The sequence below is a fragment of the Hirundo rustica genome, chromosome 10, assembly GCF_015227805.2.
Source record: "Hirundo rustica isolate bHirRus1 chromosome 10, bHirRus1.pri.v3, whole genome shotgun sequence".
Classification (NCBI taxonomy): domain Eukaryota; kingdom Metazoa; phylum Chordata; class Aves; order Passeriformes; family Hirundinidae; genus Hirundo; species Hirundo rustica.
The window spans coordinates 8,491,252-8,606,391 of record NC_053459.1 but is presented as its reverse complement, the minus strand read 5'-3'; the positions used below and the strand labels follow the sequence as shown (position 1 = coordinate 8,606,391).

The following is a 115,140-nucleotide window of genomic DNA, read 5'->3' as shown; positions in this document are numbered from 1 at the left end:
GGCATTGGGTCACCTAACTACACAAGGGTTTCAGCTGTGAAGTCACATTCTAGGTATTCTTCCAACTTAAAATCAGAATACCTCTGTCAGACCCTTTTCCACTCCTTTGTGACTATTTCTTCTGTTGCAAAGATTTGTTTGAAATTACTGATAAATCAGGAAATGTTTGAGATATCTGAGCAGAACAGAAATCCAGGTGAATTTTGTGTATAGATGCACTTTTAAATGTCCCATTCAAGGTCATCAATATTACTGTGCTAAGTGCAGTAGTTTTGAGAATCCAGATATACACGTCATGTAAGAAGATGGAACAAGCCTGGGACTGATGATGAGAGTGCTGATGGAACTAATGCACACTTAAAAAGAAAAACCTTGCCTTCAGTATGAACTTGATCTGAACTATTGTAGAGCAGTCACAGCCCTCAGATTGCTTTATACTCCAGTAAGTTAGACTTAAGTGCTTCATGAGAGAATTAAGAGAACCCAAGATATGAAAAGCATCATTCAAAATTTGTAAGAGCTATTAGGAGTGGAAATCAGCTACAGAAAGTTCTGTCATTTTATTACCTTTATGCACATACATGCATGTAGAACTACTTATTTACTCATTAATTAAATTTTTGTATCTCCCATCCATTGTAGCTCCTTTGCTGCAATCCCCTAATCCAAAATCAGGGTGGCTATATATCCCTTTTCAAACATTAACAGGACCTGGGAATTATGTTCCAATTCTTTGTATTTCAAATGTTCATAAATTATTAAAATAGGAGATTTAGCTGCCTGTGTTGAAGAGAAATCATGTTTTACCTAAGCTCAGACTGTTTTTGTAACAATACTGTTTATTTCGATACCTGATAAATTCAAATATATTGCCAGTGAACACATAATAGAAAGCTATTTTTTCTGTTGAAAATTTAATTGAAGGTTATCCCAAGTAATAATGAAAGCCCATAGCAGCACTGGCATTACATCAAACAGTGCTGGTGCATTACAAAGGCATCTCTTTACTGTTCATGATCAGAGAAAAGATTAAGCGATACAAAGGACCGGCTGGGCTTTTTTAATACATTCTGGCAACAAGGTTACAACTCTGGACAGTGGCCAAGAGTGCCGTTTTCATGTGCAATCAAGGGTATAGCTTAAAACAGAGGAGGAATCAAATCCTCCTTTGCAGCCAGGGCTGGAGAGGGGACAAGCCAGCAGGCGGCCAGCGTGGAGCCCGGGAACCACGGCTGGGGACAGTTGTCCACTATACTCCAACTAATTTTCATATATTTTTTAATGCAAGTGATTAGAAGCACAGCTGTCCCTCTGCACTGCCCAATGACAGCTGGCTTTGCCTTCTCCCAGAATAAGTGAAGCCAATCAGCCTCCAGAGCCCACTGAGCCCACTTTGCACTGATGCCAGTGCCTGGCTCAGCCCCGCTCGCACACCCCGCACTGACGGGGAGCAGCCTGACTCCGGTGGGACACCCCCGTGGCAAGGGCAATGCAGAGGCCTTTGCAGGACAGGCCAGGCTGGGGAGGCTGTGCCCGACCTCTCCTCCACCACAGAGCAGGGCAGAGCAGCCCTCCCATTGCCTAGAGGGGTCAGGAGTGGCAGCAAGCTGGACAGGAATTGTGAAGGAAGCAGAAAGCGTCGTGCCCAACATGGCCTTTGAGGAGCACCTTTAATCTCAGCACACAGCTAAAAGGATGCCCTTGCACAAATACCACTCTGCCTTAAACACAGAAGTGGTATTTATATCAGAAAGGGTCACAGGGGTCCTGCAATATGAATCTTCATTGGAAGCAACATCAGATGTTTTTGATGCAACTGTGTAAAAACTGTAATGGCACGTGATTAGCAATTTCACAGGGAAATAATCAATTTCATGCCCTTCTCTATATTTTCTAGCTCTTACCATCCTGCACTGTCAAAGCCTAGACAGCAAACAGCAATACAGTCAAGCAATATTAGAAGAAAATCCTTCCAATACTGAAAAGGATACATCATGTATGTTAGCAAAATTTGTAATAATGCCATACAAATATCAAGCAGGTCATCATTATTATTCAGCTGCCACCATGAAGGACGTAAGACAAGTACTGTAATCAACAGTTTTAGAACTGGTAATTTCCATGCAGGTAGCCAAACCAGTTACATTTTTCCCAAAGGTTCAGAGTGCCAGGCTATCATCAAACAAAATCAGGTGAAGAGATTCTTGTAGAAACAAGACATAGGGTTTAGTATTCCAGTTCTAAAACAATTAGTTGAACTTCAAAGTAATTTCATGTTATTACCTTCATACTTTTGGTTTTGTTCTTTTAAGTGGGGATAATTTTATTGTACCTTTTTTATATTACTAATGTAAATAATGTGTCCACTTAATTTTTCCGTGTCTTACAGAAAAGATCATACATGGAGTTTATACCAGCTTTTAAAACAAAAATTATTGTCTAAAAGAGGAATTTAGGAACTCTCCCTTCTATGAAGGTAAATTTCAGTGCTCAGAAAAGAAGATCCAAGTTGATGATAGAATCACTTACTAGTTTTACCTCCACTGACGGCATTCTCAGACTGAGATAAGAATCAGAGCATTTCACACCCATGAGTGGTTTTCTTCAGATGGGAGTGAGCTTCTCAAAATACTCCCGTAGGGCTGCTCACCCTGCAGTGAGGGTCAGGCTTTCAGCACTGGATTTTGGGAGACAAATTCAGCCACTTAAATATCTTATTCTCTTCTAGTTTTTACACCAGTGTTTGTAGAGACTGGTTGTCAGAAGTGGGGTTCCCGGTGCCGCGGGGGGAGCAGCCGTGACACAGCCCTTCCTGCCAGTGAGTGCCAGCAGGATTTGGGATCTGGCTATAAAGATTTGGGATCTGGCTATAAACTTTCAGCACTTTGCAGCAGTAGATACTTGGGAGCAGTAATTGTACTGTGCCGTAGAAGTTAACGAGGGCCTGCTCCCAATCTCAAGACAATCAATAAATGAACTCGGATTTGTTTGTTACAAAATGGTTACTCCTTTGTCAACCTGTTCCCTGTTTGCCACCCCACTGTCCTGACTTCTAGACCATGTTTAGACTACTGGGCCAGAGCTACTGTTAGCTGGTTAAAAGGACTGAGGACTATTTTCCCTCTTGTCTTTGCTTTCACACGCTTCAGGCAAATGGTTGCACCATCAACAGCTGTAAGCAGAACCCTCTCGAGCTGATTATTCCTTGGCAGTAACTTCTCTCCAGGTCACTGCAGGTTTTCAATGCCTCCCTGATGTGTTTCAGGCCCGCAGGGGTTGTGACACTGCTTTGAGGTCTATCATACCTAAGGGTTCTGTTTACTTCAGCAGAGCACATTTCTCAATAGTTCCTAAGGCATCTGCGCTGCTCTGGGACTGTCTGGGTGATGAGAACGTTTGCAGTGCTTTGCCCTGAAATGTCTGAGGACAACACACCCAAAAAGGCAAAAAGGTCTTGAGAACACATTCCTGTGGGGTTTGCAGAAGGATCCTGAGTCTGCAAGTCAAACAAACAAGAAACCCACATGGTCTTCGAGTCAGACTGGATCAAGCCTTTTTCCTCAAGGTGTAGGAATTTCAGCTGACCTGCTGGTGACTCCTCACTTTAGTCTCATGTAAAAGTAAAACAAGCTTCACACATGAGACCCAGGATAACACACTGTATAGTGGGAAAGTGAAATCTTCTCAAGTTTTCCTGCTGACTTTGAGACCTTTCCCCTGTCACCGTATGTCTTCAAAGAAAGAGAAATTGCTACAGGCCAATGCATTTCAGCCTTCCCTGCTGCTCCTCTGATTCAAAGCAGATCTGAATTGGCTGCATCAAATATAGTTAAGAGTGAAGAGAAAAGACACATTGCTTTGGGCTTATTTCTATAGTGCTTCTTGGGATGGATGCCTTAAAGTCTACAGACATTTTGTCACTGACCGGAATCCAACACTCAAGAACAGTGGAGATTATGGACACACCTACATTTTGGTTCAGCCTGGGGTTGCACATTTGAACTGAATCTCCCAAGCACAGCAGTAAGGATTAGTTAAAGGTATGATTCCTGATGAGTAAAAACTATAAAACTGGAGGAATAAATTCCTAGGTACAGCTTCACTTCTCACATAGGAAAAACACAACATAGGACTAGAAATAGACATTTCTTCCATAGCTGTGTGGATTTGGAGGGAGCTGTGGATACCAGTGCCCATCCTGCCTTTTCAACACCTGTATGAAGTTCAGCACACTTTGACTCCTGAAAAAAGTGACAACAGCTATTTCATTGTGACCCTCTGTGCTTCCTCTCTCCTGCTCACTGTTTCCAGCTGAAATTTCATCTTTATTGCTTCTCCTCAACCTCCCCCATGCTGTGCCCAGCCTATAGAGGCCCTACACCACATATACAGGACAGGCTGCAATTCAAAGGCCAAAAGTTGCTAAAGCGCTTATGCAAGTTAATTACTGTGCCTGTTTAATGCCATATAATGCAGATTAGTGCTGTCAGCTACTGTTGGGAGAGCAGCTGATGTAGCAGGGCTGGCCCTTCCACAGGGAAAGCACTCTCCTCAAGGGTGAGGAGATGCTGACCAATGCTGGGAACAGAAACCTCTCGTGCTGTTCCCCAGCTGCAGTCAGGATGGAGGAGTTGGACACAAAAGCTGGATATGAAAACCAGGGAAGTTGTAAGAGGGTATCACCCCCCTCATTTCAAGAGGAAATTGTCAGCTTTGACCCCATGCCCCATTTCTACACCTTGTAATGAAAAAATTTAAGTTCCAGAGGACAGATGCACAAGACATCCTTACATCAAGCCATGAGTCATGGTGAACCCAAGCCACTAGACCCTACTTACATATCGAACAAAAAATCCTAATACAGGTTTCGTTCAAAATCAACACCAAATGGTCACAGAAAACGGCCCAGTTTGAAAAGTCCTTTGTCCTTCTGGGCAGCAGAAGGTGGAAAGGCGGAGGGAGGCCTTCCTGGGAACTCCCACTTCTCTGGAGTCCAATCTAATAGGATTAATTTACAGCCATTACTCAGGTGAAATGCCCTTTGGCAGCAAGGTGTGTTTACACAGGGCCTGCTTATTCCCCGAAAGAGTGCAGATACACTGTGTTCAGGAGGTACATCCCAAAAATTAATGGCATGTTGTATTTCAGGATTTCAGCTTTTCCTGTTCTAAAGAGCCAAACAACATGGGTTGTCTTGATTTTTAAGAGGTAGCCAGGAGTACAGCTTTTCACATGACACCACGGGTAACCCAGCTAACATCCATTTTCTCAGCCCATGCATTATATGACAGTTAACCAAGTATTTTCTACCTCAGCAGGTTTTATGGTCGAATTACAGACTTTTCTCTTTCTGGTTCATGGCTGATAAAACTTTGACTGATGGAAGTAATAATGACAGAATACGTGATAAGGTGGCCTGCCATTGGCTGAGAGTCAAGATGTAGAACACTAAACTTCAACTTTTTAAAAGCCCTTTTTATTCCACGTGACTTACAGGTGCAGTAAAATTTAGTTATTATTTTTAGATGAGTACAATCAAATCTAAATCACGCCAATCCTTTGTTTACATTAGAAATCTAAGTCATTTGTATTCTGAAAAATTAGATTTTGCAAGCAAAAGAGAGATTAAAACATTAAATATTTTTCACTTTTTATTTTTTTTTTCTTTTTGTTGAAGATCAAAAAGCAGTTATATATTCCAATAGCTTCCAGAGCAGCAACGGTTGTGTTGCCTTTTCTGTGCTTTCCTTCCTTGTCCCGGCCACAGGAATTAAAATGTCAGGCTCCAATTCTGCCTACATGCGTAGACAGAATTTTTTTCAGGTGAGACGCAGAATGAGAAGGAAAACAGCAGCGAATAAAGGCATCCGCGCATCAGCAGCACCCCCCTCGGCACGGAGCACGAACCCGCCGAGGCCGGGCAGCCGCGGGCAGAGCTGCGCTCGCCGCACCCAGCCCGAGCGAGCCCCGCGCCACAGCTCCGCCGGCGGGACAGGGAGGACGAGCTCATCCCCTCCGCGGCCCCGCTCCGCCCGCCCGCCTGCCCTTCCGGCCCGGGGACGGACTCTGAAGCCACGCACTGCAGGGCACGACTCCGTCCCTCCGCGTTAGCGTGAGCGACCGCGTGCCTAAATCCTGACAGCCAGGGAGGTACGCAGGTCCGGGAGCGCCGCGCCCTGTCCCGGCCCTGGAGCCGAGCACCGCCCGCTCTCAGCCCCCGGCGCCGAGCGCCGGGCCCGCCTGCGCAGCCCTGCCCTCACGGGGCCGCGGCGCCACCGCGCCGCCTGGCGGCCACCGAGCTCCCTGCGCCTGCGCGCTCCCCGCGCGGCTCCGCCGACGCAGCTCCGTCCGTGCAGCTCCTCCCGCGCAGCTCCGTCCCTCCCCGCACAGCTCCGTCCCGCTCCGCACAGCTCCGTCCCTCTCCGCACAGCTCCGTCCGTGCGCCCCGCGCAGCTCCGTCCCGCCCCGCGCAGCTCCGTCCCTCCCCGCACAGCTCCGTCGCGCCCCGCACAGCTCCGTCCGTGCGCCCCGCACAGCTCCGTCCGTGCGCCCCGCACAGCTCCGCCCGTGTGCCCCGCACAGCTCCGTCCCTCTCCGCGCAGCTCCGTCCCTCCCCGCACAGCTCCGCCCGTGTGCCCCGCACAGCTCCGCCCGTGTGCCCCGCACAGCTCCGTCCCGCCCCGCACAGCTCCGTCCCTCTCCGCGCAGCTCCGCCCGTGTGCCCCGCACAGCTCCGTCCCTCTCCGCGCAGCTCCGTCCCTCCTCGCACAGCTCCGCCCGTGTGCCCCGCACAGCTCCGTCCCGCCCCGCACAGCTCCGTCCCTCTCCGCGCAGCTCCGCCCGTGTGCCCCGCACAGCTCCGTCCCGCCCCGCGCAGCTCCGCCCGCGCAGCTCCGTCCCGCCCCGCACAGCTCCGTCCCTCTCCGCACAGCTCCGTCCCTCTCCGCACAGCTCCGTCCCGCCCCGCACAGCTCCGTCCCGCCCCGCACAGCTCCGCCCGTGCGCCCCGCACAGCTCCGTCCCTCTCCGCACAGCTCCGTCCCTCTCCGCGCAGCTCCGTCCCGCCCCGCGCAACCCAGTGCTCCCTGCGTTTTTGAAACTTTAAAAGCCAGTGCTGTGTCACTTACCAGAAGCACCACTGAAATGAGAAACAGCATGAATTTTAGCAATGAATCAATCACCGGGCATCTGTTTTAACATGGACCTCAGTGCGTTTTCAAGCACGTACAAATCCATATTATTGCGTGTAAGACTTAGTCCTAAACCATTTCCCTTGTAAAACACCTCTCTAGAGGACAGTCTCTGTTCTGTAAATAGAGAGAATGCCAGATTTCCAGGTAACGCACTCATTCCCTGGGATTAAGTACTGCTTGCTGACTGCAGAAGGGAAATGTGAGCTCACTATTGATTCAAGCTAGCCACGAAAAGCTCACAGCCAATATGACAGGCTCTTGGTCTGTTCATTGAATTTCATCACAGCCATTCCAAAACCAATGGGGCTCCATTTGTGCCACTGGAAAATTTAACTGAAAATAAATTGGAGAAACAGGTGTCAGCTGGCCAACAGTTTTAGTTGTAACTACTGTCCAAGATGGAAAAGGATCCAGACTAGATGTCCACCAAATTGGGCAACAAGTATTTCTTGTTCCCAGAATGCTTCAAGGGAGTCCCTTCCTCTTTTCCCAAGCTTTTCCCAAGCTTGTGCTATTTGTGAAATTTAATGCTAGGGTATAACAAGCAACCATAAAGGATATGGTTCCTCACCTATGGGTTTTAGTTTATAAAATTGATATATTTCTCAGCATATGACAACATTAAGCAAATCTATTTTCTCTTCTTTTTTCTTCTCCTCATCCTTTCCTGCAGCTCTATTCTGTCTACTAAACTGGGAAAATATGTGGGAATTCTGGGATCTGCACTGTAGGCACTGCTCGAGCAGTTCAGCTGACATGAAATTGATCCCAACCTTAAGAAACCTCAGCTGAAACACCATCTACATCCCTCAGGGCTCCCAGCTGCCTTCAGAATCCACTGCCTGGCTGAGAAGGTAACATCACTCACCTATCACAGGCAATGGTGATAAGGATGACAGCACCCTGGGAAGCATGAATGTCCAGTTCCTCTCCATTCCTTGTTTTTCTGCATTTCTTGCTTTACAGGTATAACTCGCTTCTTTTCCTGTATTTCAGCAAAACCAGGATGTGATGTTGATCCATCGATGAACCATGACGCACCTCCAATTTACACATGTGCACACACAAAATGAGGCCACGTCAAAACAATCCATGGCCACTTTTAACCCATTTTTCCTCTTTATACTCTTCTGAGATGCAAGGTGGCATCATTCTATTAAAAAAGTATTAAGGTAGTAACAAAATACAATTAGCTTTTGCCAGTCTTTAGAATTGATACTTGTCACTACAGCTGTTGGTGCTGCATTAAGCTGCTGTACTTAACAAAAAATACAAACACCCAATCCCATTAAAGACCTCACTGTTCTCAGGAGGGTGGTTTGACTCTTCCCAACAGACAAATTTAACCCATTTTTTACTCCAAGCAGCTGTTTAGCTCCTCAGTTCCTAGAGTGAAGGGGTTTATTCTCTCTAGGCTACTATTACTAAGATTTGGACTCCTTCATGCAACTTTCACTTAAAATCCAAACCTTTCTTCAACCTGAAGTTGAATTAAACTCCAAAAGCTGTTGTTTCACCAGCTCCTCAGAAGATTGCCCACCCTCCCATGCTCCAGCATCCTTACTGTGCCCCCTTGGCACTGCTTGAGGGTTGCTGCACCCCAGCCCTTCCCTGCTGTGGGTCACCTCTTCCTCAGGCCCTTTGGAACCCCATCAGGAACCTGGCTTCAGGTTCTCCTCAGGAGACTGCAGCAAGCAATCCATCCAGATTTCTCATCATGATAGGAGCACAGCCTGACAGCCAGGCTAATGTGGCACCTCGAGTTCAGGCAGGATCCTCACCCAACAGCAGCAAATTCCAGTCAGCACAAGCCCACTTTGGTACAAATCTTTATTATCTCACACCTCCTTGCCACAGCTATCATTGAAACAACTGACATTCATATTTTACAGGTACCATAAAAAGTTACAAAGTGTAAACTATGCTGCGTAGTTCACAAAGTAAAAATCCTCGAGGACTGACTTTGTGTCAGCGGAATTTGGCACAGAGGCGTTCACACAGGAGGGAACAGGCAGGTACTTCATCCTGAGCGTGTCAGGGAGGCAGCATTTGCACCGTTCAGAGGCAGAGCTTGTCCAGCTGATGGATGGCTGGCTCCCCTGGGATTACCTGTGCCATTAAAAGGCACAGAGGGAAACACGAAGCAGGCTGCAGGCAGTGTGGCATCCCAGCAGGAACCGGAGCGCTGCCCAGCTCTCCCATCGCAGCTGGGGCAGGCTGTGTCACCATTCCTACCAGCTCCTGGCTCTTGCTTTGTCCAGCATGAGCTGCAGCTGGAGACCCTTGCTCCAGCAAACTCGTGCCTGCAGCAGCGCTGGGCTTGGTGCCCGTGGGAGCCAAAACGGGGCTGTGGCTGCCACGGCTCTGGCCTTTAGGCTCAGGATTGCAGGGCTGCTTTACAGATCCACACACGAACACTGAGGTAAATATTTTAGATGACACCACGTCTATCAGGTTTAGAGACAGAAGTTCTGTTTTAAAATAGTCCTAGGTACACTAGACAATTGGTTAATAAAAGGTAGTTTGGAAGGACTGACATAAGCAATATGCAGTGGTAACTGAGCAACAATAAGTGTCTGAGTTGTTTGGAGATATATTTTTTCTTTTTTACCATCTCCATTGTTACGAAGCAATGACAATATCAGTAGCCATAGTAACACAATCCCTACTTGTTCTACTTGAGCCAGTTATGGATGGTACAGAGAGCCCACAGATAATTTCCTCATGGAATTCAGTGGAAAGCCTGTTCATAGGGTATCCTTTGGACCAAATATTGTCCCAAAATCAGTATCCACATATTCCCTAGAAGTTTTGATTAATTTAATCCACCAAAAAAAGTCTTACTTTCCATCTTCAACCCAATGCTAATATTTTTAAATTTACAGCCTGATCTTATGTATCATTAAAGTAATGGAGAAAGAACAGACTGAGAATGAGAGGAGAGAACAGTCTGACATGGACTCCAAATTCTTCTTTCATGAATAATCCTGGCTACTCATCAGGGCAGGTAATAAAGAGTCAAATCCAAAGGAAATTTCACACACCTGGCTAAGAAAAAGCAACTGCTCAGGGCCCGTCACTTGGTATAATCCTCAGGACCCTGAGACCTCTTCCCAGGTAACAAACCTGCCATGTCTGACCTCCCTAGAAACATGCCCTTTCCAGAGCTGAAACAGTCCTGACCTTAAGCTGGTGTCAAACCTGCACAGCCACCGTGCTTCCTCTTCTCAAACCGTGCTCCTAAACCCCATTTTTGCTGAATGATAAGCCACCACTCAGTGTTTTCCATGCACAGAGACCAGAGATCTCAACCCAGGGAAGGGTGGGCAGAAAGTGAGGAAGCAAGATGCGTACACCACAGTGATCAGCAAAGGTGTGGGGAGGGAGGGCAAGCACACATGGCACCAAGAAAGCTCAGGCAGAGGTGAACTGTGGGCACATTGACAACAGAAAGGTTGTGTCATTGTAGAGAAAATGAGAGCACGACTCAGCGTTGTTTACATCCGGATGACAAATAGGCACTAGAAGGAAGAGCCCTCTGAAGGAAACCATCTTGTTGCTGGAGGGTTTTTTGGAGCACGTACATCTGCTCTCTCTGGCAAATACTTGTTTGGCTTTGGGGCGTTGGTTCAGTCGGAGTTCATGCCATTTCCACTCTTTTCTTTAAACACCTTCAAATTGCTAAGATAGTTTCTTCCCAGAGTTCTACCTTATTCTCAAAGCCCAGCTGTTTCTTCTGAGAGCCTCCAGCCCATTGAATACACAACGTTTCCAGTGCTTCTGTTCCTGGAGCACTTCAGTGCCCAACTGAGCCAACTGGAGATGCCCAGGCTGCCTGACAAGCCCGTGCATGACCTGTCAGAGCACCTAACTGATGTAACATTCAGGCACCAAAACTGCTTAAAGCAGAACAAACTCTCCACTAACACCAGAACTGCAAAGGCTGCAGGCAGACAGAAAGCATGTACAGATACAAGAATTCATCTTGTAAAAAATCAGTAATATATTACAATTCTTTCCATACACAATAATCTCCAAGACCTAGGCATTTTCACTGAAAAAGAGATTGGCTAAGATTTTTTCCTATTCTTTTCTGAAGTGGATATCCGCATTTAGGATAAAATTTTTCTCAAATTCAGGCACCTGGTTTATATACAATGCATCCTCTCAAGCTGCTGCACCCTAGAGCCATGCTCACGCTGCTTTGGCACTGCAGCTGTGTCACCCTGCAGCACCAGCTAAACACATTAACCCCACATCTGTCAGTGGAGAAAAAAAGGCAATATCAAGTACACTTTCCTTGGTGAAATTTCAGAACTGACTGAACAAATTGGCCTCCTTTTCCTTCTGTGCAAGTGCTTGACATAGGATCATTTTTTATTTGCACAGGATCAAGAGTTCACACGATTCCCTCACTTTTCCTGTCCTGTGCCTGCCATCTCTTCTGAGGCTGGAACTACCAAAGCTGCTTCATCTTCCAAACTTACGATCCAAAGCACAGATTGTCCAGAAAAGTCACATCATTCAGTGCTTCCCACCACCCAGCACACGCATGCACACAAAAATCTCAACACACTGTTCTCCAAACAGAAGGCTTGCTCTGCTCCATGACTTGGACAAACCATTTTTGCCAATATCCTGTTCAGGGCTGAAGGCTCCTATTTATTCTTGAATTCTCACATGAGTGGTTTACAGTAAGCATCTGCTGAAAACATACCCCTTCATTCCTGTGGAAGAGCAGCAGGCATTTCTGACATTCAGAGAACAACCTGATGTCGTGTTTGATAAATGCTGGTAAATCTCTCAACCTCTAATCAGATTTCTTGGGTTTATACTTCTGCTACTGATCTCATGCTGGGGCAATTTCCTATGCTCAAGCTGTGGGTAGGTACCATGGTGGTAAGAACAACCTCATGGAGTCTCTCACTCGCATTTCTGTCACACATGAACCTAAAAGGACAACTCAAAACAGCACTGGCTTCGAGGCTTACATACCAATGATCCCTCCCCCCACCGCCCCAGAATAAGATAAAAATCAATAAATCATCTAATAATCCCTTCTTAAAAGTATTCCTTACATAAGGATAATTACAGATTGCTAAATAGGAATTGCAAGAAAGACATCTTTCAGCAGACGCTGCTTCTTTGCATGAGATTCAGAATTACAAATTGTAATTTGCTACTCAAAGATGAGAGATTTGTGTGCAGGGATGCCATAAGTGCTTTTGTGTTCTTCAAATAATTTCTTTAGTTTCTGTAGATACAGTGCATGTAGCTGATCAATCTCTTCAGTGGTGGGGTTCAAGTTCTGTTTTACAGGGATGGGGCTTCCCACTGTAAATCAAACACAACAGCATTAGTGTCATTGACATCTCTTTTTAAGCAGAATTGCTGTCCCTTCAGTAAGAGCTCCACACAGCTCCCAGCCAGATGGCAGAATCACAGCACAATCTTCTTATCCTGGGACCTTTCACAAGCCTGAGTCTTGGGTCTCTCTGGTTTTCACTTTCTTTTTCTCAAGTTCAAATAAAATGAATGAAACCCCACCCCAACATTTCAGTTTGGCAACAAAAAACAAACAAACAAAAACAAACAAACAAACAAAAAATTAGGAGACTTATAAGCTCTAACATGAAGGAGCAGTTAACACTTCAAGATACAATCCTATGTGTTATGTGCTATCTCAAAGTTCAACACAGTATTTAAAAAAATGTACCTTCTCCCTGTCTTCTGTTCTGATCCGAACAGTAAAACTGCCCAGTGTGAAGGACTTGCTTAAGAGGACTGTGGTGCCCTTAACCACACAGTCACATGAACAGGACTGAAGGAAATATTTATCTTCCAATTTATTTAAAATGGGTATCACTGCACCAGAAGGGTTGTTGTTGGCCTCAGCCTAGGGAGGGGTAACATGTAAATCCCCTAAACCCTGTGGGGTGTCTCTGAACCATCCATTGCCCACAAATGTCACCGGAACCAAAATGTTCTCCAGGCACTGTGCAAAAACCTGCTACCTGCAGGTGACTCCATGGAATTCAGAGGCCACCTTTCTCGTCCACAAAAAGCTATGGCTAAAAAGTAGATTGTTAAGAGAAGCTTCCCATGATCTCAGTCTTTTCTGTGTTGTTCAATCGCCAGCTTTTGACAGCTGTTCTTGCATTGGAAGCACCAAGACCTCAACAGACCCGACTGGGATTACAGAGGAAATCTAGAAAAACAGAGAGCTAAAAGCACCCTCAGGACTTTTTCAAAGGCACCTGAAAGATTCTTTTAACAGACATTGCCACTTCAGATTGGATGGTGATGACTAAAGGGAAGCCTAGCCAGAACCATAAAGAGCTGAGCTTGCATTTTCCTGCTGCAGCTCCAGCTGCCAGCAGCTCTCAGGCCCCGTGTGGTGCTGAAACTCAGACTTCACATGGCTGGGGTAGGAACCCAGCCCTGGATTGAGCAATGCCTTAGAGGGGTGTGAAATCAATATACATACAATACAATACTTCCAGAGGCAGGACTGGAGATGGCAAACAGCCCCTAAGTCCTTCTGCAACAGCCTCTCCTCCCAGGAGTGAAGATTTCTTGTGGGATTGAAAACTACATTCATGTCTCTAATATTATGTGCAGCTTTAAGGAACTTGCTTAATTTGATATTTTCGAGTTTTTTCTATTTCTGAAAAGCAGTAATAAAAAAAAAAAGTAAAGGAAGAACAAAAGTACTTCACTCATCAAGCCCAAAACACTCAAACTTTGCAGATCTCGGCTTAGCTGAACAGCTCTTGGACCCATGGCTTCTGAACCAGGACTGAAGTCACCCATACCTGGCCATGTTGGCAGAACAGCTCATCACCTCAGGGGAGCTCACTGTGCCTCTGCAGCTCTCAGGAGCTGAGCCAATGCTTCCAAAGCCATGTTGAGCCATCCCAAGAACACCCCACACACTCCCAAGGACACAGGAACATTGTGATAGCTCTCAAACATGGGGAAAGAGACGCAGCACGCAAAGGACCTCCTGAGATCTTACAAGTTCTGTTGCAAGACTCTGGTCTTGCTGATTTGTAGCACTCCTGGGCTTTTGTCACGATGAATGAATAAGACATTTTAAGCTTTAGAACAGTTCTGGTGTCATCAGCCTCCCCCACCTCCAAAAAAAAAAAAGGCAGATTACTGAGCCCATCAAATACATCCCATTCCAAAGCTTTGGTAACATTTTAGCTTTAAAATAAGTGACATTTTTAACCTGCCTGTGTACAATGCAGGCTTTAAAAATTAAATATTTTCAAAATATTCAACTGCATGAGCTGATAAGACCCAGATGTGCTTGAAATTTAACTTAAAAAGAGCTATGTTTTTGTTATAATTTTCTTTTTTTTTTTTCATACTATAACCAAGTCAATCCCATATAAAGGAAGGGCTACCTTCAAAGACCCTTGTGGAACACCAGAAAATCGCAATTTTCTTTAGTTCACTCAGGTCAGAATCTGGCTAAAAATGATTTATCAAAAAATTTACAGACAGACAGCGATTGCCTTTGCATGAGACTCAGCATCACCTATTTTTTAAAGGTGTGGTTATCTATTGCACTAGTAAAACCATTAAAAATATGTTCAGTTCCACACTCCACTGAGAGTAGATGAGCAGTAATGAAATCTTTTGGGGAAAAACACTCTCCCAAACTGCCTGTAGATGTGGCATGCACATTCACAATTAAATAAGACAAGATCTTTCCAAGGGAGAAAATCAAGAGGGAAGGAAACACCTCCAGACCTTCAAAGCCATCTAAGTGGCAGCCTGCCCAAGGGCTGTGGCACCACAATGTGTCCTCTCCCCTTCCTCCTGCATCCCTCCCTCTGTCCTGATGAGCACCAGGTCAGGACCATGCAAACTCCTTCCAGTAGCCTTGCTCCAGAGCTCTGCTGGGGTGGCTGTGCATCAGCTGGAACATCAACTGCTACTTCTCTGCAGAGCTAAGAAATTAAAGTTCTGGGCTTCTCACAAAACAACTGCAGCATCCAGAACCCACAGCTGCAGAGCTGTGGCAGCCCTCTTGCAAAAACTGGACAACTCTTGGATTTCTTTATGGATTGCTGAGGAGAGAAACCTATGGATAACTGAGAATGAAGAGTAAGATTTGGCCTGGGACAGAAAGGGAAAAGGGAGGAAAGAACTGTCCCCTTTAGCTGGGAAGGACAGTAAACCTCTCGTCCTCGTTTTAGATGCACAACAATCCATTCTGTTAGAACAGATTTATAAATTTACAGATATTAACAGAACACTGCTGAATTTCTAAACATTTGCAAACGCATTAGAAAAGGTGCAGGGAACTTACCGACAGTATGAATAGGTTGCCTGTAAGGTATTAAGCCAAAACTGTATTGGAATACTCCTCTAGCATGAAAAAGCGGTAAAGCAAAGCCCATTATCTTTTGTAACTTCTCCTGTACATTCCTGAGCCATGAACCTTTGGGGTTTGCAACTTGCTTGAATAGTTCATTTTCACCAAAGGAAAACACCGGGACCAGATGAGCCCTGTAAAACAAAGAGGACATTGAGAATTCCACATCAGCCTGCACTTGCACTGCAGTTCACTCCAGCAGCATGGAAACAGTTTCACAATAACCAGCACAGAGGGTTTCAGCAGCTTTGGATTTCATCAGCGACAGGCATTCAACTCTTCTCATGTGCAGCAGCTTTTTGGATGCCTTGGCTGGTTGGTGTTTAAAAGAAAAAAGTAATTGGCACGCAGCTAGCAACTTGCTTTTGGCAGCATTTAGTTGGTTGGTACCTATTGCAGTTTGTGACTGTTCGGAATTATGAAAATGAGTAATTGCATGTATCGTAAGTATGTCTTTATCCACCACTATTTCAGCAAGTCCACCCTTCTTCCACTACATTTTTTCCCTTGGCAAGCAAAGCAAAGCCCCATTGCTAACCTTCTAATGCTCCCAGCTGGGTGGCATCAAAACCAGATCTTGGCTTCCCCTTGTCTTTTGACCGGAGTAATGTGTGCCCTTGATTTCAGCACAAAAACCATGATAAAAAGCAGACACCCTCACAGACACGAGTGCAATGCCAAATTCCTCCTCTGCTGTCCAATTCCCAGTGAAACCCTGCTTCCTCTGGACTTCTTCAAAAACAGTAACCTTAATCCATTATTACAAGAGGTCACATCTTACCCACAGAAATTACGTGAATCCATTTTGGCACTTGCACAGCCTAATGAATTCTCATTCAGTTCATGAATTGGCCTGGAAGGAAAGGCACTGACTAGCTCCTGGATAAACTACTTGAGTGGATAGAATCAGTGCAGTTGTCTCCAGCAGGTAAACCCACCACTGTATTTAAAACCTTGGCTGCAGTATGGTTTTTGATCAATGTTTAATTTCATTCACAATTCTACAGAGTTGAGAGGAAAAAAAGTGCAGGGTAATCCTAAGCACTCTCTGAAAGATTCACGGATGTTTTATTTTCTGACTTAAATCTTGCTTTCTGTATCTTAGCTCTATTCTGTCCCCACTACCTTTGAGAAAAACCTTACTGTAAAACAGCAGTTTTACTAGAACATTGTCAGAATGAATTTCTGCAGAGCTGTGAATGCCTGAGGAGGATGCACTGAGGACAGAGCTGGCTGGAAAGCACCGTGGACAGTCAAAATCCACATGTACAGTAAAAAACAGCTGCTTCAACAGCTTCTTTCGCCTGAGAACTCACACAGACTATCATTCCTGCACACTATTCTGACTAGTGTCTGCTGAAAGTTTCTTTCTCCAGTGGATTTTTCACCCTGCCACCTGTACAAGAAATATCATAAAGCCTGGTGCTTACTGTGGCTGTGTAAATACTCCACTTTTTACTACAATACTAAGACAAACAGGAACATCTTGTGGTGCAATAGCTGTGGTGCCCTGACACTGTGGGACTTGTTTTAATCTAGTGAAGACTTTTGCAAGATGCTATGTAGGAGGCTGAGACAGAGAAATAAGTAACTTATGATTGTGAAATTAAAGATAAGTTATCTGATTCATCATTTGTTTTGTGTCTTCAGGATTTCTTCACTTCATATCAGATATTTGTAGTACCTTGGACCAAAATGTCTTTTGCAGAAGTGCAGAGGACTTTTGCTGACATATCCAGGCCACATTTGACAAGCTCCTAGCTGAGGAACACAGCTTCTCTGTGCTGGCAGCACAGGAGCCAGGGCCAGAGAGCACAACCCTCTGCATTGCCCCCTCCCTCCTGTGTTGGCATTTGCTGCTGCACACCATGAGCACCTGGACTGTGTGCAGGCACCGGTGGCAGATGGGTCTTCTCACCTGCAATCCCACAAGCCTCCCTTGCCCTATCATTTCCACTGGAGTCGGCAGTTCTCTTCCCATTTTGTTAATTGTTATAAACAAGACATCAAAACCAGAAGCAATCAATGGATGCCGAGTCTTTGGGCAAGAGCTCTGTTAGACTCTCACTGTCCCACAGCCCTGCTGGACGGAGCAGAACTCAGAACTCCTGGGCTTCACACAGGAGCAGCTTTTTGTGCTGGTGTTTGTAGGAATGACTTGGAGCCTGCTGGTTACAGTGACCGTGTGAGCTGTGGCCCTTGGCCACTCAGGCAGAGATAGGTACTGCCACACACAGGAGGGCTCTAGACAGCCACAAGCCTTTAGAAAGACGAGGACCATCACTGGAATCTAAGTAAGTGAAGGGGTAAAGGGGCCATTCCTGTGTTTTGTAAGTGTCCCACTCTTGCTGTTATGTGTTGGAGATACTTTTGAAATCAAGGTTATGAGAGGCACAGGTGTATCTGATTTCTCAATCCAAATCAATTTAGATGAGAGATAACCACCACCAACCTTTGTGATATGACAGACCAGCATCTATCAACATCCTCAGGAAAAAAGGTACCTAAATATTCTTCTAATCTTTATGGTTAAAACAAATAAAAGCTAGTGAGTGTTGAGGATCCCACTGAATTAATGAACAGTTGAGCAAAAATGTAGTAAAGACTCATTTAGGCAGTCCTAATTCAAATACACAAGAATTTTTTCTGGGTACAAATATTACATTCTATTAGCAAACAAATTCTTTATGAGAATCCTAGTAATACATATAAGAAGCACCCTTGGAATTTTGGCACAGAACAGTTTCTAGAACAGTTTCTAGTTTTTTTGCATTTTGTGTAAAAGCAGAGAGCTCCTCTTCTCAGAGACCACCTTTTCTGTAGTTAATAGCCTAAAAAACTCTTACAGATTTCTCAAGACTTGTATTTTTTTCCCATTGCTTCACATGCCAATGTATAATTCTGGGAGCTCTTCAGGAAGTGTAGCTGGAACAAATCATTGGTTTCAATATTTCGAATATACAAACATCTAGACCAGTCCAGAACAAACACAATAGCTTATACTGTGTAAATCACTCAAAAGATATTGAGATCATCTCTGTTTAATTTCACACTGATGGCTGCTTGATAGTAAAATGTTATCTAGTTTTCTTGAGATTTTCACCAAAAATTCCCAGGAATTTATTTTTGCAAATGGTAATCTTCAAAAGAAAGTCTTTAGAATAATAGTGAAAACAAATCTTCCTAGACCACATTTTTCAGTGATTTAATGAAATGGCTTGGCTATCCAATTTGTTTGTTTGCTTAAAATGATAAGAAAATTCTACCTTAATGTATCTTCAATTTACAGAACAGAAAGCAGAATGTTTGCCCTACTCAGAAAACCAGCCAAGATTTACTAATATTGTTTCATAATTCTTACTCTTTGCTAGTGCAAGAAACAACTGAAATAAACCAAGATATGCTAATAACACCTACTGTTACAAATTATGAAAGTCAAAGGGAGTTTTCAACACTCCCAGATTGGATCTAGGTGGACAGACTGGCTCCTGTGCCAGATATCTGCATGTTCTTAGATACTTAGACTCCTTCAAATTCTCTGATTTTATATAATATGAATTATATTTAAGAATCAATCTGTATTCAAAGCATGCTTCATGGAAGACCTACCCATGTTTTAGGGCCATTTTAATAAAGCCCTTCCTCTTGAGGATGTTCAAGGTCAGGCTTCCAGGATGTGCATTCAGAGATTCCTCTGCTCCTCCAATCACAATGACAGATGCATGGCCACCCCCTTCATTGTTCAGCACATGTGAGACACTTTCCTTGGATGCAGAAACCATTCCTTCAGGAGGAAACATTTTAAGAGTGAGCACTGGATCTTCATGTACAAGTACAGTGGAATTTAAGAATATTTTTAAATATATAAATGATGTTTCAAAATTATAACAGCACAGAACAGCTTTCAAAGGTTTGGGTTCAACCTCCTCACCCTGCAACAGATTTGGTTTTGGGCATGTGCTTTGATTTCACACTGTTGCCTATTGCAAGAGTTTTGAGTTCTTCAGGGTGTGCTCTTCTGGCAACTTAACTCCCCCTCAGAGAGACACTGTGCCCAAGAGCAGAGGAGGTGAACAGCAGCAGATACTGTGAGAGGCAGCAGCTAAAGCTGTACAACAGGTGCAAACGAACACAGGTACAGAGGGGTTAGCAGAATGTATAGAGGACTTGTTAATTCAAACATGGAGCTACAGCCAAGCAGACCCCTGCATCCTTTTCAAAGCTATAAAGCAGCACCTCCATCTAAGGCAATAGCATGACAGCATTAGAAGCAGAAAAGACTCACTTCTACCATTCCTAATAACTGCATCAACTCATTCTCTAGTAACCAGGCTCAGGCACTCATCAATATTTAAGCTAAAAGAGCAAATTATACGAAGCTTTTCTGGCACTCCTGCTGATCCAGATACTTCTAATCAGATGCACACTGCTGTACAAGACTTTATCATCTCCTTAGGTCTTGCTCTGGACTTGATGCTTTGAAAAATCCCTTTTCCCACAGATATGCACCTAATCTTTCAAAGGTTACTTTTCCTTCTTGCCCTTAGTTTTATTTCAAATGCTTATAGTGGTCCCATTTACCCAGAAGCCATGTTTAATTACACTGTGTTGAATTCATAGAATCTAAGTGACAACTTAGAGATCAAGTCTAGTTTATGTTGTTGGTTTTACAGAGCTGGTATCAAAATGCCCTTTCGGACGTCTCGCTCCCTGCTTGGTCTTTTTTCTAACAGGGAGATTAAAATGTGGACTATAAAAATTTTGTAAGAGGGGGAAGATGGCTGTGATCTACTTTTGAGAGCTGACCACCAAGAGGAATATCTTGCAACTGGAGCAAGTCCAGACCTCAGCAAAAAGCTACATCCATTTGCCCCATATACCTTCACAGTCACTGTTACTCTGAAAATGCACCTGACCTGAGACTCATAAATAATTCTAGTGATGCTTATTCATATCAGCATGCATTCTTCCTGGAAAGGAAAGCAGAAGCTGCTGCCTTTCCCCAGGACAAATGTGTCTCCTGCTGAAGCTGAGCTGTCAGCCTGCACACAGGGCACAGCCCGGGAGTGCTGTAGCTGCACTGCCAGAGGCAGGCACTTTTAGAGACAGTAGAAAAAGGCTGGGAAATGAAACACTGTGCCAGGAGCAGGCTTTCAGGACATGGAAGATTTTGCAAGTGTTTTATGATTTGACTGGTGACCTGCATTACACCAAAGGTCCCCTCTCATTTATCAGCTGCATACCTGTGAAAACCGAGCTCCAATGCTGGCTATTTTTTAGTGTGCTTTTTACTGCAGTTATTTCTCATTCTGCAGGTAAATATTTGTTCCCATGGGTCAAGATGCCAAAACCATATAAACCTGACTTCCAGTCAATGATTAAAAGTCAGTGTTTAAAATTGCAATGTTCTACCACTAGCAATCCCTCACTTAGCAAGCCTCAAAAAACACCCTCAGAAATTACATTTGCATGGAAAGGCATTTCTGTTATGTTGAAGTATACATAAATAAGTAATTCTGATATTAATCTGGGTAACATCCTGGGCATGGTGCTGTGAATGGAGCAGTGGAACAGTTTATCTGAGAATACAGTGTCTATGTTGCAGTCATGAATAAAGTTAGATCTCTGTCTTCCAAACTTAGTCTTGTGTATCAGAACATGCTTAAATGCTGTAGTTGAGTGAACTTAAGTAAAATAACTCCTGTATTAAACCACTGGGAGGGGAGGACTAGTCCTCATTTCACTCTTCTCATTTTTCTGTTCCCCACTCTTGTCTGCTTGTTATTTTTATCTTTTATTACTGTAGTGCCAGTCATGAATATCACCCCTTTATGACAAATGCTTCTCAGAACAGAGAAAAAAGGTCCCTCTCTTTAGACTTTACATCTCAATTAAAATCACACAAATTCGCAACACGGGGCTTCAATCAGAAGCAGGTAATTAGGTTCTGAGTAATTTGTAACATGTAAGACTAAGCCCTTCAGGTAAGAGATTAGCCTGAATTTGTTTTACAAGTGCCTGATAATGACTAAATAAAATTACAAATTATTATGCCCTTCTCTTCTTGTATATAATGGGTACTCAGGACTGCTGATAGTTCAAAGGAAAATCAGCAATTTCTTTTCAGAACAAAAAAACCCCCAACTCAGTGATATAGTTTACAAAGCTATTAATAAAACCTTCCAAATTTTTTGCCAAAACAGTTCATCGTGAAATAGAGGATACATTTAGCACCAACATTGATCCTTCTGAAATAACTTACCGTATATAAGTAGAGGAATAGACTCTACATTTGTAACAGAAACTAAAATATGGAGCAACAGCTGAGACATTCTGCTTTTACCTACCAGCACTCATTATGTATTCTCTGAAGAAGGGACAGCCAAACCAGATGGGCATGATATGAAGATATGGAGTAAGGCCAGGAAATAGATTTTTGAAAGGAGGATCGGTGCAAAAGTTTCCGAAGGCTCCAGCTACCAGGACCCCATGAGGGTGAAAGCCAAGTAAGTAGTTGTGATTTGGGTTCAGTTCTGAAGTTTTTATAAGCTGAAAAATAGAGTCAGTGGTGGGCATTATAATATTGACCTCAAAAACAAGAGCTATGGAGATTGCAGGACATAGAACAATGACAATTAATTTCCTTCTGAGCACTTAAAACTACTGTCCTGCTTTACAGATAAACAAAGCTTAAAGAGATGTGTCATGATACCATGTCTACCATTTACTGTGCTGAAGTGCTATCTTGTCACCCAACAGTCCAACTAGAAAACCAGGCCCTGTCCCCTTTTGTCACTAAATCTCAGGTTTCCCATACTTTAAAAAGAAGTTAAGTTCACCCTGGAGTGAGTATTACAATTTTAGTGAAGATGAGTCTTAGATGTTTGCCCGTGCTTATGGCTATTCAAGCTGTTTGTGAGAAACCTTTTACTCACATGAATGGGAAAGTATTCCCTGAAGTACTTCCAGACAGTCCAGCTTCTGACCCACTGGGACCGTCTGCCCCCAGCACATGGTGTTCCCCAGTCCAGGTAGAGCCACAGCAGGTACAGAACAGCAAGGAACCAGAAGTTGCCCAGGATCAGGATCACAAAGAACCCACAGCAAAACTCTGCTACAGGAGACAAAAAGTGAAAACAGAGCAAGCATTAATCACATCTGTGTCCTTTTAAGACCCTGAATGCCCAGCTCTGTCATGTTTTTACAGATTTACTCAAAATGCACACAAATTGGACTCAGCTTATTCCCCATTGTGTTGTTACAGTGAGGGTAAAACATCACAAGGGTGTATCACCTCATTCTATTATTTGTCCCTCTACTGCACAACTGGATGTTTGGTAGAGAGCATCTGGGTTACCTAAGGCAAAGTAAAAGGAGACAGCAAGGGCTAACAAGGATGAAACGCTTCAGGGAGTGAGAAGAAAGGAAAGCTGGAGAAGGAAATAAAGGAAAGGGAGCCATAGCAACATCTCTTTTCTAATTATAGGGATGTTGGGCAATCATTCTCTATTCTCTTTCTCAGCTTCTCTACCTATAATATGGGGGTAGTAGTTCTACTCCCAGCCAAAAGTGCCGTCACTGGCCAAGGGGATGCACTAGACAAGAGCAAAACATGAAGAGGTTCCACTTCAGCCACTAAATGTGTCAGTCAAAGGGGAAGTTCAGTGCTGCTCTGGGAACACAACAGCACTAAATCCTTATACTTTCAAACCCAATTAAGTAAGAACTGTAACATCCTACTACAATAGTGATACATAAAAATTGTATCAGTATTCACAATTCAAAGAGCAAGAAAACGTTGTTTGGTTAAATATAACTTGTTGCTTGCGGCTCAACCTTGAAATAATTACTCAGGGGAAATCCGATGGAAACTTTATAGAACTTGCAGAATTTCAGTCTTGCAGTGTTGAGCAGCCCTGGTCTGAGATGTCTGAGGAGTAGGAGCTGCTGCTCTCTGCCCTGTGATACCCCTGCAGCAGCCTGCTTGCTCTGCCACCTCCTGAACAAACCTCAGCAGACTCATGGATCAGATGCTGAAGTCCAGGCTGCCAGTGAGCCAGGGCTTTAGCACCACAAATGTATGCACTGGCAAGCAAAACAGGACCTAGTTCTCACTGGAAGACTCAGTGGGCAGAGTTGCAGTTCTTCAGAGATATTTTACAATGCAGAAGCAGTACTTCATGTCTCACAACTGACAGGCTTTCATGAGGGCAATATCCTGTGAAGTCCTAGGAGCTACACCGGTGAAACATACTGAGCTAAATACAACACCAAATAGAGCAGATTTTAAAATAAACAACAGAAGTACTCGGCAGTACAATAATTTGGCTCACGCAATGTAAAATCTCACCAGAATGTAAAATTTTAGAATAAGCAGACAAACCAAGAATAGAACTCACTCATCCTAGTTCAGATCACCATCATTCAGGAGAGATATTACATGGGTGTTGAGAAATCAGCTGATTCCCTAGACTATGCAGGTTTGGAGCTGAGATCTCAACTTGGTCTACAGGCAGACTCGCATGTCCTACAACCTGAATATCTACATTTTCTGAACTTCAACCAACTTATTTCTGTGCCTAGTTTGACTGTGCCTTCAGAGTAGAATTGGATATCTTGTCTAGAAGGGGGATGAACATTCACATTTCCAGCAGGAATATGAGCAGAAAAATAAGGAATTGCATTTGCTCTGGGGAAAGGAGAAGGGAGTGACTATAAACTAAAGCAGGAGCAGGATAAAACCTGCCATTTCCAAGGATACACCATCCTTCAGTACAGAAGCTCACAGCTTCCTCCTCAAGCAAGCAACACTGGTCTTGCACAGAAAAGCACTGGAGTAAGAGCTCTTGAAAAACACCACAGCTAACTGAGGCCCACAGACCCCCAAAGTCAATGTGAAAAACTCACAAAAACTGAAACAAGTTCTAAGGAACATCATTAAGGCAGGACAAGTAACATGTGTGAAATATGACACTCAGTTTCACAGGGAATCCCACACCAGCATCACTCCAAAATAGGGCACAGAAATCTATTGAGGAAAAGTCATTAATTGTTCCTTGAAGAAGAGATCCTGAAACTATAGAAATTTCTAGGCATGCTAATCTGGACAGAATACCAAGGTTCTTGGTTTGAGTTCGAACAACTGTGAGAAGATTGTTCTAGCTGCTATAAATCAATTAATTTGTTATGCAAAAATTAGTAAGTATTTATATTTCCTACCCTTCATTTCAAAAGCACTTTTGACTTAACACAGAATCAATCACATGGCTTTTTAACACAGAATCCCATGGCTTTTTCCTATCAGTTCGCTAAAAAGCTGAAAAGTGCTTTGTAGCCGAGCATCCTTGCTGTGAGAGCTAATTACATCAGCAGTGAGAAGGCCCAGATAGCAATACTTAATCCTGTGCAGATAAACACACACCAGATCAACAAGCTCCTGCTTTGCTTTAGCTAGGACACCTTCCTGAATGCATGCAAGGTGTGGGGAGATAAACATGCTGTTAGCACTTCCTAAGGGGAGCTCAGCATCTTGTAGGACAAAGATGATTAATGCATTCCCAATGAGACATGTGAGGCAAATTCCTTTTACCATACCTCCTCATTATTTCAATGAATTAGCAGCCTGCAAGATGATGAGCTCCCCTCAGGATGACTCAAACCCATTGAGCCTATAAACACAAACCCGATGTTTTCTCCTTCAGACAAGACAGTGAGTAAATAAATAGCAACCATTTAAACTAAATACATAAACAAATTCCAGACAAAAGCCGAATAACTTGGGATTTGTCACTCTACTGCATCATTGTGTACTTGGATGTAGTTTCAGTGTACATTCTAAGTATAATTTTTTGGTTGAACTTGAATTAGAGCTTTGAAAAATATCTCTGTGATATATTGGATTTTGGAGGTGGGTGAGGGAGGAGGAGGAAATATAGATTAAAAGACAAATCACTGCCACAGAACTCTGAGCATTGGGTTTGTGAATCAAAGTTGTGTCACTTCTCCTCCATTTCCCATTTACAACACATGGATACTCATATTATGGAACAAATGGATGAAAACCACTCTTTGTAGTGCTAGCTACCAGCACTGGCAGCCATCCTGCCCAATGATGTTCGTACACCTGATTCTTCAGTCATTCATCAGGCTCTGAGTTTGCAACTGGGGGCACCAAATTTATAAAATAGTTAAGGACCAGAGATAGGAAGCAGGAAAACAGCATAGGTTAAATCTGGAAATTGGAAGCTTCAGATGCATTTGGAGTTTCTAAGGCATCAAAAATCTGTTATGCATTAAGGCATTAATATCTGTTGTGAAAGCCACCAAAAGCAAGATTGTCTCTAGGAGAGAAGGCTCCCGTTATGCTCAGAGCAGCCAAGGACAGCACGCCTGGGCAGTGCAGGTGTGTGCCTGGTGCCAGGGCTGCTGGTCTCACCCCAAGCAGCACCATAGGCTCTCTGCAGTGCTCCAGAAACCATGCAAAGGAGCTCACTGAAACCTCAGCTCTGTCCAGCAGCTCAGGACAGCTCTGAACTCTGAGCTGTGCGCCTGGTGCCAGGTGTGTGCCTGGTGCCAGGGCTGCTGGTCTCACCCCAAGCAGCACCACAGGCTCTCTGCAGTGCTCCAGAAACCATGCAAAGGAGCTCACTGAAACCTCAGCACTGCCCAGCAGCTCAGGACAGCTCTGAACTCTGAGCCAGTTCCTGCCATGTCCCACATACAGTTAGCAAAGCTTTCTCTAAACACATTATGCTGCTCTGATTAAATGAGCTGGTGATGTTCAGAGTTCAGCAATTTGAACCTCATCTCACCAAGGACATGGTAAAAAAACCATCTTTATCCCCCTGGCATCCTAGCAAATACACAGGTGGAGAAGTGATTCTTAGTATTGCCCTCCCCTGGGCTTTATGTGTGTGTACCAATACACACAGCAAGGTGAAAAACTAATTTCTTGTATCTGTGGACACAAGGGAAAAAAATAAATTACATTCTTCAACAACCATGTTGATGTATCTACAACAACAGTGATTTTCTCATCCTTAGTTTTCAGAGCAGCAATGTCTCTGAGCTGGGTTGGGAACAGAACTTTGGAGGGAACACAGAAGAATTGTACTGTGATGTTTTCATCTCTAATGAACATTTGCTCCTCTCTATTATCCCTCAAGTTACCATTGATCAGCTGGTTTTGGCATTAAATTGAATTATTTTCACCACTTATGGGATACTTTCATGCAGGAAAAAAAAAGATTAATCAGCCTTAATTTATGAAAATATTTTCTAAATTATTTATATAGATCATGAAGAAAATGGCAGAAATTCAAATTAAGTAACAATTACAGCAAATGGGCTCCAGTATTCCCAACAAAGTAAGACCTGAGACAATAGGCAACACCTGAGAATAGGCAGCCTGCCAAGGCAACAGTAAGCAAGTTCGTGCCTCTGCAGAATATTCTCTGCAGCTCTTACATAGAAAGCCTCTTAAAAAATAATGGAGACATAATGTTGGTACTGTCCTGTTTAAAGTCCACTACTCTGTGCAATTCTGTCAATGTACAGTTTTCCACCAGTAACACAGGAACCTGCTGACACTTTTTAGACATGCCAAATAAAGACTCCCCAGCAAAGGAAAAGGTGGGAGTTTATTTAAATTAACTGCACTGGAAAACTGTTGGCATCCCCAAGAATTTGGTAACCATGTCCAGAACAGAGGTGGTTGGACAGCCAGCATTTTTTTTTATATGGATCTGTCTCCTGTGAGGGCTTTTGTCAGGTTATTGGTTACAACTGGGAGCCACAAAGATGTCTGAGCACTCCTACGAAGGAAGCTGTATCTCAGCAGTGCTGTGCTAGCAAACACAAACCCTCAGATGCCAAGCTTTAAAGGGCTGTTTGTGCTGAAATTTGGTTCCAAGTTTCCAAGACCTTCCACTGGCAAATACCGATAAACTAGAGATACAGAGCATTAACACAACTGACTTGGAGGTAGAGAGGCCTGGATACCATAAATCCCCAAGTTACTAATTGCCAAATTTAGTCTACATATTCCCCATTTCTCTTCTTTCTCCTTAGGCATTCACTGTCACTAATGTCCACGTAGAGGTTGTCAAGCTAGGGTCTCTGGCCTGACACAGCAGAGAAACTTTTTTCTTATTATTTTTGAGAGATACAAACAAATATACACAGCCACGTGGTTAAATTCCCTCCCTAAAATGCAGGTAACAGAGGCAGCATTCCTAGAAATACTAGTCAGTAAGTACCCTGACTTATTTGTTCTCTGTGATCACACTTCAGTCCCTACCCAAAGGCCACCAACAAACTTCACAGATAGATGAGTACAGAGTGACAAAACCAAGTAGCAATACCAGCCAGCTTGCTAGGAAAGGCTCATGGAACTTAGCTGAGTTTTCTTAAAGAGGTTTTCTAAAAAACCAACAAAACCGTATTAGTTATCCAGCTATAGCTGATGACTTAAATCAGCACCAGATAACAAACCATCACGGCATGTTTGCAGAAAAAGTTAATATTTGCTTTAGCGCATTACACTGACACCTTCTTTCTCAACACAGAAATCACTTAGTATTCCAGCAGCAATCTCTCACTCTGTGGCAAACGTTTCATCATTTCTATTCTTTTGGAGAAGGCAGATCCACAACGGGGAACTGTCTCCAGCAAGTTCAAATAACAGACTGCTTCGTCCTACATGCACAGAAGTTTAATCACTAGAGAACAGGATGTAGTTTAATATATACCAATGTCTTCATCATATTATTTTGTGGCTTTGTGCATATATTAAAGTATACCTTATATTATATACTAATTTTGCATTATTAAGGGTTTTGCCAGTAAATACAGGGGTGCCTGTACAACAGTCACTTCCTAAATCTCCAGTGAGGAGATCAGGTACACTGCTGAGCCCCAAAAGTGAGCCTAAGAAGATTCTCCCTTACCATCGCCTTTTCTCAGAGAAAAACCCTGGTATCCCTGCTGGAGGGTTAAACTCTCATTTCCTTCTCTCATTGTCTGGCCCAAGACACCTCCACTGCCAAGTTGCTCAGTTTTGCATTTGATTTTGTACATGCTCAAACTCCACCATCCAGTTTCACAGGGGCACAGAAGTTAGCAGGAGCACACAGCTCATGAAATCACCTTCCAGCTTTACTTTCTTCAAAAACGCTGTCATTTGATTTATGTTCATTAGAGAGAAAGGGAAAGCAGCACTTCAACCAAATCTGACTGATTTTTCCTTGTTTTAACGGTTTTGTCTTTAAATTAACCCTTTAATCTACCTCCTGATACAAACTGAACCTCATTGATAAATGTGCAGTACTGAGGCACACAGCTCACACACACCAAGGATAAATGCCCAACTGCTGTGTGAGAAACAGAAAACTTACACCTGTTCCAAATAGGAGGATATCAGACATACTGGTAAACGCAGCAAAATTAATTCAAAGTTCTTTAGAAAAATATTTCCAAGCTTAAAAACATAGATTTCCTGCAAACACCAGGCACACCCATTGCACTCATTGACAGTGACAATTTCTTTAGTGCACAAGAGCCTATGATGTAAAAATGGGGGTTATGTGACCTCTTTGCTTTGTTGGTCCAACAGCACTTACAGGCTTGGAGATTTTATTTCTCCAGGTGACTATCTGCCTGGGGTTGGGTTGGACAATGGCACAGAGTGATCAAGAGCTGACAGACAGCACACAGCCTCACAGGCAGATGTGGTGTGGGTGTAGCACAAGCTCGGAACAGGGACAGACCTGCCCCAGGACTGCCAGCCCCCAGCCAAGCAAGCAAATCTCTAATAACTGTAATTACAGGTATAAAACTACCATCTATAAAAATTGTCTGGTTTGGCCTTTTATATAAAGCAGATACTACAACATTGCAAAACTTCATGTATTTGCTGTTTCAGCAGTATAACACGAATGGCTTGACATTATGCTTCAGCCTGAAGCTGGTTTGGATTTATGCTTAATACAGTGAGAAATACCAAGATTTTAGCATTTGCCTGTTTTCAGTTTTAACAGCTTTAGTTTTCTGGATTTAAGGCTGATAATACTTGTCTTTCAAAAGACAGAAGCCAAATTAAAACGCTTTCCTCTTTCGTGGAACTTATACCCAAACTTTTCTGGTCTGCTGCACTTGGAGAACATAAGGTAGAAAAAACCACATGGCATTTTCATACAACACAGGGTGGGAATCTGTTAATGGGCATTTCTCTCATTTAATCCAGAAACTCTTACATATACATCCCAGTATTTCAGAACTTATTTTTGCTTCTGGTGTCATGCCTCTGGATAATGAACAGGCAAATCACTGTTAAAAGGAATACTTGTCTTTTCCCTTTGAGGGTGAACTTTGGCAGCTTGCAGCACAGAACAAGGAAGAACAGGAACTTACAGCCAGAATTTTAAAGAGGTTCCTTTTGTATATAATGAAATTCTGTGCACATCTGTACAGATTTTTTGAGACATGTTTCCTCTGCCTACACTGCACAGCAGAAGCAATGGATCTGTAGTGCAGATCCAGTCCAAGCTGGTACACTGCATGAAGAAAAACTTTGCTTGTACCGGGATGCTTTTGCTATTTTTTAGTATTTCTAGACTGATTTGCTCTTTCTGCAGTGGGGATGAGATTTAGGGTTCGACAACTATTGCATGTCTGTATTTCAGGCCAGCTTGTGAGTCACACAAGTAAGAGAGCTTTTTCAGTCATCAATTTCACTGTCTCAGTAAATTATGGAGCATTACAACAAAGCAAGCCTGGAGAACAAGGGGTTTTTACATTTTTCAGCCAGGAAGATAAAACCAAGAGTCTTCTATGAAGTTACATTGTGAATTCTAAGTTGTAATAGGCTCAGATTCCCCTTACAGGTTACTCAGTGTGCAAAATAACTTTTACACGTCACTCCCCAGATTTGAAGCATATCATTGACCAATTCAGTTTTTGTCATTCGGGGCACTAATTTTCAGAGTTATTTTACTTCATCTGTTAGTTCTATAGCTCATTTCACTAATCTATGGCACGTTACAACATACCTAGATGGACAACTTTAGCAGCTAAGCCAGTACCCCGTTTGTTCACTGCTCTAAACAGAATGCCTCCATCTATATCATGAATCATTAGTCGTCAAGGCATTATCTGTTCAAGTTTTCACATGCAGATATGTAACACAAGACAGACAATCAAGATCGTGCTTGGCATAAACTAGTTCCAGTCACACACTAACCCCCAAAGAACACCTAAACCTCCAACCTATCCTGTAATGAACTCATGCAGTATTACACTTGTCCTGAGGCATCCCCTCCCTGGTTTGAAAGTGTCAATATTGAATCCAAAGCTTACAAACAAACAGTAACTGTTCAGGGGAAAAAAATATGAAACAAAACAAAATAAAGGGAAAAAACAAAAAAAACCAAAAAAAAACCAAAAACAAAAACAAACAAAAAAAAAAAAAAAAAACAAAAAACAAACAAACAAACAAACAAAAAACCCACCACACCCCCCCCCCCAAAAAAAAAAAACCAAAAAACAAACCCCACAAAAAAAACCCCTCAAGACTGAAAAATCCAGGGGACATAGGGGCAGTCCAGAATATCAGAAACCAGCCCATTTCTCACTGCTTTAAGTCATTTAGGATTCATCCACCTGAATTTTCCTGCAGCTAAGTGAAACTTGGCCAGATCACTGGCCGCTCTATCACTGAAAGCGTCTGCCTACGAAATGACAAGGTCACCTTGGTCAGCTCTAAAGATAAACATCCCCGTGGTGCATAAGCAGATAATTATTATTAGAATCCAATTGGTAATCAAGCATTCTTGCAAATCCATTTTTTCACAATCACATGGATTCATTATACTCAACATAACCAGCCATAAGACCATTTCAGAGTTGATTTTCCTTGGCATTCCCAGGCAGTGCCAGCTGCAGATGACAGCTCCCTACTTTGCACACTAGAGTACAGAGAGGGGATTTTCTTAATCCCGATCACTTCTAGTAAGCACAAGAAGATGTGGTTTTCTGCAGCAGTATTGCTATATTGGAGGAAAAAAAAAAATGTTTTCTTCCACTGCCCCTGAACTTCCACTGCTTTAAGAGACTGAAATGATGGCTCATGCCAAGACCTAATTCAATAACAGAAAATTAAAAGTATAGACTATTTACAATGTAACCACAAACATAGACTGTTTATCATTTAACTACATGTAATTTAGAGGTAACAGAAAATCTGCTGAATAATATTTGAAGGTGCTTCACACCCTCCATACTTTCCCCAAATCTTTCATGTGTAGGCTAACCTAAAAAAAAAATAAATAAATTGAAAGACATCAGACCATCTGAAGGATAATATATTTGCAAGACATAGAAGGAAGATATGTACACACTCCTTTTCTCCTTGTAAATTCCAGAGCATAGACGATCATGAAGTGTTCCAGCATTTCCAGTAAGACACACGTGGCTCTGTACCTCAGAACAGACTATTCAATAACCACTTCCCAATTTATACAATCCACAGCTTTAGTCTTAGAGAGTTAAGGCTTATCATACCTTATCAAGTGATTAATTTCATCAAATTCGACATACTTACCCATGTGAATACAATTTGCTGCTGTGAATAGGTGCTTAGTGATAAATGTCTCTTAAGATATCAGGAACTTTAATTATAGAGCAACAATCAGTGGGAAAAGATTATCAAGTAGAATTAGCAACACTTTCTTTAAGCCAGTAAGGATATTTTTCATATCTTTACAGAAGTGTCTGCATTTGAGTCAATTCACTGACAATGCCCATTAATTTTCATTACCTTGTTAAATAAGAATTTTATTGAACTACAGCATATAAAGTTATTTAATGAAATTACGACTGAAAACAGCATTAATCATATGCCAGACTTTATGCTCACGTTCAATAAAAAAGCCGCTGTCAGAAATCTACTAGGCGTCACAATGAAGAGCCACAGACACTAACTTTTTAGGATCATACTTAAAGAAGAACCCATAGAAAGAAATAGACCCCCCAAAAAGCGGAAAAGCCATCCAATGCTTTCAGGGAAGAAAGAAGTGAAATGCTCTTGCCCGCCCGGGGAGCTGCTCTCTCCAGGCCGCTTCTGCACCCACGTGGAGCCACGGGCTGGCACCGAGCGATGCCCACCGGTGACGCTGGTCACCGAAAAAGCCGCTTCTCGCCCTTTTCTCTCTGGGGCAGGGGCAGGGAGGAGGAAGGCTGTTACCCAGCAGGAGGAAGGAGAAGATCCACTGCAGCACGGCGACTGTCTGGATCCTCCTCTTTAGGGGAATATTGATGGGGGCAAACTCGACCTTCATGCTGACGGAGAGCAGCGCGGGAGGCACGGACCTGCCGGCTCCGGCTCCAGCCGCCGCACCTGCCCGCTGCGCGTCGCTCTGCCCCGGCCGTGCAGGACGCGCCCCTCCCGCCGCCGGCGCTGCCCACGGCCGCGGGTCCGACGGGCGGGGACGGGGAGGCGGTGCCGCTCGCCCCGGTCGCAGGGAAACCTAATCCCGGGGCAGGAGCGAGTGGAGCCCGGGCGCGGCGGCGGGGGGGGCGCGGCTGCTATACCCCCTCCTCCCACCGGCGGCCGGCGCGGCTCCCTCCGCCCGGAGCGCCGCGCCTGCTCAGGCTTCGCATGAGCGGCACCGGGCGGAGGCACCCGGCTCTCTCGGACCCAGGTGCGCTCGCACGCCCAGCACCGGCGCTGCCCTGGCGGGCCGGGCGAGCTTTTCCCCTCGGAGAGGCCCTCCGGAGACCCGGCACTCCGGGGTGTGCTTAAGGCTCTTAGCATTAAAGAGCTTACGGAGCTGACCCAGAACTTAAGAGTTCCTGCAATGTTTGGCGTCAAGCGTTTCGTTTTTAATTAAATTAGCACACGCACAACCTCCTCTCGCCCGCGGCGCTTCGCCCGGGCTGTTCGTGACAGGAATCGTCAAAACAAAACTTGGGAGTGAAAAAGAAGGCACCCCCCCGAAACTTGCACAGCGCTGCCCCAGCTGACCCTCTCCTCCATGGGGCCGGCGGTAACGCCGGGATTCACCATCGCCCGCGGGGACAGGGACAGCGCTGGGACTCGCGATGCCCGTGCGGGGACGGGGACAGCGGCACGGCCGGGACTCCCGGCCCCACACGGGCCGCCCGTCCCGCCCGGCGCCGGCGACAGCGCGGGCCTCCGGCGCGGGCTTATGTCACCGCCGTAGCTGCCCGCCGCGCTGCCGGGGCTCGGCGCGCCGCCCGCCCCCTCCGCAGGCGCAGGACGGGGTCGGAGTAACCCCGCGGCCGCCCGGGCGCGGTGTCACGGCCCGGGGAGCGCGGGGGGCGGCGGGCGCGGGCCGGGGTCTGAGGGCGGCCCGCGGGCAGCGCGGGGGGCAGCGCGGCGGGGCCTGGCGGGAGCGCGGCGCATGCGCAGCGCGGGCCCGGGCCGCCATGCCGACCGTCAGCGTGAAGCGGGAGCTGCTGTTCCGGGCGCTGGGCAGGAGTTACAGTGAGTGCCCGCCGTCCTCGCCGTGCTGCGGAACGCGCCCGCCCGGCACCGCGCCCGCCGCGCTGCCATGGCCGCGGCCCCTCCGCCGCTGCCCGCCCCGGCCCGGCCGAAGCCCTGAGCGCGCACGGTGCCGCCGGCCGCGCCCTCTGCGTCCCGGGGCTGCACTGGGACTCTCGGGGAAGCTCAGGCTTCAGAGCGCCGGTGGCTCTCCTGCCGCCTGCTCCTCGCCAGCGCTCGGCACGCCAGGCACAGCCCGGTGTTATCCCTGGCCTCTTCAGCCCATGGCCCCTTCGGCCCATTGCCCCGACACGCACTGCTTGAGCCCAGATCTCTCAGGAAATTGCAACCACGCGTCTCCACATGGCCGTTTCTGGTTGGAGTTTCGCTGTCTGCTTTAGGATCTGGTTAAACAAAGAAGGAAAGAGGGAGGAGCAGGCAAAGCGAGCAGTGAATAGCATGGGTTTATTCAGTCCTTCCTGGCTGAGGAAGCAGATTTCAGAACAGCTCGGCTGAAGGAGTATTCAGGGCCTGAAGTGGGTTAGAGCAGACGGGAGCTGAGGCTCTTCAGCCAGCCCGGTGCAGATCTGAGCTGTCAGATCAGGGCTGTGTAACTCACATGTTACAACGCAGTTGATGCAACCTCTGTGCAACAACCTGACTGATCAGAATAGCAGCACCTGACAGAGGCTACCCAGTTATTCCCTTCTGATTTCATTATCTGTTCAGGCCACAGTTGCTCTGACAGACTTGGCTGAGGAGCTGAGCTCCATAGATCAGAATACCATGCCAGTAAACCAAATATGTACTAAAGAAGCTGCTATTCAGATGCAAATATAAGGAAAATTATTTAAATTACTTTTACTCTTTTTTTCCCCAAAAAATAACATTTGTTACCTTGTTTGAAAATATTCCAAACTCACACACAAAATTAAGTCTGAGGTCTGCTAACCAAAATTCACCTTCTTCCTTCACAGCGGATGAAGAATTTGATGAACTTTGCTTTGAGTTTGGTTTGGAGCTTGATGAAATTGTAAGTAATGTTTTTATTTGTTGCTTTTTGAGTAGATGTAGGACATTGACAGCATTGCCTTTGTTTCCAGCATATCACCTGGTACAGTGTTGTAATGGACTCTATTAATACAGGTGTTTTGAATCTGGAAAAAGACCCTCAGACTTAGAAAAGTTACTGCTTTGGAAGCAAGAGACTCCAGGATGGCATATTGCAGTACCTTCTGGAGGTCAGCACTCTGTGCTTGATCTTCAGTCTCAGGCACCATTTTATTTAGAAGCATAAATATGGCCAGAGCCATACAGAGCCTGTATTGATAGTATTCACAGTACCTGTATGGCTTTGTTTGATATGCAGTCATTTGTGCAATATCCACAAAAATGCATTTGTCCTGGACATTGTTACCTGAGTTGTAGTTAACTTATATTTAACATTTTGATTTAGTTTCTGTATTTTTGCAGATTTGCTAGCCCTGATAAGTCTACCCATGGAAATCTTGTTCAAGTAGACCTGTTCCTGTTTTGGTTTTGCCATTTAATTTTAATTTATCGGCCTTTTAATGGCATTTATCAAAAGACATCTGAACATAATGTGTTATGCTTTATTTCACAATAAATTTGATTATGACAAGTAATTTGCCAATCTATTGCCAAAAATAAGGTCCCAGATAAGGTCTGCTGGGATCTGACAGCCTGGAGGTTCTTGCTTCTATAATGTTTTTTCTTCAAACTAAAATTTCAATACTGAATTTTTCTTTTGGTACACTGCTTTACAGTTTCTGAATTTGAGGTTTTATGTGATTTCTTGTATTTGGTGTGTCCATTTGCTGCATAAATGCAAATTACAGTGTTAAACTTCTAATTAATACAATTTCTCCTATCATATCACTATCATACTGCTGTCAATGTTAGGATATATCAAGTTAAAACTGCATTTTTGCCTAATTTCAGACATCTGAGAAGGACATTATAAGTAAAGAAAAAGGGGAAGAAAAGGCAAAGGGTGCATCTGATGTCGTTCTCTATAAAATCGATGTTCCTGCCAACCGCTATGATCTGCTTTGCCTGGAAGGGTTGGTCCGAGGACTGCAGGTCTTTAAGGAAAGGTAAGGCAGAGTTGTGAGATTTCTGTGTTGTTTGTTTGTTGAAATGTGGGTCCATTTCTGGTCCTTCTTACTTGCTTGGATTTTGAGTATGATTATGTGTGTGGATCAGATTCATCAGGTGTTCCTCTGGAGAGGATCTATTGTGTAAGTTAAAAAGACTCAATTAGAATGTTACGGGGGTTTGTATCTATTCTAAAAAGTTTTAATTGCTGTTCCACTTAAGACTTAGCCTCTGTAAAGAACTCCTGCAGAGAAACTTTGCTTGGTCCTGTGATCCCCGTGTTAGGTAATTACATGCCAAGAAACGTTACCAGGAAAGTTTTCTACCTATAATTGCTGCTACGTTTGTAAAGTTTCCTGCATTTCAGCTACAGAATTACTTGTGTTTTTGTTTCAGGATAAATCTCCCTAGGTTTGAGAAGATAATACCAGCTGAAGGTGAAGGTCAGAGGCTGATTATCACTGAACAGGTAAAAGTGTTTAGTGCACCTCTGTAAATGTATTGAGAGTTGCTGAAGCAGCAAGATCCATATCAGTACGATTTTGTAAGAGCAGTGAGACTGGAAATCTTATTTGCAGCACGAGAGCTAAAGAAATTTAAATATCTCTACTCCTTGTGATCCTTAGGAATGAGGAGGGAGAGTAACAATAGACAAATTGTTTTGGGTGAACCTAGTAGCAGATCAAATCAAAGTTTCAGATGCTCTCTTGAAACCTGCATGCTGCTGTTGGAAATTGCAGACTGCCCAGATCCGGCCTCACGCTGTAGCTGCCGTCCTCCGAAATATAACTTTTACCAAGGACCGTTATGACAGTTTCATCGACCTCCAAGAGAAACTACACCAGAATATTTGCAGGTTAGTGCCTAAATTTAAAGTAGTGTATAATGTCTGTGTGTATGATTTTATCACATGTTAAGACTGCACATCCCTGTTGTTATGAGGTGTTATGGTTATGCCAAGGAAAATCTTCTGTAGGAGCTCTCTTGATCCTTCTCATTTCCTTGCCTGTTCTTGTCTGCTGCCAATATTGTTCAACATAAATGGCTGTTACAGTTCATTCAACAGTTGAGACAGAAGTGTTTAGCAACATTCCCATTGGATTTGCCTTGCCAGTTGTTATTCACAACTAGTAAAAACCATTATTTTGCCTTCTTTATTTCTAGGAAAAGAGCATTAGTAGCAATAGGTACCCATGACTTGGACACCATCACTGGTCCATTTACTTATACAGCCAAAGCACCTTCTGAAATTAAATTTAAGCCCTTGAATCAATCCAAGGAGTACACAGCCTCACAAATTATGGATCTGTATAGGGTAAGTGGAATTTTTCAGACTCGTTGCACTAAATAAAGGAGATAAATTTCCAAGGCTAAGTATCTCTCATATCCTTGTTATTAAAAGTTGTTCTTAAAATTAAAACACAGTTATCTTCTGTAACTTTAAACACCCAGTGAACATTCCATATTTTGCTTATCATCATCAATGCATGGTAATGTTTTATATTTATTGTCTGTGGAAGATACATTGCAGTATTTTGGGGCTATGAGCAACTCTCAGAATGGGTTTGGTGGAAAACTCCTGATTTATCAACCTGAAGAATGCTTTTCATGATGCCCTTAATAATACTGTAAAAGGCCTGTGTATTTATCTGTGTATAAATATTTGGTGTACAAGAGTAGGAAAAATTTCAGATAGATATTACCAGATTTTTTTTATGTTACCTTCATTTATTTGGTCAGTTTAGTTGGGGAAGATGTTGGATTCTTTATTCAATTGCGTATTAGGCAAGCATAGCTGTATAAAAGGCTCAAGTTAAGTTTGGCCCTGCCGCTGGCACAGCATCCTGATAAACCAGGCAAAGTGGGAAAAGAGCCTATCAAGTCTGATTTTACAATGTTTATGTGGGCCAGTTCCAATAGCAGCATTTGTAAACAATGCAAATTATCACTGTCATTACAATGTACAGCCTGCTGGAACACACATACTGGCCATAGAGACAATTCCTCAAGTGTCTCTGACTAAACAGTAAGAGAGCTCAGAAGCAAGAGAGACTAAAAGGAAATTTCGTTTTTGGTACAGCACATACTTTAGTCATTAGAACAAATGTAAATTTTCAATCAAATTTAGGTATAGATGTGTTAATATCCAGCAATTTATAACTAAAAGTATTGCAGGGCTAATTTTTATCACTTCTAAGAAGAGTTCCTATAGACTAAGGATATTTGGCAGTGTTTGTCTGCTGTGTTGAACAAGGGTCAGCATGGCCTGCACATGTTTGAGAGAATCCTTAAATAATCTTCAACCCTTCTGAAGAAAACCAAAATTCCAGTTCTCTCATTTCAAACTTTTCCTGCGGCTGGGAGCAAACAACCTTTGCTAGTAAAGTACCTAACTCTAACCCAATCCTTCCCACCTTCAAATTTCCCCTTAATTACTTACCAAAGGATTGTGGCTCTGTGGAAGTTCACCTGTGAACTGAAGTGAAACTCAGGCTGTGCTTTGTTTCTCCAGACTGACAGCCACCTTCGGCACTATTTGCACTTGATTGAAAACAAGCCACGTTACCCTGTCATTTATGACAGCAATGGGGTTGTTCTGTCCATGCCACCAATCATCAATGGTAAGATTGATTTGTGACTGCTTTGTACTGTTACTGCTGTTTTGTGTGTGAATTAGTGTCTGACAGAAACACTCATGTGTCATAGGGATTATTATGTTTTCTTAAAATTGTTTCACTTACAATTTGATAAAGTCTGTCATTTTTTTCTTTCTTTCAGTTTAAAGGTAGTAAATTTTTTTGCTTCCTCCGTAGCTGCTAGTGTTCCTTTTTTCTCATCTTCATGAGAAGGATGTTAAAGTCCTACTGCAAACTCTGCATTGAGTTTCTCATAATCTCCCCTAACTCAATAGAGTTCCCTGTGACAGGAACTTTTGTTAGGAAAGCATTTTGTTTAGGTCAAAGAAGCCTGCAAGAAATGATTTTGTAAACTTGTAACAGTAACTGGTAACTGTAACTCTGCCCATTTTATGAGGGCACAGTAGGGAACTTGTCAGCAATGGGAAGTCGTTTTTATGGATCCTATTGCTATCACAAGCAGTTTCAGGAGTGACTTAGTGATTTCAGGAGACTTTAATTGCTTAAAAAGAATAAATTGTTCTAGACTTTCTTTGCATTGTTTCTGAACATGGGTTTCCTCTGAATGCAAAAGAAACCATGGGTGATTTTTGAGAACCACCTTTACTGAAGCCATTTAAAGGCATGGCAAGAATTACTCCATAAAGAAAGATAATTCAGTATATCTATAGACTAAAATCAGTAAATTTCCCTGACCAATAAATCTGCAGCAATAATCTCTTTGGATGTATGCTTCCTAATAGACCTTACCCAGCTAACCCAATCTTTGTAAAAGGCAGCTCAAACTCTCTGGCAGGGACTGGTACCAGTAACTGTTCTAAATTGAAATTGTGTCAACCACTGTGCTTTGATCCTCCTTTGTTAGGCTCATTCCGACCTGGGGGATGTTGAATGTAAAAGCAGTGCATATTGTTTATTTTTATCAATTAAAAAGGTTGAGCTAGATTTAGCGCCTGCCTCTGCCTTTAGAGAACAGTATCTAAGAGAGGCTTCCAGGTCAGAGGTGCTTTCTAAACAGATAATGCCATGTAAACATCTGTATTGGTTGTTTGGATTATCTACAAGCGCTGAAGTGAAGGCTTGTATTTGCTTTGAAGCGAGTCCAGAGATGCTGAATACATCCATCTGCAAAGAGGTACAGCCCAGCTGTAAGGGAGTACAAGATCTCTGGTGCACCTAACCTCCAGTCTGGCTGTGACCTGATTTCTCAGATAGGAAACTGAAACAGAGAGGCTAAGTCAGGGTCAAACAGAGGAAGCAGGAATTCCCATGTATATCCAAGTGCTTGCTTTGGCTCTGGTGGGGTACATCTGCATTAATGAATGGTGCAAGGAAAGGCAAGAAGGACAAAGAGGCTGGATTTGGCGTGATCCCACATGGTTCTAGGACTGTGTGTGCCCATTCCTGCATGGTTCTCAGCTGTGAAATTCACTCCAGGTGTGCACTGCCCATCTCTACCTAACAGGCAGAATGAGATCTCTGTACAGCTGCTCCAAATTGCTTGTTGCTTGCTAACAGACCCCACTTTTGTAGGGAACCAGCTACTGGGGGCCTTCACATCCAGTTTGCAAAAGAAACACTTCAGGTGCTTCTTCCAGACAAGAAAATTTTTGAGTACAACAGGGTTGTGCTTTGGTGCACACATTATAACTTCCAGTACAGACCAAGCAAATTCACACCTAGAAAGGACCCATACTAGGACCTAAATCACCACTGTAGAACAACCTATATCAGCAGACAGTGTCAGGAGACCCCACAATGACTATTGATAGTCATTAGTCTAAATCACTTTTTACAAACCATTTCATTTGCTCCTGCCCAAGGAAGTGGCATATATCACACATGTGGGACTAAGCCCAGGGAAGATGGGACGCTGTGGCAGTGCAGAGCCCTTTGCTGACAGCAGATGGCCACTGTTCTGTTAGCTGCCTTTTCCAGCTCAGTGCCAGGATACCTGTAGATCCCTGTGTCTTGCAGTGTAAAGCATAACCCAGTCAGTGTGTCTGATCTGCCTTTTCCCTTTTATTTAATTCATAAATTCAAAAATAAAAAAAGCTGCTCTTCTGCCAACAGCTGTGAATGTTGGTGCAGTAGATAGTGGCTTTTTTAAGCCGTAGAAGACGACAATGATCTTTCTGACACAAAATGAGTCAGTTATCAGTGCTATTGCAATAAAACTAATATTTCTTAACATGTTTTTTTTTTTACATGTTTTAGGAGATCATACAAAAATAAGCCTAAATACCAGAAATGTGTTTATTGAGTGTACAGGCACAGATATTACAAAGGTAAATTTGTCTTTCCTGCTTTTGATATGCTTTAATATAATTGTTTTCCCTTTGGATAATAGAGCTCCAATACAAAGACCTACAACAACAAAGCATTTACTGTGTGGAGCCAACCTTCCAATACAAAAGTTGTAGGACTTGTGGAATTCCCTGAAAACAGTTTCAGGCTTGCTCTATAAATAACATTGTGTTTTCACTGAATTTTGATTTTACTGTATCTTTCTGTTGACACTAAGTGTTCAGCTTGTATGAGAAAATAACTCAAGTAAATTAGAGACTGTTCTTTTTGAGCACTTTTCCTAAATCTGAAAGGCTTAGAAAAGAGTAAAATTTACTGAGACTTCCTGTTTTGGCAGAATACTCTTTACAAAGACTCATTTTGTCTCCTACTGAAAATTTGGGCTGAGGGAAGAAAGACGAGCATTTTTCTACTTAGTTATCTTTATCGAGCAGGGATGCTGTGCAAATAATTGCTAAATTCAAGTCTTTCTGTATGCAAATTCAGTAACTCTAAGCTGAAGCATGAAAGCTGAGGAGTTATAATTGCCTGTTTTTGAATAGCTTGTGCATTCATTGATGGTTTCCCTAAAGTGTGTAACTTGATGCTTAAGAGCAAAACTGCTTTTAACTTACCCTACTACAAAATGGTATGTTAACAACACAAATAAATTTGCACGTTGGCTTCTAAGCAAACTAATAAAGAACTGTTTCTTGCTACTGCTTGTCTTGATAGTAAAAATAAATGTAGCGTTGTTTTGTTTATGTGAAGGAAATTACAGTCTCAGGCATCAAAAAAACCTCTTTGTGGATTGAGAAGTTAATCTGAATCTCATTATTATGTTCCATTATACTAATCTCTTAAAATATTAACTGTAAAGCCAAAAAAATTGCAAACGAGGTTATTTGATAATGTATTGCTAAACAGTGCAGTCATTCAGCCTTTCCATTCTCACTTGAACTTCAGTAAAAGGACTAATTAGAAGGTTAGGAAGACCCAGCTCCAAATGGTAATAATAACCCTGTGTTTCTAAAGAACAGAGTTTAGAAAAGATATACAAAGGCTTCAGAGCTTTGAAAAACAAAGATTTTCAAGCTTTTGCACAAATGTCTGCATCAGAAGGAAAATGTTTTCTAAAATTCAATCTAGTATTCTAAACTGCTAAGAAATTAGAATAGAATGAAGAGGGTGTAAGATGAGCTGTTTTTATTTTCCCTGTTTTTTGTTGAGGTATTTTGTCTATTTCAGCATAAGTAGATGACAGATGTCAATGTGATTATTATGTTTGTTTTGTAGGCAAAAATTGTTCTTGATATTATAGTCACGATGTTCAGTGAATATTGTGAGAAGCCATTCACGTGAGTATAAATCTCCAGGCAGAGAGACATTACATTTCGGCCATGTGTTAAAAACAGTTCTGCTTATATTTTTCTGTTTCTCTCAGTGTTGAAGCAGTAGAAGTGGTTTATCCCAATGGGAAGACCCACATCTATCCGGTAAGCACAGCACTGGGGTATCTCAGTGTCCTTAGGGAGAGGGCTTTATTTACACAAAGTCTGCTATGAGGGACATTGTTTTCTTTTCCTGCAGCAGCATGTGCTGGTTCTGAGGTGTGTAGTGTAAAAACCCAGCTTGGTACATTCCCTATATTAGTGAGTCAGAACATCTAACCCCATGAAAAATAACTCCAGCTTCTCCTTGTCTAGGAAAGTCATTCTGAATTATGATGAGGTTAAAAATAAACTATTATTAGAGTGCCTGTGATGGGAACTTTTTTGGGAACAAGTAAAGATTGCAATCAAAGGTCATCGTCTCTGTCTAAAGCTTCTAAAACCTACGTGTTCCAATCAGGAAAATGAATGCAGGAAGAGGTCCTTTAGCCTTAAGCCTGTGGACAACTGAAATCAGCCTCAGCATAATGTACTTATCAGATCTGGAAGCTTTAATGCCCTTCAGTTAAAATAACCTTGTAACACTGCATTTTTCAGTCTTTCACTTTACAGACACCAACTGTGTAAAGGTCTAAAAGACAGAATGTTGACTACAAGTTCAGTTCAGAGCCCCAGACAGACCTCTTTGCAGTAATGGAGTCTTACATTTTAATTCTCTTAATTAGTATAAAGAAAGCAATTCCTCCTGTTTCCTGAAAGTAACTGAAGACAGATCTGGTTGAGTTCATAAAATCAGATTTACCAAGGCAGTACAAACTGTTTAGAGGGAAAGAAACTTATTTTTGCTGAGAGGTTTTCTAGTGTCATTTTAGCTTTTTCTTTTCACAGTGTAAGTTTTAATCACCAGAGGAAAGATTAAGAATCCTAGAAAGATATACAACAAAATAGAAATCTCTGCAGTAACCAAAGCAGCTTCCCTAGATAAAATAGAGAAAAAATCCCCAAATTTCAGATGGAATGGTTTTTAACGATTTGTATATCAAGAAATTTAGAAACACATGAAATACATAAATACATACAAAATAACTGTCTTAAATACGTTGCACACTTCGTAAGTAAAATACTGGTAGGTATTTGTGTGCCGATAAAGAAATAAAAGTTTTTCCTTCCTTTTCCTCCTTAAAGTCATTTGATCTGTACAAGACCATGAGATCTCATGCATGACCATTCTGTGCTTTAGGGCTTTGACTTAGCATGAATTGCTCACCAGAAACTTTCAGGGACTCTGTTACTTGCCTATATCAGAAATTATCGGAAGTTTCAATAACGGAGATTTCATGCTGCATTCACCCTTCCAGCTTAACCAAGAACAGCTTTTGCATCACATATTGGAGTATATTTTCAACAATCCTGTTAACTTCAGAATGCTAAATATAGCCTAATATTCCACTTTTGTCTTCTGTGGGTGTCATCTTAGAATGGCAATTAGGAGCTAGATTACTGAGATTGAATCCTCTTAGGTAGAAATGGCAGGCACTGTGTAAGTTTAAAATCTTTGTCTTTTTTTTTTTAGGAGCTGGCTTACCGAACAGAGAAGGTGAAACCTGAATACATTAACAAGAAAGTAGGAATCAGGTGTGTTACTACAAATGAAAATATAGTTTTTATGAACCATGACAAAGGTACTAGAAGACGTTGATTATTGCGTTGTTTTAAAAATGTTTAGACTAAGGGACTTTTTTAATTTATCAAAAATTCAGGGGTTATCTTGGGTAATTAGATTGACTCTGTTACAGAGTCCCCCGCTTTCAGGGAAAGTGAATGATTCTTTATGGCTTCCCACAACTGTTATGAAGTAAAGAAAGATGACAATCTCATGAGTGAGAATCTGAGCTGGTTCTGTTTGAATGCTAAGTCTGTGTGCAGTCTATAAAGCACTTGCAGATTCTTCAGGATATGAGGCAATGCAGAAAAACATTGATTACTTTACAAAGCGAGTCAATGTAGTGCAAAATCCATAAGTTATCACTCTCTTGTTTTGTTTCAGTGAAACTCCATCAAGCCTGGCAAAGCTGCTGACTAGGATGTGTTTGAAGTCACACGTCACAGGGAATGGGAACCAGCTAGAGATTGAAATCCCTCCTACCAGAGCAGACATTATCCATGCCTGTGATATCGTAGAAGATGCAGCAATAGCTTATGGTTATAACAACATTCAGATGGTGATTCCGAAAACGTACACCATAGCTAATCAAGTAAGATTGCCCCTTCAAATAAATGCTCTGTTGTCAGTAAATGACTGCTGCATGCCAGAAGGGCTTTGGGGGAAACAGAACCTAGGAATTAAATATTTTGACATGCTTTGCCTTGAGAAGTATTTACCGTGGATGGGATACAAAACAGATGCCCCACTGATTTGAATAAGTCTAAGGCCAGTGGTTGCTAGTGCTTGAAAAAAGACAGGGTTTTAGTAGGGAGCCTGTATTAAATCTCTAATTGGGAGATTCATTTCCTTAGGCAAGCCTAAAGGCAGCTGGCTAATGCTTTCAAAAATTTTAAGCACACAAGCATAGTCCCTCCCTAGTGAATTCACCATCATGTAAAAAGGCAGAACCACCTCGGGAAAGAATAGCAAAATGCTTTTAGATGGAAGCTGAAAACTGGTTTGTTTCATTTTAGCTCCCCCTCAATAAGCTTGCAGAACTTCTGAGACTGGACTTGGCAGCTGCTGGATTCACTGAAGCACTCACTTTTGCCCTGGTATATTACATTGATTTCATATTTTTCTTAATTGCATGTTCAAATAGTGATGCAATCAAAACTGCAGAGGGTGGTCTGAGGATATGTTGTTGTATAAATGTGCCAGTATTATCCAGTACTGTTTTGGCAGCTGATTGTTTACTAGGGCTTTGGAATCACAGTATAATATTTGGTGAGTTTGTAGGTCAGAGAAATTAAATGAGTCACTGTTGATGTGGTATGTAGCTCTCAGTACAGAGAAGGAAATAGCTGCTGAAGGACTGGTTTTAGTTTAACTTGATAGGATGAAATTGTAAGAAAGCAAATCTCTCTCAAGACTTTGGTCACCAGATGTGAAATTCATCATAATTCAGTAATCTGGAAAACAAAAATGAAAGTTTGTACTTTCTGGTGGGTGTTCCTACAGTGTATTGAGATTTACCTGTTTCTATATTTTTCTTTAGTGTTGTCACTTGCCCACGATTCCTTGCATTAGATAATTCAGTCCACAAAGAGCTTATTTTAACAATACCCATAAAAAAAGTTACAATACACAAACACTAAAGGGACATCCTTTGTAAATTTCACCACAGGTAGGGTTTTGAATATAGATAACAAATAGATATATTATAGATGGATAACAAATTTAGATTAAAAAAATAGAATTGTTATCACTGGTTTTAGGTAGTATTTGTTACAGCCATGCCAGTAGTCTTTGACCAAGAATTAGGACTGCAGCAGCAAGTGCCACTCTGGTACTAACTGATGCCATAATTTGTACTATAGAAATTACACAGCAGGATTGTTGTGATAGAATATACAGTAGGAAACATCTTTGTCGTGGCCACTTGCTCATACCCCTTAGCTGTGAACTGGATCAGAGAACCTGATCTACTATTAAAAGCAAAAAGTTAAATATGCTCCCATGCCCTCCAGATGTATATGGTAGCTGTCCATATATGGAGACTGCATAGGCAGCTATTGAAAATATACTATGCACTTTAAAAAATCCTTTCTGTTGCAAGATCTGCTCAAAGCCTTTGTCTAAATGTCCAATTTGTGCACGTTTTAGCATATGAGGAGGTACCATCACATACCCTGTCAAAAACTCTGTGGAGTTTCTCAACTTCTTTCTGAACCTAAAACTTACTAGATGGCCAGAGGTATAAATCCTTGAAAGTACCCACCCTCTTAAGAGAGAAAGTGGTCTTCTCACAGATTATTTTTTACTAATTTACTCAAATATTTTAACATGCATTATTTCAGGCTGCTAAAAGTAGCCTGGTAGTTGAAAAGTTCAGGTATTGCAATCAGATTTGGTAATTTGAATGGACTGAATAAAATTTTAACACCTTCAGATTTCCAAGAGCTTCAAAAGCAAAATTTGATCTCATTTTGAAAAGTATATTCCAGTTTTAATATTTGGTCTTTAGCTCATTTAAGTAACCAGGACAATAAGTAGTATTGCTTCCTGCAGTGCTAATATCTGGCAGAGATATTCAGACCTGTGGTTACTACCATATTGTGGAAACAGTATATATAGTCAAGCTTTTAAAGTTTTTCTTTATTCATTACTATTGTTATCCAAAATTAATATTTCCTAATTAATTATTCATTTTTGAGTGTTGTACTCTTGCTTGGTTCTTTGAACACAGTTCAATCTTTTTTCAGCATCAAATAGGTAATATGTCTGGAACATGTAATATATTACAGTGCTACAACTGAGAACCTTTATGAACTGCAACAGCAGAATTTTTGAAGGTCATGGAGTGTGTCATGGTATCACATTTCATATTTGTGTTTCTGCTGTGGCAGGATGAAACTCGCAGTCTGCTGTGTCCCCAACACTTTATTAAAACACCAGTGTGAGGCTTATGACTTTAATAACTTCGATATAATTTATGCTACAACATTCTGTACCCCAGTGTTACATGACAAACAGTGCTTATGTATTTGAGCACTCAGTTTGTTTCTTGGTTAGAGCCCCAAATTACACTTGTACACAATAATGTTGCCTTCTGTGAGGAGCTCCAGTTTAGCCAGAATGCATTTCATTAAATCCCAGTAATGCTGTAGTTTAGATACACATCTGAAAACTGTTTATCACAGTTCTCTCCTCCTAAGTTCAGCATTCCTTGTGTTATTTAGGATTCTTTTAAATGATTATTCAATAATCCACTTTTTCAGATGGTATCATCTGCTCATTTTTCTCACAGTTGGTCTATCAACACACTTTGTGAGTGCTGCCAGTGCAAAGGGAACACTTCTGGGAGACTGCAGTACACAAGCAAATCCTCAATTACATGCCTAGTCTGCTACTGGTTTCTTTATTACTCTAATAAAACTTTAAATTCTGGAAATCTGAAGTGTGGATCTTAGGAGTAGCATCTATTGCAGTATGTGCACAGACATTGGCTGAGCTCGATAAAGTGAATGCATATTGTTCTACTGACAAGTTTTAAAATACACCTTTAGAATACAGGCTTTAAAAACACTTCTACCCCAAAACTGAACAAACTACAAGAATCTTAGGCAGCTCTAAAAACAGAAGGCTTGGCCATATGAGCTGTTTTTCATAGTACTGTACTTTATGTAAGTGTCCCTCAATGGGTTGTTGTACTTTGTGTGAAAAAACAAATGCCAGTCCCTCTACAAGTGCTATTTTCAGAATAAAATACTTCACCCACTGCAGAATCTAAGCCTGTTTTTAAAACAAATTACAATCCATAACAGAAGCCTAAATAAACACTTGCCTTTTTTCTATTTAGTAATTAATAAATTTAGCTTTATTCTATTTAGTAATTAATATTTGTAAATCAACCAGTTTGTCTACTTAGTCTAAAGACTGGGGCTTAATTTGTATTACGAGTGTTACGTGTGAGAGGATTTATTATGGGGCAGTGCTACAATTCCATTGTTCATTCTTGATACCAAATTTCATCACTGGCTTACTGTCTATTTTAACTACTTGACCTTGATAGGTTTTTGTCTCATTTTCAGTGTTCTCAAGAAGATATTGCAGATAAACTTGGCATGGACATCTCTGCAACAAACGCCGTGCGCATAGCAAACCCCAAAACAACAGAATTTCAGGTGAGATCATTTACATTTTGAAAGCAATATTGTCATGGATTCTATATTTAGAAGGGAGAGAAAGGAACCTACAGGAAATAAAATTTATAAACTATAAGCTACATTTCCTGCATTAAAGAGCTTGTGTATATTTGTGTGCTGAACGTTATCATCTTCTGTTACTCCACTGAGAAATCTCTCTTCCGGTGTGAAATACTATCAGCTTTTCAAGAAAGCAAAGTGCCATGCTCTGTGTGGCAGAATGTGGCAAAACTGAGCAGTCTTATTGCAGAAAATCCCAGATAGTTTATCAACTCCCTCATATAGAAAACCTGTTCAACATAGAAGGAACTATTAGACTTGGCAATCTCTAAACTACCTGAGCTTTGGGTAGGAAACTGGTGGGGGGGGGGGGGGGGGGGGGGGGGGGTTTTTTTTTGTTTTTAAATACTTTGATGCTCTTAAAGTATTTTAATACCCATTTCTAGATAATTTAATCTTAGCTGGAGCAGCCAGTGAGAGCTCAAGTATGGTATTCTCAACAATTCTGAGAATACCAAAGAGTGTACCCATAGGTTTTATATTTCTCTTCGAGTGCTGTTGGCTTTTTTAAGATGTTTTCTTAATTTACAAGGAATCTAAATTTAGAGGCCTCTTTTTTTTTTTCTTTCTAGCCTAAGAAATACAAAGGTAAACTCACTTTAGAAAGTTTTTAAAAGTTTCAGGAGTCTGTTAGGTATTAATATTTTGTGATTTGTGGTTTTTTTCCCTTAAGACCTTCAGTACATCTGATTCCTCTGAGTTTCTGAAATACCTTCCTAGATCTTATCTCTGATATTGATAACAGTCTTCTGCTGCTCTGAGATTCAAGAACAGAATTTTTGCACACCTTTTATTTGGTACCACAGATAAGCAGTCATGCAAGTCACTGCTGGAACCTGTTTAGACCATTACCACCTGTCCATTTCTATCATTTAGCATGGTGATTGCAGTGAGCAATATAGAATGTACCCCCAACAAAGAAAGTATGAATAAAAAGAGAAACCATGGCAGCCCCTCTAGCCAGATACAGTTTCAGACTCCTGTTCTTGCAAGACTGCAGGCCTTTGCAGTAGCAGTGCTACTAAGCAGGGTTATTATTGGATGGGTTAATTCCTTGTGGCTTCAATCTTTGAAAATCCATAGGCTTCCCTGAAAACTGGGAAGGATTTCTCTTTCTGATGCACTATAAACTTTCAGCTTTAGATGGTAGCTGGGAGGAGATTCTCAGCATGACTCTCCCCATCCCCTGCCAGCAAGGGAAGGGCAGGATGATGCCAGGGTCCATCTTACACTGAGTGTGCAGCTGGAACTCCTCCTTGGTTAAGAAAAGTAGGATAAATAGACAGAAATGCTGCATCACCAAGTATAAGAAGGAACGGTGGCTGAGCACATGGTGACTTAACTTGCAATCAAGGAGCAACAGTCACTGCCACCCCTCTTACATTAGATTCACCAAATCAGACTTTTCTAGTTCGATAGATAAAAAAGGTACAATTCAAAGGAAGTATTTTAATGGAGAACACAGGAAATGTTACTGTTCTTACAGATACATTCACAGGTGTGATTGTCTCATTTGGTTCTTTGAACACATTCTATAGATTTCAGGTGTCCATGACTGAATATTACATAGCATTTTCCTGCAGTATAAAGAGGACATTTTAGATAACACTTGATATTTCCAAAACTGCACCTAGAATTTGCCTTTTGTATGAGTGAGAGTAAATTTATGGGAATTTTTCACTTTCTATGTTATTTTTCTACCCTGCACTGCAACTCAGCCACCTGTGAAATGGTACCAGTTCTTAAGCTCACATATAAACTCTCTGAGAAAATGCAATTTATAAAACATGGAGAGAATGCACATTTCCAGATTTAGTAATTCTAAAGTTTCTTAAACATAAGAGGTAAGTGCAGTATTTGCACTTGACTATTTTTAAATTCTTGTTACAAATAGACAAAACAAAACAAAAAAGAAGAAATTGGGATATTTTAGAAGGGATTTGACTTGCAGCATCTCTGTTTGTCCTGCAGGTGGCACGTACAACCCTTCTTCCTGGGCTGCTGAAAACTATTGCTGCCAATAAAAAGATGCCCTTGCCTCTCAAACTCTTTGAGATTTCTGACATTGTAGTAAAAGATCCTAGTACAGGTAAGAAGAGAAGGTTCCTCAGAATCTTTGGTAATGGAAATAAATTTACATACCAAATGGTAATAGTAAGTAAATCTCTATTTCCTTTAAAATAGGCATTTCCATAATAATAGTCATTCCATATGGAGTTTTGGGGTCTTGTATTAATGTGCACAGCACAAGATTTGAGAGCTTGGTTTACAGGCTGGATTTTGGGGTGGCTGGAGACATTGTTCATTTTAGATGCTCTCTCAAAAGTGCAAGGAGATACATTGCCACTATTTTTAGGCATCTGAATATTCCTAAAAATCTGTTACAGATTCAAGAAACTGCAAGTATAAACACAAGACAGTTTTGCACCAAAAAATAATCTGCTCTATTTTGCTTGTGTTGATGTGCCTGTTTTCTTGCTCTTAGTCTAGTGCTCCCATGTATTCTTACCAGGAATGTAATTGATATTCTTATCAGGGATGTATCTCAGGAGAGAAACTACCTGCTGGTAGTGTTTGCACATGGCACAAACCCTGGAAAGCAGAAATACCAAAGGCGTGCTGCTGTTACAGTTCTAGAGCCTGTTTAGACCACTGCAGTCTCAGAGATGTGCAGGCTGTGCCAGCTGGAAAGCAGAATGTCTCAAACCTGGGAAGGGCAGGTTTTATTTATAGGGAGCAGTTATTCAGAGGAAGATTTTGGGGTCACTGTATCTCAACATGAATCCCTTTTTTATCATCTTTAAACAGGATTGCTTGTATTTATTCTCCCAAATTATTTTCTGGGCAGCTGATAACTGATATGAAGAATGAGATTGGTAGCAGAGATGAAGGGAGCAAGTCTGTGTAAAAACCAGTATACATAAATAAAAAGCTCCACAGTATAAAATTTCCTCTCTCATTAATAAAAATATTACCCTTATCTTTCCACTTCATCCGGCTATGCTAAGAAAGCGTGGCTGCCTTGGAGTCTACTTGCTGTATGTGAAACAGGCAAAGCAGCTCATTCACTTTCCAAAAGCTTCAGTGAAATCCTTCTAGTGTTTTAGGGCCTCTTTGCACTGATTTCACTGTATATGATCAAAATCTCAAATTATCTTTATGTGGAAAAACAGTAAAATGAACTGTAAAAATGGATTTTTAAGTGATAAAAACTTGCCTAAATTTTACTGATTCATATCTTTCTCTGCAGTATGTTGAGAGAAAAGTAGTGCATGCCCAAGCTACAGCTTTTGGGAGGAGTTGAATAGAGCTTTGCCTCAGTAAAAAGGCTGACATTACTTTAAATTCAGTGGTAGCAATGGTTCTGTTGTTTCATTATCTGATTTCAGATTTTAGTGGTTGTGTTTAAAGTATCTGGGATCTGCAAAACAAAGGTTTATATAAGGCCTAAACAAAATGGCAAGTAAATTGCTTTGGTGATGAATTTAATTGGTAGATTACCTTTTTTCATTTTTGAAGGAAAAAAAGAGCCTTGCCAAGCAAAACAAGCAGTTTTAGCAAACCATGAAGGCTCTTTTTTATTAAATACAGACAGTTTGGTGGTGCAGCTCATTCCTTGTTGGGCATGCAGTTAGCTAGAATGCACAAAACGTGGGACAGATGGCAGAATAGCATCAGCATTCTTCAGAAGCAGGAGTGGGGCTGTTTATCTTGGACTAAGGAGCACATTTACTCTGGCATTATAAAATTTGTGAGTTAAATTGTTACTTTTATTTCAGGTTTGTCAAGTGCAGCTCTTGAGAGCTTTCATTTACGTGGAAGGCTGCTTCACAGTTTTATAAAGAATGATTTTGTGGTGTATTTAATTTTAATGGGAATCATTGCAACAGACAAAGACTTCTGAGGCAGCAGCTTTGCGCTGTGTGCTCTTGGGCAGCCCTCTTATGGGCTGAGCCCTTACAGACTGTGAACAGTATCTGAAATGGCTTTTGATGTTGTGTTTAGAATCACTACTGTCTTCTCCAAATTGACTTCCAAAATTAAACTTGCCTAATAAACAATTGGGAGTGGGGGGATGGAGAAAGGCAACTGCAAACATTGAAAAACGTGGGGTTGTCCTCTCACATATGGAATGAGATTTCCTGCACAAGGCTTATGTCATCAGACTGACTTAATTTAATTTTATTATTTCATGATTTTGGCATGCAGAATTTCCAATTAATAATTTCAAAAGTATGGGTCAAAAGAGTACTGACTTTAACTGTATTTGAAATGGTATCTTACAGTCATCCATGTGTGAATGAACCTAGCTCTCTTAAACACGCTGGGTTTTAATAAAGTACCTTCTTACACAGAACTTGTGCTCACCAAGGTGAACTGAACATATTTCTCTTCAGACTTATCTGACAGAAAGTTTTGATGTATTAAATTAGCAAAATGCGTGGCAGATTTAATACAACTAAATGGAACCAAGTCTGAGCAAAACCGGTTTTTGTCAGGGCAGAAGGAAACGTGCTGATTTTGAATATGTTGCACAGCTTTTGTGTTGATAATTTGTAGCACTCGACAATCACTTCTGTAGGAGAGGTACACTACTTTAGGCTATAAATCAGCACCTTTACCACCAGGCCGAAGAGAGAATACCCTTTCTCTCACCACAACAAAAGAAATTAATCCATTAGGAAATCACCTCTGATCAGTGATCTTGGAGAATCTGGCAAGCTTATGGTAGCACACATTTAGCGCAATTTACATCATCTGTGATTTCAGCTGCTACCACCTTTTGAAGCATATTTCCAACTATCTGGAACTGTTGGTTGTCTGCAGAAAATGGTTCGGGAGGCTAAAAGACAAATTTGGATGAGCAGGTGTCCCTTTTCAGATCTCCAGGTCATTTTCCTGAAGCAGCTCTAATTTGGAAGGGAACAGTGTACGACATTGCTTTATCTTCCTCTGCTCTCTTTTGGTTCACATATTCCTAAGCAGCTTCCCATCCTTTGGATTGTTTTTCAGCAGCATCCCCAGGAAGTGCTTTGAAGTCCCAGAAATACATACACATCTATATATTTATGCATAATTTAGGTTGACATACTTGGCAAGCTCACTTGAAAAATAGAGATGTTTCATGGCATGACATGAGAGCTCTTAAGTGACTTATAAAGAACTGAAGCATTTCTAACATCTGCCAGCTTTTGCCTACAATTCCCAATATCTTCTTTTCCTTCCTATCGCTTGTAGTGAATGAACTTCCTCTGTTGTGATAAAATTCTGTAAAGGAGTATTTTATAACACTTGAAAAGACAACTTTCCTTTACCAAAGATTCCTAAAATTGAAAACATGAGGTATAAAAAATGTTGTCTATGTTTATTTCTGATGCTTTAAGAACTCTGGTCTGAAGGCACCATTGACCATCGTAATCATAATGAAATTAAAATTCAGATAGTTGTCACAAAATCTGCTACCAGGCTCTTAAAAAAAAAAAAAAAAAGAAAAAAGGAAACCATTCTACTGAACCTCTAGCATGCTGTCTTAGGGAAGATATTTTTTTTCTATTCTGTTGCTCAGTATAACATGAAAATAAATAGTTGAGCATCTATGATTGCACTGCTTGTTGGTATCTTAGCAGAGCTGGGAAGCAGAGACACATGTGACACACAGAGCAGCCAGAGTGCTCAGACCCAAAAACAGACTCTGCATTTATTGATATTTTCCCTGTAGCCTTTACTTTCCTGTGTTCCCATTTTAACTTCAGGATTGGATTCGCTATCATTATTTAACACTGCACATTATTGTAATGACAGGAAAAAAATGTTGAGTGACAAATTGCAGACTTACTGCCACAGTAAGTTCATCTTTCAGTGACTGATGAGAGAACTTGCAGCTGTGGTACCAAGTAGCTGCCCTAGAAGTTTTGAATGACTTCTGTCTCAAAAAGGCTGAGCTTTCATCTTGTGTGTAGGCTCTGCTCCTGGGTTATACTGTCTGTTTTAAACTGTATTTCTGGTCACTTGATAAATGCTTTCCTGCTTAGTTCCTGACAGATTTTTTTATCACTAAATGTTTAGTTGGAGCAATAATTTCTCATGTGGTAGATACTAATGCTCTGACTAAACTCCAGCTAAAAGTGCTTGTTGGGGCAGAAGCAGGAGAGCTTCTGAGGTAGAAATGGATGATGCTGCCAGAGGGCTCCCTGCTCTATGGCCGTGAGTGGCTCATGGACTTCCCAGAATAAACGTTACTTTTTGTAGTAAGAAGCAATGGATTTATCAGCTATGGACTTCATCTGCCTCCTCAGAGCTGTGCAAACTCCTGGCATCCACAAAATCCTGTGGTGAAGAAGCTTTACTGCTTAACTTTATGCTGCCTGAAAAAAAAAAAAAAAATCCTTTTCTGGTTTCTTTGAGCTGGGTTCCTGTTGACTTGATCCAAATGCTGAAACCCTTGATGAGTAAAGCCTCAAAAGCCACACTGCTCCTAGACAGTGTGCATTGTAGTGGAGTATCCTCAAGGTACAAGTGTAACAACATGCTACTACATACTCATTCTGAAAATTTTTTAAAAAAGGGAAGCGTATTTTGCTGAAATCAATAATGTCAGAAGGCATAAGGCAGGAGTTTGACTTCAGGAATTGTCCAAAGTGGGAGATACTTATGTCACTGTCTTGAGTTTGTGCAGTGTAGCACATTTTTCATAACCACTTGATTGCAGGGATGTCCAAGATCCCAGGAAGCATCAGCTGTGATTTGGGAACCTCTGAATTAAGATCTTCTCACAGATCACCATGCTAACATTATTACACTCATTTCAGGTTGTGGGTGGGTTGTTTTCTGCTGGTAGTTATTCTGCAGCTGAGTTCTATAAATATTTAGCTTTTCCACCAGCATCACAAGCTTCTCCATGCCTACTGGGTATTTGCATTTTGGCTTGTCTATTTCAAGTTTCTTTAACACTTAGCTTTACTCTCAGTACCTGTCATTGCATACAAGATACTTGTATATAGCAGCCCTCTTTCCTGCTCAAGGCATAGGGTACTTTAAATCTTTCTTTACATTTCTGACTGTGAGAGCCCAGTGGGTTAAAGAAATTCCCTTATTTCCTCAGGCTACATGACAGGTCTGTCAGAGAAGCCATTTTACATACTTATTTCTCCTTTCAGCCCTGAGTGCCTCATGGGGCAGCAGAAGAAAAGTGATGCAAAGGGCAAGGTTAGCTAGAAGTGTGATAAAGTGTCCCAGGTTAACATAATTACTTCCTTCTTCTGCAGATGTAGGGGCAAGAAACTATAGACATCTCTGTGCCATTTATTACAACAAAAGCCCAGGCTTTGAGATCATCCATGGTTTGCTGGACAGAGTCATGCAGGTCATGGAAGTACCACCCAATGAAGAGAAAGGCTACACCATCAAGGCAGCAGAAGGTAAGGAATAAAGAACTACAATGTACAGCAGAGGTTGTTCTGGAACTTAAATGTTCCTCTACAATCTGATGAGAATTTTTGGTTGTTCTCAGCAGTAGAGACTAAGGATTAATGTCATTATATGTGCTGTCATACTGCAGCGTGATGGAATGATAGTGAAAAGGCACTGTCTGCATTCACTGACTGTAAAATGGGATTGCTCTCTTCCTGTGAGCTGTCCTGAGTAGCTTAATGTAGTTTGTGAGTTCACAGCTTTTTAATGGAACTTATAATATAGCATATGCCCTGAGCTTCATGGACTGTTTATAATGATATAATCTGCTGATGGCAAGGGTACATAGGAGTTCACTGAGCTGATGACTATGCCACACACCCACTGTATTCTCCTTGGCTAACAGAGCCTGGAAAAGGCAACTTCTTACACCTTATCTTTTGGGTTCTAGCTTTATCTATAGCCTTTTTTTTAATAGGTACCTTTTATTTATACATTCATGTGAAGATATATGCCTCATATATCTTTCATTCAAAGAGCTGCTGTCTTTGAGACTGACCCTGCTGCTTAGATAGTTGTGTAACAGCCCTCTTCCTTCTCCATACAGGGTGAGCTGTGCATGAATTAAAAATAACATCCTTAAGTGCAGAATCTCCTCTGTGTATGTGCCTGTGCATGTTAGAGAGAAAGCGAGCAGGCTGACCTGATTCCTTCATTGCAAGAATACAGGTTGATGGAAGAGAGCAGCACCAGCAACTCATCAATTCTGCTACCTAAAATAACAGTGTAGGAAATACAGAACAGAAAAGCACGGCCACAGGGATGGCAGCTATGATTCTATTTACACGTCATGCAGTGGTGTTCAGAGATATGAGACACTGACTCAGCTTGAAGAATTGCCTCCATTCTGCATTTCCCGGAACAGGGGCACTGACACAGGGTCCCTGGCAGCCTGACCTAACTCTCCTGTTCATAAACTTCAATGAAAATTTGTTAGGTGTCTCCCTGCTCTGCAGTGTGCTGCCAAGATGCCAAACAGAGCAATTGAGCTAAGCAGTCTCATGGCACTTCAGTGCACACTGATGCTCTTTTTCCCCTGCTTTTTTTGAGAAAGTACTATTTTGCTCAGTATTATTTAGGCAGACTCTCAGTGGGTTTGTTAGAATATTGTTATTAGAACTCCCAGTTTGATCAGAAGAATGTTTAATACAATTATACTCCTGGGTCTAATTCTTTCAAGCACAGAACATGTAATAGCAAAGCCTCTGGAAGGGGGATGTGGTAGTAGGGAGTTAGGAAGAGCTTCTGGGAGTTGGGTACTCAGCTGTCACTGAAGTCAAACTGAAATGTTCTATTCCTATTCAAAACTCTTCTGTATCTGGTTTTTGAATAGACATATCAAGAGTTTACTTTAGTACTGAAAAATATTTGCAAATGTTTTGTATTCTGTGTTGTAACATGACAGCTGATTTCAAGAAACTGGAAAAAGACCTCAAAAATAACCCTAACATAGGGAAGAAGTTATTTCTAGATATTAGTGCTGCTCAGTATTCCTGATGCTGTGAGATTTACAATGCTCACTCAAAATCCCTGCATTCCCATTACATTACTCCATGACACATTTAGTGCAGAGGGTGGATTATGCCTTGTCATGTGCTATATATTACAAGCAGTTTGTGGCTTTTGGTTATAACAAAAAAAAAAAAAAAAAAGAAAAAAAAAGATCATATACTACTTTGTTTCACCAGCGATTCAGAAACTCTCCTGGGATGGCACATGGATTCCTTGCAGTTGTCTTGACATTGGAATTTAACCTTGCTATCAATGCAGATGGCTGATACTCTGGTGCCATAGCAAATGCAGTGTCACTGCACCAACTTAGCTTGAGACCTTCACTGCAGAGATGGTTGGAAGTCAGAATAACTTGGAGAATTTTGGTTTGGTTTTCTTAGTGGTTGTTTTCCTTATTTGTTTTCGTTTTGGGTTTTGTTGGTTTTTTTTTTTAAGGTTGCTTCACTTTTTGTCAATTAAGCATATGTGAGAGAGATGCCAGCAGATGAGGGAGTAAGGTAACTGCTCAGTGAAACAGAGATACCCTGTAACATCTTAAAGAGACGTCAGGATACTGAAATAATTCATAAGAACAGTGCCAGTTACTTCAGAGGTTTGAAATCAGGACATTACACATGGCACAGATTTTTAGAGGCATCTGCACAAAGCTGTTTTATTGCCTGTGCCAAATTACAAATTTGTACAGCGAGAAATGGGTTTATCCTAGGGCCCTGATTTAGAGAGATTTAGAGGTACTGCCTCTGTCCATAATCTTAAACAAAGCTTGAGACCAGTAAACAACACAGTGTAAAGGTAGGGTTTAGGCCAGTTGTTTTTACTCCTTGTGTAACTGATTAAAATAGTTCCACCAATTCTTGGAAAACAATACAGGGAATAAAATCTAGCTTTAAACGAGCAGGAGAGAATAGATAGAGATGTGTTGGGCACACATTCGACACTTTTCCAGATTCCCCCTGGAAGATGGAATGCCTGTGCTGTAGTCCTGCCTGGTCCATATGTGCAAATGATGGTTATTTGAGCTCCTTCTGTTCTGCCAACACCTAAGTGCCCTGTGATTTGACCTTAAGGTCAGTGTGGTTTTGCCTCTCTAGCAACACCTGGGGAAAAAGTACAGATGCTAGAAAATATGGGTGAAATTGTGATGTTCCCCTGGCCTTTGCACTGTGCTTTGGTGTAATCTGAGCTAGGTAATAAATGGAGAAGAGCTGTTTAGAGCAGCCTTAAGGAAGAGAGGCTTTTGAGTGACTGAATTTGAAGATTTCAACATACATTTGACACTCAATGCTTTCCACTTTCTTAGAAGTTACTAATGGAACCTTTTTGTTTTCTTATTACCACTGAATATACAAAATTAAAGTTTTAAAGACAGAGGTCTGAAATGTTCTCCATTGCTTTAAAATGCACAGAATTTACTTCTTGACAGTGAATCCTGGTCTAGAAAAGCATTCTGGTTTTTCTCCTTCTTTCATGGCACAAGCATCCATAATCAAATATAGATAGAAAAGATAAGATCAACCCTCAAACTTGTATGTGCTACATTAAAAAAAAAAAAAAAATACAATTTTTGACTTAACTATTCTGTACAATTAATAAAATGTAAATATCAGTATGGACATGTATGATTAGAAGGTAATCAAATAATTTTTAAAATATAAAAATAGAGTGGAAAGAAGCAACAAATTCAGTTACATGTTCAGGTAAACTTCATAAGAATATTTCTCTTTTAGTTTGCTTTCAGTTCCCTTGAACTGAAAACTAGAGGCATTATTGTTATTATATTGGGAGATAGTCTTAATTTCAAATTTTAATCAGGAATGGGTATCTTTTCTGCAATATTTTAGTGATCTTGTGCTTTTGCACGACCATCTGGGATTACAATCACAGGAGATGATGTTAATCATGGGGGTTGGGTCCCTAGTAAAGCCTTACTTAGGGTGAAAAGAATAAAGAAGGGCTTAGGAAATCCTGACAGTGGATTATATATCACAGTCTTCAAAGGAGTGGTGTGAAGTGGAAGGTGTAATTATCTTCACTCCTAATGTAACATTTAAGAGTCCCTTATTTAAGGAAGAAACCCCTGGTTTTGCATCACACCTTTCAGGAGTCTCCATACTTTGCACATGGAATTTAACTGAGCACACTGTTTGAAAAAGGAAGATAAAATCCCTATTTTATCAGAATGCAACAACTTGACAGGTTCACAGGAAATGTTACAGAGAATCTGTGCATGGCTACTGCTCCCCTCTGCCCCACTGTCCTCCATGACAAAATTGAAATAGCAATCTCATAAAACAAGCAACCCCTAAAGAGAATCAGACATGAGCTTCCTTTTACTACAGTTTTGATTCTCAGGGATTTCAGCTAACTCTTGAATTTATTAATTTTTTTTTAACTAAACGTTCATGCCATCCATTCTTTTAAGGTAATGGTCAGCTTAGTAAAGCTGGGAAGTCAGCTTGTTTGTGTTCAACATGAACGTGTACATAATAAATGCATACCAACTCTTGCTTCATTCAGTAACTGACAGTTGTCTTCCAAAAAAAAAAAAAACAAAAACCAGAAGAAGTTGCACTCCCTTCTTTTTACTGCCCTTATTTAATTAAATGAAAGGTGTGGTAAAGTGTAGAAAATTTTAATTCCACAGTAAATCATAGTAATGGCTTCCCATTTAGTAAGGTTCAGCTGTGAAATTAGAGGTGTAATAGTTATCTCCATAACTAAGAACATCAATAAACATTGGCTTTTATAGTAATAATTACACAATAAACAACTCTAAAAGAAGATTTAGACCGTGAACCTCAATTCACAAGACAAGAGGAGGGAAATCTGGGACTGATTCCAAGTTAGAGGTGTGGAATTGAACTGCAGCATCTATCTCTAGTGATCAGCTTAAATTGGGAGAGTGAACTCTCTGCAGATGTTTAGTGCTCATATTGAGCTTGGCATTATTAATACCTGCCTTATTTTAAGAAATTGTAGCTTGATTGCTCTTAATGGCAATCCTGGCCTTTCAGTTGCCTGACTTGGCAGCCACTGCATTGGTCACGAATGTCAATAATTGTCTGTTTACTCATAGATAACTAAAGGAAATGTGCCAATTTTACCAGGCCTCCAGATATAATTTGGGAGGTATCAGACAATCCTTAGTCACTTAACTGGCATTCTTATAGGTGCCATTGCATAGTCTTTCAAATTACAAGTTGGGTAGATAATCACATTTGTTTGAAAACATCCATTCTTAATAAAACACAGCAGCTGATAATTCACTGTATTCCACTGCTGTTAGTTTCACTTTTGCCAATTCCCTACAATTTTTTTTTTTTAATCACTGAGGCTCAACTGAGATCATCCACCTTGGAGTACTGGCATCACATCAACGTTTTCCTACCACTGCTGAATTCCCAGTATTGGAAATCCCAGTTAACAGGAGCAGGCAGGATATTTGCTCTGAGAATTGCACCACAATTCTGATGCCTGAGTCTCCTGGTGTTTCAGAAACATCCTAATCCTGGCAGATATAACCAGACATATTCTTCATCTGTTCAGTGGACTGGACAACACCTTATTATACTCAACAATACCTGCCCCCCATGCCAGATGAAAAGAAATATTTATCAAAGATTTAACACACTTCTGTCTCTTTAGCCAGTCTTGTTAGCACATTAAAGTACTCTACCTACAATTTGTTTCCAATATTCTTAAGTCTTTTTTTAAATGCTGTCTTTACAGCAGCCAGTAATTAATCTTTCCTATTTTTTTTCAGTTCTTGATGAATTTCAGCCACTGTTATTAATCACATTTTCTGAAGTGTAGATTATTTCTCTCATTTTTGTCTCTAAGGAACTTTCTGATTTTTGACCACATTCACTTCAGCACTAAATACGAATAGGGTTTTGGCTAAAAACATTCCTCTTTTTATTGTGAAATTGCTAGTACTCATTTATCAAATAAATTGTTCTTTAAGATCTTCCACTCCAGTTTCTGTGTTTAGTCCCCTCCCTACCTCTCAGACAGCTTAATGTATTAATAGTGAGAGGTAAGAACAGGTGCGTTTTTTTTTTAAACCTGACCAATTTTAGTACTTTTAAATGTATTACCCTAATTCTGCAAGAGATTTCAGACGTGCCAGCACTGATCATTAAAACAGCTTAATTATAAATCTCTTGCAAACTTGAATGTTTGTCACTAGTTCTCATTGCTTTTCCAGTGTTGGCCACGACTTTGAGACCTAACTAATTTCTCATCCTTTTTTCTTGAACTGATTTTTCTGTAGCATCAAGGGGAACTTAGTTACATGAAGAAAGACAGTTCTAACAACTCAAAATTGCATTAAATTATCTAATAAAGTGGGTGTGGCTGCTCACTTGATGTCCCTTTAATTGTCTGTTATCTCTGTTCTCTCCTTTCTGTAGTGCAGATCTTCAGATTCATAGGAACAAATGCCTATGAATTTGTGCCAAGCTTATTTCTGTTCTATCAGGTATCTTCCCACTCTGGGGCTAAAGCCTCAAATTTGATTTTAACTGCATTAATACCCAAGAAGGGGCCCAGGAAAGATATGAAACAGGAGGGTTGCCTCTATTATTGATGTAGCCAAAGTTGGCGTCTACAGTATTTGGAGTTTAAATAAATAAACAAACAAACTTTATCAAATTTTGGCACCTCACTCTGGCACTGGACACCTCAGAGGTGTCTTGCTGTTAGAAGTGATGCAGGTAGGCCAAGCAGCACAGAATTTGTGGCAAAACCCAGAGTGTGATCACATTTCATTAGCTTTGTGTTATACTATTGATTTTTAATATGAAAAAGCAGCTCTCAGAAGTGAGTTTGAGAAGGGCTTTTTCCATTCCTGTGGTCATTTCAGCTCTTCTCCGAAACTTTTTCAGTGTTCCCTCTTGATACCCTTCAAGTATCAACCCTTATCCCCAAAAAGGTGTGTGAGTTAAAGTACGTTATTTTAGCCCAGCATGGGATAATATAAAGTTTGACAGGCTTAGACTTCTTTGTTTTTTAAACTTTCATCACCAAATTATGTTTGACACACTATTTTTCCCCCGCATATGAAATAAAAGAAATTCAATTAGAGAACAAAGAAAGTGTTCGTTTCTCAAATCCTGAAGATTATTTTAGAAGAGAAACTCCTTTTAATTGACTCATTTAGAAGTAAGTGTCCTGTAGTGGGAGAGGGGGGCAGAAATCTGTGGCAATTGCAAAAACACTGCTAGGAAAGGTGTCAAGTCAATTTGAAAAGAGACACAAGCTATCTTCTAGTGTCAAGCTGTCTTCTGGTGCCTCTTTTTGCAAGTATTAACTATTAAAGATTACAATATTTTTCTTCCCATTGCATTTTATTCTGACAGGTTAGGCACGCTCCAAGGAGTAATAGCATTTTTCCTGACAGTTAAAGGTTTTCATTTTCTATCAGTTTTTGGAAACCAGAACCTTCTAAATCACTGGCATTTGTGTTCCTTGAACTCAAGATGTCAATGTCTTCTCCCTGACAACACTGCTTTTCTGCTGTCCTTAACTGGAGAGGCCTCTTTAGCGTTTAATTCCTTTGGGTTTGCCCCCAAAGGCAACTATCTTTTTTTAATCACACATCATAACAAGTCTTAACAGATAAAAGTCCTCCTTCCATCAAGAATTTTAAATGTCTGGCACAGCTTTGCATTGTATAATTATAGATTTAGGTAATTTCTAGCTTTTTACATTTTTAAATAGAAAATTATTTCTTTATCATCAACCATATTTTCAATATTGCAAAGCCTTCTTTATAAAAGAAACGATTCATCCAAGGCAGTAGCAGAAATAGCAGCAATAGCACAGCTCCTTTCTCAGAATGCAGGGGCAGTGATCTAAGCACTGAAGAACAGGAGCAGCTCTGGCCTCTCTAAAGAAATGCTGCATTTGCCCATCCCCACAGCTCCTTCCTTCAGTTCCATTCTCATCTGCTCAGCCTGCTGTGTCTGGAGGCAAACTGAGCACGCATCTTTCATTTTCACTACCATACTGATATTAATGCCTCCAAATGCCAGCATGTCAATTTTAGAGTTTATAGTTTAGCAGTTCTCCAGCCCGGTGTGATTTTGCAACTTTGATATGAAGGCAGAGGGGTAGTGCTTCAAATTTAATCTTACTTTTTTTTTATTTCTCCAGTAACGTTTTAAACATGAACTGCAAGATACTGGCTCAAATGTTTAGATCAGTGTGAATGCAGGCTCCAAAGATACCTGTTGCCCATGGTGGAGGAGCTGTCTTTATCTTTGCTTGTGGTGCATGTGCTAGAAAAGAGCAGATACACAGAGAAATGCTGAGCTCTCACTCAGCTCAGGCATTTCTGTTCCTGCTGGAGCCACTGTGTGCTTCAGCCATGAGGCACTGCTTTGCAATATAAGCCTTGGTTGCTAAAATGAAGTGGTGAACAGTTCCAGACTGCTGAGATTCGTGGTTTAATGATGTATAATTCCATGCCAGTTTGTCAAGTCATTTACTGAAAGGCATGAAATGGGGGAGCTGTGAAAGCAGAACATCAGGTGCCTCTTGGTAACCTCAGTCGAGTCACTGGGCCAGGAGGGCAGCTTGGTCCAGGACATGAGTGATTAAACAACATGCAAACCAAATGTGACACACTGAAGCAGACTTGCAGCCTGGCTTAGTGCTGGTTCTCGTTATTCTCTAGTGCCTGTATGAAAGCAGAGCCTAACAAGCTAAAACCTGCTGCCTCGCTCTGCACACACAGAGTATGTTATACCCCCTGCCAGAAAGCATATGGTTTATTGTTTCCTAGTTTCTGACAGATTCTGTTGTTTGCAAGGATGAATCATTCCTTTAGATACCCAAAGAGTGATAAAAACACTCATGGAACACAAATAAATTAAGTTTTTTAATATTCAAAGCTTTGTGTTCTCTAACTTAAGTGAAATAGCAAGACTTCCTTTTTTTTTAAAAAAGGGAGCTTTATTTGGGATTAGGAATTCCTTAGTTTTATAGACAAAATAGTTGTGACATAATATCAGCTCAGGTTCGTGACTTTTAGACAAAGTATAACATTTCAGATAAATCTGGATAAACCAGCCTAATAGCAAAGATTAACTGTGTAAAGGTAACTGCAAAGCAACTAAACGCCAGTGGGGAGTTGCTGTTTCTCACAACTGCCCCACAAAGGCAGATTTTTGAGCTTTATACATAAATAGGTGGAATTTGATAGATTTATTTCTTGTTTTCTACTATTTTTTTTTTTTGCATGCAGTATTTAATAAGAGAACCCCAGCATTAAGAGAAATGCTGTTACCTAGATCAGTGATCCAAAATATCTGCATTCCATGGCCTCAGCATCCAGCCAAATATTACCTTCCATTAGGAAAGGCAGGAACACAGTGCTTTTACCCAGATAATTTTAAGTGTCTGAGGCTGCTATAATCCTGAGGATAACACAGGTGAATAAAGAGGTGCCTCAAATCTGCTACATTCTTGGACCACTTTCTGACATCCAGCAACACCAGCCAACCTCTGCTAAAGCTCCTGGGACCCTCCACAGCAAGAATGAAAAGCAAATCAAGCTCATAGGGTTGTATTTGAGGGTTCTCATGAGACAGAAGAGTTAGTTTCCCTCGCACCCTCCCTGAAATACAAATTTGTAGAAACTCAGCCATTGACTTAGTTGTAATAGGAGAAGATGATTTACTGACCGACCACTGCAAATCTGTAGATGATTCTCCATGTTCCCAGCCCCACTGTCTGCACAAGAACTCTATTATTCAACTCTATTTTTAGATATCCAGTGTAGCAGTCCAGGTAAATAATTGATTGTCACTTTACCCTCTTCTGCTATGTCCTGTATGAGGAGGCTTTTGGAGAAACAGAGGAAGAGATCAGAATGAAGGATGCCCTTTAGACAAGGACATATTCATTCACATCACAGGGATACTGAATCTGTGATTTTTGTTAAGTGTTAATTATTTTCTTGAGAGGGCTAATTAAGGCACATGCCTTAAATTTGATTGTACTAATTTGAATTTCCTGATGTGTCACTACAATTAGGTGTGATCTGGGGAAATAGCAGTCGTTCTGGCACAGCTTTAGTCAGGATTTACAAATCAAGAGACTAAAGTTGAAGAATATCCTGCTGATCCCAAAATTTGTTTTTTCTGGGTTTGAGAATATTAAGGGAGAAGAACTGCTGACAATGTGCAGCCTTAGGAGAACAATTGGTCTCTCAGTATGTTCCAAAAATCGTGCAAGATTTGAGATGTTTATGATTTTAGGAATTAGCTGAAGGTAAATAATTCGATGACAAGGTCTGATTTCGAGGTTGCTGTTGGCTTGCAGAAGGTTCTGGGAGCCTTTCTGTGTTGTGTATCTGGGCAGAAAGAGGGGGCTGCCTTTTAACACTGCCTGGGCTGATAGTGCCCCATGACTCTGCATTTGGTTTGCAGTTTCTGCCAAAAGAGGGAATCGGTCAAAAGTGTGAAGAACTTGATCCTAAAACCAATATCTAACCTCACAAAACTAAATTCCATCCAGTGTAGCGTAGCCAAAATACTTCCCCAGGTGAGTGGGGATGAGGTAGTGAAAGGGCAGCTGGAGTCACTAAAGGGAGGAGAATGAAGATGAAAGGCTACTGAGGCCAGATAAGCTCTGCTCCATTACCTTCTTAAGCTTCAGCTTCCAGTGTTCCTTCAAATTACAGGAACAAACAAGTGGGTTTGAAGGCTTAGTGCAACTGCTGGCCTATAATACAACTTCAATCTATTTCTTTTTGAAAGGAAAGGAGAGTAAGGTAGAGAAAAGAAACTGTGCAAGGTGTTTGACAACAAAGAGTGCAGGGAACTCAGAGCTCTTTGAGGCTCAATTAGCCAGAAAATGTGCTAAAGACTACATGCCCTGTTGGATTATTGGCCAAAGAATTACCCCAAAGCAATCAAAGTGGCCCTGTTGCCTGAACACAGAAAGGCAATTACAGATTTTGAGGACATGCTACAGAAGCTTTAATTAAAGGTATTACTTCTACATCACTGAACATTAGAAATTAAATTCTTACTTGCAGCCACGAGAAGTAGCTTTTGTCTTTCCTTTGCGTGTAGTGTGTCAGCATGAGGCAGGGCTGGTTTTGGCATCCCTTCTTTAGGGACACGTATCTGATTTCACCCCACCCCTTCTCCTAACTACCACTTACACACCTGACATATTAAGAGGTGGATTTCCACTGCCAGACTTTCAGGCTTCCTCTGGCATTGTCTGGGTCTCTATCAGCAAGGACAATACAATCTGACTAGATTTCAAGGTGAAGTTTATTAAGTTCATTTGTGTGCAGAGCAGAAAGGACTTACTATATCAAGAGGGTTAAATCTGTTATCCTTGAAACAGAAGGTACAGTAAACTAGAATTTTTAAAAGAATTTTGACTCGCAGTGTTGGTTGATGGTACAACCAACCAGTTAGACCTACAAGAGCAGCCTTTCAGGATAATTGCACCAGCAGCAAACACAATCCCTAACACACCTGCTCAGAGTGGGGCCTCCAGGTGTGCTTTTGTGCCTCCCTGACCAGGGACAGTTTCTTTGGAAGATCATGCTCTTCTTGGATGATACTGCACAGAAAGGCAGCACAAATTATGGTGAACTCCTGCTCAAAAGCTGCAGGTCCCAGCTGCCAGTGATTCTGGAAAGACTTTTTGGCATCAAGGCTTTAGTGAAGCTTAACAGCATTGGGTTTCAGCTTCCGGTGTGACTTACACAAACAAGGTAACAGTGTGTGCACTTTTTGCCGATTTCCTACGTATGCAAGTGGCTTCAGCACATACAGCCTTCCATACAGCCTTGACCCTCACTCTGAAACTTTTACTTTACTTCGAGAGTTGAAGTCACTTAGCACTGCCCAGTCCATAACACAAGCTAGAAATCCTAACTACCATTGCTATTTGCTTGAAAATACCAGAAACACACAAATTAGGATGAAAAGAGTCCTTACCTTTGTTTCCTGGCTATTTTGATGACCCTCCTGGTTTGCTGCCCTGCTCCATGGGTTTCTCAGGTCCTCCTGCAGCCCGTGTCTTGCCCCAGCACAGCAGGTTCTGCTAGCTCAGGTCTCTTATGTGCTTGTGGGTTGGTCCCTCAGTCAAAGTTCTCCCCCAGCTGCAAATGCTTGTTTCTCTTTCCCCCCTTTCTGCTCAGGTTTTTCATGTTTCTTCTGAGTTGGTTTCTTTTTTTTTTTTTTTTTCCTTCCTTCTTTGCTTCCCTTTCAATGTCTGAATTTTTTTTAACTTGGAATTTACATTTGCTCCAAGTTCTGGTTCCATGGCAGAGGTGCATGGAGCAACACCACCCAGTCCAAGGCATGAGGCAGTCTCCTTCCCTTACCACCGGTGTGGTCAAAGGAAGAGTCACTAAGATGAAGAAGGCTTTAGATCCCCCCTGTGGGATGCAGTCTGGAGGCCCTTTTGGCAGGCAGGAATATACTTTGAAGCATTCTGTAGTGCAGCCAATTACCATAATAATAGTTCCATTATTAACCAGAGTTCATAAACTCTCTGTAAACCTGTTTCTCAGCTCATGTTTCTTTGGTGCAAGAGCCATGTGTTGGCTGGACAGATGGGGGCCTCTAAAGTTTTTAACAGGTTCTTTCATTTTTATTTGCTTATTGTCTGATCTTTTCCAGCCACAGAACTTGTGCCCTGCAACTGCCATGTCTGCAGAGCGTGGGACACACTGGTGACTGCCCTGTGAACCAGCCCGCATTTCAGGGTCAGCTTAACTAGAAATTGAGATGTTGTTTGAAGGTCCCATTTCCTGCACTTCAGGGACCTAAATGTTCCCCCTTGATATTAATTATATATTTCCCTCTTCATTGCAAAGAAAAGTAACATCATGGTCCAGCATCAGCTGGCTGCATGAGATGGAAAATTCTGCTCAGCGTCTAAGCCATAGCCTGGAGCAGCATATTTGGAACTCACTGGGACCAGGACACCAACAACTGATGATGGACAGCAGAGCATTTGTTGTGTATGAAAACAGCATTGTTTCACACAATGGGAGAGGCACAGATCTGGGAAACTGCCCTTGTTAGATTGACTGAGTAAAGTATTATTTTAGACCCCATCAGATATCTACAACAAGTTTAAAAACAGTAAAGTCTCATGACACAGCTGGGTCTAGATGTGCATGAAGATAAAATAACTTTCCCAAGACTACACAGAAGGAAGCTCAGAAGAACAGACAAATCAGACTCACAGCTTTTTAATCGACCCTATTGTCGAAGCTCTTTTTTTCCTATAGATTTATAGTGGGGTACCACGCCAACTTTATGAACTTCTGCTCGGTTCCTGCTCTTGTGCCAGTTCAAGCTTACGGTCAAGAGTCTAAAAGAAAGTCTCTGTGTGCTGCTCACATCTTTGGTACAATACCAGCTTTATTTACAAATAGGAAAGCCGTTACCACTAAGTAAAAGGCAACTTTATTTTTAGGTTATGTTTTCACCCACAATCTGCAGAGTGATCTGTATGTGTGACATTTGACTCTTTTCTAAATTTGTTTCATCTTGTTTTGAATAGTGCAGCTTGGCAGTGCAAGTGTCTCTTTGACTGGAGTCATGTGCCAGTAGCATCCAGGGTGAGGTAATTTCACTGTTGTACATCCAGTGTAAGTAGTTGGTTTGTGCTTGTAGCTCAGACTGGAACTGGATAATTGAAAATATTCTGCTTCTGAATATTTTATTTTTAACACAGCCTTTAAGCAATGTGACTGTGGTCATTTACTACTCTGGTCAGATTTCACAAAGTAGCCAAAATTGAAATGGACATTGAAGTTAATTTGCACTTGCAGCAGCTCAGGCAAGAAAAAGACCTAACTGCTGTTCTTGTAGCTGCAAGTTACAACTACAGACCTCATAGAAGACACTTCTTAAATTGATTATTTCCACTGGGGCTAATATCTCTGGGCTTGACCACCAGTGATCAGAGTATCACGAAAATGTTCCCAAGGTTTGAGGTTCATTTGGACATTATTGCCTTTTTAAGTAGCTCCTTGTACACACAGTAAAATGTCCTGGGCTGATCCTGAAGTAGCATTTGGTGTAACCAGAGAGTAAGTTGCTGTCGGGAAATTCTCGTGATCCTTTTGCAGAGGACACTGAAAGCAGCAGCATTAAAAACAGGGTGTAGGAGCTTTCTGAGGATTCAGAATCTGTAGGAATCAGTGGCCTTGTTTCATCCTCTCCCCTTTCCCACTCTGATGTCGCAGCACTGCCTGCAGCACTGCTCACGGGGTGTCCCACTGTGCCTTGCTTCCACACACTCGTTCAGAAAGAGATGTTTTCAGAAGGAGCAACTGGCTGGTCTGGTGTGGGTTTGTCTTTAGAAGGGCTATCAGATAAAAATGCCACTCACCTCAGGACAGAGGCCAATAAAACGCAAGTTTAGTTGCAATAGACACGCTTGAACATAGTGCTGGTAGAGCCACCACACACCGGAAAGTTTCCGGGTAGGAAAGTCTTTCCATTAAAAATGTCTACACAGCTGCTCCAAGTTCTTCATGGCATGTTTAACTACTTTTTTAGGAAAAAACTTCCATGTAACATTTAAAAATTGGGACTTGGTTTGAGGTAAGAGAAAGATGATCTTTGGCTTTCTTTGAGTGTTGATTGTTTCACAGTTTTATGGTGCATAGGAAACTGCTTAGAAAATTCTTGTTTTTAATTATGTGGCAGGCAATCAAGGGTGACATGCCTACTTACCCTTTTGATGACAGCAAGCTTTATTTCTTTAAACAGACTAAGGTGGGAGACATTCAGATGTTAAATAGCCTAAAGGCTGCAAAAGTTCTTCATTTCAGTAGCCCTCTGACTCGACTGTGCTAATTTCTATTGCAGAAGGAACTTAGTCAAAACAATTGGAGTGTGAAAAATGCCCACGCTTTGGGCTTTACATTTTATTTTTAACTCAGTGTTTTCTCATTCTCTATCAATCATGACAACTCTTAATGCAAGAATGTGAGAGCCCCTTCTGAGCATCTCAGCACAGAGAACCGTTTAATACTGAGAGCTTTGTTCTGCACGTTAAATGCCTATTGACTCCTCTGGCCCAAAGAAATATTGATTTTTCTCTCACTTTCTTTACAGGCGCTGCTTTCTTTCCTGGTCGCTGTGCTGAGGTCTTTGCCAAAGGTCAAAGCATTGGGAAACTTGGAGTCGTACACCCTGATGTTATCACCAAGTTTGAGCTCACCATGCCTTGCTCTGTCCTAGAGATCAATATTGAGCCCTTCGTGTGAAGACGTGACTTTTATCCTCCGACAGCTGCCCGCTGTCACATGCAGCACCCTCTCCTCTTTTGTCTGCCTCCCAGGGGACATCCGCTTATGCTTTTATGTTCCAATAAACCAGAAAAACAGATCCTGTCTCCCTGAGTAAATGTGTTCTTTACAGTGCAATCTGGCTGGCTTCTGCAGGGGAGGAATGTGGGATCTCGGACTAGGCTGTGCCCTCGATGTTTTCAAAGGGCAGGGGGGAAAAAACAAGTTGGGTCAAAGCCCAGTGTTTTACAAGAGAAATGTAATGGCAGAGCACATGATTAGTTTTCAAAATCAGAAATGTTCCACAGACACAGCTTCATACTGTAACTGATTATGGCTGCATAACAGGAATCTCATTCTTTTCTTACTGCATGAAATAAGATAATTGATTAGAGCAAATGTTGAGTGAATGTGAGCAGAACTAAGGACTTGAGCTTTTATTCTATACGGTTGTCATGTGCTCATCAATGGCTGGGGGAGGAAAATAAACTTGTTTCATGAAAACCAGAGCTATTTTGTAAGCAAGATGTGTGTAATATCTGCTTCCCTGCTCCAGACATAACTGTTGGTCCTTTATCATTCTAAATTCAGAAAGGGGAGGGGGTGGAATAAAATTTTTTTCATTGTTGATGTCAGCCTGGCGGTTTTTGAAGCTCCAAACCAAATGGGGAAGTGCATTTAAGAGCATATGCCAGCGGTGTTTTGCATGAGTAGCAGAAAACTATCAAAGCCTTTGTCTGCCTGAGGCTGGCATATTTGTCTGTAGAAGTGAGCGTGGGCCCGCTGCACTCCCAGCCCCACCAAGGCTTTCTGGACCCCAGCTGTGCAGCAGGACCACGCAGCTTTTGGGCAGGGTTACTTTTCTGGCAGTTCTACCCCTGCCAGGACATGAGAACCTCTCACGGGTCAGGCTTTTCCTTCTAGGTGGCTTTCTGGCAGCAGTTGTGTCACAGCTTGGTGCATTGTGCCTCTGCTCTCTCTGAAACTGAGAAGCTCCCTGCAGCATAGTGATGCTCAATCCTTCCTATCTGCAGGAATGTCACCAAGTGGGTGGCCAGCTCAGTACACTGAAGCCGCTCTTGAGTGGCAGGCTTGTGAAGCTGGCTGTCCCTCCTTTGCAATATTATAGCCATTGCTAATGCTGCAGGCTAACAACAGCCAGTATTCCGTGTTAGGCCGATGCACTGTGCTCCCTTCGGCTGCGAGAGCCGGGAGGGGCCTGTCCAGGAGTGGACATCTGGGAGTTCTGGAGAAGGGTGTCACCATGAGTGCCCCACTGAGCAGAGAGATGTGCAGTGGTGAGGTAAGCTTGTGGTTTTACAAGCTGCACAGACCCCTATCACTGGGCCCACGAGGGCTTTTCAATGGCAGCCCCATCAATATAATCTCAACAGGTGGGAAGGCAACAGGCAAGGCTTTTTGGTGCAAGTGATAATCCAGTATGAAATATGCACTACAGTTACCCATCTGGAAACCCTACAGTTCCCCTCAGATGGAAGTGTAGATTTTAATTATCTCTGCATGACAGACGTGAAATGAGAATATAGCTATTGCCATACATTGCACGACTGACTCCAGTGCCCACGGAGAGTGAGAAAACTGCAGCTCACATTTTAAACCTCCCAGGGGATTAGGCAGCTTGGCGTTTGCAGGATCTCTCTCTCCACGATGCCTACACAACTGTAACCAGGCAGGCTCGCAGTGTGGGAAGCAATCTGTAACGCAGATGGAAAGTATTAACCCCCCCTTGTTTATTGGTGTGTCATGCACGGGGATTAGGACGACAATAAGGCAGATTTGCATTGCAGCAGAGTGGAGGCATATTTGCGTGCACTAAATATATTTCTCTACACGAGATTTTCTGACTCTTTGGGTGTCCCAATTCTCCTGTGAATTTAGCTGTCCTTTTGAGTGTAAAGACTAGATTAAGCTAGGACTAAGGGCTTGAGCTGCAGTGGCATGTGTTGTGAGGCTTTTAGGGATCGCTTCTTTTCATACCATTTGCTCGTGCATTGGCAGCTAAATGCTCCGAAACCACGAGCTTTCTCCCAGGTAAGTACCATTACTTGCTAAAAGTAGAGGATGAGAATCGAGAGAAAGGTTAAAAAGCCTCTTCAGAGTCCCTGACCCTTCCAGTTAACTGTGGTGCCGACAGCCTTGCAATGAAATTCAAGCTCTGCTGTAGTGCTGTGCTCAGGATTAACTGTGATTCCTGATGAGTGGGACACTTCATATAAGTCTGGTGTATTTATTGCGAGGCTTTGTCTTTCATAGCTCCAAAGCAATTATCTGGTATTTACAGCCTGCTCATAGCTGGGTGCAGTACTCGAGGTAGTTATTACACAGCTACGTGCTGGAGCCAGCCACTGTGAGCATTGATATTTGCTTTTACCCCTTGCCATGGGCTCTGGCAAAGGAAACCTTTGCTGCTGGTGGGGACTTCTGAGCAGTTTTTAAACATCTCTTGAACTTGGGTTTTCTTTTTAAACAAGAGTTGGAAGTGGGATTTTTAACTACTGCTCCTCAGTAATGGATTATTTTTGGCCTGCTCCTGCTCCCTGTGGGTACCGGGGATCTGAACACAAGCAGATCAGATCAGAGAGATCAGAGCTGTGTCAGTGTGCTGTCTGGGCAATTGCTGGGTTCCATTCTGCTGGACATGAGCTCTGGGTTTGTCCTTGCCGTGCTTTGGTGGTGATTTTCCAAGGAGCAGGACCCGAGACCGGCTGGCTGCAGCTCCCGGCACAGGCCGCGGTGCCCGCAGCTTCCCCGTGCTATTGCACAAGGCTGTTCGCGTAAAGGTGACGCCTGGGACTGTCTCCATCTCCAGGCTGGCACTGTGCTCGCTTGAAATTTAGATCAGCCTCTGTTTGGCAGGTGAGCATGGAACAGGCTGGGCACAGGCGCTGCCAGGAGGCTGCCAGGGGATCGTGGCCTGGCACACGCGACACCCCTGACCGCCCAGTGACCCTGAAAGCGAGCCTGCTGCCCGGGCGGGGTGCAGCGGGGTGACAGCGGGGTGACAGCGGGGTGCAGCGGGGTGACAGCAGGGTGACAGAGGGGTGACAGAGGGGTGACAGAGGGGTGACAGAGGGGTGGCAGAGGGGTGCAGCGGGGTGCAGCGGGGTGACAGAGGGGTGACAGCGGGGTGACAGAGGGGTGGCCGTGGCACGGTGGGCAGGTGGGAAGACAGTGAGACTGCGGAGAAGCTCTGACAGGAGCAGGAAGCAAGCGAGGGCCTTGCTTTACTCATGGCTCAGCAAACGGGAGGATCCCTCCCACTGCCCAGCTGCGCTTCCACCCTGTTCAGCGAGGTACCTGCGGTTTCTAATATCTCCTTGTAGCACAGTTGAGAAGGGGCAAAATTGAAACTGAGACTGTTTTCTTCTGTGCCCTAAATTACATCAACTACATCCCGAAAAGCAAGTCATGAGGTTGCTTGTGATTTTGCATAGGAACTTGGATGGATTAGGAGACTGGGGTCATGACAAAGTTATTGCTGGAAAATTAAAGCAGGGAAATTCAGTGCTTGCTGCTTTGGTTCTTAATCCCTGCCAAAAGATGCGATATCCATTTGACTTCTGGCAGAGTAGCTGGTTCTGCACTGGGGCACCAGCACACAGAGATGTCCTAGACAGGAGGAAGCCTGGGTCAGCACCACATGCTCAGAAAGAGATTTGCAAAGTAAGCAGGTCAGGAGACGACAGCCTCCAGGCAGGATAGAGTGGACTAAGCTGTGGGTGAGGTGCCTGCTACATCCCTCTTGACAGCATAACAAAAGCAGCTTAGATTGTCTTGCATCACCCCTCCAGCTGTAGGCAGGCACAGGATGGAGCTGTAACGCTGGAGCAGAACAGACAGCACAGACAGTACTGAGAACAACCCGGGCTGCGATACTCTGGAAGTTACCTCCCACTCCATTCACATCAAAAACAGGGTTTTACTCTAAAACACAAGTGTGCCTACTCGAGAGGATTCAGCTGGTGCCTTCATCTTACAAAGTAAAGAACATGGCCATCAAACCCACCACAAAACCTCATTCTCTACCACCACCCTAGAAATGCAGAGACATCTGCACTGCAGGGATGAAGAGGTGGGGAGCATTTCCAGAGACTGCAAAGACACGGATTTGCAATGAGGAGCTGGTGCTTCAGGTTAGTGAAACGCAGAAAGGGTGATGTGTCTCACCTTGTCAGAAGTCTTGCCTCTCCAAGCCTGGCCCTGCAGGAGTGGCTATGGTCCCCTGAGCACCCCAGGAGCACATTCTCTGCACACAGCCCAGCTGAAAGCCCTGCCTAACCCAGCTGGCGCAGGGATGCTGCAGTAATTGGGCTTACCCTGATCAGCCCTGGGCACTTGGAGTGACACCACTTCCAGGCAGGATGTGGTGCTGAGAGGAGGGTGAGGCCCTATCTGGTTTCAAATACACTTTTTGACTACAAAACCTGGTCAGGCTCCTCAATCAATGCAAAATATTCTGTAGTTCATGGGTTGTCCTGCTATCATTGCACATGTTAAATTGGCTTCCTGCTAACTGTTTAGTCTATTAGTAGATATTGCAGGTGAAGGAGATTACAGTGCCTAAAAGTCTCCCAGCACTAATTACATGCAACTAATTTATATTTGCAAATGTTGTAACAAATAGTCATTAGTAGACCAGTAATCTCTTTTTTAAATGTTTTTCAAAAAGCAGGATCCTTCTGGAGGAGTCAAAGCATGGAGCTAGCCTGAGGAGGAAACAAGGAGCAGGACAGCTTGGGAAGAGAGGTGGATGCTTGCATTTGGGAAGCTCTTTTAGCTGGGACTCGTTGCCTTTACATCAGTCATTTACAAGTATCAATAGAGGATGCAAAACAGACAGACACCAAACTCTGCAAAATAGATTTATTTTAAAATTTGAACCAAATAGAGTTTGCCTTTATTGCATGAATTACATGCAGGTGAATATTATAAAAATACCTGTGCAGCATTTATATATAATTTATAAAAATCTTCAAAGCATAAAATAGCTGTGAATCAGAACAGAAATTTTACACATGAAGCTGCATTAATGTCCCTGTCAAACTGTGTCTTTCTTGGGGGGTACTTCCAATCCCCAGCTTAAATGCTCATCTTGCTGCCTAGTATTTTTCCCAATTTTGTGATGTGGCCCCTCCACAGGGCTCCAATTGTGCACTGCACCAGTGTGTCATGCAGCACTCATAACACAAGGGCTTTAAAGGTACTTTAAACCTGATGGCAGCGCTTCTGTGGTGGGAAGGAGAGAGGTTGAAAATAGAACCCCATGGTTGTGGTGGCCCATGCTGAGCATTCACCCAGGGGCAGGCGTGAGTGGCCATGTGCCCTGCTGAAAGGCTCGCTGGAGCTGTTTGCATGCACGTGTAAAGTCCACACAACCTGATATAAAAGAGCTTATCCACAGCCTGAGCAAATCTAAAAGTGGTTGAAATTTCTGCCTGTATTTCTCCTGGAGACTGGCAACCTGGGTTTAGAGTGGTGCAGCTCTTCCACGTGCATGCTTTGCACTCCTCAGACAGAGCTCCCAGCTACAGTTTTGGAACTGATTATGTTTATCCAGGCAGCCAATGGATGGCAAAGCACTTCCTCTGCATTCTTCAGGTTCATTTTTCTTGCAGCCAGGAAGACAAGTGGACACGGTTAAAAAGCTGGCCCTCACTGTACATTCTGCCAGGCAGGCACAGGGGCCATGCTTGAAGCTCTGCAGCAATAGCAATAGTACATTTTCCTAGCCAAGCAGACCACGTTCACTGCTGTATTTCTCAACAGCTCACTGGTCCAACAAATATATAGTTTTAAATAAGCAGCCCGAGTTATAGGGATGACTTTCCTTTGGACACACCTCCCTGCTATTCTACAAGTGTAATACACACAGTGTTGCAGGATGCATGGAAGACCAACTGTGATGTTGTGCAGCAGCAGAAAATGATGGCATCTTATCATTGTCATGCGCAGTAGTCACCAGAGCCACCACTCAGCTTCTTCCACAACGCAGTTTATGGGCTCTACTTGTCCCCCCTGCATGACAGGAAGGACTTTTTCCTTTCCCCTAGCCAGGGGAACTAAATAGGGGTTAAACAGTTTGAGCTCAAGCCTCAGTGCTGTGATAATAACTCTGCTCAGTTTGTAAGCAAAGGATCTTTTAGTGGAGGCTTTCTTATTAAGATCCAAGGTAAATTTCTTGCAAATCACATTAAACGTTTTGTGTTAGCTTTTCCTTCTCTTTTACAATTCTAGGTTTGTATTTTTTTAGATTGTAATGACGGGTAAAACCATCCACAGAGATCTAGCCTGATCTGGCAGTGCCATCAGAAGACACTGTGAGCTCTGCCCAATGATGGCACTTTATTCTTGGCTGCTCACCTCTCTCCTCACCCTGCCAGCCACTTTTTCCCTGATGCCCCAAACCTGAGCCCTGCCTTGCTCTACTGCTTCAGGAGCAGCCCCACAGCCAGGCAGGCAGAGGCTGAGCCCTGCTCCCCAGCAACCCCAATCCCACAGCTAAACAGCCATTGTTACTGCTCTGGCAGGGCTTTGGGCTGTGTGCTTGACATATTTAGTTGCCTGGGCAAAGGGTGTCTAATTCTGGGACACAGTGGGGACACAGTGGGGTCAGTGATTTCTAACCCAAAGTTATCTATGCACTGCAATTCCCATACCTCCTCCAAGTCAAATATTTTAGGCCAGCTGCTTTGTGTTTGTGTGGCAAGGGCATGGCAGTGACAGGGGGCGGCTATAAGGGGGACTTCTCTCAGAAGGTGCCAGAAGCACCTATTGCCTGTGTCCAATAGAATCAATGCCAGTCCAACAGGACCAATGCCAGCTGGCTTCCAGATGAATCTACAGCTGGCCAAGGCTGAGCCCATTAGTGACAGTAGCGGCACCTCTGGGATAACAGAGTTAAGAAGGGAGGAAAACCCTGCACAACTACAGGCAGAGGAGTGAAGATATTGCAGAGAAACAACTCTGCAGACACCAAGATCACAGAATGAAGAGGAAGAGGAAGAGGAAGAGGTGCTCTGGGTGCCAGAGCAGAGACTCCCCTGCAGCCCATGGTGCAGCTGGTGGTGAGGCAGCTGTGGCCCTGCGGCCCATGGAGCTTCATGGGGAGCAGAGATCCACCTGCAATCAGTGGAGGACCCCACACTGAAGCAGGGAGATGCCCTAAGAAGGGTTTGAAGACCACACTGAAACAGGCTCCTGGCAGGACTTTTGATCCCTCAGGGCACCCATGCTGGATAAAGAAGAGCAGCCCATGGAAAAATTCCCATTGGGGAAGTTTTTTGAGAGCCGGCTTCTGTGGGAGAGACCCCATGCTGAAGAAGGGGAGGAGTGTGAGGGGTCCTACCCATGACGAGGAGGGAGCAGCAGCAGCAGCATGTGATGGACTGACTGCAACCTCCATTCCCATCCCCCTGTGATGGTGAGTAGGAGGAGGTAGAGACTTCAGGAGGGAAGTTGAGCCTAGAAAGAAGGGAGGGGTAGGTAGAAGGTGGTTGTAATGTTCAGTTTTATTTCTTATTATCCTACTCTGATTAGTTTGATAATAAATTAAACTTATTTCCCCAAGCTGAGTCTGTTTGGCCTGTGACAGTAAAACTGCTGAGCGATCTCTCCCTGCCCTTGTCTCAAGCCATGATCCTCTCGTCATATTTTCTCCCTGGAGAGAGGGGAGTGGTAGAGCAGCTTTGGTGAGCCCCTGGCATGCAGCCAGAGCCAAACCCACCACACCAGTGCAGAAAGGCACAAAACATTTTTTGTTCAAGTCACCAGCCTGTGTTATCACGTCTCCGAAGCGGTGGTGCTGCCGGTGGCTGGGTGAGGAGGAGCTGTGCTCACATCAGTCCCAGCAGCTCGTGCAGCAGCGGCACAATCACGGTGGCCGTGAAGCCAACGGAGGAGTACGTTACAAACTTATAGGGCACCTCAACTTCCAGGCGTCTCCGGGCCTCCAGGTCGCCAATGGGGAACTTGTACCGATAGCCCAGCACGCCAAGCACCACGCTCTTCATGAGCCAGCGCGTCAGCAGGACAACCAAGATCCCCACGAAGAACCTGGCCAGCACAAACGCCGTTGTACTGGCGATCAGAGGAAATCCAGGCTGAACGCTTTCACCGGTGTAGGCTGAGGCAGCGTATTGGTTGTTTAACCAAAATCCCACAGTGGCTCCAGCTGCTGCTCCTAAGATCGTAGTGGTGTCTCCCCTGGTCGGGCTGTAATAGTCTAGTTTGGGGTAGTTGTAACATAAGACAAGAGGCACAACGATGGAAAACAGTGGACAGAAGGGGTTGGTTAGCAGTAAGTGATCTATCGCGTCCCACGCAGGATACAAGAGCACGAGCAGCACAGCCGAAATCAGCGCACCTCCTATCACATCCTGCAAAGAAATCACATTTTAAAAGCTTTGTGAGACCGGAAGGTAAACCAGGTATTTGGGTGATGACAAAAGACCAGCATCTGCATTGGTGGGGCCCAGCAGTGGAGGAACACCCTGAATCCAGGGATTCCATTACCCACGTGCAGGGACAACCTGAAGCCTGTGCTAAACAAAACATGACAACCCACAAACCCAGCCTTAGCTTATGCATATGCATGTGTCTGTGGACACACATTCTCCTCCTCACCTGCTCTCATGTTTTGAGGGCATTCTCTACCTATGACCTTGGAAAAGGAACATGCACAACTCCATGTCAGTTGATGACTGACTCCATGTCAGCATTGCAGCGAGCTGCCTTCACACATACCCTTTCCCTCCTGTATGCTACAAGCAATTTCATAACATCAGTGTTATTATCCCTTGCTTGCTTTGCATAAAGGGGAGATGCTGTCCTTTGTCAGAGACAGGCTCCCATCCCAGAAACACAAGCTCCAGGGATGGAAAGTGCAGAGCTGTGGGACGTGGTGCGTGTGCCATGGTTTCTGCCAGCAGTAGGAGGGAGGCACTTCTGGGCAGGGATACAGCAAGGAGAAATTTGTTGCCCAAGTCTTTGAAGTCTGGCTTTAAGTACAGTGCCTGAAGCAAGCATATAGTTAAACCCTAATTTATTAACAGAGGCAAATAAGGTGTTTTTGAGAACTTGATTGTTGTCAGCCACAAAGCTGAGAAAGGACACAGCCCCTAACAAAAGCCATCTGTATGAGAGCAGCTAGGTAAAAAGCAATAAAACAAGTTTCCCTGTGCTGCCCTTCCAGTGTCACGTAGAGGCAGCAGTGTTATTGCAGCCAAAGATGCTCTGCAGGAGCTAAAGTTAGTCACAGACAGAAATGTCCTCTTCTAAGACTGTATCTTTTTCACAAGTCATGAGAGCTGACTACTACCATGCTTGGTCAGAGTCTGAAAATTATTTATGTGAGCATCACTTTGAGTTAGGCAGGAATGAGGGGACTTTTTCACACCAGAAATATTTAATGATATTCTAGTAAATGCATTGCTCCTGTATGGCTGTCCAATCCAGTTGCAGACAGTCCCTATTTACAAACCTGATTAAAGTTTTCTGAATTTTGTTATCCTCCCATTCAGCCCCAGTACAGTAAGGTGGCTCTTGGAAGTTTTAGGCAGGACCCAGACAATCAGCTCTGCCCCGGACCAGTGGCATTGTACCCATGATCTCCAAACTGGATGCACAAAGCCACCCATGGGGCTGGGACTGAGGGGGTGAAGAACATACTTTTTGCACTCCTCATAAGTAAAATAAAACATACATTTTTAAAAAGTAGTGTTTATTTCATCATTACCTTGTATTTGTTAATTTTGTGTGTTTTATAATGTATGTATCAGTACAGTAGTACATGTATACAATTCGTAAGTAAATATATATATATGTATATATAGGAGGCCAGTGATTTATTCTATTTTCTCTCCGTCAATCAATATTTGGGCTTCTCATTTTGGAAACTCCTCTCTAGAAGCTGCTGGAGAGCTCAGGACATGCCGTGGCTGGCTGTGGTGGCTCCCTTCAGCCCTGGTGTGCATGGGCAGGTTTGATGTTTTTGAACACCCAGATGGGGTGGGCAACATCCAGACCAACACTTACATTTATCCGTGCAGAATTAATGATTTCCCCCCTTGCCTGTTAAACTAAGGAGAAGGTGGCAAGAGGAGGGACGGTTCCGATTTCTGCGGGAGCAGCTGCTTTGGGGACTCTCCCAGCTGCGACCCCGGAGCAGGACCCGAGTTTTCCCCGGGGGCGGAGCTCCTGTTTGCACGCCCAGGAAGCACATTCTTGCCTGTCTGCCTGTGTAAACAGATTAGTCTCTTGCCAAGCCCGCAATTATAAAGGAATTTTTAAATAAGGGCAGGCACGGATTTTGCTCAAGGTGCAGTACTACCTGCAAAATTTTAAAGTTCCGGTTGCCCTGCTGGGATGCTCCAGCTCCCTCGGCACAGCCAAGTCCTCCCCAGGCTCCATCTGCCTCCCCTGCAGCCCCTCCACTGCCATGCAGCTCAGCCCTGCTCCCACACAGCGCCGAGCATCTGCCCTGCTTCCCTGAGAGCGCCAATCCAAGCAAAAAGATCACTTTTCCTATTCTGTGTGCTACACGGTCACTTACTGCCTGAGTTCCGTTGCATTCTCATTTCGTGTCAGCGTGGGACACTGCTCACGCTCCTAAACTCCACTCCTAAGGACTGTACTACACAGTGTGTACAGTACTGAAATACGTTGTGTGTTTACCAGCTTTAAAATTGATAATTTTAAAGGATTAATGGTAGTTTGGAAAAAACCTAAAATAACAGCCCAGCGAAGGGGCTGGGTGGGAACTTCAGAACACACCCCACCATGGGAGGTGTAATCAGAAATAAATGTATCAACACTAAATGGGTATATCTTGGGGGAAAAAAAGAACTTTAGGTTTTTTTGGTTATAAAAAGTGACCATGCTGGTCAGCACAGGACATTATTTCTTGTATCTCAGGGCACTTGCAGTGCCAGCGAGATTCTCACCACATCAGCTGTGGCTCTGGAGGGAATGGATTCGACAGATGTGAGACAGGAAAACTTGTTCACTGTATTGAGGCAGGGACCTCAATATTGGACCAATGTTTTAAGATGGAAAGCAAAGTAATGTTTTCTAAAATACAACTCTCTGGAGAAAAAAAAGCAAACAACAACTATTACCAGTCATATAATTTCCAATTGCTTTTTGTTTCTCAAAAATAACCCCTAAAAACTTACAGATTCACTGCTTCAAAATGTGTCCAAAATTTTACTTTTTTTTTACTTTGCCTTTTCCAGGTAACTCCAGATCCCCTCTTCACCAGGTCCTCAGACTCCATCATTTAAGACCCACAAGAAAGGACCCTGCATTTCCCCTGTTTTCCCCCACACACGGGACACTCTGATGTTGAGGTGGCGGAGATGGGTGGCTGTAAGTAAATTACCTGTCAGCGGTGCCAGTGCATTGCTGCCAGCCCATTCTCTGGCTGGGTGATGCTCTCCTGGTAACAGCCGAGGCCAGGGCTGTTTGTCCCCTTTTTCCTGAGCATAGTATTCATTCTGGTACAGCTGGAAGGGTGCAGATAGCTCCCATACCAGCTGACTGCCTCTCCAGGAGGTCTTTGTTGGTAATATTTCTTCTAATGACATCACTGTGCTTTCTGATACCACTCCTCATTCAAAAGCAATGCCAGCAATGCTGAAATACAGATTTGTAGAGCTGAGGTTACAGAAGATGAGGTTCTGCACTGGAGCTGCAGGAAAGCACAGTGAAACTGCCCTTGTCACTCTGATTCCTCAAACAGGAAAAATTCACTTACACCACGTCCATGGATATTTGTTACCCATTCCTTTGCTTTACTCAAATGCAATGACCACTTAATACATTATTGCATCCTTTCTATCAAGGCCTCAGGTAAAAACCCAGAGGCTCTTTCAGCCTGTGGCTGGGCACTGCTTAGGGCAGGAGCCATCCCACCAAGGGTCAGAGACAGCTCTGAGCTGCACTTCTTCCCCAAAGAACCATCACTGCAGCTGGGACAGCAGAGCCAGTGGTTGTGCGTGACAAGATGCTGCAGAGAGAGGGGTTGCATGTGGGAGCTGTGGTCACTGGGCCTTTCCCCAGCTCCATCCCCACCACGGCACACACAGGATTAAGACCCCAGCCAAGTACATTTACCCCTTTGAAAGGCAGCATTGCTCACACTTCAGCCAAGAAGCTTTTTTTAAAACTTTATTTTACAGCCCTTTTCTATCATGTCAAAAGCACAAAGGACTTTTTCTTCTTTGCCCTAAAATCCATCTAAATTTAGAGGGGTCTTTCATTATGATGGGCCGGCAAGAGAAGTATGCAAAGAATTTTTACTGATTGACTTAAGGTCAGCAGCCCAGAAAGAGTGTCTGCAGCTTCGATGTAAGATATTGTTTTGATCCACTGGGGCTGAAAGGGAAGGTTAAGCTATATTTTATAGCTAACCTTAATCGCATGAGGGCTCCTTTTCTTACAGTCACCAAGTCTCATTACAGACATAATTATTACTTAGTAAAAAAGATTCAATTACTTAAGCATATGCAACCAACAATGCATATCAAACTCCTGTGAGGAAATAGCCAGAAGTTTTTATCCGTATTTGGGATAAAATATATGTATGACCACTACATGAAACAGATCAATAAAGTTTCCTCTTGTCAGGACAGGACCAGCTATCACAGGCACTCTGAAATTTGTTCCTAAAGCAGCACTGATGTTTCTAAGCAACTGTGCCCAGCAAGTTGTCATATAAAGCCACAGATATTTTACAATTATTTTCAAACAAAATATTTGTGCATCTCAGTCCCCTAAGAAGTCATTTGCTTCCAGCTGAACACAAGAAACCTGTCCTTTCTGAGTGCCTTGTGCCCGTGTGCTGACAGGAGTCCTGCTGATGGCCAGGCGCTCAAGGGCAGCTCACTTGCCACGCTTCACCCTCGTGATTCACCGGCCTGCAATTCCTCCTCGACACTCCCAGGCTAAAGCAGCCGCGGGTATTTCGGGCTGAAAACAGTGATACTATTGCACAAAGGGCTTAGCTAAGGAGCAGCGTCAGTTGCCCAAGCGCATTCCTCGCAATTAAAATTTCGAAATGGAGCGCTCGGATTGAGATGCCACCCTGACCTCAGCCGGCCCCCAGGCCCAGGCCGCGGCCTGCCCGCGCTATAAATCACTCCCTGCGGACTCGAATTGCAATAGCCCCAGGGCTTCCTCGCAGCTCCTTTGAATGCACAGCCCCAAACTCAGCGGCACAACTCATCTACTCCCCGCCGTGGCGTGGCCAGGGCGGGTCATACACGGCTTGAAGAGTGGGAGACGGGAGGTGCTGCAGGAAAGCAGAGCTGGAGGCACATCCTTACCAGGACTGTGTGCATCCCTGTGTAGAGCCTGCTCAGACACACCAACGTCGAAAACACAAACGCTGCTGCCAGGCCCAGCTCGAATGGATACTGTGAAAAGGAAAAAAAATAAAAATACACCCATTAAACCAAGCAGCTGTACTGACATAAGGATCTTGTACTGGGAAGAGGCTCCTGAGCTGTACTTTCCCCAAGAGATTAATGTGACCTGATCCCTCCTCGATCAACACACAGCCCTCTAGAAGGTCATTTCTCTACCTGTGCTGCCTGCTTCTGGAAGATCTGGTCTCACTGTGGAGAACTCTGCGAAACAGATGGTAATTGCAGAATTGTTCCCTGCAATATCTACCTACAGAAATCATGTTAGTGTTAAAGAGCTTAAGGAAAAAGGCACAGCATGCTGTACAAGCCATGCCTGAGGTAGCCCTGCAGTCTCAGCTCAGCCAGGGGGATTGTGACAGCTGCAGAGTCTGACCAGGAGTGTGATCGATAGTCAATGGGCTGAGTGAGGAGAATCAATGTCTGGGCTGAAACCACAATCCAGCTCTCAGAGCAGTCAGGACCACTCTTCCCCCTGACACTTAAAGGTTTAATCATCTTATGAAGCTGGTTTTGCTTAATACCCTCTCTGAGTACCCTAAAAACATGGAAAGAAGCATTTAAATAAATCGACATTTAAAAATTAAAAACCACATCTGGTAAAGAATAAGCTTAACATATTAGTCCATAATCCACTCATTCAAACCCTGAAACTGAGTGGGCTGCTGGGCTCCTTTCAGTCCATAAGGGAGATTTTCTGTAAAAAATAAACCAACTCGAAATATAAATAAATACAATTAATTCATCCAATTTGACACAAAGTCTCCATCTTCTGCCAGAGGCTGACAGCTGACCAGGGTGGCCACAGGTCAGCACAAAAATGCTTCTGTGGAAATTCTAAGCATAACAGCTCTCTTCTGACCCTTTCCCCTGGCATACTCCAGCCCCCTGAATAGAGAGCTCAGACCCAGCTGCAGATGTCACTCCCAGTTCATAAAACACATTTTTTCCTCATTTCTCTAAGCCTTTGGAGCATTTACACCCACTTGACTCCTCCCTCAGCAGGCAGCCTGGGAGCTAGTCCAGATCAGTAACTGATGATTAGGGCATCTTGAGAAGATAGCAGCATAATGCACTGGGAGATTTTTCCGTCCTAATAGAGGCAATTAAACCATTTAATTACTTGACAGCAGCTTTATTGTTTCATGGCAGTTTCCAAGAAGCACAAGACAGCCTGTGAAGAGCTGTGTGTCCCACGGGTCACTTGTGGATTGAGGAGGAGGTGGTGCTGACCAGGTCTTCTCGGTAGCTCTGACACTTGGGACGGATCTGGCCTTCCAGGGCTGACAAATATTCCCTCTTATGGCTCCTTGTGCCCATCCCACTGTTAAGCCGCTCTGACTAGTCACCACACAGGGAGCAGGAGCCCTCTTGGTTACATGGGTTTATCCCCTGAGAGGGCTGAGAAACATTCTTAAATACAATGCAGGCAGGAAGTTATTATTGCTAGAGTACAGGAAACACAGGCTTGGATTCATTAAACAGAATGAAAACAGTCATCATGCAGAAATGAGTTTCCAGGAAATAAACTTTTCAGGAAGATGATGAGGAAGAATGATGAGACTTCCCCAAGCAGCCTACAGCCCCAGTGCAGTGAAGCTCTGACAAGCAGGCTTCCCAATCACGTCGTGTGCTGTTAGTCTAACACAAGTTAGAGCCAGGGGATTTCCAAGGATGGTTTTGCTTTCATACACAAACAATGTGACACAGAGCTCCTTTGGTTTCCCTGGGAGCCAGCATGTCCTGATGTGCAGCGCTGACATGGGGTGAGCACGAAATGCTGTGCTCCTTCCCTCCATGGTCACCCCACGTGCAAAAACAGAGTGAACCCACCAAACCACACTAGGGCAGTGCAGCCTGCCAGCAGCTCTGAAAGGAGTCCATGCAGAAAAAAAAAAAAGGACATGTCTACTAAATTTCTTTTTGTGTCTATTATTGACCAGCTGCAGGTAAACACAGGGAAAAATACACATCTGTGAAAATAAATACAGAACTCCTCTGGAAGTAGCAACATCTTTGAATTTATGAGGCTCGCTAGAAACAGATACAGGCTTATCTTTTTTTAATGTATCTTCTTTTTCTTCTTCTGTTTTCTTTTTGTACCCCTACCTTGTACAGGTTCATGGTTGCAATGAAAAAGGAGAAGGAGATGGCTGTAGCTGCCATGGCGTGGGTGGATGGCATCCCATACTCCGCATTCGTCCTCATCTCCAGCTTCACGACAGGTGGTGACAGGGGCCGAGGCCACTTCAGGATGTCCTTGGAGACCTGGCCTATGTACATCACTATCTGGGGACAGGAAAGGCCACAGGGCTGTCAGTCAGCACAGGCAATCCCCATGCAGTCCACCCAAGAACCACCTGTGTTCCTGTGCTTTTTCTTGCAGAATCCACCCCTCCAAGTGGAGAATTTATCCCCTGAATTATTAAAGGGGTTTCCATTAGCTCAGCCAGCTAAGGAAGTGGCGGTTTTGCTGCACTGTGTGGTAACCTGAGCAGTAGTGGGACCAAAAGGAGGGCTGGCTGATGAGATTCAGCAATACAGCACAGTGTGAGACAGACAGCTGGCTCCCACCCTATGTCAGAGAAGTTTAAGTTTCCTCCCTCTCCCTTACAACCCCTCTCCTGGAAGAAAACAACCATAAGAGAAATTTTTCCACCCCTGCCTTTGAATCACTGCCTTGCCCAGCTGTGTCCAGCACCAGCTCCTCCATTCCCAGCAGCTCCCACTCCACCCACTGAACCCAGTGCTGCAGGAACCCTGCTGGGATGCACCACCCATGTGGTTATTAAATGACAGCCTCGGCATCCTTGCAGAGGCAGCAGAGGGAAAACTGGACTAGTGTCATGAGGTACCCAGTTCTTCTGCCTCACTCCCCGGTAAAAGGATTTTATTCCCTGCTTGGAGAACCAGAGATTTAAGCATTTGTTTGCACCTGAGCACAGCAACACAGTGCTTTTAGGGGAAATGTCACGTTCTCAGGTCAGCAAGGGAAACAGAGGCAAGGAGCAATGCTTATCCAGTATTCCTGGGAGGTGCTGCCCATCCAGCCATGCCCAGGGCATCTTTGGCTCCTCAGCACCCTCTTCTCAAAGGCAGCAGGCTCCCAGCATCATCCACAGTGAGGACATCTGAGAAAAGTTAACCAGGCTGTCCCTGCAGGATGTACTTGCTTTCTGTTGTAGCCCTCCTCCCTTTAGATAATGTAGCCACACATAGGCAGAGGAGGCTCTTTAAAGCAAAGCCAAGCAAACTTTTTTTTTTTTTTTAATACAAAAATCAGGTTAACTGGTGTCTACCATGAAAGCTCAGTTGCTGTGTGAGACAGCTTGCTTTTCTGCTTCTCATGCTTCCACCAGCAAAGGAGGGGGCTTAAAATAACATCCTTCCCTTGCTACTGGTGTTGGCCATATGCTGGAACAGCAACACGATCACCCACTGCCACATTTGTCACCAGGCACATTGCATCCCTCTCTCTCCCATCAGCCATTTAAACAAATGGTTTCACATTAAAAGAGAGATGGCAGGATTCAGGATTCTCAAGTCAGGACCAGGTAAATCCAGTCCCATTTCTCCATTCTTCTCTCTACAGCAAAGCACACGCCAGAGAGTGTTAGACTTACAGCCAGCATCAGGGCCTGCTGGAAAAGTGACTGCTGCTGCCTTTGCATCCTTTATCCCTCATCACGTGAATCACGTTACTGCCTTATTACCAGCAGCAGGTGGGATAGCCCTGGCAGCTCCTATGGACACATGTGGCACAGGGAAGATGGTGAATACCCTGCCCCAGACCGTTCACAGTGAACAAAGGCTCAAGGAACAAACATCTTTTAAAAATCTACTGTGTGGGTTTATTTAGTTAATGCCATCAGTTTCCAAATGGATGCGGGCACATGTTTGGAAGTTAATTAAATTCCAGGGTTGAAAGAAAAATTACTCTCTCCGGGAGAACATAAAACATTGAGGCTGCCATTTGTGATACCATCTGAGAGGCAAGGTAGGATGAGCCAGTTTATCAGCAGTCCTCTGTAATAACGACTTCCACTTGTGGAAGTATTATTAGCACTAGAACGTAAGAGCATTGCAGAAAAGGAAATGAGTCATCTCAAAAATGAAGGCTATGCTAGGACTCCTGTGATGGTGAAAAACAGACTGAATGCTGGAGGTGGGATGGGTAAGTGAAAATACCAGGCATCCTCACAACATCCTCCCCTTCCTGGCATCCCTGATTAAATTCTGACTCTTCTACTTTTTAGAAACACATGGTGTAGATGGCAAGGAGAGGTAAGACTACCTTCATAAAACATGCAGGGGACTCCAGGATCTGCCCAGACTAAACACTGATCCCTGAAGCACCAGGCCTTTGCCTTTAGCTTAACTGGGTAAAGCGCCTGTGACTTTACACACATCATCCTGCATTATGTGGCAGAAACAACATCTGTGGGTGGGGTAGAACATCCCCCAGCGGCTGATCTGGCAGGCTTCCCGAAACAACGATGGCAGGTGCACATGGCTAAAAGCCACCCTGCACAGGTGGTGCTCTGTGCCACCTGCACCCCATGGGCTGTGCACAGCGGCTGGAGCTGCAGGGGCACGGCACTGCCCAGGCACTGCCCAGGCTGCAGGGGCATGGCACTGCCCAGGCTGCAGGGGCATGGCACTGCCCAGGCACTGCCCAGGCACTGCCCAGGCTGCAGGGACATGGCACTGCCCAGGCTGCAGGGGCTGCAGGGGCATGGCACTGCCCAGGCACTGCCCAGGCTGCAGGGATATGACACTGCTTAGGCTGCAGGGGCTGCAGGGGCACGGCACTGCCTGGGCTGCAGGGACATGGCACTGCCCGGGCTGCAGGGGCACGGCAGTGCCCAGGCACTGCCCAGACTCTTTGCTCACAGCATGACAAAGCAAACAGAGCTTCTGCCAGGCCTGCCTGCCCTAGGCAGTGGGGTGCCATCCCTGGAGACAGCCCTGTGCCACAGAGCAGGGCAGGAGCAGCACTAGTGGGACTCATCCAGCAGTACCCACCTGCACCCTTCTCTCATGCACATCCGTGTTTTCCCAATGCAATGAAACTGGCTTTGAACACTTCCAGGTTAAATCCTTGCAACAAATGTAAGCAGCAATAAAACAAAAAAAAACAAACAAAGAAACAAAGAACAAAAAAAGCCCCAAAACTGTAAGCAACTTACACCCAAGACCTTCCTCAAACTCTGGTGCCTACCACCACAGCTTGGCCAGCCTGTGCTGAGGGCAATAGGCAATAGCAACCCTTTACAGTAAGCCAGGACTCCAGGTGAAGAAGAGGCAAGGCTTTATTGCCACTTTGGCTGAACAGCATTACATTTTACTACACAAAGGCAATTGGCAGTTGCTATAGCAGCAAGACAGCCTCTGTAGTCTTTTTCTGAGAGCTTCTTCTAAATTTGCTCTGAGTCATATATATGGTCTATCTCCAAAAATACTTCTTCACCTGAGCCTTTTCATCAGGATAAACAAGACAAATCTACTTTTGTATTTTAACAAATCTTGCTTTGGTGAACAACTACAGAACCAAATTTGGGGCATTGGCATCCAGCCAGGTGTGGATACCTATTCATTTGTTCCAACATCTGCAGGAGGTCCCTCTGAGGTGAGAGGCTGCTCCCCTCCTGAGCATCTGCATGCCATGAGATGACCTGTTTCCCTGACATTCCCACACCTCTGGTATGTAAGTCAACCATCTAAGGGGAGGTCTTTCTCACCTGGGTTCTCAACAGGTGTTGTCTGGCATTTGCAATGGTTTCCCCTCACTCCTCACATGCATCACACCCATGACGAGAAGCAAGATTTACCAGCACATGGAGCAGACAGACACAATTGTGCCAGTTCCCTGTGCAGAGGCATGGCAGCACTGCCACAGAGTGCAGTTTCCCCTGTGGAACATTCCTGTGGCAGCTGCCCAGACCCCGAGCCTGGCAGGATTGAGCAAACATGCTCAGTGCTGCAGGTGTGCTGTGTGGGGACATCCTCCTTCATCCCTGCCCTGCTACAACCTCTGCTCAGGATGGACACACCTGACCCTCCCGCTGGCATATGAGGGTCAGGAGAAGCAATTCTTTTTGTATTCTGTAATATTTCAGCTAACAAAGGGATCATATTAGTTTTCGACTTCTGATTTTGCGGCTGTCCTTATCCTCATTATTGATCTATTAAAAGGACAAGACAAAATTCTAGAGAGAACACACGGTCAAACAGCATTGGCCACTTCTTCCCTGAGACTCAGTGTGGCAGCCTGACTTTGAATCTGCTGGTTTAGCTCCAAAATAGAAACTCTATAACGTGTCTCTAGAAACCCTGGCCTGCAGCAGTATATGTCATCTTCCCAGAAAGGAAATTCACAGTTTGAAAATGATGTTACTTTGTGTTTCTTTCACGAGCACTGTGCACTGATAGGAGTGACCAAGCACATTGAAGGGGGGGAAAAAAAGAAAAAAAAAAAAAAAAAAAAAAAAAAAAAAAGAAGGATGCACTATTAATAAACATTTGCAGATTAGTCAAGCAGAAGTAAAGACTGTATGTGGTTGCTGAGGCAGGCGTGACTTTGATTTAGCATACAGAAATTAAGCCAAACACCCAGCCTGCACTGTTGTTCTCAGCATCCCCCAGGTTAAGTGACCAGATAAACACTGCAGCAGATTCTAGCTGTGCCCGTGTCCCTCGAGCATCACTTGGTTCAGAGCGAAAGAGGAACAGGGCAAGGAAGAGCACGTTCTTGTGGAGGTACTCCTCCCACCCCCAAGTCGATGCCAAGAGCTAAGGCTTGGCTTCAGGAAAGCACACCATGAAAGTCACTGAGCAGCACTGTTGGCCCCTTGCCCTGGCAGCAGCCCAGGATGGAGGAAGCCCTGCAGAGCAGAGGAGCCCCAGACACCGTCAGCCTGGGGCTCTAAGCCACCCTCAGACCGTCCTGCTCCCCATCCCCTCCTGAAGCTGGGCTGGGATCCTCCTCGAGGCACACACACCTTGTGGGAGAGCATAGCTGGCTCTCCTACAGCTCCAGGACCTGCCATTTCCAGCATGGGTAGTGTTTCCCAGAAAATACATCAACCTTGTGCTGGCTGCACAGGAACTTTTCACATTTATCAAGGGTTTGGCCAGGGTCAGTGTGACATTCAAGGTCGCATTCAGCTGGTGGGATGCTCAAACCCATGGGCTGGAGCAAGTCCAACAGGTACCCAGCTGGTCTCCAGCCCAGACACAGCATGGGCAGCTTCCTAAAAAGGTTTTTTTAATATATATATATATATATATATATATATATATATATTTCAGTATGTAGGACTTTATCTCAATTCAAACTTCAGGAACACAAAACCAGAATAAGATTAGTAGAACCTCGAGTGTCCAGAAGCCACAACCAGCCAACACCCTAACACATTCACTCTGTCTTTAAAAGAAGCCTTTAGACAAAATCTGTAAGGTAGTTGAATATCTTATAAAGGGCTTAGAGAAGGAAATTTGGGTCCAGGCTTCTGGTAGCAGGGAAGAGTACTGTCACATTGATCTGGTTTGTCATCTAACATCTAAAACTGCCAGACTGTTACACCTGGAAGTTCTATTGAAATACAAAATGTTTCCAATTTAAACTTAACCTTAAATGATTCACAGCCTGTCTCAGTTATGAAAGCCTTTTTGGCACTTTTTCTTCAAGGGTGGAGTACAGCTACCAGCTCTTACAAAACTCCCTTTCAATCAACACTTTATCAACTTGCACACACCATTTATTTTTGTATTCTGACATGTAGTTACTTATGTGCCTGGATACAGTTTTACATGTTCTTGTGCAGTGCAATATTTGGTGCTTCAAAGAGCTTGGCTTTCAAGTGACTGTGCTTGTCAGCAGTTCCAGGCTTGTTTTGGTGAAGTGTTGCAAAGGCACTAAAACTACTAAGCACATAAGAATTGTTAAACCCAAAGTTTGCTTCCAAGTGTGTTTTCAATCGCTGCACAGCAATATCAGTGGCATCACAATCCCACGTAAACTCTTGCTGATTAGGAAACTCCTGGTTACCCTGAGAGGGGGTTCAGAGCTCATCACTGCTGAGTAACTAAGTGCTGACAGCCTGTAGAAAACTTCCTCTGAAAAGCAAGATGGGAAGCTGAACTGCTATGGATCCAAACCCAGGACCTTCTCAGACTTGCTGAAGGTGTCCCTGCCCAGTGCTGCTCAGGGAGCCCCGAGGGGCACACACAGCCTGGCAGCACCAGACTCCCAAACTCTGCCTTCCTTCTGAGGTGCCACGTACCCCTGAGTCAGCAGCTTATCACTGTCACATGCCAAAAGCTTCCACACCTGCCCCAACAAAGTCTATGCTGGCCAGCTCTTATTTACATTGCATAAAATAAAGTTTATAGCCTATAAAGAGGTGTGTCCTGAGGGGGGGGGGGGGGGGGGGGGGCAATATTTCCAGGCATGCTGAATAGCAAACTGAAACAATAAATATTTTTTCCAGGTCTCTGCCTTTGAAATTCCATACCAAAAATAAAGATTTCAAACCTGAAGCAGTGCAAAAGGTAAAAAACAAATAGAAACGAAGTGAGCTTGCACTTCTCGAGCTGAGATGTGCAGTAAATTTAAAGTACGTTTGGGGACTGTGTGAAGCTATTTTTCATCTCTGCGCTTTCTGGCTGAAACTGCAAGAATCACAGGCATCAAAGCCTTGCCTATGCAGTTTCAAGAGTGTTTACTTGAAATTGCTGGAGAAGAGAAGCAAAGACACCAGGGTACCTTTATTACTGACTCAGCACCTTGCTCAGAGCTTTCATACAGTTATTTCCTCCGTATGTCCACAAAGGTAAAGATAAGGGTAAAGCCTGCATATATACTCTGAATCTTCAGAGGCAAGGCCCCATGGAAGCACAATGTGCTGCTTTAAGCTGCCAAAGCATCTCAATGCAACCACAGTCAGCATTTCCCACAGCCATCCACCTGGACAGAAAAGCACAAGCAGCTGGCTCTGGGGACCCAGGGCTGGGGAAGTCATTCAAAGGTTCCAAGTCCACTCCTCTGCTGCTGCTGAAATAAACTCCTTATAATTTTTCTTTCTGCCCTTCACCCTTCTAGAGCTATTTCACAACCTTTGGCTTCAACTGAAATTATTTATGACTGCCTTATGCATGTTTCTTCTTGTGACTGTAGTTTTATTTTAAGAAGCTTCTTCCTTCCCATGGTTTTTGCAGCCAGCCCCATTCTCTCTTCAACTTCATTTTGCTAGGGATTTATCTAAGCTTTCGGTCTCTGCTCAGAAAATAGTCTGTTCTTTAATCATCCCTGGCCCTGCTCCAATTTGAAATTATCTTTCTCAAATGGGGGTGACTGGCTCCGCATAAACTATTACAGATAAGATGGCAGGAAGTCTTTGCAAACAGCATTATTGCTGCTTTAATTTTTAAGGGAAGAAACTCCCCTGAATCATCCCAGGACATCAACATTGTCATTTCCAGCTTGCAGCAGAAACTTTCGGGTTTAAATGGGAAATAGCACAAAAAGTACCACCCTCAGCACCACTTTACTTCTCCAGAGCAACTTCTCCTGGCCAGTGGTGTCACCCTCTGTGTCACCAACATCCCTGCCATGTTCCCAACATATCTGTGTGGGCTCTTGAAAAAGTAATTGCCGGTCTACTCTCTTCCTGCTCAAGAGCTTCAGTAGCAACCTTTCCCCATCCTGAGCACCCTCTTTAAAGGGGAACTACTCCAACCTTTTCCTTAGAGCTCTCCCTTTGATGGCAGTTCCTTTCCCTGGATGGATAAGAGCCTTCTGCAGAACATGCCTGGGTCCTGCAGTTATCCCTTCATGCTCTTCCCAGCCCTCCATTCACAGCTGTTGTCAGACACTTTCAGCCTGCCTGGATTTTTACTGTCATCTAACACAGTTCTTCCAAGCCACACACCATCCTCATGCATTCAGAAGCACTTCTTAAAAACTCCATCACCAAACCCCTCCAATTTAGTTGAAAGCACAGCTTTGTCCCACTGACACCTTGGTGTTTCCCATGCAGCTGAGCCAAATGTCACATCCATCACCATGGCATCTGAGGCCAGGCTGGACAGAGCTCGGAGCAACCTGGTCTAGTGGAAGCTGTCCCTGCCCACGGCACAGGGAGGGAAATTGGAGATTTTTAAGGTCCCTTCCAACCCAAGCCATTCTATGATTTTATGACTCTGTTAGACAGAGCAGCCCCATGAGTGCCAGTCTCTGCTCACCAGCAAGAGACCCTCCCAGCTGAGCATGGCACAGCATTAACACATGGCCTGCACAGTTTTAGCCATTTCACAATTACGTATAATTAATGTTTTAAAAATAAAGATTGTTGCAAGCTCGTGTATTTAAAATAGTTTCCCCTTTTCAGCATAAAGTGCAATTCCACAATTCAATAAGTGAAAAATAATATTAATTGTCATACTATCAGATGTTTGAATATTCTAATAAAGTCAGACTAGATCTGGCCAATACTCAGATGAACTCCATGTGAGGAAAAGGCAAGGCAAGTGTACAGAAATGCATGTACAGAACACCAAAGGCTCTTTTTTTTGAGCAATATGCAAATCCAGAAGGCAATGACTACCAATTTTCATCTTCTATGGCACATTTCCAGAAGCTGTAGGTGTACTCCTGGCCAAAACCCAGCTCTAGTTATACTGTGTCCACCTACTTCTAAATTTCATCTGCAAGTTATTTTTCATGTTCTCTTTATAAAATGTATTGACTAAGGTTACTGGCATAGAGAAACTGATGTCTTCTGTCTAAGACCAGGTGTATTTGAAGTGTAGGACCCAATTCAAGTTGGTTTTATTATTTCTTATCATATTATTTGGTCAAAAGATAAAATATTATTAACCACAATTGACTAGATCATGGAGAAGCTTCACTGTAAAGAAATAAACTTGGATATCATATTTTTACCAAGCTTCAGGTTCTTTAATCAGTGTAGATTGATAGTTGAACCTCCAGGCTTTGCCACCTGGCAGAGGTGCTCCCTACCTCCCCTCTCTGTTCTAAAATGGTTTTATTTGGGCAACAATATCTGATCAACACCAAGATGAGCAATAGCAGTGACAAAACAGGCAGTCCTGGCCTAAAGTGCCTGGTTGTCTCCTGTTTTTTCAGAGTTACAATGGAAATACATTATTCTGGATACCCCAAACCCATGCTGAAACAATGCTGAAGTCAATTAATTTGTGAATGTTCTCATATTAATAAAAATCAATGTTTTCAAGCCTTAGCCTTCAACAGACAATCTGATCCTCCCCCCCTCAAGTGACTGCAGAAACACCCTGCTTATTCCACTGCAACCTGGATATCCCCTTACCATCAGGTTTATAGTAATTTCAGCCAAGCCAGAACTACATGAAATTACACAGAAGAAGTGAGAATAAGAGAAAGATATCCTAAAGTGGGGGCAAACACTGAAATACTATGATGCATTGGGAAGGGAGTGTTTGCCCAAGTGTTCTGTGCAAACTTTATCAAAAGCAGCTCAGTCAGTGATTGTGCTGAAAAAAAGTCAGACCAAGATGTGGCAGAGATGAAGAAATCCTGAGTCAGACGATGCCTCTTGCTTCCTCTCTCAGTACTGCAATGCCTTTTCTTCCTAAACACAAGCTACACCTCAACAGAGTTGGTGCTTCTTTTGTTTGAAAGGTTGTTCTTGCTCTTAAATATTCATTTACTATGGATACAGAATTAAAGTTTAATTTAATCATAGAAATACTTACAGACCAAACAATTATCATTCTTCTAGACACAGAGTGATCTATATTCCAGTAGGTAAATGGAAGGAAAGTGATATAAAAAATCTCTTCACCCAAAGCAGCTGAAAACTTGAACAAGTAGTAGTAGAAGTAGTTCTTCACAATATACTTCTGTCTGCAACCCTGGAAATGAGAGAATTTCATCATTTTAGTCAAGTAGAAAAATATAACAAACAATTAAAATATTATAACTGCTACAGTTCCCAGTCCCTAAACCAAACAATTTGTTATAAGAAGTGTCAAGAAATGAAATTCAACTTTTATACTAGAATGAAAACTGTATGATAGCACAGCTCCATTTCCTGCAGAGCAGAAATCTATTCACACTAACTAAGGCAGCAGTCACATGGACAAAGACTTTCAGGAGATGGGATCAGCCTTTCCTCCAGGGTAATCTGGTGTATTCCATTAAAGGTACTGACACTCTAAGTTTGAAATTTCTACATCAGTAGACAAAGCCACCACTGCTTTCACTGGAAATGCATTTTGAGCTGAAAAGCTTAAACTGCAATTACTGAACTACTTCATTTAAAATTTACCTCATTACAGTCCCTGAAATTTGCTGCCAGGTGCCCTTGACAAAAGCCCTCAACACTGAGTTATTCCATGTGCCTCCAGCCCCGAGCTCTGGGGGGCAGGAGCTATGGGATCACCCCACACAGAGGTGCCACAGCTGGAAGATTCAGCTCCTCCGTGGGACTGGGCTCAGCAACCACTGCTGCACCAGCAGATCCAGGGGAACACAAGGACAGAGTGGGCAGAGAAAAGAGCTGCACCTGTCACCGGCAGATTTTCACTGCAACGTTTTAAGAAACAGCCACAAGGTTCTCTTTTTAAGCATTATCAGTAGATACATTGCAAACAGTGACACTTTAGCACTTTTTTTATTCATTTTATTTAGCATGAAATTTCATTCAGTCTCAGGCTTTGGCAGCCAGATGATTTTATTAGATGTACCCCACCTAACATGCTTGTTTTCCTTCTTCCAAAAGGTGACACCCAGCCCTCCAGAGCTGGGAAGCACACAACAGCACACATTGCTTAGGCCATGGCTTTGGCCACTTGTTCAATGTATCTGGAAAAGGTTTGCTGCTGCTGCCACGTGGGACTAGGACACCACTAAGAAGCCTCACTGTGTTTGCAGGAGCAACAGGCAAGTGAATCACATTTTGTAGGTACATCTGTCACTTCAGGAAATAAGGAGATGGAGAGATAGACAGACAGACAGGAGTTTTAATTCAGGGGAAGAGCAAAGGATCCAATCTAGTCTCACTGCATCTTCCCCAAAAAACTAAAAATATGTACATTGGCTCTGTAAATACAAGATGAAAGAACTTCCTAAAGTTGAGAACTGAGAAGGGATCATGAAGGTCTCAGCACAGACACACTAAGTTAAGATACAGCTTTGGTATAAGCTTGTAAAACTCTCCAAATAGGAAAACTGTTATGCTTGGAGCTGGCTGTGTAGCTAGTTTACTAAAGAGAAACTCTCATCCTACATGCTAGTGAGAAAACAAGAATTGTCTAAGGAGTCTAGACATGCACTTGTAACTCATTGCAAAAACCATTAGAAGTTTCAGTCTCTTCATCTGCTTTTAATGCAGAGATGAGGCAAACTGCATGGAAATGACAAAAGCAAGATGGAAAGAACTTGGATCCATTCAACTGTTATAGAAAACCCCATAGGCTGAATTGATTTTTGTACCAATAAACAGAAAAGATGAGTCAACATTTTTTGAAACGCCGGGGTCAGAGGAGTGGTTCCCCCATCCAGCAGTCACAGAGGTCACAGATGAGTTCCTGGCATCCCTCTAGGATAACAGCTCTGTGCTGTGGCTGGCTGCATGACAGAGCAATCAGTCTGAGTGTCTCAATTCTCATCTGCCACTCAGAAAACACCCCCAGAGCAATTAGCAACTGCAATGCTTCTGTCTGAGATCCTGAAACTGCATTTGGTGACACTTAACACGGCCCCACAGAAACCCTCTACTGGCACCACTGACTCCTCACTTAAGCATTAATCTCCAAGGTATTGGGAATTATGTGCTTGTGTGCTTTAGCTCAGAGAGGATCAGACACATCCCTGAGGTAATGCTTTTATACTTGTAGCCTCATGGGATGAGGGATAAAACTTTCTAATTCCAGTAAGTGTTTGGTGGGGGAAAGTGAGGTTTATCAGGTTCGAAAAGAAATGTGGAGTTAAAATATTTCCAGGTTGGAGACAGGTCCAAGTCCTTCCACATGAATCTTACAACCTTTCTTTTATTTTCTTTCATTCCTTTTCTATCAGAAATCACACACACATTTGGTTGGGCTTTTTGCACTTTTTTTTTTCTTTAACTCTACACCAGCAGTAGTGCACAGCCAATGTGTGACAGGGGACAAACAGAGCCTCTGACACGATGCTAGCAGCCACAGAAGTGTCACAGAATCGTTCCACTTGATGCTTGGTAGTGTGTGGCAATAAAGTGATGTTTGCACTTATTGTGATCCCAAGGCACTGTAAGTACAGCAAGCCTCCTCCATGTACCTTCAGACTGCAATTAGCTCACATTTACTACCTACACCCACTGTTTCTGCAGAAAGCAGAGTGCAGTGCTTTGTGTCTTCCCTTTTTATTCTCATTCTAACCCCAGTGCAGAAAAATCCATTATTTGTGTTAACATCTTCTAACATTCCCAGTAATTTATTCAATCTCTAATTTTAAGTAACTCCTATCTTTAGACTCGGTTATTCTTACTGTACTGCAGTGACCTGGTGCCTCCCACGATGCCTGAAGCCCTTTCAGCAAATCAGCCCTTCCATCCATCTCCACTGCTATTCAGTCTGGATCAGAGAGGTTTTAATGGCCAGCAGTTAAGGCTGTAGATAAAGTCAGAATTTTTACAGCATTTCAGAAGCAAGGTGCAATAAGCCTCAGCACTCACGGACACAGAAGACAGGTAATTTCACAAAAATGACCCTTCTCATCAATTGTAGAGTATCTATTTTGAAAAATCTCAAGTGCTCAGACTACAAGAATCTCTCATGGATGTGTGAGTCGCCATAAATAAACTACCCAGCTATTGGCACAGAAAATGGCTTTTCCAGGTCATCCCACATTTACAGTCCCTGCACAGGGCTGGGTCACCCACACCAGGTGCTGCCACAGCACCCACCCAACCTCCCTGGAGCATTCCCAAAACATTCCTCCAGGGCCAGCAGAGCAGGGCAAACCAACACCCTGGTGGCTCTGGGGATGCAGTAACACACAATGACACAGCATAGGAGGAATCTATCATTTTAGAAATGATGTATATATGTAGTGTTCAGCCTTCAAAGCTGAAGCAAAGGAATAGCAGCTGAGCTGCTAACATAATAGATTAAAAATGTATTTTTTTTGGGCGGGGGGGGGAAGTAGCTGTGCAAAGTTGCTACTTGCAACTCTTGTGCGAGATCTCTTGTCAGAGAGCAAAGCAGGCCCCAGCTTTTCCTGCCCTGTCACTAGAGACAAGCTGTGCACATCTGGCTTCTAAGGCTCAGTCTGACCCAGAGATCCCATTAACCAACACTCTGTTCTCAGCTCTCAATTACTTTGGATCTTTCAGAAGATGTACATGTTTAATTGAAGTTCTTGAAGTCCCTTGCTCCCCTTCCAACAGAATTGCCTTGCAAAAGATTAGGACTTTCCCTCCCAAAGTCCCCAATTAATGCATTACATACTTTTCACTTCAAGGTTTTTTTAATGTGGAAAAAACCCAAAAGGTTCTAAATTTAAAGAAGCCACCAAAAATCAGGCACAAAAGTAAAAAAAAAATTCAAAAGTTCCAGTCTAGATGTTGCTGTACAGAAAGGCAATATAAATCAGACAATTCACCCCTACAGGGCTGAACTGTTTAGAATAAAACCAGTGGGGAAAAGCCTTCTGTACTGGAGTATTCTGCATAAGCAGACAGTTTTAAATCACTTTACGTTTATTAACTGTACCAAGCTAAAAAAGGAACCTATCAAGTCACATTTAAAAAAAAAATGAAATTAGATTTTGGAAAATAAGGAAGAGCAAACGCCATGATTATCAAAGACTTCTGCTCTTCCATCCAACTGCACAGCTGCACACCAACCCCACGGAGCTTCCTGAAGCTCCTACAAGCAGCCAAGGGCAGCCGATAACACTCCAGCCCAATGCATTCGCCTGCCCTGGGAGCACCAAGGCTGCAGCCCATTGCTCCACGGGGAAGGAGTGGGGTGGCCAGGGAACAGGGGCTGTGTCCAGTGGGAGATGCTGCTGTGGCCATGAGCCCCTCGCTGGGCACACAGCACCCATGGTAGGGTGCAGGGGGAGCCAGCAAAGGAGCAGTACAGAGTCATGGGAGCAACTGCAGAGCTGTCAGGAGACACCAGGGGCAGGACAACAGCACACGGAGACCACAAAGTGCACACAAAGAGCCCCAAGGCACCAAAAATACACCTGACCAAGATCATACATATGTGCAGCTTCCCACTCTGTTTAAATGCTTTAAAACAAGTAATTGATTTTTTAACCTCTGCAGAACGTGAGGCAGCCACCTTTCAACAGCTGTCCAGGTTTACAGAGTATTGTTGGAGGGACACCTAGAGCCAACCAAAACCTCAGAAATGCGGAGATGGAGACAAAGAGAAATCAGAAGAAAATCCTCCTTAAATGCCATAAAATTTTGTCCAGCTCTGCTGGTGGCAGCAGGTCCTTGTTGACCAGCACACAGAGGACACATCCAGCTCCCAGCTGTTGTGCAAACAAAGCTGCAGACACTCCTGGTCTAATGAGCAGGGATGTGGCCTGGAGCCATCAGCTGATGCAGAAGCGAGACAATCAGTGCATGAGATGTAACAATGCTCAAGCTTCAAGACAGAGTCACAGCACTCTGAGTGGTTGCAGGTAAAGAACCAGCGAGGAGCCTAAAAATCAGGCAGAATCCTGGTAGCATTTCAGCAATTTCTTAACTCATTCCAAAAGGTCATTAGATCAAACCCTCAGCAAGGCACAATAGAAAATCTGCACAGCCAACAGCAGCAGGGATGGCTGGAAGCAGTCAGGCTGAAAGGGGCTATGCTTTGCCAGACCAAAGGCTGACACCACCCAGACAGGCAGTGGGAAAGGTCTCCCACCAATGCTGTCACCCTGGGCACCATGGTGCCCATCCAGTCACCACATCTTACATCAGGTTGTGTTCATCCAAAGTCTCCCTTCAGCCTGTAAAGGAGGATCAGCTGAGACAGATACACACATCAACACATCAACACACACCCAGCACACTGGAGCTGGAATGGGTCCAGAACACAGTTAAGAGAGTTCAGTTTGTGTGTGAAGATTTGGTTTTTTAATCTTCATATTATTTCCCTTCCACTTTGGTTAGTAGTTGGGAGATAGACTGAATTACAGGTTTTATTTCTGTACCTTGCTCTAGAAGTAACACCATAGCCTCCTTCCTTGTGCTGAAGAAACACACACAGAAGTAACAGAATTTGCCAAGTCTATATTTAAATATAAAGTAGAATAACGTAAGTCTAGAGTTGACAGAGCATTTTTTTTTAGGCAATTAATAGGAAGAATCAAGGAAAAAAATTGGTTACATTATCTTCCTTAAAGAAAGCTGTCTTAAAGAAACCAAGGTAAGTCTCTTTCAGATAAAAAGGGGAGTGGCTGCTGAGGAGGCTGAGGTTGCTTCTGAAGGACCATGCCTGCAGTCATTGGAAAGGACAGCCTCACATTTCCTGGCAGACAGCCTAAACCAAGGCTGGTCCAGCTTGTCCACCAAGGATGGATGGCTTACACTCCCACCACTCTGGAAGAAGTTTGTCTAACCTGTCCTTACTGAGCCAGAGGTGGAAACTCCACTGCTTGCTCCAGGCAATCTCCAAGTGCTTTGCTCTCCTGCCACCTAGCCTGAAATTTTCTTGCTGACACTGAAACCTATGGCTATTTCCTTATCTACTGCAGACAAGGAACAAATTGTTTCCTTCCTGTGAAGGCTGACACAGGAGAAGGTTGTTATAAGCCTTCAAAAATGACATAACTGTCCTCTCTTCCACTCCCTAATCACCTGGTAATTCTTTCAGGGGATACTGAGCATTTTCCAGACACAGTCACTAACATGCCTGTCATGAATTCCAGAGCCCAAAGATCAGATGTGACACTTCAGCACCAGTGAAGAAACAGTCCTGCACAAGGTCATTCATTTTGTGGGCAGTTTTCAGAGATTTGTCACCATTGAAGCATATCAAACCCGTGGTTTCAAACAACTTTTTCTCCATGAAAACTCTACCACATCTATTGTTCCGTTCTGCAATTGGGGCTACACCTGCTTCTTCAATAAGGATCTTCACCTGTTGAATAGAAGTCAATTTCCAACCATACCTTCAGCTCAACAAGACTATTTGACTTGTGTTCTCCTCCTCCAGCCTAACTGCACCTTCTACTAAATTCATCTCACAGGCATCGTGCCCCTCACACCTATGTTTCCAGCTAGTGATTTCCACATGGCTCTGAAACCTGTTCTGAAGAGACTCTCATCACTTTCCATCAAAAGGTGTCCATCGTGGCACTCAAACTCTCAGCCATTTAACTTCCTATATTCCTTTCTTACCAGGTGCCTGGACAGTTGACATCCACAATTCAAAGAATCATAGAACAGTTTGGGTTGGAAGGGGACTTTTAAAGATCCTCAAGTCAAACCTCAAATACTTCAGAGTTTTTGCTTGCTGCTAGGAAAAAGGCAAGACAATCTGACCTTCCTCCACCCAGTGGTGTCACTTGATCAGAATTGTGCTTCACCTCTTTTCTTGCAGTATAATTCTGAGGAACTCCAGTAGATCTACCTTCCACCATGCTCTTCAGACTTTTGAGCACACCTTTCCAACATGGAGGGTAACGCCCCTGCATTTATTTCCTTGCCTGCTCTTTATGGAAAGCTGTTCCTCTCATGGTCATTCCAGTTGCTGGAGTAACTCCCCAGAAGCCCAGTTCTGATACTTTTGTTATGAATCATTGATGTGTGTCGGCAGCATTTTTCTGCCAAGAAAGCTGCACAACACCAGCATAAATAGGGCCGTGCACTTCTCCTTGATGAGCTCACCTCCTTCATTCCCTGAGCCCTGCTCTGCCAGGCAGAGGCTGGGCAGGTTGGACACGGCCGTTTCAACTGCCCTGACAGATGTGGTGGGTGAGCCTCTCGCGCGCTTCAGCATCCTCCCACATTCCAGGAAGAACTGGCCAATTTGTGCAATATGGAAACTACAGGGCAAGAGAGGGAAGGGCAGAAGGAAAAGGCTTCCTTCCTCCCCATTTTACAGTGGAAGAACAGGTTTATTTAATTGCATTTTAATTTACGAGAATTAGACAGCAATTTTGTGGGGTGCAACACAGCCTGCACCTGGAAATGTCTGAGGAAGGTATTTTAAGGGTTAGGCAGCACCAGTGTCTGTGGACAGAGGGAGGAAAAGGCAAGTTAAGAAAGAGAGAAAGGAAGTTTTAGGCAGTTCAAAAAGATGGGGATTGCAGCTTCAAAACATATATCAGATTCCTCTGAAACTTACTATACTTCATATCTCCAAAGGTACAGCGCTACTAAAACTGTTTATGGGTAGAGGGATGTGCCACAAGACAGCAGTTTTCCAGCAGCACAGCAGTAGATGGTCACCCTGCCCACACACCCACCCATCTCCCTCAAGCACCACCACCTCTTAGTTCTGACTTCCTGCCAAAAGCAAATGAGTCAGTGCTCCTAGGACCTGCATGGCTGCTGCACACCCAAGGTGCTCTGCAGAGATACTGGGGAGGAGGGATGGGGAAACTCTCGCACACTTTTGCCCCAGCACACCAGGTCTGAGGAGATCCTCCAGAGAAGCTTAACTTAACCTAATCCAACTCAACAGAAGCTTGCAAGAATGGCCAGTGACCATGGAGAACCAGGACTTCACTGCTACATTTCTTTTCAGAGCAAAATCTTGTTCTCATGCTAAGATTTATTTTAGAAATTAACTATAGCCTGGAAGTTTGACACCATAGATTAATCACTTGTTTCTACACAGCAGCATAATGAATCCAGTCAGCTAATTTTGCACAAAGATTAGTTCCACGGCAGAGGTCTGTTCTGAGAGGCACAGAGCAGCAGGGCTTCTGGAACACAGAGTAACACCATACCATTTTCAGACAACTAAACTATTTGCTTTAATCTCTTACAATCAGACACCAGCACAGGGTGAAGTGACTTCTTTGCCAGCAGGCAGTTCCAGGATTTGAGTCAAAGAGCAGTTTCCTAAGGTAGTACCAAACAGAGCTTTGGGTTAAGCACCATCACAAACACACAAGTGCCTTGTCCATGTGCTTCCAAAAGGCACAGAGCCCTGTGAGGAGGGAGCGATGTGTTCAACCTGCAGCTGTGGCTGTGGAGAGGCACATGGGAGGACACCTCAGCAGACAGCCCGCCCCTGGGAGGAGAGCTGCAGATAAAGTGTTCTTAATTCACTTGCTGCCTCGTTATTAGTTGCAATTAGTGCAGGCCATGCTGATGTCAGCTCTGTGTCTGATGGAGAAACACACAAGGAGACCAACATGTAACCTGATGTCGCCAAATGCTGCTTCAAGGCCTGGATCTCCTACCCCACTGAATGAGCCGCTCTGTGCCACAGCCCCCTTGGCACAGCACTGGTGGCACTTTTTGGCAGGTGCTTGCAAGCTTTAATACCTCAGTCAGTGCCAGACCAAAATTCACCCTGGCACCTCACACCTGCAGGTGATACGGGTGTCAGCTGCCCGTCCATAAGGACTCCCTTCTCCTCCCTAGGCTTTCTCTCAGTCTTTTGCTTGCTCTGCCCTCTGCTTCATGCCACAGATCCTGGTGGGTGGGCTGTGTATCAGGGAACAGGTTCCTCACTGCTAATGCCTCTGGGCATTTTCCACTGCAAACATCCAGGCTTTGCTCTTGTGGCACAGCTGAGGTGTCTGACTCTGACTCCTCCTGTAAAATAAAGTACCCCAACGCTCTCACTTTGCAAAGGGAAATGGCAGTGGGGAACACTTCAGGGACTACAACTCAAACTGGTTGACTTAAGGAAGCAGTTATAACTCCATCCAGTGGAGCAAGCTGCAAAGAGGATAAAAATGACCTGGTCTGGGGTGATAGTGACCAATTCCTGTGTGCCAGAACCCCCAGGCTCAGGGAACCCTATTAACAGTGGCTTGCAACTGCCAGTTGTCTTCAAAAGGAAGGATTAAACATATTTTTATTTATTTATATCTAAATATTTCAAAAGTTAGTAATGAAATAAATCGGCAATTTAGCTCCATATTAAAGCATTTACAGCCCTCTACATCTAGACCCACAGCAGTTTACCTTGGGTTAGTAAGTTACAGGTGCTAACCAAACTGGACTGATATGAAACACTTTAAAGCAGGGAAATAAACAGACATTTTAAATGAAAATTTCATTGTTTAGACAACACTACCTGTACCCTCTAGAGCTCAGATTTACTTGCCATAGCAGTCATTCGTTACCATTCAACTGCCTAGATACCCCATACACATTCCCTGCAGAGCATAAAAACAAGAGAAATCGAAAGAACTGGCTGTCCAAAGGAATTTTCCAGAACACATTTTCTCTAGCTTGTCTGTTAAATCTACTCCTGTTCTCCAGAGACCCAAACAAGAAAAATGACAGCAGATTAACTTTTATTATTCTGTTTGATATCTGAACTAATGGCCCAAGACATTCAGCAGAATTATAAAGCAGTAAGTGGCTCACCTCCAAGCACTGGAATTAATCCTAGGATCCTGACAGCTCCTCATTATGAGGTCCAGTGGCCTCCAAAACGATGACTCAGGCTGTGAGCCAGGAAGCACTGAGTCATGGAGCACATCATCATCATCATCGGTGTAAGGACCCAGGCTGCCAGCACGGCCCCTCGTGTGCCCCCGTGCCAGCACCCACTCTCTCAGCAGCAGGCACCACACAGGGTATCTATTGCAATCAGCAGAGCTTCACAAACTTCTGTCAGCTTCAGGTGTTTCTGCAGCAAGATCCTGAAGATGAAATGGTACAAACAGCACTCACCTGCCTCTGCAGCCTGCTCTGCAGAGGGGATGCAAGGCTGCTCTCTGAGGAGAAGCAAACCCAGTGCTCACAGATCCTCACAGGGTTGTCACACGCTACCTGAATCTTGGATGTGACTCTGCTATCATCTTCCAAAGGACGGGCACTCAGGGCTGGCCAAAACCCTCTGATGAATCCATCTCATTCATCTAGATTAGCACTATCCCTTACTGGCTGCTTAAACCTCAAACCAAGAGCTGGACACGTGCAGGATGGTCGAGCTCCCTGGGCAGATTAAACCTCAAACCAAGAGCTGGACACATGCAGGATGGTGGAGCTCCCTGGGCAGATGAAACCTCAAACCAAGAGCTGGACACGTGCAGGATGGTGGAGCTCCCTGGGCAGATGAAACCTCAAACCAAGAGCTGGACACGTGCAGGATGGTGGAGCTCCCTGGGCAGATGAAACCTCAAACCAAGAGCTGGACACGTGCAGGATGGTGGAGCTCCCTGGGCAGATGAAACCTCAAACCAAGAGCTGGACACGTGCAGGATGGTGGAGCTCCCTGGGCAGATTAAACCTCAAACCAAGAGCTGGACACGTGCAGGATGGTGGAGCTCCCTGGGCAGATTAAACCTCAAACCAAGAGCTGGACACGGCAGGATGGTGGAGCTCCCTGGGCAGATTAAACCTCAAACCAAGAGCTGGACACGTGCAGGATGGTGGAGCTCCCTGGGCAGATCAAACCTCAAACCAAGAGCTGGACACGTGCAGGATGGTGGAGCTCCCTGGGCAGCCACGGCACAGCAGGGAGATCTGAACACGGAGCACTGGAGCGATGCTGGGGAACGTGAGCCTTGTGCTCAGCCCATTGAAACATGAAACTGGATCTCACGTTTCCCCAGCTGCAGCTCCAAACTGAGGAGCTTCCAAAAGTTCAGCTGTATTCTCTAGAGGGACAAAGCGTTAGCACTTGGGGCAGAAATGCCTTGCTGTCCCTTCTCCTAGCAGTGCTTGTGGGCTTTTTTCACACAGGTTTGCTTCTCCTGCTGAACCCACCTCAGCTACCGCCAACTTAGTGCTGCATCGAAAGGGAAACAATACAAAACAAAGTAAGCCTGCAAAGGAATTTAAAATGAAAAAGCAAGACTCTGAGGCTGATACAAAAATCTATTGCAAGGGACCTTGAAGACAGACCTTGACTCAGGCTCTAGAGCGAGCACACTTCAAACGACCAGCCATCCCATCACAGCAAAAACAATGTTTTCATCTATATCTTGCAAGTAATTGACCACATTTTTGGGGACTGTAATACGTCTGAGATGGACGTGCAGTTTGTACCTACTTTCTCTGTTTCTGTTACCATCACCTGGCTGTTATTCTGGTTATTATCCTCCTCACCTACGGCATGAGCAAGAACCATACAATCACTAGACATCATCGGGCAGTTTGTAAACATTGTGCCAGTTTGGAGCAGTTCTGACAGTTAAGGAATAACTACAGTGTAAACATGAACTGTACTCTCTCAAAGGCAGGAAGACAGATCTCGAGATGATAAAGCACCTGGGAGAGGAAGAGTGGAGAAAGACAAACAAATCTCTACAAAGAACTTTGACTAGAAGGTTGTTTTTTTTTTTTTTCCTTTGTACTCTTTCATTCAGGCTATCAACTTCAGGAGCAAAAGTCCAGGAGATTAGAGATAAGCAAAACTCCACTTTTTAAATATATGTGGCCTTTATTTGGCCCCTCAAGGTACACCAGTTTCAGGTAGTAAGTCGGTGTTTTAACAGCAGAGCTTGAGAGTTTCCTACAAAGCATCAGGAAAAGATACCTTTTAGCTGTTTCAGAAATAACTTCTTTGTGAAACACGTTAATAATAGAAAGCAATACAGAAAAGAAACTAGTATTAGCCAGAGACAGGATAATTACAAGAAGTTGCTCTCTTGTCTTCTGTAGTAATAAGCCCAGACAGTTTCTCCACTAAAAAGCCATAGATTCAATATCTAGTCCAAGCCAGGATGTAAACCCAGTTAGTGTGTTGGACTGTCATCCACAGACACCAGAGTTTGCATTTGAGGTATTAAAAAGTGATTCTAAATGATCTGGTAACCAAGGAACATTGAGAACATGGGCTAGGTGACTGACTCAATATTTAAGAAACACATGCAGCCACAGCTGTCATGTCTAAGCATTTCATTCCTCATCTCATCTCATGGCAGCTCCTGTGGGCAGGCAGGACTGATTTACAAAGATTCAGAAACACAGCCACTCATGCTGCTGCTGGCCACTGTAATCAGGCCTTGTGGCTTTTTTTTTTTTTTTTTTCAAACACACATTTAAACTCCAGGTTATGCATAAACAGAGACAATGAATCATGAGCAGCACACCTGGCACAAATGTATGCAATAATTAAAAGCCTTCTTCTTCTAGAGGAAGAGCTGTTCTGTCTTTTTACCCTTTTGAGACATCTTCTCTCCTCTCCATGCAGTATGACATCTTCCCCTACCAGGTGTGTCCATCCCCTACCAGGTGTGTCCATCCCCTCCCAAACTGCCACCAGCTGCCAGCCCTGGGCTCCCTCTCCCCAGAGTCTCTCCAGCTGGGCCACCCTGGCACATGATCCAGCCCGCGTCAGATGTAGGAGCCTGAGAGCTCACACTGAAGAAAGGGGGAATGTCTTGGAGACATGGAGCGGTGGCAGTCCCATTGCCCAGTCAGCCATTCACATCTTCCTCACTGCATGCAAAAAGCTCTGTTTGTACAGGTATAACCTAGTGGTTGTCTAAGGACTTATACAGAAGAACCTGAGAACCTTGTGGTAGTAAAGACAAAGCAGTGTGAGAGTTATTACCTTATAGAAATCAACTGTCCTGAGGACAAGGACTTTGAAACTCTCAGGGAGGGATGGATGAGCACAAGGCTCCAGGGGGGAGATGTAGGAGTAGCACTTCAGCACCTTTCTGCAAACACCTGCAGCGAGCAGCAAGAAAACACCACTGTCCATAGAGAATTCATGGCCAAAGAATTTGCTATGTAAATGAGACTCCTAAACCTGCTTATTTACAGATACAACAGGGTAACCCCAGGTCCTTTGGAAACAAAGCAGGGGGTCTGAGCCTTAGCCTAAGGGAGATCCAAATTCACCTTTCACAGTTCTTGTCGGTTTGCAGAAGACCCTCCTTATAAAAATGGACTTTTCATTTCCAGTTTCAATTAAAAGGAACATAGAGAGGCTGTCTTTATAATTCTAGCACTTCATAGAAACACTGTTCAATCTATTACTCTCATCTCCATTTTAGGGGTGTTTGAATCCAACTTTCATGTTTCAGAAGCGAGTGTCATAATTGCGTGGAAACAAACCCTTCTGCTTCTATCTCTGAGTTTCATGGAGTCTCACCCACAACACATTCACCCTTCACATACAGGTAATTGTGCCTTACTTCATGAAACCCAAAACAATTGCTCAAGATGAGCAGCTACATTCATGGAGCATTAACTTGCACAGGATTTTAGTATCAACACTGCTACATGAACTACGTCACTGTTCAAAAGAAAGCTGTGACAATAAATCTTTTTGTGAATTACCTGCATAGTTTACCCCAAATAGAGCTTACTGTTGTTCAGAAGTGAACAGGCTGGCTTATATTTAATTGAGAAAGAGTCAAAAAGCAGCAGCTAAGGAAGAATCTTAGATGCTTGAAATGGCAATCAGAACACTGGATGTGGAACAGGGGAGAGTAAAATAGTATGGAAGGGAGGACTGATAGAGTCGTGACGTTCATGTTTATGCTGCAAATAGAGTTTGGAAGCCCATTATCACACCTGCTTTCCAAAAGGCACCACAAAGCGATCTGCTAATGAATTCAAGCCATTACAGTACGAGAAAAAGCAGGTCGTCCGACCTGTACACATGGGTTGCATCATACCCTTCCCTGTTCCCTTCTGATACACAGGGGAATTACAGACCGTGCCGGGAAACGCCGCCACCTGCCTGGCCGGCGGGGAGCCGAGCCTGTGTCCGTGGGCACCCGGGCCGCGATCAGCAGGGATGAGGAGCTGGGAGCCCAGAGCGGGCAGCGGGGGCCGTGGAGCGGGCACAGCCGGGGACAGGGCACAGCGCAGCAGCGCGGCGGGTGCGCGCCGCACGGAGACAGAGCCGAGGAGCAGAGCTGCTCCCTCCCGGCCGCGTCCCGGGGCGAGGCTGCGGTGCCCCCCAGGCCCTTCTGCAGGGAGCTCCCGCTCGCACCGACCGCCCCGTCCCGGGGGCGTCGGCGATGGGAGAGCCCAAAGTCGCCTCCCCGGCGGGGCCGGGATGCAGCCGGGCTGCGGCAAGCGCGCAGCCCTCCCCGCTCTCTGCCCGAACCCTTTTCCCCTCCTCCCGGGCGGGCTGCGGGATGCGGGGAGACCCTCCCGGGGCGTCCGTGCGCGCACGGCGCCGGGGCGGCTCTGCTGAGTCACAGCCGGGCCCCCCCTCCGCACTCACCTGCGGGCCGCGGCCGCTCCGCACCCCGCCGGCCGCGCAGCGCGGCGCGCCCGCTCCATTGCAGGCGCCGCGCTCCCGGGGCCCCTCCGCGGGGTCGCCGCTGCCGCCGCCCTCCTCGGCGGCGGGGAAGAGCCCGCAGGAGCGCTGGAAGCGCGCCACGGGCTGGGAGCCGCGCAGGGTGCCCAGCAGGCGGGCCATGCTGCCGCCAGCCTCCGCGCAGCGCGGCCCCAGCGCGCCCCGCCGGCCGCGGGGCCGCGGGCAGGTGCGCCCGCCCCGTCCCGCCCCGCACAGGTGAATGACCCGCCCCGTCCCGTCCCGTCCCGCCCCTCCCGCACAGGTGCGATGCCCCACCCAGCACAGGTGTGATGTCCCTCCCCTCCCGCACAGCTGTGATATCCCTCCTCTCCCGCACAGGTGCCATGTCCCACCCAGCACAGGTGCGACATCCCTCCCCTCCCGCACAGGTGTGATGTCCCTCCTCTCCCGCACAGGTGCCATGTCCCACCCAGCACAGGTGCGATATCCCTCCTCTCCCGCACAGGTGCCATGTCCCACCCAGCAGAGGTGCGACATCCCTCCCCTCCCGCACAGGTGTGATGTCCCTCCTCTCCCGCACAGGTGTGATGTCCCTCCCCTCCCGCACAGGTGTGATATCCCTCCTCTCCCGCACAGGTGCCATGTCCCACCCAGCACTGGTGCGATATCCCTCCTCTCCCGCACAGGTGCCATGTCCCACCCAGCACTGGTGCGATATCCCTCCTCTCCCGTACAGGTGCCGTGTCCCTCCTCTCCCGCACAAGTACAATGTCCCTCCCCTCCCGCACAGGTGTGATATCCCTCCTCTCCCGCACAAGTACAATGTACCTCCCCTCCCGCACGGGTGCCATGTCCCTCCCATCCCGCACAAGTACGATATCTCTCCCCTCCAGCACAAGTGAGATGTCCCTCCCCTCCCGCACAGGTACTCTGCCCCGCCCAGGAGTGCCCCTTGCCGGCTGGGCCCTGCGCTTCCCCTCCCCGGCTCCCAGCCCCAACCCCACCGGCGAGGACAGGAGATTCAGTGTGTTCTTTTTCTTTGGTGTTTTTCCTGCCATGAGATTTTTCCTGCTGTGTTCTTAAGTTGAAGATAGAATACTCCAAATCACACCAAGATCTTTGGGAAAAACGCTTAGGTTTGGGTGCCAAGCTACATGGGCTCATCTTCCATCAACTCATCTCATGAGTGTGAAACACACCCTGAGCTGTCCCCAGTTTCATTTTGTCTGGTTTTGGAATCAGCTTTTATTTCTTTTCCCTTCTTTTTCTTTGCACATCTACATTGTATACATGTAGACATACTCCTATAAGGATACATCTCTAAATATTTTCTCCCTTAAGTACAGCTATGGAGTTTCCTACAGAAAGAGATGAATTACCACTTGGAAGATATCCCTCAGGTTCTGGGGCTGAAAATCTTGCCTCAGGTGACCCCTGCTGATTCCTACTTTCGGAACATTTAGCATCTTAGTTCCATCAGTGCTTTTTTTTTTTTCTTTTTAGGACAGCCCATTTCTATTCCCAGAAATATATTTTGTGCAAGGATGGCACAATCATCATTTGCTCAACACAGACTCGTTTAAAGTTTGTTGCTTTTTTTTGTTGTTGTTGTTCTCAAATACATCAAATTATAAAAGATTACATTGTGGCTTTTTTTTTTTTTTCCCAGAGTACTTGGAAACCAAAGCCATGTTCCTTTACTTTTTGACAAGTCAGTGTGTGTCCTTGTGCCACAGTTTGGGCTGCTGTAGGAGATGCTCACCCAGGGCCCATGAGTGTCGCTGCTCTCGAGATGGCAGAGTCATCTCATCACCCAGCCTGGGCTGGGGCCAGGCCAGCCCATGGCCATGGGCCACATGGCCTCTGTAAGGAGTGCCAGGGACAGGTCTTCATCACCCCATCCACAATCCGGGGCAGACTTCATAGATCTTATCTAATTGTTTGTGTGATTCATTTTCTTTTATCTTCTCCAAACCCCATGTTCTTTCAGGAGGGGTTTGCCCAAGCTCCAGGTGGCATCACGTGTCAGGTGCTTTCCTCACTGCTGGTGCACACACAGCCCTGGCCACGATGGCAAGGCTCCCCTGTCAGCAGAACCGGCTCACAGGCACTGAGAAGGGAGGCAGCCTGTGCAGGGTATGTGCTTGCTCTCTCTTACTTGGGGGATTTTTTTATTGTTTGTCTCTGGGTTTGTTTTTTAATAGCTGTAAAATTTACTAGGTGCACTCATAAGTATCTGGGAAATGATTATCTTCTTTTCTGTGTTCCTTGGATACTTGAAAAATCCACAGGTATGGAATTTTAATTAAAAATTGCCTTTTTTTTTTTTTTTTTTCTTCAATTCCTTCTACATAGACTGACTTCAGTAAAGCTGGATGCATTCAAATCATAGTCCCTTCATGGTTACTATCACTGTGCTGTGGAAAGAGTCTTCAAAACTATTTCATTCTTATTTTGTCCACCTATATGTCAACATGTACAAAAAATTTGTAACATGGTAATTTGGAGAGTAGAATTACAGCCCTGCTGGTGCAGCTGGGAGCCTTGCCACTGATGCCAGTGGATAGGATCTCATCCAGGGACACAGTGGAAAGCAGGAAAACAGGAATGAAAGTGCCTGGCTGGGGCCAGCACTTGGTGGGTATTTTAAAACATCTCTTTGTCAACCACAAGTCAATATTTATCTGATCTGCCTACATAGCTATGTCATTATAATGCTTCCCAGGTATTAAAATAGAACTACGCATTGCCAGCCAGCTTCTCCCTAATTCCTTTTCAGGTGCACACGTAGGTGTGTCTCAGTGAGGATGTCAGCATCCAGCTGGTGAGAATTCAGGTTTTATTAATCAGACTTACTCTAAACTTAATAGAGAGAAAAAATAAGGGGAGAATTTCTGCTTATTGTTAATTTTAATATGCCTTGTCCATGTCTTGGAATCAACATGAGTAATTACAAGTACTACGTGAGCTGAAGTCTGTGGAATGGGAGTCTGTGACCCTTTTTTTGCTGTGGAAAGTGAAGCGATTTGTGGGAGTTATATTCCTAATATAAACTGATTTCTGGAGTGAAGAAAACTTTTCAGGTCCAGTTTCATAGAATTATAGGATATCCTGACTTGGAAGGGAGTCAGAATCAAAGTCCAACTCCTGGCCCAGCACAGGACACCCCAAGAATCACACCATGTCTCTAAGAGCAATGTCCAAAGGCTTCTTGGAACTCTGCCAGGCTGCTGCTGTGACCACTGCCCTGGGGAGCCTGTCCAGTGCCCAACCACCTAATCCTCCCATGAGGCCTCCTGCTGCTCCTTCAGGTGCTGTGACTGGGCACCAGAGAGCAGAGACCCGTGCCTGCCCCTCTCCTTGCCCTGGTGAGGAAGCTGCAGGCTGTGAGGAAGCTTCCCCTCAGTCTCCTCTTCTCCAGGCTGAATAAGCCAAGTGACCTCAGCTGTTTCTCACATGGCTTCTCTGCTAGACCATTCACCATCTTCGTAGGTTTAGGACACAAAGAAAACTCTTTAGTGGCTTTTGGGCATTTTCTTAGGAAGATAATGATCAGTCTAATCAAACTAGCCCCTTAACGCCTCCCCTAAATCAATTTTCTACCAACTAGCAAATACAAACCACATTCATCACGGGAGCAGACATGGGAAAAGTGACAGTGCAGCAGAGACGCGACTCGAGCTGCCTGGTGACCCCAGGCCATTCTGCCTCCTGTCTGTCCAGTGCTGAGCAGACACAGACACAGCTGCAGGATACAGCAGCTTGGCTGGGGGGACCAGGAGGAGGGAAAGAAAGATGCTTCCAGGATGGGACAGAGTCGTAGGAAGGGCCACAGCACAGGTAGGGAAGTGTTTGGGCCATGGAGAGGATGGAGGGTTTAAAGACAGAAACGAAGGCAGAAGACTGAAAATATCTAGTAATGTGAAAATGTAAAAAATCTGTAGGAACCTTATTTTACCATTTCTACTGCTCACAGAACGACTTGTTTTCTCTTGCTCAAAGCAAGAGTATGAATCAATCATCTCCTATTCCCTTTATGATACAATGTTCTAATGGCCTTTTCCTGAGACTTACCTCCTGATGGGCAAGAAAAATTCTCAGGGTTTGGTTCCTTTGAAGATTTGTTGTAGAAAAAACTCCCCAGATTTAACAATTAAAAAAATTCAATAACTGTCCCACACTCTGTGTGGCCCTTACAGATTTCCAGAGATTTAAAAAGACAACTTTCTATAAAACCAGTGGTATCAATGACTAAATCATTGACTATCAATGACCAGTGGTAATCAAAAGACTAAATGAGTAGGATTTTGAGAGTGTTTTAAAAAAGTTATTTATAAACTGTCCGGTAGCAAAAAACCACCTTTTAATGCTTTATCTAGTGAAACTGCCTCATCCAGAGCTGAAATATCTCACTAATAGCTGGTCAGTATTTAGCTACATTTTCACAAGGGAAGAAAATCAACCCTGGGCTGAGGAAAAGCATGAAAGATATGAATATGAAGGATAACTTTTGAGAAAGCTGAGAACAGTGCCTTGTGCTGAAGGCATTTCCTTAACAACAAGTGTCATTGTCATGAGTGTGGATAATTTTGCCTTCAGCATCAACAAAGTTAGGAGTGAAGTACAAATTCCAGGGCTGGGGGTGGAT

At 43.8% G+C, this 115,140-nt stretch overlaps 3 protein-coding genes across 5 annotated transcripts; 1 reads left to right on the top strand and 2 right to left on the bottom strand.

Moving 5' to 3' along the window:
* Window positions 1–11,834: 11,834 nt before the first annotated feature.
* Window positions 11,835–33,013, bottom strand: MOGAT1 (monoacylglycerol O-acyltransferase 1). Its single transcript, XM_040074612.1, has 6 exons — window positions 32,822–33,013; window positions 22,518–22,696; window positions 21,930–22,131; window positions 19,192–19,366; window positions 15,517–15,716; window positions 11,835–12,527 (listed from the first exon to the last, which is right to left on the bottom strand). The coding sequence occupies exons 1-6, from the start codon at window positions 32,913–32,915 to the stop codon at window positions 12,373–12,375; spliced, it is 1,005 nt and encodes a 334-aa protein (XP_039930546.1). The 5' UTR covers window positions 32,916–33,013; the 3' UTR covers window positions 11,835–12,372.
* A 1,000-nt stretch (window positions 33,014–34,013) lies between these two features.
* Window positions 34,014–70,792, top strand: FARSB (phenylalanyl-tRNA synthetase subunit beta). The gene is made up of 17 exons (XM_040074332.2): window positions 34,014–34,084; window positions 35,059–35,114; window positions 36,044–36,198; window positions 36,596–36,668; window positions 36,940–37,055; window positions 37,364–37,514; window positions 38,712–38,820; window positions 41,053–41,123; window positions 42,418–42,479; window positions 42,566–42,617; window positions 44,086–44,147; window positions 44,560–44,767; window positions 45,192–45,272; window positions 48,252–48,344; window positions 50,397–50,514; window positions 55,691–55,843; window positions 70,520–70,792. Exons 1-17 carry the CDS (start codon window positions 34,027–34,029, stop codon window positions 70,669–70,671), a joined length of 1,770 nt encoding a protein of 589 aa, XP_039930266.1. The 5' UTR covers window positions 34,014–34,026; the 3' UTR covers window positions 70,672–70,792.
* Window positions 70,793–75,616: 4,824 nt separating this feature from the next.
* Window positions 75,617–110,654, bottom strand: SGPP2 (sphingosine-1-phosphate phosphatase 2). Of its 3 annotated transcripts, XM_040074811.2 has the most exons (8): window positions 110,457–110,476; window positions 108,825–108,943; window positions 106,094–107,054; window positions 105,686–105,963; window positions 95,892–96,050; window positions 86,244–86,423; window positions 84,036–84,125; window positions 75,617–79,088 (listed from the first exon to the last, which is right to left on the bottom strand). In XM_040074811.2, exons 5-8 carry the CDS (start codon window positions 95,907–95,909, stop codon window positions 78,546–78,548), a joined length of 831 nt encoding a protein of 276 aa, XP_039930745.1. In that variant the 5' UTR covers window positions 95,910–96,050; window positions 105,686–105,963; window positions 106,094–107,054; window positions 108,825–108,943; window positions 110,457–110,476; the 3' UTR covers window positions 75,617–78,545. The 3 variants fall into 3 exon arrangements, with proteins under 3 accessions (XP_039930745.1, XP_039930744.1, XP_039930746.1); XM_040074810.1 differs by lacking the exons at window positions 105,686–105,963; window positions 106,094–107,054; window positions 108,825–108,943 and having other exon boundaries at window positions 110,457–110,654; XM_040074812.2 differs by lacking the exons at window positions 106,094–107,054; window positions 108,825–108,943; window positions 110,457–110,476 and having other exon boundaries at window positions 105,686–106,076.
* Between the last annotated feature and the right edge of the window lie 4,486 nt (window positions 110,655–115,140).

Bases quoted from the DNA above. Each gene is read 5' to 3' on its own strand.
- FARSB (XM_040074332.2), top strand. From the start codon at position 34,027: ATGCCGACCGTCAGCGTGAAGCGGGAGCTGCTGTTCCGGGCGCTGGGC. The intron at 37,515-38,711 runs GTAAGTGGAATT...TTGTTTCTCCAG, and splicing joins AAATTATGGATCTGTATAGG to ACTGACAGCCACCTTCGGCA. The intron at 50,515-55,690 runs GTAAGAAGAGAA...CTTCTTCTGCAG, and splicing joins AGTAAAAGATCCTAGTACAG to ATGTAGGGGCAAGAAACTAT.
- SGPP2 (XM_040074810.1), bottom strand. From the start codon at position 110,654: ATGGCCCGCCTGCTGGGCACCCTGCGCGGCTCCCAGCCCGTGGCGCGC. The intron at 96,051-110,456 runs GTGAGTGCGGAG...TCTCATTTCCAG, and splicing joins GGAGCGGCCGCGGCCCGCAG to GGTTGCAGACAGAAGTATAT. The intron at 79,089-84,035 runs GTAAGGATGTGC...ATTTCTTTGCAG, and splicing joins CAGGGATGCACACAGTCCTG to GATGTGATAGGAGGTGCGCT.
- MOGAT1 (XM_040074612.1), bottom strand. From the start codon at position 32,915: ATGAAGGTCGAGTTTGCCCCCATCAATATTCCCCTAAAGAGGAGGATC. The intron at 22,697-32,821 runs GTAACAGCCTTC...TGTCTCCTGTAG, and splicing joins CTTCTCCTTCCTCCTGCTGG to CAGAGTTTTGCTGTGGGTTC. The intron at 22,132-22,517 runs GTGAGTAAAAGG...TCTATTTTTCAG, and splicing joins GGGAATACTTTCCCATTCAT to CTTATAAAAACTTCAGAACT.